This window comes from Pezoporus occidentalis, unplaced genomic scaffold, assembly GCF_034315485.1.
Source record: "Pezoporus occidentalis ecotype Australia unplaced genomic scaffold, CSIRO_AGI_Poc_V1 ctg16, whole genome shotgun sequence".
Taxonomy (NCBI): Eukaryota; Metazoa; Chordata; class Aves; order Psittaciformes; family Psittacidae; genus Pezoporus; species Pezoporus occidentalis.
Window position 1 is genome coordinate 6,033,336 of NW_026913425.1, and position 136,883 is coordinate 6,170,218.

General features: G+C 38.8%; 1 protein-coding gene and 1 long non-coding RNA gene across 3 annotated transcripts; one reads left to right on the forward strand and one right to left on the reverse strand.

The window, feature by feature from the left end:
• Positions 1-610: 610 nt before the first annotated feature.
• On the reverse strand, positions 611-78,910 carry TNPO1 (transportin 1). Of its 2 annotated transcripts, XM_062612470.1 has the most exons (26): positions 78,769-78,909; positions 66,184-66,365; positions 65,859-65,972; positions 61,491-61,566; positions 40,904-41,053; positions 36,160-36,266; positions 34,543-34,676; positions 31,464-31,545; positions 30,642-30,764; positions 28,313-28,431; positions 26,169-26,229; positions 25,358-25,526; positions 23,149-23,301; positions 21,857-22,082; positions 19,477-19,648; positions 17,924-18,010; positions 17,001-17,108; positions 16,644-16,802; positions 16,462-16,549; positions 15,309-15,407; positions 14,994-15,089; positions 12,034-12,109; positions 11,143-11,242; positions 9,650-9,724; positions 7,536-7,678; positions 611-6,049 (listed from the first exon to the last, which is right to left on the reverse strand). In XM_062612470.1, exons 3-25 carry the CDS (start codon positions 65,961-65,963, stop codon positions 7,571-7,573), a joined length of 2,673 nt encoding a protein of 890 aa, XP_062468454.1. In that variant the 5' UTR covers positions 65,964-65,972; positions 66,184-66,365; positions 78,769-78,909; the 3' UTR covers positions 611-6,049; positions 7,536-7,570. The 2 variants fall into 2 exon arrangements, 1 of the variants encoding a protein (XP_062468454.1); XR_009963550.1 differs by lacking the exons at positions 611-6,049; positions 7,536-7,678; positions 12,034-12,109 and having other exon boundaries at positions 78,769-78,910.
• A 26,425-nt stretch (positions 78,911-105,335) lies between these two features.
• LOC134160349 (uncharacterized) lies at positions 105,336-117,565 on the forward strand. The gene is made up of 3 exons (XR_009963525.1): positions 105,336-105,802; positions 114,948-115,027; positions 117,343-117,565. It is a non-coding gene; the product is annotated as an uncharacterized LOC134160349 (long non-coding RNA).
• The last annotated feature ends 19,318 nt before the right edge of the window (positions 117,566-136,883 follow it).

Genomic DNA, 136,883 nt, shown 5'->3' on the forward strand with positions numbered 1-136,883 from the left:
GAACATAAAATGTTCAAATCAACATGGGTGGATTTTGCCCAGAGAGCTACTACTGTTAGTTTCATACTTCCATTTTAGAGACTTGTGTATCAGAAAGTTATATAAATGAAGGACAGATCCTTAAATAGTTTGTATTATCACAGTCCCATAAAAGCTAGATAAAATTAGACTAAGACCACTTCAAGTTTTGGTGCAAAGTTTTGAATAATTTTAGTTTATTTCCAGTTAGCTCCTTTTTTAAGTCACATTATTGATAGCACAAACAATAACTCCCTTCCCCTCCCATCCCCCTAATTTGGTCAGACTTAGCAAACATCAGCTGTTTGAAACAAAAATACAGTCAATACAGCATGTCGCAATAGTAAAGCAGTTACCAGTTATCACCCAACACTCCTATTTATACATCAATCTGACAGCATAAAGCATCTAAACTGAACTGACTTCCTTAACTTATCCAAAGATAACTTTATTTTAGGTCAAATATAAATCCTTATGCAAGAGACTCCAGAACTTTCATGCGTGAACCAGAAGAGTGTGCTACTGGGTTGGGCAAAACCCATAAATTTAATATGAAAATTTAATCTCTCATTAAAAATTGGAATGCAACATCTATATTTAAACAACTTTATTAACATAGTCAAGCAGTGATTAACATTCACATCTATTATGTCACATCATACAAATGTAAATACAAAATTACTACAGTACAATATATATTCTCTGCATGATCCAAAATATTTGGTGGCCCCAAAAACTCTTTAAAATTCAGCAGCTTATCAAAAATTAAAACCATATTCTATTTAAAATGAAGTTCTGTTAGCACATAGGCAGACTTCAAGAAATATCACTCAAATTTAGTACAGTTTGAGAGGTTGCAGGAGGATATGTTTGAAGGAAACATTCCAACATTGTGGCAGATACAGACACATCAGATTTAAAGCTTTCAAGCAAAACTCATACAACCTAAGTTGTCAGCAGAAAGATCCAGTCACCTTTAAACTATTTTGTATACTGCATCCAATTAGAAATTTTAGACGTGTCTAGTATTAGTAAGTCAGACAATGCACAACATAACTACCTATCCCCATGAAAAAAAGATTACACTGGAGATTTCAACAGCCAAATGGACGTGCTCATACCAGTGTGTTGTTTTTTTTTTTTAATCACTCTCCTCACAAAAAACACCCAGGCCTTCTCAATTTTGTTGCTCACCCAAAATAAGGAAATAGATACCCAAGGCAAAAGTAGCACAATAGAAGCAGCTTATAGAAAAATGATACTGTACTGTAAGTGCTGAATTCTTTGAGATGTGGATTCGGCTTATTTTGAAATACACTGTAACACCACACAACAATTCATCTTGTGGAGCCATTTTAAACTTCCCTCATGTAAGTACATTCAAGTAAGCATCATGGTTATTCTCGCAGAGTATACTCTACAGGGCAAGCAGCCAGAGTACTCCCCTCAGTGTCCCATTTAAAATAATCTAAAGCTGGCTTGCTCCAACCATTAAGTGCAAAAAGCAAGCATCAGCCTGCATCACAAAATTTCTATTGGAGAATAATACCTAGAAGACTGATGGATGCAAGTCATTCTGGAGAATGCATAGGTGAGTGAAACACACAGCTACTGATCAAGCTTTATTTAGCCAAGATGAGGTTACTGGAAATACTTACATAATATATAACAAATATGTACGCAAACTACACCAGCATCTGAGATAACTGCAGAATGTTTTGCCATTTCACTGTAAAGCTTAACCTTTATCTAAGACAAAAATTTACTCTTTAGACCCTATATAGAAGCTTTATGCATCTATCATCCCCATGAAAAAGACAGTATTGAAGCAGTTAGTGTTAAGTTGCAACTTCTTCCTTTAACAAAATCAGAAACAAATTATTTCCAATATAATGCTGCATTTAAAGCATTTTGCAATAAATATTTCAGTTTTTTGAATATGGATGCATTCTCCTCAGGGGAAGAATGGTTTTGCATCTTATCTGTTAATACATTCAATATGAATAAAATAGGTGAAGCAAAAGTCATTATTGTCCCCAGTAAAAGGTTAATTTAGATTAAGATAGAGAAGCTGTCTGAATGAAATACATAAACTGATATAATTAAGACACATTTTTGTTAGCATGTGTTCTAAAACTGAAAAAGAAAAAAAAGGGTACAAGAGTATTCACCTGAGATAAAGCTAGTATTTGAGTATTTCTAAGTAGCAATGAGTTTCACTTGAGGAAAGCCACTTGAAGTTTGAAAATATACATTTTACTATTATACAATATATGCAGTCTAAGTAATTAAGATTGATGCTAACATAAAAGTCCTAACAAAAAAAAAAAAAATCACAGTGTGTATCCATATTGTTACAAAATTTATGCTACTTCAGAACTTTTAAAAATGATAATGATTATAAACTTTAAACCCATTCTTCTGAAAGTTATCTTCTGAGTACAAGCTTTAAGGAGCAATAAACTAAAGCATAGGAATTATCTTATTACAATTTAAATATATACATATTCATTGATTTAGAAAATAATCAAGCTTTGGAAAAAAATTACAAAATTTATTATTTTTTCTTGCACTGGCTAAAATAATGAACTATTCTGATATTTCTCCCCTAAATGAAACAAGTTGTTTCCTGAACGTGTAATGAAAAAAAATTTTGTATTGAACTTCACTTAAGACTAATTCAACAGCAATTTAGAACTGCCAAAAAGATGCATTTATAAGGATTTTCAATACACTTTCTGTTACCAACTTAGGTTGATCAGCAGCTTTTTTCACTCTCAGAATCCTTCAAAAGGGAAACTTAAAACAGGAAAAAGGCATATATAAAAACAGTAAACACTGACCTCCTGAGGTTCCTACAACAAAAGTATTCAAGTAGAAAATCTACATCATTACTTAGCAGCGGCTATTTCTGTAGTTTAGCACACTAACAGCACTTTATTCAGTGTGTAAGGAGCAAATGAAGTAAGCCGTGCTTTTAGCATGCCAAGAGGCAGAAACACTGGAATGTAACAAAGACAAACTCACAATTCTACCAGTAGAAACATTCAGTCAACATTCAATAACTGTCAAGACTACACCACAAGAATTAAGATGCTTTTTATATATCCCATGATGCAATAATTGAATTATAAATGTTAACGCTGATTCAGAACTTTTCTTACCTCACAGTATACCCTAAATGGCTTCTGCAAATCTCTGCACTATATGATGTGTTAGGAATATGGTTTATTTGCTTTAAAATATACCATGAGAGAACTTACTGATACAAAAGACTATTTTTGTCAGTACTGTTTATTTCTGCCTTATTTTAATTATTTTCCTCGCTGTTATACCAGATCAGTTCACATCTGTATAAATACCTATTAAAATATGTATATACAAAAGTGGCATCCTAAACTAATCCAAGGTGAGGTGGAGTGGTTTTATTTGGTTAAAGGGGCTTTCTGAAATTTAAGAAGTTTAGTTAAACTCAGATTCTAGCTATTATGCTACAGTATTATTTGAGCACATTTTCTATCTACAGACTTTTTAATGTAATTCCTCTGAAATTCTTCCTTAATGTTCAAACACACTCAAAACAAGTTTGGGTCCAAAATAATATCCCACCTTGTTACATATTAAAGGTTTGGGGTGTGTGTTTTTTTTTTTTTTCCTTTCAGAATTTGGTTTTAAAGTGTTTTTAGTGACTATCACTAATTAACTTCAGAGTAATTAGTTAAGAAGGAATTTTATACTTGTGACCAAAGCAATGCCATTTGAAAGCAAGTTATCACATGCAATTTTGACCAAATCAAATAAATACTATGTACTAGCATTACCGAATGTACTTCATATAGTACATGTTCAAACTCTTCTTCAGGCATACCCCATTAAAAATTTACAAAGCCAACAAAAACCCACGGAAGGGAAGTGGGGGGCATTTAAAACATGCATGCTACCATGCATTTAAAGAAAAAAAAATCAAACCTCTTTAAACAGCATTTATAAGTTCACACTCACACAGCTCCAACTTCAGTGCAATGGCTAAATCATTCAACAGTCAAAGAACAGAACCATGCAAAGAGCAAGTTCTTAAGGAAAAAGAAAACCAAAAACAAACCCCAACAAAACAAAACCAAACAAAATCCCCCAGAACTGTTATCCAGTATCCATTTTGCAATGCAAAGGTGAGAAACTAAATCTACAAAAAGGCTGTTATGGCTTAACTTTGTTTTGCAGATTAATTATGCAGCACTTGAAAAATGGAAAGGTGTGGCTTCACCTCTGACCAGCAGAGTTAAAAATCTCTCCATTTTCCTTTATCATCATGGGATACTTTTTAGGCAATCTAAATTATTAAAGACTTGCCACTTTCAGATGGACACAAGATCAAGTGTACCAGTTAGGATTTCACATTCACAGTACATAAGAAAATACACATGGAAGGAAAAGTAAAGGGTTAACTTAACAAGGATTTATTCACAGGAATACATGTAAGTAGAGGAAAAAAAAAAACAAACACAACAGAAAAGCTAAACAAATGAAATGAAGAGGATCCAAACCAACTTTCACTCTGTAGCTTTAAACTTGCACCCTTGTGCATTTAACTACATCACAAAGGGCCACCAACATGCGCCGATACAGTGTAGATACCCTGCATTACATCCATCAACTTAAACATCACTTTAAGATCATGCTTTGAACAAAAAGAAAGCGTAGAATATGTTGAGTGGGAATAAACACAAATAGAGCAATCATGTCATCAACTTCTACAATTGTCTTTACGTGCCAACTAACATTTACGCAGCCTTTAACGGGTCTTACCATGTAACTCATTTTTAGAGATTCTGATAAAATCACTAGTATATAACCATGCAGAAAGCACATCACACTGACAGCACAGAGGCAAGTATTTTGCACAGCTATATCAGCTTTCCACATTGTGCAGGTTACACACAATACAATATCAATCTTATTCTTAACAGATCCTAAAAAGGTATTTCAAGGCCTAATCGTTAACTACAGTACTTTATATCTATATTCTTAATAAAAATAAAATCCACAGAATCTTAAAAGGAATTTTAAATGCAGGGCTATATTGAATTGGTAAACTGTAACACAAAACTGGCGCAACATAGGTAAATGTATACCAATTTCACTCTATGTGATGCAAGCATGCTACTTCCCCACTAATTAAAGTTACTTCTGATCACTATGAGCCAGAACGCATGCCTGAACCTTAAACTGCACGTTAAGAATAATGCCTTACTCTAGAAATGAAATCTAATGAAGTACAATAATCAAATCATATCCACTACTTTAATTCTTCTTTTAATGTTAAAAATTAAAATGTCAATCTTTCCTTTGAAGTGACCCTCCCCTTACCCTAAACATGAAAGGAGTGACTCATTTGGCAGCTTGCAGGTTGCTTCATTTTGTCCAACTTAACCTTTATTACTTTATGATGGGGTTTCTATAGTGTACACTGCAAGTGCCTGCTCCTAACACAGACACAAGCTGCATTTTAACTGTCCTAACTTCATTTGTGTAGTTCTTCATCAACATGCAAATACCTAGGAATCCCATCAAGCAGGATGAAATAATGTAGAAAACCCTTACTTAAAAAACATAAAAGAAAAAAGAAAGCCTTTTGCTGTTTGTGACCCCCATTCTTAGGTTTCTTTTATTGTGCGCAAAATAGATTTCCTCTTTACGTATCCCTATGGTTCAATTATATGGTTCTTATTTTGGTATAATTCCCCACAGTATTCCAAAATGTGCTGTTTTGTGACTAGATTCCTTTTTTTTTTTTCTTCTTCACATCCAGTGCAGAGTTGTAATAGGAGACAGATTTCCACCCACAAAGGCTCCAGATGTTAAAACATTTCCCAACATCGACTTAATACAGTGACGGCAACACCTCCCTCCCGCCCCTCCCAGTAGGGTTGGGATTGTACTGTTTTCCCTACTGGTTTACCCTTCCCCCCAGTAAAGGGTAACATTTTCCCTGGGTGCAGAGGCTCCCTCATAGTCTCCCAGACTGAAGGACCTGTAAAGAAAAAGATAAAAGTATAATTAAATCTTACCTTGAACCTTAAGTGACAGATCTGTGATAAACAATGAGCTTTTTTGCCTTTCTTTTTAAGCAGTAGGTGCCACCCTTTAACATAAAACAAATTTATGCCTAGATTTTCTTTTTTTAAGTCTGTTAAGAAAAGAGTCCATTTATATCAGGTAAATTATTATTCATGAAACAACAATGTAAGCTTTAAAGCTACAATAACAGTTCCACTATTGTGGCTAAGCTTAGATTTCAAGTAAGAGCAGTCCTATATATTCTAACAAGCTTACCCATTTTTAGCACAAAATTATGAGGTAGTTATAACATTGAGAAAGAACATTAAACATAACTGCTATTGAACTAACAACTTCACAACTACGTTGTTAGAGAAGGCATAGTGTCTTCTCAGGTCAAGCTGAGAATAATGGCAGATTTTATCACTTTGGATTCCTCTTTACAAGAGAATTAAAATGCCCTCATTGGAAAATATTTAAATGTTTGAAATTTGTTTATTTTTAACCCACTGGTCAGATCACCATGCAATTCAAAGAGGACTTCTTACATTACTGACTCTGAAAAAATCTTAGGCTGACTTTTAAATAGTAGTCCATTCAACAATAAAACAGAATTACACGATTTACTCATAATTTTAGTACAAAATTATACAGCAAATATCAAATTCATAAAAAGGGTGAAAGAATAAACAATTCACCCTGTTTTTTGGGTAGTATATAGTATCACACTACTTCACACATGGGAAATCTGCTTCATACAATGTGCACCTTGCAGATACCAAGGTGGTATAACAACATAACTATTTTAGAATGTACTATCACTGTTCTTTGTTGTTCTTTTCACTCTCTTCAGAAAACTGTAACAATTCTGAATTCATATACTAAGACATGGCAATAATAAGCACATCAAACTCCCCAAAACATCAAGCTCTACAGTTACAGTAAAGTTACAAATCAGCATAACATCCTTTATTCAGTGCAAAGATCACGTAATATGTGGCTATGAGTATGTTTGACTTCTCATTGCTAAAGTGTTAGCAAACTTGCTTTCCTATCCTAGAGGAATAGTCCTCCTTGGACCACATCTGCCATTACTAATTTGTAAGACATAAAGTAGCCTGTATCTTTCATATAAGGGATTGAAGATTATACTCATAATTTGCTTCTTAAACTTGAACAGGCGCTTTGTTAGATCTATGCTTCCAACCTTATCATGATGCATTAATTGTGCATATCATACACTCACTTTCTATTTTGCTGTAAAAATAAAGCAAGACAGTCACGTGCTTTCGCTACAGCTACCATCATTTAGGTATATTATCACCCCTTTTTTTTAACTTCTCATAGGAAGCACATCTGAAAAATTCCTAGTCTGATGAATTATTTATGTTTCATGTAATGCAAACAGGGAGGAAGTTTGTTACACAGCTCTGTTTAGCAAGGAAGATATGGGCGCTTACCTCTAATTATGGGACTGCAGCTACAGTGCATGAGGTTAAACTCCATAGTAAGCTGCAAGGCGCTCTTTTAAGGGAAGCGGAAACTGGTCAGAGAAACGCCTCCAATTCTCATCCCCAACTTGATTTTTAAATCCATGAAGAATCTACAAAAGAGAGAGATGGGAAGTCAAGATAATTACTAAACAGAGGATACGTTATTTACTAGCAACACATACAGTGAGGTGCAAACTGTATATATTGCTGTATTTAAATTGTATTTGACTTTATTGTATTTAATTAATATTGAATTAAATTGTACTAAGAAACAGAAGAAGTCTAGTAATGTCTTTCTTCACTGAAATGCTTTCTTTTAAGGGTGACATACTCAATATAGCTTCTCACAAAAATTAGTCTGTGTATACATATGTATTTTTAATGAGCAAAATGACTTAAAACCTAGTTAGGCCATTTCAGAATGGTATATATTTTACCAATTGACACAGTTTATATACGTTAAGATTACTGTATTCACATTTCTTTTTTAAATGTACAGTATGTTGTGGGAAGAAAGCTGAGCCAAAACTACAGCCAGCTGTTAACTGCAGTTTAACAGAATGAAAACCTGTCAATTCCTAGCACAAATACAAAAGCACACTGTGAGAACTCTTTTTTTTTCTTTTTTTTTTTTTACCATGGAACCTGTAAGACAACTCTTACTAAAAAGGAAACTCTTAACATTTTTTGCATTTTGAAAGAACAGGGATCCACAGACAAGGGTAGTCAAAAGCCAGTGAAAGAGGGGAAAAAAGCCCTACAGGTTTCAGTCTGGACCTTCCAACATAATAAATTAACTGAAACCCACAAAAATTAAATGAAGTTCTTAGTATGCTAGCTCTAAAAACAGGAGGTTGAAAGGCAAATGTTAGAAAGAACAAAAGCAGATGAAACAGCTCCTCCTCATAGGAAATTATGCAATGATAGTCCAAAGTTTTGGTTTTCTGTTCTAAAGTCAATGATACTAAATCGTGGAATAGTCAGTCATGAACATATCCTCACAGTAAAGTTAAAGCTCATGGCACCAAGTTCAGGCTCAACACAACATTCTCAAGCAAGCTGTTCTTCAACAGAACATAGTGATAACGACGTTACAGTATCACCAGTTAACTTACTGCTTTTCTCCCTCAGACCTTCTATAAGCAGGCTCACCTCTCTTTCCTAACTCAAAGGGTCAGATTAGCCACCTGCCAAGAAACTACTGAAAATCTAAGAACATTCAGGTATGACAAAAGGAACACTATTAAAATAATCTTCCAGTAGAGTTAAAGCAAGTGAGCTTCAGCTACAGTCTTCAGTCTTGCTTTTATAGAGCGATAAAATTCTTAGGGCATATATCAGGTTTCAACACTGGCAGCTCTTCTACCCATGCTCTTGGGAGTGGTATTTTCTCTCAGCTCTAGTGCTACAGAACAAAACAAAACAAGCAGGTTTTTTGAAATGTTTCTGAAAGGCACAATTATTGCTGGACAAACACCTAACCGGACTACAGCAATTATGTATTCATGAAGAAGTAATCTAAAAATGCGCATGCCATCACTTGGAGAATGCTTTGTCTCCTTTCCTGCATGGCAAAAAGCACAACAGAATAAACTTTAAAAAGGAAGGGTGGCCTTATACCGCATGACAAAGAACCATTGTGTCTAGTTTGAATGCATTAGATCCCACACAGAGAACTTCGGAAGAATCTGAAAAAGAGGAGTCTTAACTAACTGAAGCAGGTGTCCAATGCTGAAGGACCAGTGCAGAAACACTCACTGAGACTGCTTTGGACAATCATCACAGACTGCATCCTGGACTTCCTTTTGAGCTTGTAAGTATTTGCTGTTTCCTACTGCTGATACGAAAATACTCATCAGCTGTGCATTTCCTGGACATGATGTTCCTTTCGAGACCAGTTATCCAAGAGGCTAACTAGGACAGGATTTTTATATTGTTTTGTCTGAAAACGTATGGCCTTGCAAAGAAGCCTCCACAACCACACATACAGTAAGTGCTAACAGTGGAACAGAAAACAAGAAAAAACCCAAAGGATCCAAAACAACTACCCGTAGGATATACTGTCATATTAGACACCTTACCTTACAGAACATGTCTCGGAGATCATCTTTTGGGCTAATCCATGATGCAACAGCATCACAAAAAAAAATAAAGTCCTATAAGATTAAACAATCATATAGGTTAGAAATCTCAATTTACATGTCTGAAAACAATACTTGATGTTCATTCTATGAACTATGTAGGGTCTTCAATCATAATTAACAACTGCTTTTGTTTTTGTGTATTTATTTTCCAGTTAATTCAGACAATAGTAGTAAGCTATTGTATGCCTAAGTGTTCAGAAATAGAAATAGCTGATTGTAGGAATTGCTTTGTTTAATCAGATTTTTGATTTAATAAACCCACAGTTGAAACCCCAACTGTCCCCTCCCACACTACAGCTGTCTAACGTTAATTCTTTCAGTACACATACCAAGTTCAAGAATCAATCACCTTAATAACCAGCAAGAAATTCAAGAATACGGTTGTAACACTCTCTCACACATTTCCAATTGGGGAAAAAAGCTGTTTTGTTTCTTTAAGCAGAGCCAAAAGATTTTTCTAGGATACACAGAATGTTTATCACACAGACTTAAAACTAAAACCACCCCGAAATCCCTAATCCCCCATCCGCTGTCATGCATTACCTCCCAGTACACTAGTAAGACATGAGTCTTTAATCATTAAATTGGTGATGCCCATGTTTTTGGCTAGGTACTGAGGATAACAACTACAAAGACAGAGAGATGGGATAATGAGGAGAATCTTTGATCATGCCCTCCCCTCATGGAATGTGAAAGAACAAATGGACAGCAGCAGAGAAAAATGCTAAGTACAGAAAAAGTGAAATGAACTGAAAATTTCAAAACAAGGTGTTCTTGTGTTTCACAAAGAATTACAGACAGAGAAGAGGGAAAATAACCTTCTTTTTCCTCTTAGAAAATATTACACTGGTACTTTATTTTGGAGGTGTGGAGACTAAAGAGCAAGTCACACTGTATTCTTCAGATGTACCTTTTATTTTAAAGACATGCATGTTCCTCGTCACATTGACTAACCAACATATCCAAAGTTGAAACAGTATCTTCCCTACCCAAGTTTTAAGAATGAAGGGGAGGTTCCTGTTTTTGTCCTGTTTCTTGTTTTAAAAACATAGGTTACATCTAGAAAATAGGTTTAAGTATGTAAATTTTTGCCTTAGATTTTCATACAGATCCTGACTAGAACCCCACAAGTATCAAAATGCAGTTATTTTAACCAAAGTTCATTACTTACATATTCTTTGTAATTAAAAGGCAAAATCTGAATTTAGTAAGACTCTTCTCCTTTCATTTGCTAGGTGATAATTACTTAAGCATCCTGATATGTATCATTAGCAATATAAACATTTTGGCCTCCTTGACCTCATAATAAGGCTACATCGTGCACTGCAGGGAATCACATCAAGCTGAACTTTTTTTACACTCCATATACAGCTTTCACTACATTTCACATGAGTAAAGAAAACAAGTTTAAATCTATTCATGTATCTTACTTGGACTACTCCACTGGGGTTGACTGAGATCATGGTACATATCCCACGGAACGCTGAATCCTTTTCCTCATTGTCTCTTATGTTTCTCAGAGAGGTGCACCTAGCAGGTTGGAAAGCAAAACTTAGCTGACTCTACTACTTTTTTCTTCAACCAAGTTAGAACTAGATCATGGTATCTGATGGAATAAGTCACACTGATTAAGATGATTTGAAACCCTATTTTGAACTCTTAGAAAAACATTTGTTGCACAGTCTTTATTAGTAAATTCCCATGAGGGATCATCTACAGAATCTCGTTCTCCTGTTGCACTATATACAGTTAGAAAGTGTGACCTGCATTCCATTAAATACGAAAGAGACATGTATCTGTAATATTTATAAAAACTATCATTATTAGAAGCGGGACATATAATACTATCACAGTATGAATTATGTCAGATACCACTTACAGAACAGTTATTTAAGTTTTACAGCAGCAAGCAAGCTATTTTATACATAACAAATCTATAACATATATTCCTTACAGCAATTCAAGCCTCAGACTGAATTTTAAGTAATGCACGGTTTAAATTCTACAGTATTTGCATGCATCGTATTATCATTCTGGTGGATTTTAAAATGCTCTTTCATAGTCAAGCTTTAACACAGCAAGCATGTGACAATCTTATCCCATGCATAAATTAGTCGTTAGCCACAACATAAAGAATACATGACGGTGCTACTAAAAACTCACAAACCTGATAGGACAAGATTAGTCACATGGTTGGCAATGATTAAGGATTGAGATTTTGTAACCAACTGAAAATATATCTAAAAGTGAGATAGAAGAAAGAAAGAAAGAAAGAGAGTGAAGAAAAATGAATTAAAAAAAAAAGATTGAATAATACACACCAGGGTCTTATAAACTGCTGTAGCATGGGGGCCACCTCTTGAGGACAAACGTAACCAAGACGACCAATTGTTATTGCTAAGGTAACGCAATCACGGTTATACACCACCAAACGCCAACCAAGACATGAGCAAATGAGGGGGGAGGAGAAAAAATAAAGAAAAAACAACAAATAACTCAGAAACAGAAACCAACAGAATCTGTGTATGATAATAAACATAAGATTTCACCAGTGCTGTTTATTACCACCCCCTATATAAGAGGCAGCAACATATATGGTATACTCTCCAGGGTAAAAGAAAAATTAAAGAAGTAAATGAGAGAACACCAAAAACACAATTTAAAAACCAAAGGCTTTGTCATGTAAGCGGTCATTCTGTCCTCTTCAGAGTAATCTCTTCCAGTAAATTTACCTAAGTTTTGAAATGTTTATTAAAATGTAATTTTATGGATACTCTTGATAAAAAGGAATTAATCGTTTTCAATTTTAGATTCAAGTATTCTAATTTTTTTTTTGTCAATATTTAGAATTCAAATTTTAATAGGTTTACTTTATAAGTAAAGATACTTTTATAAATACTTTTGCATGGAAAATACTGTGGTCTAGAAAACACTTAATAGATGAAACACTTCTCAAAGAGCATGAAATATTTGTCTTCTTAACATTGTAATTATAAATAATATCATAAATCCTCTGATTTAAAGTGGTTGCTAACTCACAGCAACTGACTGCAGGAAAAACTGATTCTTTAATCCAAGTATTTCTCCTGTTCACAAAAGGCTTCCTCACAGAAGCTGTGTTAGAATCAGACTTCTGATACCAAGGCATAAAGATACATGAAAAGCAAAATTGCTTCATTACATGATTAGGTAGGTCTGTCCTTTGTTCTGAGGGACAGACTGAAGGAAAATATCATCATACAAATGTGTTTTAATGGTGTTTGCTCAACTCACAAAAGATTAATCTTTAGAAAAAGGAGAGGGTGGGGAATAATGTATCAGGATCACTTGAAGCAAAATACATGAATAATACTAAAATCCAGCAGATTTATATGAAGCAGAGAAAGGAAACCTATGTTCAAGGGACATACTATGCAACACTCTAATTAACAGGCATTTGTGAACAGTTTCATGAAACATGCAATAAAGCAGATGATGCTTTCTCCAACAAAAGTTTGGTGTAGGATATACTAGCAGTTTGAAATATATTCACTTCATGTCATCTGCAGCTCACTGGCAATGTACTTTTTTGTCCTGATGTTACTCAATTTCAATATGCAGTGTCTAAAATCTTCAGCACTTATAACTTACAAAACTGCACTTGAAGTGCTACTTCCAAATGAAAATATATTTTTAAGTTTTATCTGTAAATTGTCACAGCTACGGTCTGTACAAGAAACAGTAATCTCTGTGAAAGCTCAACTTTTTTGTATGTACTGTTTATTTTCTACGCAATTACTTTTATTTAAGGTGGTTTAATGCTTCCGTGGAAGTGTTTTCATAGCTCACTGCATAGGAAGCTAAAGCAGAAAACAGTGATATTCTTACACATACTAGTGGCACACAGCACAATACCCCACAACAAACTTATAATAAATACACCACACTCAACATTTATTTGCAGTTATGCACCCACATTTAAAGTAACTATTCAGAGAATTAAAAAAAAGGAAAAAAAAAAAAAAGAAAAAAATGTCAGTGTTTGGATGCTTCCAAAAATTTTCTAACAATGATGGAAGCAAACATTTAAGTACTGGATGCCTCTCTGTTACAGGTGTTACACATCCATTAGTGTGGAGTAAGGGTGTCTGGGCAGAGGCACGAGGAAAGAGAATTTTTATTGCTATACTATTCCATGGTGTATTTCACAATAAGTAGGTGTATGCTTCAAAATTATCTTCACAAGAAGTAGTACCTATAATATGCCAGACAACTAGGTAATTTTTTACTTTAAGTTCACCTTCCATGCCAAATGGGGGAAGGGAACAGGAACAAAGAAACTGCAGCATTTAAGTTTAGAGAATAACAGAGGAACAATATGCATTGAAAAATCTCTCTCCAATAAATCCCTTGTTTAGCTCAAAAAATACAACTGTACCACTGTATTTGCATAATTTTAAATCTTGTCAGGTGCAACGACTAAGCCATACTTTCCTTACAAGACAATTAGTTTTCAAACAGAGGGGGCGGGAGGGGAGAGTCTCAATTAGTAAAATAGTAAAACAGAAACATAATTATTAATAAAGTTTTGCTAAAGTATGGAAGGTGCTCCTTATACCAGAACATGCCCTCTATAAATGCAAAAGAAACAAGCCTCAGAAATTTCAATTCAGTAAGGCATTTGAGGATTGATTTGGAAGGCAAAGCTATGGTCCAGAACAGAAAACATGCATGCCATTATTGGAATTCTTTTCAGGAATTTGTTAAGTGACCAGATAGTAGAAGGTTTACAGAATCTTAGTTATGTTGTAAAACTGCCATCACAGATCTAGATTTTTTTAGCACAATATTACAAGTTTATCTTATTAAAAAGTACATTTTTTTGTAAATTCAGAAAGTTCATTATTTGTTTCATATATGCCAATTATGTTTGTTTCAGAAACTAGACATATATATACAGTACACATGTAAGGACATGCATATATTAAAATCAGTGTGAACTAAGTCTTTAAGTGTTACTGCATACATCTGTCAATTCAATACATAAATAAAACTGGAAGAATACTTAAACAGATAAATAAATATTGTAAAAGTGAGAAAGCACTTAGGAATCTAGATATATGATAGTTTTCTTCAAGACTGAGACTTGTAAGAACTTCTGCAAAACAGAGTTGCTTTTGCTTATAAAAGCCAAATACATAGTAACAGAATCAGTCCTGGTGTGGTTGCCCTATGCAGTTTTTAAAATAATTATAAAAAATATCTAGTTCTCTTCACCATGTATGGATCAGTTTTTGGGTACCTGTGTTCTCTAACAACGTCTTTGGTGTGTTGGGTCTGTTAATTATTTCTACAAGCTGGTGCAACACCATTGGAATATAAGGCTGCATCTCTATACCTGAAACAACCAAAGAAAAAAGAATATTCAGAAGAAAATGAGCTTTAATACACATAATCTAAATAGACTGGGTACTTACTAAACTGGAACTAACTGAAGTTACTAAAAAGGAACAAGACTCTTGGATTTTATTTAAATTTTTACATGAAAGTATCACAGTGCTCCCCACCTCCCAAATCATGCTAAATGTGCAGAGATTCAAGGAAAAAAACATCTTACCCATCTGTATGGAGATTTCTCCAATTGCCCAGGTGGCATTGTTACACACAGAAATGAATTCAGGGTTTAGGTTGGTTCCCAAAATTGGCATGAAATCAGCTAGAAAGAGCAACATTTTAAAATCTCACCACACAATACAATTATCTTGTCCCATTACTGTAAGATCATGGGGGGGGGAAGAGAAGTTTTTTAAAGAAATAGTGTAAGCCTATTTAAATGCTTGGAAAGTGTTACACATGAATTTACAAGAGCTATACTTCTGCTATATGTCAGATTAACCTGAATTTTAGAATCTAAGCAGGTCAATGCAGATCTTTCCAAATTCTGCTTTAAAAATGTTTCTAATTGGCTTTATGTAACTCTAGAAACCTTTTTTTCTCCCCTTCCTTTGCTTGGGTAGGGGGAGTGAGGGTAAGAAGGGAGAAGAAAAAAAAGCTACAAGTACTTGCAAATTTATAGTATAGTTGAACAACCCTCAAATCACCTGGATAGCTATGTACACAGCTATGCTTGGGGGGAAAAAAAAAAAAAAGCTGAGGAGGCAATCACATCTTTGATTAAATTTGAAGAAAAAATTAGTTACAATGATAGATAATAGCACCAGCCAAATGAATTCTAAATGCCAAGCCTATCCAAGCATTCACTTGGCAAGTTAAGTTTATCTCAAGAGTATCTGTGGGTAAAGCCAGCAAACATCACGGAAGTGTGTAACTGATGATACTTCCTTACTGCAATTAAAGCAAAAAAAAAACATCTAAAACCTTTCTTCACGCCAAGTTTTCTAGTTTATGTATATAATTTTATGTAACAGTATATTCTAGTAGAACAAAAAAAGCTGTAAATTCAAGAATTTATCAAAGCAAGCAACTATACTAATTGGAGTATATCTGTTTTGCTGTATTCCAGCACAACAGGCAGTTTGTTACATCATAAAAATCAAGGACAAAATTAACTTTTGCACTGTCTACAAAAATAAGAACATTTATTTTAAGCACACAATTTGAAAGACAGAGGACTAGATACTGTTCCTGATGAAGGAAAATGGAAACTTACATCATGAAAAGGCAACCCACAGAATAAGGAACTTAACAATAGCTAAACCAGCCTCTTATCAGTTCGTAAGACAATTATTTAATATGTAAATGAAACATACCAATGCAAGGCTTAACATGCTGAAAACACGCCTTTGTCAGATCACCTAACAATGCAAAAGAACTCTGCCGTACCTCTGGCATTTTATCCTAAAGAGAAGAACAAAAAAAATAACAATTCTAGAAGTGTTTCTGTCTCTCTTAAGAAAGAAAATCCTTAGATCAAACAGGTTGCTCATCTCACCTGCATGCATTGGTACATTAACGTCAGGATATTACTACGAGCCACTAGCTGTTCAATGTTGCCTCCAAGTCCTTCAGCTAAACCACTGAGCAAATCAAGGGCCACGATCATGAAATCTTTATCTGGAGCCTCATATTGGTCTGGCTGAGCATTGTGCAACTGCAACAAATAAGTACACATTTTCAACATATTAGATTTTTCTCAGGGGTATGCATAAAAAAAAGTTTCAGAACTGCAGCGTCATTTACATATTCAATAGTTACGCTACAGATTTCTCTGCAAACCCTAACTTTATATAGTTAATATACTGGTTTAAGGAGATAAAATGCAAGCACTGGAATAGCAATAGAAAAATACCATGGCTTGTGCAAGTGTCTTCTGCACCAGATTTACACAACGCTGGTACACAGGTTCACAGTATGGAAGAAAGCCAGATTGCAAGGCAGTAGCAACTGACGACAGGCACTGGAATTAACAAAAAAGACAGAAAACAGTCACTACCTTTCCCCACATTCCTGAAGTGCCTTTTACTTGGAAGCGGTAAATTAAAATATATTAGTATTTTAAGTATACCCACATGTAACTGATTAAGTAAACACAACCTAGACAGGCAGTACCTGTTAGCTGAGCCAAGGCAACTATCAGCAAGTTGTTACTCTCTTCTCTGTATGCCAGTTGAGAAAATTTCTCAGCAGCATCATCTTCTTAGACGTAGCCAATATAGTGCATACAACACCAGTTACGACAATTCTGCCAGCATTTATATTAAGCTTCAGTATCTTGAGTATGTACAAGCCCTAACATTACCTAAGAGTTATGAAATTAATTTTTCTAGAGATGCTTTCTTGTTTCAGACTTGAAAAGTACAGAGAATAGACTACATGATCTGGTTCATACCTTCAGCTTGCCTGACAATAGTTTTAATGGAGGGATGAAGGGAGAGCAAGGAGAGAGAAGACAAGAATAAAAGGATAGAACATTTTTTCCTCTCAAAGAATCCCATCAAACACTCCAGAATGGCAGAAAAAAAAAAAACACAAAAAAAACCCCCAAACAACAAACCAAACCAAAACCAATAAAAACCTAAAAGACTTCCTCTAAACCTAAGACAATTCCTCAGGCACAAAATTTTCCTCCTACAGTCAGAATACTTCCTCCATAATAGGAAATACCTAGCACTCTCAACTTTTATAGTCTTACTTCATAGTAAGAGTATGTATAGTAGGAAGTATAGTTCTTAAGATAAGTTGATAAAAAAATATTCCAATTCTAACATTTACCTCTAATAAAGGGAAGAGATCTTTATCCTCATCCTTCAGCATGTTCCACTTCTGGATTAATGGAGGCATTAGCATCTGAATATATTCCTGTTTAGGATGAAAATACACCAACTGCTGAAACACTTCACTGCATACTATTTTATTTCAAGGCTAGAAAATTATGTATTATGAACTTATATTCTACTTTTTCAGCAAAAAAAACCTGTTATAATGTAATTCAATCATTGTTGCAATATGCATATATAGTTCAATATTCGAATTTACCATTTGTATTCTAAGATTTATTGCTGCAGTATGTAAGTCCCTTTGCAGAGTGAATCTGCTCCTCCAGGTTTGGGGTTCCAGTCTAGCTGCCTGAGTTGTTACAAATCTGTATGATTGCCTCAGGGACTATGGAAAATGTTTTTACTAGCCATGCAGTCTGGCTGTGCATCTGCCACCTGCTTTTCTCAACTATTTCCCACTGCTCTGATGCTACAGCTCCACCCCCACTAGTTCCTGAAACCACTCCATCCAGCAACTAACTACCCACGAAGAAAGTAATTTCCTATCCCTGCAGAAGTATGCACGTACTCATTCTGTATAACTGCTGCACGTTGCATCTTCCCTGTCACTGCACAGCCAGAGTCAAAAGGACATTGAGCAAGGCATCCCTATCATGCTGCTACTCCCAGAAGGTATCTAAAGAGCCAACATGCTACCAGCTAATGCTGTGTCCAAAGATACAAAATTCTGTGTGACTGAAGTCTCACCATCACCAGGAGCTTCCACTTAGCTTCCTCCTAGTACTGTTAAATGTTAAGATGGCTAGGGCCAAAGAGATTGAAAAAGAGGTCTTCTGATGGTGTGGGATTTTCACTTGCAAGTAAAATGCCATGGAAACAGCTTAAAAAATTTTATTCTAGTGTGTCCATGTCATATGAAGCACTACAGAGAAATAAATTTCAATCACCATCATAAGTTGCACACATGTGACATGTACGCATATTCCATTAGTTAATATAGGTATACTAAAAAAAAAAATCCCACTATATTTGCCTGTATGTTTTCTGTACTTTGCCCAAAGGATTCTGTTTTGATATATAAAATGTGTGTCTCCCTGATAAAACAATTTCTACTGACAGTGTGCTCCAATACATTAGAAAGAGACACACGGGGTAGCTTAGTTATGCTTAAAAGTGGTTACTGAAAACGGTGTGGTCATTAGAAATTAAAACACACATTCTGCCAATTTCTCTGAAGTCCCATTTCACATCTATATTGAGATATATATCTATTCTGAGCTGAAAAACTTTGAGCATGAGAAAAAAAAGATCGAATCACAGTAAGAAACATGTTTCACAAGCCACCACCACACTGAATCATGTATTCAAAATGGCAAATGTTTGTGTATATGCAGTCTACCTAATTTACCCATACATATTTAGTGTTATTGAAACCTACACAGAAATAATAGTGTTTCTGTTTTATAGCATGTAAATCATGCTTCAAAAAACACTGAACCAGTTTTTCAATTATGAGGAGTGCTTCTACAGAATATAAGGTATACTCACTGGTTTATTTAGATGATGTCCTACAGAATCTGCTAGAGTTCCTATAGCATCATAAAGAATGAGCAGGTTTTTATGCTGGTATTTACTAAATGCGAAGACCAAAGTGTCAAGTATATATGCAAGATAAGGAACAAGCTCTGTACAAGCCTCCTCTTCTAGAGTAGCAAAGGCACTGAGGAACAGAAAAAAAAACAACAGGTCAGTTACTATTCTGGAAAAAAACAAACTAAGACAACCCCAAAATGCCCCAACCTACCCACTTTTGCTTATACGTAAAACTGTATTTAGTCCTTAAATTCATCCCAAATGTTTTCAGATTGGTGTTACTGAGATAACCTTGATCTATTTTGACTGAACATGTAAGATTCAGCTCATACTGTAATGAACAAAATTAAAATATACTACCATAAAATCTGTTGTGTATATGCATGAAACCCCCACCAAAAAATATTACTGTACACAAGTTCCAGTATACTAACTGAAATAGTAGGAACCATTAGAAAATCTGTTCGCTTCAGTTAAAAACAGCCCACTCTCTTTATGCTGTAACTGCATATAGAAGCCCTAGTGCTGTTATGCCAGTAGACTGCCAACATCAGCCTGTACTTTCAGGAGTTCACACAGACAAAATGTTATGGGGAAAAAAAAAGTCACAAAAACCAGATACATAAAGAAATGGAAAACTAAAAGCAAAGACAGAGGACGAACACTTTTAGCCAGCCGGTCAAAGCACACACCACGGCATCATGGAAAAACATTTCAAGTTTTCTGTCAAGTGTCTGAACAACAGCATTAAGAAAACCCACCCAAAGCAAACAAAAAAAAGCCCCCACACCAGACATGCTGCTTTAGAAAAACAGTAGAGAAAGGAAAAAATTATGAGCTATTGAAGATTTACTGGCCTAGCTTGTGTCAACAAGATTATTATTAGCCTGTCTCTGCACTAAAAATGCATGCATCACCACATGAAGCAAACAATCCCCTACTAGCATGCTACCAAATACAGAAATGCTTTTTTCTTAACACAATGCAATGGTAAACACTAAGTAGCTAGCATTCTTATTTATCTGTTATTCTATTGTGTTATTATGAATTATTTTTTCAGAAAGGCATACAACATGAGCAGAAAAACATGTTTCAATAAAATATCTTTTTGGGTGTCACCAACTAAAGGCGCAGGGAGCAGTTTCTCAACAATACAGAAAAGAACATTAGACATCTATTATGATATAGAGGTTAGCGATGGAGAACACAGAGTATTCTATGACTAATTTTCAATTTGATAGACACTAACAATCTATGCAACTATTCACTGCAGGAAAGCAGCTTTCTACCCCTCTCCAAGAAAGAACATTGTATTTTCTTGAAATTTAGAAAGCTAGTAAATGTTTTGACTTGTAACAGCTTTATATTTTCCTTAAGTGGAGTTTCCTAGACAGTTGCTTTTTTTTACTTGCAACAGTAATTTTAATGAATCTCTGCTCTAAACAAAGTATTTCAAAACATGCTATAAATCTGATCTTGAACTTTAAATAAAACCCCAAAACAGGTGTACTGTTGTTTTTATTAATTCCATGAGGTTATTTAAGAACTGCAACACAGCTGTGTTCAACTACATGCACATTTCAACCAAGTTTTGGGTAAGAAAAGTGTTAACAGATTTTGGGGGGAGAAGCTGAATCTGTTAGTCTTATATCACCATTTTCCTGCTGAAACAGTTTATCATCACTACGAAAAGACAGACTGGAACAGGTGTTAAAGCCTAAGGTATTTGCTAGCCCAATGCTTAAAAAGGTTTAGAGGCAAAAAGGGAAGTGTTTAATATGCAAATCTTACGAAGCATGTTTCATTAAGTTCGTTGTATCAGCAGACAAGGGAGATAAGGGAATCTTATCTTCCAGGATCTCCCTTCAAGAGAAAGAGACTATCCCTGGAAATAATCATAAGCCAAATGTTTTGGTAATCCTGAGCTAAATATAAACAAAATCAGTTATCAAACGATAGGATAGTATACCATTGTGATCAGTATTGACCTTTTTCGTATGTGTATTAAAAACCACCCAGATTTCTGGTCAATGAAATATCATATATTGAAAATAAACAAGTGTCACAAACAGACAATTTCTTTTACTACAATAACTTACTTAGTTTTGTGAGTCTCATACTCTGAAAACAAAAACTGGACAAGAGAAATACCAAATAACTTTTTTCAAGTTATTACAATATGGAATAACTTGCGACTACTCCAGGAAATTATGAATTTACTCCGATCTCAAAAAGAAAGAAATGGAGTTGTGCATTGATTGATAAAGGCATTAAAATAGTTTCCAATAAAGAAGAAGTGTCATGGATAGTGCTGTTTGCTTAAGCTTTGGCTTACCTGCAGGCAGCTTCTTGTACTCTCTTGTTGCTATCCAGGATACGCTTTAGCAACTCAGTCATTAATGGCTTCAAGTATGTGTCCGGGGGTTGACTAACTACCCAGTGTGCATAGCGACTAAGAGTCCAGCATGTAATGGAGCGCACAAGAGCCTTTTTGTCGGAGAGGCACTGAATAAGGTGAGGGATCAGCTCTGGAAGATACGGAATCATCCCCTGCATGCAGCCTAGGAGAAAAAATACAGCTATTGCAGTACCAGAATTAACAAAAAGTTTTTTTGTTTCCTAGAAAGGACATACTTTCATTCTCTATCATGTAGGAATACAATTTTACAATATACAAAGCCTGCCTAATTTATATTAAGTAGTAAAAAGAAACCTTATATAAAAAAATTAAAATCTCCAATTATTTCAGTCACATTTCTACTTCAGTGCTTCCCCAGTCTCCAGAAATTCTGCTTTATTAAATGGAGTATGGCAAGTACACCCAAATAAAATTAGTTTATAAAGGCTGGAGGTCCTTTTCAGTCTACTCAAAATAACCAAGACAACAAGTACAGAAAGACTTGACCTTGACAACAAATCATCACATCATTAAAAAGGATTCCTTAAGAAATTTAATTTTTTTCTTGTTTTCTCCTAATATACAAATACGACTAGCAAGGAAAAACTGCACATTTCTAGTCAGCAAAGGTCTACCTTTCACGACTTAAAACAGTTTTCTATTAAAAAAGAAAAATGTTCATGAGACACTGTGGGAAAAGGATGATAATCCAGGCATGGACCCAAATGTATTTCTTCAGCTTGCAAAAAGGACAGAGATGCTGAAAATACAGGCAAAAAGCCAAGCAAGAATGAGTAAATACAAAGGAACAGAAGTCAACATATTTAAATTGGAGAACCATCCAGAAAAAAGAGCTCAGAGCAGACATCACAGGAGTGTCTTCTCCATTTCTGAAAACACTTAAATGAAATACAAGGCTCAAATTTATTAAATATTCCTCTTCTAGGAAATCAAGGTAGTATTTCATGACAGACCAATAAATGTGCTGCAGAGTTGAGAAAGGGAGAAACAAAACAAATTACTTAAGCTATTTTGCCTCCCAAACATGCACAGATTTGAAAATGAAAGTTAAATAACTCCAGTCACCAATTAGTAGAGCTAAGGACATACACTTGTTTGCATATGTAAATTCACCAGCCAGCTAAGGACATACACTTGTTTGCATATGTAAATTCACCTGTAAGGAACGGATCAAAAATTCAGCAACATGATATGCACTGTTGCCTTACCTTCAGCAATTGCTCCAAGAACAAGGATACCAGATTCTTTAACTACCCATTCAGGATGGAAGAGCAATTCCTTCAAAAGGGGCAAAATGTGTGGCAGAAGTTCATCACGAAATACATTGGCCAGGACATCTAGAGCAGCAGCAGAACACTTCCCTGAGGGAAATTAACAGTGTTAATCTCTGCTTATTACACAAGTAGTTGTAGTTAGGAAATATAATCCTCATTTTAACTTTAAGCTGCCAGCAGAGTCTCAGGGCATTAAAAGATATTTCTATTTCATTACAATACACAGTGATCCACTATGCTCTGGTGCAAAACCACTGCTCTAAGAAAGCAAGTTTTGCAGCACCTAAATAGCCATTAAAAGGATTTATACACTGGGAATATTAAAATCCTCACTGACAGGAACCACTCCATTATATTGTAACGCTACATACAACTACATGATTTCAGGATGGCATAATAAAGTAAAAGGGAAGATCTGTGACACAAAGGTAGCACACTGGATAAACTAATGAGAAATGGCCTACGAGTACCAGCACTTGATTAAAAATAAAGTGCTCAAAACCAGTCCATGCCTCGAAGTAAAAAAAAGGCAAAATGATTCAACTCTATAGAGACTAAAAGGGATTTGCTGGCCTCTGCTCTGAGCTTTTATACCTTACTCCTCTGCTGTGATACACCAATATGAAGAGAAACACCACAAAATTTGGTTGCAAGTTTTAATCTCAAGTTTTTAGCAAACAAAATCTCATAAAAATCAGCAACAACTCTGAATATGAATCAGAAATCCTTACTCTTTCTTTTCTGCTGCATGTTGTCATGTCTAGTAAAAATAACGTGAAGGTATTTTTATAAAGAATGCTCATATAACAATTTATAACACACTTTTTGCTCATTATAACCTCAGTTCCTCTGGATCCAACTGGTCTCATTAGTAAGCAATGATACTAATTGTCAGGCTGCACTGATGCTTCCTCTCTGTTCAAACTGAAAGTCAAATATAGAACACCGGATATGAAGTAGGGCACACAATTCTGATTTTCAGATAATCCAAATTCCCTCAAGTCTAGATAACATATGTTAATACAGATTCTTAACTGTTCTGCTCTTTCTCTTTCAGGCCCCCATTCCTGATAAACTTCAGCTTCCTTACTACCTTAATCAAAACTGTGGACCACAGGGCACCCTCTGTCATTTCAGCTATCTTTTTCAGAAAACATGTGTTTAATTCTGCAATCTCTACATATAGCAGTGACCAGAACAGGATTATGAATATAAAACAACACTATTTTTAAAAAGAGGCTTTATAGAAACAAGCTTATCAGTATTAATTTTAATAATAATAGCATATGATCTCAAAATTCATAAGCTTTAAGGTACATTAACCTTTTGTGAAAACTCAGGACCTTGGAATGAAAAAAGTTGTGTGGATGTATCTGAATCTCAAAACATTATTCCACAATAAGACTGCTTGCAAAATGAATTTGTCAGATTTGTCAGAATTTCACTATTTTCTATCACTGAGCTTAAAAATCAGTTTGTGGTGTTTTCTTTCCTTATCATAATGGTCTATTGGCCTGAAGGTCCTATGACCTGCACATAGGTCAACTGTGGTTTCCTCACACCTATCTCCTGTAATAACTAAGATAACTGTATCTCTTTTCATAACTAATGTACTATAGTCTGGTCAGAAGCAAACTCCTCACATAGAATAGAATTACTAGTAATGGCTGTCAGTGGTGTAGCATGTTCACATGGAAAAAAAAAACAACAAACAACAAAGGCACAAACAAAGCACCCCACAAAAACCACAAAACAAAACACACAAACTGATTTTAGAGGGAAGAATGAAATAAACAGAAGCATTATTAAGCCTCCTACAGCTATCAGTGTGTAAAGGGTTGGGTTTTGTTTTTTTTTAATTGACATTAAACAGGTGATACATGGTTTTCGTTATCTTGTAGAAACAAAATTTTACGTCCAAAAGTTCTGTTGAACTGCATCCCATAAATGTTTGTTGCTCGATCTGCCATATTCAAAATAAGAAATAAGCTTACAGATGGCTAACTTTTGCCAGTTACATAGTCAAGACTCCCCCTCCATATTCCATACTCTCAATATTCCTACAAAGTCCTCTTTTTACTGTGGTCCTCTTATTACATAAATAGTTCTGTTTTGAAACATTTTACATATTACTTTGACATACTTAAATTCCAGTCAGAAATAGTATCATCATCATCAAGTTCATCGTCATCATCATCATCATCTTCAATACCATCTTCTTCATGTTGCTGAGCCACTGTCCGTGAACGATGAAAACGAGGTCTAATGTCCTGTTCACTATCTGGAATAGCTTCGTCTTCTTCAACATCCCCCTGTCACCAAAAGGTTTTATCAGATAAACTACTCCAACTATATTGGCCAAGGAAGCTAAAAATGTAGTTTCAGTTCAAGATTTTGTAAGCATATAAAAGATTCACATCCCACTTGTGCTGCCCAGCTAACTAAATTGTTCCATTGCTCCTCCATTCTGCTGCCACATTAAGCAGAAACGACAGGAACACAGAAGCAAGAAAGGTAAACTCACACTCAAAGTATCTATCTTTTTAAGAAATTACTCTTGATGGAATAAACTAGAAAGACAGTAATAAGGAAATGCTGGTACACAGATATATTCTAAAAAGTAGCAGTGGAAAAAGCTGTGTATTCAATCTAATATGCATTAGAACTAATTATGAACTGTTTTTTAGGCTGCACTGTTGCAGTAGTTCATGGGTAATATTCTGCCTAAACTGGATGGAAGGGAATAAGGCAAAGGAGGAAAGCTTGCAGATTATTTTGCGACAAACATGACAGCAGTTGTGTTTAGTGTTGAAACAGCACACCTTGCCCCTGAAAGCTAATTCTCCATTGAATAGATGGTAGGGCAGATCTGCCCATTCTGGTCTGAATCATTCTGATTTGTAGGTCGGAAGCTAACCAGATATTCTTACACAGTGAAAGAAGTTGATGCTCACCTTCAACAAAATAATATCAATCTCTGAATATTTCATACCATTTACCAGCACAGGTATCAGCCTACAAAGAAATATTGATATAGGTCAAATAATACATAAAAAAGCAAGCCAGTTTTCAGTTACCTGGACTATAATCTTGGCTGTAACCTTCATCCCCAAAATAATAAACCCCCCAACAACTTAACCTGATAACCAAAGCTAGTACCTAAACCAAGCTCCATAAGGCTCATGGATACTTTGTAAGCTGAAAGTGTTAACTGCAAGTAACAAATTTTTAAGCAGAGGGAGCCAGATGGCATAACTGAGTTTTAAATAAATTAAAAACCAGATATTCTTCCATATGATTAATTTATTCTGAAACACCTTTAATAAATTAAGTCTACAAGTTTGCAGTAAGAATTCAAACTCCCATAATATGCATGACAAACAAGCTGGCTCTCACAAATAATGCTCATCATTTTATTTACTTGTGGTTGAAGACTCTACCTTACTTTCATCTTAAAATGGAATACTAACTACATGAAGCTCTCCTATCTTTCTGTCATTACCTCAGTAAGACAAGTCTCCAACATTGCAGAGATCCTGATTGATCTACATTAAAATTTACTTCATTATTAAATTGATTATGGCTATGTATGGCTGTAGAGATGTATAGAGAGTATATACTTCACATCAAACCACATTCTCCACTAAAAATATGTCTTAGAAGCCATATCAAGCTGATAATGACCATGAACTGACCCAGCCCCACTGACAGACTCAATTTCTCTGTATTCTGCAGCTGAGAAGTATTGTTTTCAAAGGTACTAGGCCAGCAGTAATATTCATGCATTGCAATGGCACATTACCTTCTAAATTTTGAATGAAGGAATAGTAAGTATACGTATCAACAATTCATTGTCATTTCTGCAGCATACTTCATGAAGTATGCAGGAGCTACATATTTCATAAAAAAAACCTATAGGAGCTAAATGGATAAAAAGATATTAGCTAAAAAGATATTAGATACTACATGTGTGGGTTTTTAGAAGATCATGTTTCACTTTTAATTGAACATTTTAAAAAAAAAAAGATTATCATCAAGTACTGATAAACTTTTATCACTCCCGAGTCAAACGGGATTCACCAACAAGTAAGACGCTTTGCACAAACATGATATTGCAAGGTTATGAGAGAAGTGTCATGTTACTCTTACGTACTTGTTCTTCTAGAAATTTAAAAGCTTAAAAAAATTAGTATGATGCTTTACAGTGTCGATATTCATGTGGGCCAAGACAGGTTCAATACCAGTAGTTAATAAACTACTGTTATTCTCAGTATAAACATGACGTGTATTGAGATGTGGGCAGTCACTCAATTGTGCTACCCTTTTTTTGTCTTTTGAGCTACAAGAGTAGGAAATAAGTAAAACCATTCTATAATTTAAAATTATTTCTCATAGCATCAGTTCTCCTGTTTTCAACTCCTATTCCTCCACTGCTACAACAGGTGTTTTTAATCTCAGTTATCAACTTTCTAGTTGCTTATGAAAACCAAAAATTTGCTGATTGCTTACATCTCAAATATGGATATTCATTCCCATTTAAAGACCTACATTTTGAGGCATTTTTTGAAACTTACATGACTATCAGGCTGCAGAAGTAAAACGCTTCTTCAAGTTTAAATTGCAGTAGCAACTGATATAGAATTGATTACTAAATCCAATGATGTCATTATGTTTTATGTTCTTTATAAAACAGGGAACATTCTTTACACGGCTCTGCCATAGAAGCATTGCCCAGAGATGGCTACGTCAGTGGTAGTCAAGACAACATGCTCACAGCATACCAGATATGACAGGTAATGGCATGTAAAGATTAGCACATTTTTGCATCCATGTGAAGCCTGTTAAGCTTCATGTAAAGCACCACAGTGATACAACTTGAACTGCTTCTGGAAGTCACTGTGTCTGAAATCCTCCAGCCCTTTCGGTGAACTCTGTGCTACAGTCACTTTTATTAGGCACAGGAAATAGCTACAAGAAAATTCTTCTAAGCATACCACAAGCTAGATTCAGTCTTTGTAAGACCAACCAGGAACGAGTCAACTGAAGTTTCAAGATTAGTATTTCAAAATAAAAAGGAGTTATAATTCTTAATACTTACTTAGTAAGATGCCGACATAATACCTCTTTACAAATTGGCTGTTCAGCCAAAGTCAGCCAAAACTCACAAGCCTCCAAAGCCACATTTTCATCTTGGTCCTGGGTCCTCTGAAGCATGTACTACACAATATAAAAATGTATTACGTGTATAAGATAGAAGTTTCAAGTGTCCAGAAGTTACCAATATTGCAAATTATGGTCACAAAACCAGACTATTTCTCTGGGGTGAGAGGAAGAAACAGACATGAAAGAGTACTTACGACTACTGTGAGAATAAGCTAAGAGACTTCTTTATTAATACTAGATGATTCAGATTCTAAATTTCTTCATTGCTTAAGTGAGAACATCATTACCAAGAAACTGAAGAGACCGAGTATAATAAACAGCATATTTTTTTTTTTACTGCCCCTTTGCAGTTTTGAATCAAAAGGTACAAATACATCCTTAGTAAGATGGAAATATTTTTATTTACAGTACCATAAAGAAACTTCCCTTCCAAATCTTGATTACTTGACCGGATGACAATGTTGGGGGGAGAAGGAAGTGTCAAATTTTCAAGCATGACTGCAATTCACAGACTCGATATCAAATCTTTAAGCCTGCTACTAAAATCCAGTCCTCCTTCAATCAAAAATAATCAAATACCTGCATAAAGAAAAAGCTAAGTGGACTGCTGGTACAACAGTTATACACAGCTACCAAAACATTCCATGCCAGCCCTTATTTCTGATACAACTGATTCTCCTGTTCATTTTAGAAAACCTCATGGAAGTCCATGGAGCTACATTTCCTTGCACACGGATCTAGAGCAAAAGAAATCCTTCTTCAGTTGATTCAAAATACCATTTATTCTCAAAACTAAATAAAACAGAGGAACCTTTAATATCACTATTTATTTCAAGGATGCAAAACTTGCCAAGAACAGCACCCCATCCTACAGAATTGCACCATACCTTGAGCTTTTCCTGAAGAGTCACTATTGTGACTATGAACTCATAGAAACAGAAATACTGCTCTGTTCTGTGTTGTCAACAGACTGTATCTCAGTAAAGCTGAGGAATGTCCTACTCACTGCAAGCAAGGTTTCCTTAATGCACGTGGGCATTTTCCCCAAAGGGCTTGAAAATCCACTATTTTGTTGTAGATTTGTTATTCGTCAAGAAGACGGAATGACAAAATGTAGACTGTTTAACAATGCCCCTCACACTGTCATTTCCTCTTTAAGTATCTATTATAAGTATCAGACTATATACTCCTTGAAGTTAAGATAGCGGTAGACTGAAAAGGCTAGTTGTACTCAGGGGTGTAAGATAGCTGTATACACAGCCTGAAAACCAAGGACAAAGAAGAGCAGCCCTAGTAACAAAGCCCACTATAGGGAGGATATTTAATTTTTTTTTTTATTTTTAATATTGTGATGCCAAATTTTAGTAAGTACTTTTAATGAAAAATTTCTACTACTTTAGGTTATGCAAATAGTTGCTTTAGCACAATAAATTACAAACACCATACAGGAAGACTAGACAGCAGGCCAAGGCTGTGAAGGGTCACCTCAGTTTTACGCATCTCTAATGCCTGTGTATAGGAGCAGAAAAACATTAGCACCTTCTTTGTGTTGTCTGGTCATATTCTTTATGGAATTCGACACTGGGTTATGACCCACTTGTCCACATGAAATCTACATGAGAAACATTATGATCTTAGAAGTACTTCTGGTCTGGCAAGTAGCATATGTTAAACACTACCTAGAAACTGCCAGTATTTCACAGAAATTTGGAAATTACTCACATCTTGAACAGCTGAGCAGACAAAAAAACAGAGCTGACTGGTCCACTGGTAGACAAGTCTGCACTAGTCTAGAATGGTAAAGGAACTATCAAACTGCATTAACCTCTACAACTGAATGCTCAAAGAGTATCTCAGCTATATAAAATAATAAGCCTTATCCTGTAATGATCAACACATCTGCAAAAAGTGACAGCTTCAATGTGTAAAATACCACAGTATCAGCACATGTACTGGACTTTTAACATGATCTTGTAAATTAGGGTTCAGCAGTGTCTGGCTGCTCTATAGTATAACTGATCCTAGCCATTTCGGGATCAATAAAGGAAGAATATACGACTGTTGTATGCATTGCCTGTCAAATACTGTGTTGAGTTGGCAATTAGCTAAAAAGAAAGTTTTGCAATCCCAGTCTTGAAGGAAAATTGAAGAGTAGACAACTGCAAGCGTAACATAATAGTTCTGATGAATGCTTTTTATCTGTTACTATTCATGCAACCCCAGACATTTTTTTTTCAGCATGCAATCTGGGAAATAAGACTCACCTCAACTATACTAATCATATGAGGAAGCAGGCGATCCATTCGAACTTCCAGCAACATTACCAGAGCACGGCAAACATTTTTGCGTACTTCAGGCTCCTCATCACCAGCCAGTGCAAAAAGATTCTGTTGGGAAGTAGTACCAGTTGAAAAGTCTCAGTTCATCTAGTTCAACTCGTATTTAAATAGCCATTACTGGCAAACTGAAGTATACAAAAATGTACTTCTGTACTCTTTGACCCCACATCTTGGAATACCATTTTACTTCTTAAAGACATATGGTTTAGCAAATGAACTCTTCAGACTCTCAATGTGTATTGTACACATAACCAAAACACTATATAATATTAACACTGGCAAAAGAACAGTGGTTTGGTTTTTTTTTTCTCTTAAGCATAAATGAAGTTTTGAGACTAGAAAGCTCCATCAGTACATAAGAGGAGAAATCAAATACTCTAGGTAACCCAAAGTACCACCCTTCTAATCCATGTTCAGTAGCAGTATTCAGAGGAACACAGGACTCAGTGACATGATAATCCTTGTACTGACTGCACTTTCCACGGCAGCTAAGTGCCATTACTTTTACACCTTTCTGCAGCAAAAGTTTACTCTAGTCATGGAGAGGAAGCATCTTTCAAAATACTATTTGTTGGGCTTGGCGCGTGCTTAGACTAATCAATTCTGAGCACAACCACACAGAATGAGCTTCAATCCATGAGGACTGAAACTAAGAATAGGCAACCAGAAATGGGGAGTTTGGGGATAGAGGTGGTTGTAAAACATAATTCAAAACACTCAGACCCCAAACCAAGAACGCACACCCACCTCAATAAAAGAATCTATGTGCAACATAAGAGCTTGAGTTCTGCTGATGATAAATTGATTGACGCATGCAACAGCATGAGATCTACAAATGGAACAGTTAAAATACATATTTTAAATGAGTTAAAAACATTTTCTAAACTGTACATAGATATCAGAAACATTAGGAAGCAAATTACAATGTCCAGTCATCATCAAGAGGGAGCAAATCTGCGCATAGTATTACTAAGCAAAATTACTAAGCCAGTTATAAGTTTAGTAGTTTAATTAAACCAACTCTAGTTTAGTTAATAATACTTATACTCTGACATATCTAATGAATATTTTAAAATAAAGTCTTCAGTAAATAAAAACTAAAGCAGGACGTTTGGCATACTTATTTCAAGCAGCATGCAAGGATGCTCTTTTTGAATATTTTATGATTATTGATCTTCTCAGATACTAACAATTCCATACAAACCAACTTGGTCAAATTTTTAAAAGCCCTTCTTTGTTGTCAAGTATCCAATTGCTTTTGCAATATTTTTAATATTTAGTGGGACCAGTAAGTGTCAACAATGTATCTGTAGCTTAGAACACAGACATACTTGTAGTAGGATACAATAAAACACTTGTGGTAGAAGCATATGAAAAATTTAAACACTGGTTCTGCTCCATTTCATGCAAAGCCGTTACTTCCAGGCCTTTCTTATTCTCAGACACAGAGAAGTCAAATTCCGTAAGTAAAAGCACAAGGCTTTACCTGTAAAAGCCTTTGAAGTTTCGTTAAAGTATTTTTACTAATGTAACTTCAAATTTCTACTCTGTTCAGACATTTTTCATAAAACATTGTTCAGAAGTTGCCCTGACAGATCTCAAGTATTTTACTGACACTAGTAACAGTTTTCATACTTCAGCACTATACTGAAAAAAGGCTGCAGGTCAGCAAGTAGCTTGCTTTAAACCTGAAACCGGTTTAATAGTTTCAAAGATACAAACATCACAGCACAGGAAAAAAGTGAAAAACTGTATAGTGTGATAAAGAAAAAAGTACGTTTTAATCCATCTCTCCTAGCTCCAGCAAAGTACTAAATTTGTATTTCCACAAGAGCAAGATACTGCTTTGTTACATACTTTTCTTAGTGGGCAACTATTTCAGGTGAGTTTCTAAATCTTGTTTGAATCTTATGATATATTACAAGTTATACTCCCTCCTCTTTGTCTTTACCAGCTACTACTATTGGTGATAAAGAACTGCCACCTTCAAGTTGCAGCATCTTTCAATGTAATTTTCAAACGAGTTAAAAATTCATTTCACAGAATCATAGAATGGTTGAGGTCGGAAGGCACCTCTGGGGGTCATCTGGTTCAATTCCTCTGCTCAAGCAAGGCCAACTACAGCCAGCTGCCCATGTCCAGATGGCTTTTGAGTATCTTCAAGGATGGAGACTTCACCACCCCTCTGGGCAACCCATTCCATTGCTCAGTCACCCTCACAGGCAAAAAAAATGTTTCCTGATGTTCAGAGGGAACCTCCTGTGTTTCTGTTTGTGCCCATTGCCTCTGGTCCTTTAAGTGGGCATCACTGAAAAGAGCCTGGCCATGCCTTTTTTTTTTTGTGCCCTCTCTCCAGATTTTTACATACATTGATAAGCTCTCCCAGCCCCAGGTCTCTCAGTCTCTCCTCACAGGAGAGATGCACCAGCCCCTCCATCGTCTACATGGCCCTTTCCTAGACTCTGTCCAGTATGTCCATGTCTCTTTTGCACTGGACAGCACAGAAATGGAAACAATACTGGCCTCACCTGGAAGATGAGGGGAAGGATCACCTCCTTTAACCAGCTGGTAACACTCCAGCACAGGAAACCATCAGCCTTCTTTGTGGCAGGGGTACACTGTTGCCTCATTTTAGGGTAAGACCTACCGTTCTTTCTAATGAATATTAGCAAAAAACATTTAACTCTGGAATTTTCACTCTATCCAATACTTCTTTTACTTTGGAGAGATTAATACAGGTTTACAGTGAAAAGATGATGAACCTTTTTAATTTGATTCAGCTGAAAGATAAAGAGCTTTCCAAACTTTGGTGCAGTTAAACCAGAGTTTTTTTCCTGCAATATCCCAGAAACTACAATCAGCAAAAGAATTTTGACTCTCCTATTGCTGAAGTCATTACTAAATGAATACAAAATTGTTCATTCTGAACAGAAGGCTAAGTTCTAACCACAGCACTACATTTTTCCTAATAATATGCTATCATAGCTTAAGCCCAGGTGTTCCTGCCCATGGCAGGGGGGTTGGAACTTGATGACCTTAAGGTCCTTTCCCGCCCTAACTATTCTATGATTCTATGAACTACGCAGCTGCTTGCTCACTGTCCCTAGCAGCAGCACAGGAAGGAGAATTGGAAAAAGGTAAAAAAAAATAGGTTGAGAAGAGTTTAATAACTGAAATAAAGTAAAATGTAAATAATAGGCAATAAAGAGAGAGAACAGAATAACCATTCTCAAAAAAAACCCTAGTGATGCACAGTACAACTGCTCACCACCCACTGACTAATGCCCAGCCCGTCCCAGAGCAGTGTTCAGCTCCTTCCAGCTAACTCCCCCCCTCCCCAGTTTATACACTGAACATAATATTCAATGGCATGGAACACCCTTTTGGCTAGTTCAGGTCAGGTGTCCTGTTTCCGCTCTCCCTCACGGGCAGAACTGAAAAGTTCTTGAACTAGAGCATTACTTAGCGACAACTAAAACGTCAGTGTGTTATCAGCACCGCCCTCAGACTAAAGCCAAAACACAGTATTGCACTATCTGCTAGGAAGAAAATCAGTACATATGCAAAAACTTAAAAGAAACAGTTTGATTTTCAGAGTCATAGGCTAATTGTACATTTGGAAAAAATGTATAAAGAGGTGAGACTGTTCATTAACTAAGCAGATAAACACTGAAATTACTAGTGCATGGAATCTCTGGATCTCTGCAGCATCATTTAAGAAAAACTATTCATGTTTTAAACAGATCTACAAATAGCAACCTTGCTGCTCATGTAAATAAAAGTTACATAAATAAAAAGGTAACTGTAGTACAACACCTAAACCTACCTTATTTTTGGACTGCTGTGCTTGAAGAACTGCAAGAACTTAGGTATCATGATATTGAGTGGTCGGTCCAATACATCACTATCTAAGATTTCAGCAGAATCTTCACATATCTTCTGAAGAGCGCCAAAAGCACCCTATTAAAAAAAAACAACCAACCAAAACAAAACAAAAAAAACAATACAAAACATCAAACAAACCAAACTAAAAACTTTTTCACATCTGATCAAAGCCAGATTTCAGGCTTTGCACACAACAGGTAATTTCAGCATAACACAATAAACATAGCTATTTAACACAATAAATGCACCTAACTAAATACAGAATTGGAACATCACAGAATCATAGAGTGGTTAGGGTTGAAAGGACCTTAAGATCATACAGTTCCATGGGCAGGGATGCCTCACACTGACCATGTCGCCCAAGGCTCTGTCCAGCCTCGCCTTGAACACCGCCAGGGATGGAGCATTCGCAACTTCTTTGGGCAACCTGTGCCAGTGCCTCACCACCCTCACAGTAACAAACTGCTTCCTTATATCTAACCTGAGCTTTCCCTGTTTATGTTTAAAACTATTACCCCTTGTCCTGTTGCTACAGTCCCTGATGAAGAGTCCCTCTCCAGCATCCTTGTAGGCCCCCTTCAGATACTGGAAAGCTGCTATGAGGTCTCCACGCAGCTTTCTCTTCTGCAGGCTGAACAGCCCCAACTTTCTCAGCCTGTCCTTTAATATCCTTAAAGGGTTTTTATTTAAGCACTTTATACCAACATCTGTAAACTCTCAAGCTGAGTGAATCACTAACGGATAAGTGTCAATTTTAATTTTAGCATTCAGTCATCATCTATTCAATCGTATTTTTAAAAATGCTTAAAAGCTGGTTCTTATTTGAGAAATAAATGTTCAGATGCCAAAGTACCCCTTTAATATATAAATAATTGTATGCAATTTACGGTTTGTTATGGGGCAGAGCTTTGGATATGATGGTCAATTTAAGATCCACTTTCAAGTGGTTGGTTGTTGTTTTTCTTTTTCTTGAGAAAACAGCACTAAACCTCCACATAACAGCATTGCATCCTGGACCATTATCCTACCCCTGAGCATTATTTTATACCAAATGCTTCACACACTCTCATGGAGACAGTATCAAGCAATTAAAGTCATGTTATCGCAGATACTTGTAGATCAGACAAGGCCTTTTTTCTCATCATAGTTTAAAACAGTTAAATTGGTATTTTTAAATTTCCTTCATACACACTGAACAATAGTTTATTTCACCCCGATATAGCTTTTCCAGATTAAGTTACAAAACAAATGAACACTACTTTCATGTAAGAGAATTCAGGGTTAGCTTTATGAGAGGGATGATGCCTAAGAGATTAGACATCACAAAGTGGTAACTTCAGGACACTTCTCAGCTGAGATGCCATTACTACCCATCTGCAGTCTTATTCTCCTTTATGCAAAGTAAACTAATTTGTTTGAATGAACAGTAAAAACATGGAATTCAGGCCAAAGTATCAAATTCGAGCCACTGTTCTCTGAGGAGAACATATGGGCATGTAAACACAAAGAGAAAATAATCAAATTCAGATTATAATCTGTTTTTGATAAATCTCCTTACCTCACAGGTATTGTAATCTTCAGAATCCAACAGACCACAAAGCTTTGGTAAGAGTTCAGGCCAATTCTGTAGTTCTCCTTTTGAGGCAATGGTTGTTATCAGAATGCCTAGAGGAATCAGATGGATGAGGGAAATGAGATTTCACGTACCTCCATGTGTTTCATACCAGTTTTTCTCATTTTTCTCCTTTCAAAGATCTAAAGAGTTGAGAACTTTCTTGTTTTGTGAAGAAATGGCAAGCATAAAAAGAATTACACTTAATTACATTTAATTAGTTTTTGAAGGGCTTTGAAACGCAAAGGTGGGTTGCTCCTTCCTGCTACCATGAAGGGCTCAGATGTGTAAAATCAAGTAGAGTCACCCCAGTTAAGAAGATAATCATACTCAAACACTGCAGGGCAGCTTTGGCACTGAATTTAACAAACGCTATAAAAACCTTGACCTTCAGTAAATACAGAGTATCCACCTCAAGTCACCGCTTATTATGATACAAAAGCATGAATGTGCAAATATGCCATTCAATAAATTAACCACACAGCAGTAAGTTATGTGATCACAGCTTTACTGTGTTTACACAAAACATTAAAGAGATATTCTAAGACCGAGATACCTACTAACAGCTTACACACTATGGCAGGTCATCCAGTGATCAGCTGTAACGACTGGCTGGTTGAGATCCAGCAAACAGGTCAGCCCAAAGAGTCACAAATAGTTTCTAGCACATACAGAAATCCCAGGAAAAACTAATTAGGTCATAGGAACAGGGAAAGCTACTTATAAACTAGGACTGACTTTGTATGAGTCCATTTTGCCTCAAGACAAAATGAAACAGGTAGAATAACCCGTTATGCTACTGACAGTTACTTCTAGCAGACGATATGAATACAAAAAACTTGATAGCACTACAACTAGTAATCTCCCAAGTGACGGAAAAAAAATTCCCAAACTTTTTCATTGATCAAATCACAACACACATTTTTTCCTTGCAATAAAATGTTAAAAATCTTGTTAAGTACACAAGAATACTGGACAACATTACAGAGCAAAGGGCATTCTGGCTAAGACACATAGTAACGAAAAGATACTTTGCATCATGTTTCCTTTGATGCAATAGGCTGGAGAACCCACACAGACAAAAGGCAAAAATGAAGACAGAGGTAAAACACAATTTTACAGCTCCAGAAGTAGTATCCAGTACTTTTCATAACTGCAACTGAAAAGATTTCCAAAAGCCTAAGGAGACCTATAGAGTCATAAAGACTGCATTTCTCCTGAATATTATGGTCCTACAATGCATTAATACAAAACATTTATTTTACTGTTGCTGAATCTTAATGATAAACTTCTTAAAAAGTAATTTCAATTTTTTAATTAAACTGAACTTCACAAGAACAAAATAAATGCATTTTCTTGCCCCGTAGTCAAACTACTTAAATTGCAAAAATATCTCCCCAACTGAAATCTGGCAGATTTGTTTGAAAAATGAATTCCTGGAACTCTTTTGTACTGACATGTGACACAAGCTGTAAGACTCAAAGGAGCAGGTAGTTTTGGGAAAGAGCTGAAGATTTTTTCAAAGTCCTAGAGGTGGTTTCAGAGGATGACAAATGGTCTGGATATACTTGTAATAATATGTGAGCTTTCACAGCTGAAGGGAAGACTATCTGAAAACTACTTTAAATGTTCTTCCAAAAGGCAATATGACAGCAACATGATAACCTGGGAGAAAATACTTCCAGATGAATAGGCAAGAAGCAACTTGAGGCCACTGCCCTTTGCAGAAGAGATATATGCAGTCCAGATCATATACGTGTGGGACTTGGCTCTGCCATCTTTTGTGATGTCTCAGATAATCTTAAGTTTCACCTTCTGTTCAAAACGGCCAACCAAAAAAGGACGACCGTGGTCGCACAGACCGTGTATTAGGGGCTAAGCACACCTCAATGTCAGCCACGAATGCCCCCTTTCCCCCTGCCTCATTCTCCTCCTGCTCCTGTTCCCGTGCCACAGACACTGATTGGCCGTGGCCAGCACCCACTGCAGGTACCCGGCAAGCAGCAGCAGGGTCAGGGATGTGAAGGTCCCGGCCACGCCCAGCAACACTGACATCACCGAGAAAGTGACTGGCATAAGATGGCTCATGAGGAATGAATCAGCGAAGCTGCAACTATAAAAGTGTCACTGAAGAAACCGTGTGTGCACCCACCGCCGACTGCTGAGGACTGTCAACAGATCCACGGGATGCTGCGGGATCCAGGTTGTGACTATTTTTAATCGCTTTTTCTCTTCCCCTCTTTCTCTCTTCTTCCCTCTTCTTCTCCATACATTAGATAATTACCCTCAGAGTGTAACTAATAAAACGATACGAGCTTAGGTTACCGTTACCGTGCTTTGTTCGTGCTTTGTCCGAACTCAAGAGATCTCAAATCTATTTATCAGTCAGGATTCTTAGATAGGTGTGCCCTCTATCCACAGGTGCATAAAGCACAACAATAAAACTATAGGCGAGTTCCACGTGGGGCTGACTGCATTGTGTTCAGTGGGGGTTGCTGTCAACGGCCAGAGGCTGGGTGACCATTGAAGCCTTGTGCTAGTAAAGCTGGCAATGTGTCATTGTGAACTTTCTTTACAGGTCTGTGGAGAAGCCATTTAACACTGCACTAGTGTTATTGTAATCATAGAGGCACTTTAGTGAGGACAAAAAAAAAAACAGTATCAGGAACTTAGAGAGGCAACAGCTTTGGCATTTGAAGCTTTGCAAAAGGTTTTAAAAACAATGAGGAAACAGCCACACAAAATTAAGTTTTAAGTGCTTATGTTCATGTTAAAAGGAATCTTCATGGGCTCCTAATGGCCTTCATCATCTTTCAAATGTGAAATTTTTCCCACCCACCTGCAGCTTTATTTGGCCAGCAGAGAACCAATGACACCAGAGATTAGCCTTTGTGGCTTTCTCTGCGAAACTTCAGGCACAGAAACATGGACATCAGAAGAATAATCAAAGTAAAAAAATTATCAATTTGATAGCTTGCAGCTTTTTGACAGGTTTGGGTTAGAGCTGACAGTTAAAACAGGCCCATTCTTCTGACCAACATACTAAGCTGCAGGGTTACAAATCTGAAATCTTTACAAAGGTGGCCTTTGGTTTTTATGAACTTCAAAACAGTATTACAAATCTGTGGATACTTCATTTGACAAATGTAAAATCTAATGAATACAGCAGTTGGGCTAATTGAACAGCAAACATATGAGAGATCAAAACTTCAGAGGGACATCAGAAATTGCTAAAAACATAATTGTCATGACAGCATCTTTTATGCCACTTTCAGTTACATGCAACCTCAGTTTACAGCATCAATCTATAATTAAAAAAGTAGAACATAAAGAGAAAGCAGCTATGCTTCAGCACTTTCATGCCAGTAACAGGACAGTGAGAGGCTGTTTTTTTTGGGGTGGTGTTTTGCATCTGTAGCTCCTCAAGCTGCTCTCTGAACTCCTTTTCTGAAAAGCTGGACTTAACAAAATTCTTCCTCACAGGGCAATCATTAGCTTTCACTTTCCTTCTGCAATAAAGCTTTCCAGACCTGCTACTACTCTTAAACACTCAAACTATTTCCCTGTTTGCTTTTAAGCACAAGCTACACTACACTATAGACTAGAATCCCTAGAAGGTTTTAAGACCAGTTACAGACACTACCTAAAGAGATGCATTTATTTCGTGGTAAGTCTGTGGGTCCTTAACAGATGCAGCTATCTTTTTTGAACTTGAATCTGTATTTCAACATTAGCACATGGAGTTTAAAAACCTGTACTGTATAGCACAGAGAACTTCCACACTGTTACTCATTTGAAGATTAAAATGGGGAAAAGCTAAGTAAGGATACAAAAACATGTACTTACCACTTGGGCTCAAGTCACAGGTCTAAAATAAACTATTGCCATGCTCATTCTCCTCAGCGAGGTGATTTCTGGGATTAATCAGCTTGCTTCCATCTTTGCAAAAGCTCAGGGTGAAAGCAAGTGCTAAATGGTAACTGTTGCACAAGCATACAGTTCATCAGTTGGTAGCCATCTTCAGAGTTCATATGTGTTTGAATAATCCCTGCAAGGATCACTCAAAGCTAAGCAGTAATTGAGGTACTAATCCACAGACATTTTGTACTAGGAGAAATCAAAGAATAAGTGCTTGAAAACAAGCAACCCAAACCATTCTATGATTACTGTACATCACACCTGATCTACTGTTTTCTGACAGAAGATATTTAAAAACTGAAACTTGTTATGTGAATGTTGTGCATCGTATGATGATTCCCTGCAGGGATGTGTGTGTGTGTGCATACGGGGGGGTGCACAGCAAATCAGCCAACAGAAGTGCTTCACTGATGCAAGCAGAGTACCAAAAGAGTCCTGAAGTCAGACCTTTACCTTGTTCCTGGTTTTAGGTATAGAAACTGGGAGCAAGCTCGATTTTCATAGATTCAAATAAAATTATGTTCAGTTACATTTCGAGAGATATTAACTGAATTTCTAAATAATTTCTAAGAGAATAGGAAGTAAAAGAAAGTGTAACTTTTGTACATTCGCACTGAAGATGAATATCAGCATTTAAACATGGTAAATTTGTGACAATTATCAGAAACAAAGAGTTTCAGAAGTTTAATAACTCTTTATGTCACTAGCGCAGCTCTCACTCATATCAGTAACATTTTCAGTATGCAGAAGACAGCAATAAGAGCAAACTTACCTACAGTAGCTCTAATTAAGGGGGAGGAATCACCAATGTTGTTCAGACATTCACTTTTAATGAAATCAGTTACCCCATTGGGAAAGTTGTGAAAATGTGCTTTTACATTATTCTTCAAGATGAGACCACTCAAGGAACGCGTCGGCTCATCTGCAACAGACAATAATTACAGTCAACTATTCAATCATAGGAATAAAGCAGATTTCCACAGCAATACAACAAGAGCAAAGCTTATACAGAGATACGAACGTTCATTTCCTTATCTCACCCTCCAACTGCACCCATCAAGTCACATAGCAAAGCTTTTCAGGTGCAGAGTTCACTATTTCTATTTATTTAAAATTAGAATATCAGTATTACAAAATCTACATTTTATCAGGAAGTTTCATATACAGATATAGGCAAGGAATAGACCTGAAGTCATAGGATCTAGGAGACTCATGAAAGAAATTGGTCAAAGACATTCAGACATTCTGATACTGAAGGAAAGCGATGACAAATCTGTTTTTCACCACAGTAATATATAGAAATGATGTAGGGACAGTAAATCCTCCACCCCGTAGTCCCACAGAAACACAGTATTCACTTTTTCTACAAAATACAGTATTGTAATCCCTTCAGACACCAGCTGTTATATCAATCTATTAATGTAATAATTAGGTGAAGAAAAAGTCTTCAAACCATGTTAGCAGGTGTTATGCAATGTGAACCGTTCAGAATTGACCTGAACTAAGTAAGAATTTAAGCAACAGTTTGAGTTCTCTTCACTGAGCATTTTTTTGCCTGCAAATGTCTCTATATTATTGGGACAGGAGGAGGAGAAGAAAAAGAACAGCCTAGATTTTTCATTTCTACTCTAGCAGACTGGAGTAACTTGGTATTCTGAAATATGCTGAAAATGAGATCTGGATGTTTTACAGTCAAAAGATTAGTTTATAGTATAAGAAAATTTAAACTTACCATTTACAATAACCCTAAGCACAGAAAGCAAAATTTACTTAGCATTTTAGCCATTTGTTTGGTTTCTTTTTTTTTTCTTTTTGGTTGGTTTGTTGGGTTTTTATTTGGGTGGGGGTTTGTTTTTTGTTTTTTTCTGTTGTTGTGGTTGTGGAGTTTGTTTTTTCTTTTTTTTTGTATAAAGCTCTTATTTGGGCAAGAAATAAGGATATTTAAAGTTCTTTTGAGCCAAAAATTAGCTTACACATGGATCTGTCTGAGGCCTTCAAAGGCCTTCAAAACTGTTAACATCCCAACAGAAATAAGGATAAACAAAGTCAGAAATAAAACTTTCAAATATAAAGTATTTTCAAACTAAAGTTACTGGATCACAACACGAAGACTCACAGTACACCCACGATGCTTGACTGATGGAAATTAAAGACACTTTCTATTATGATCTGTGCTAGTTAGAACAGAAGCAGCACTTTTCAGAAGAGGGGGGGTTGTTTGGCTGATTAGAAATTAAAACTATTTTTTTATCAACTGATAAAAACCTATTTTTTTATCAACTGATGGACAGTGGGATTGAGTGCGCCCTCAGCAAGTCTGCCGATGACACCAAGTTGTGTGGTTCAGTTGATGCGCTGGAGGGAAAGAATGCCATCCAGAGGGACCTTGACACACTTGTGAGGTGGGCTGATGCCAACCTCATGAAGTTTAACCATGCCAAGTGCAAGGTCCTACACCTGGGTCGGAGCAATCCCAGGCACAGCTACAGGTTGGGCAGAGAAGAGATTCAGAGCAGCCCTGTGGAGAAGGACTTGGGGGTGTTGGTCGATGAGAAAATGAACATGAGCCGGCAGTGTGTGCTCGCAGCCCAGAAAGCCAACTGTGTCCTGGGCTGCATCAAAAGGAGCGTGACCAGCAGGTTGAAGGAGGTGATCCTGTCCCTCTACTCTGCTCTCGTGAGACCTCACCTGGATTATTGCATGCAGTTCTGGTGTCCTCAACATAAAAAGGACATGGAACTGTTGGAACAAGTCCAGAGAAGGGCCACAGGGATGATCAGGGGACTGGAGCACCTCCCGTATGAAGAAAGGCTGAGAAAGTTGGGGCTGTTCAGCCTGGAGAAGAGAAGGCTGCGTGGAGACCTCATAGCAGCCTTCCAGTACCTGAGGGGGCTTATAGGGATGCTGGGGAGGGACTCTTCATTAGGGACTGTAATGACAGGACAAGGGGTAACAATTTTAAACTTAAACAGGGGAAGTTTAGATTGGATATAAGGAGGAAATTCTTTCCTGTTAGGGTGGTGAGGCACTAGAATGGGCTGCTCAGGGAGGTTGTGAATGCCCCATCCCTGGCAGTGTTCAAGACCAGGTTGGATGAAGCCTTGGGTGAGATGGTTTAGTGTGAGGTGTCCCTGTCCATGGCAGGGGGGTTGGAACTAGATGATCTTAAGGTCCTTTCCAACCCTAACTATTCTATGATTCTATGATTTTGAGTGCCAAAATTGACTGCCATCATACACTTTTTAATCTTGTTTTTATGTTCATACTTTATTCTCCTGAAGAAGTGTTATTTTTCATTGTCTGTTACTATAAGTGTATTGATTTGCAAACAACATGTCCTTTACCTAGAATTCTAATGTTATGAACCAGGAAGCCACCCTATGCATAAGTATTTGAAACAATTCTGTAACTTTAGATATGCTGTATGTTTTAAATTGATGCCTTTAAGGATACAAGATAGAAGGGGAATTAAAGAAACAACTGATAGGCTTCTAAAATATGATTAGTGGAATGTGCATTGGAATATAACACCCTCATTTTACCAGTAAAGAAAGCAGATGGTAAAAGCTATAGGCTACTTCAAGACTTAAGGGCAATAAATAAAATAGTAGAGGACACCCACTCTGTGGTGGCTAATTCATATACTTTATTGACCAAACTAAAACTAAATCAGAAATGGTTTGCTGTCCTGGATTTAGAGGATGTTTTCTCTTGCTTACCATTGGCCAAAGAAAGCCAGAATTTATTTGCTTTTGAATGGGAAAATTCTGACACAGGAAGGAAAACTCAATTAACTTGGACAGTATTACCCCAAGGGTTTAAAAACAGTCCAATGATTTTTGGAAATCAGTTAGCACGGGAATTAGAATGATGGAAGCCACCCACTCAGACAGGGACTCTTACAGTGTGTGGATGACCTATTAATTGTTACAAAACAAAAGAATGTGTCTAGTGGACAGTGGGATTATTAAATTTTCTGGGACTGAATGGTTTTCGGGTATCCAAACAACAGGATCAACTAATACAAACCCGAGTTTCCTACCTAGGATATGAAAGAAGAGGAGGACAGAGAGAACTTGGAATTGCTAGAAAAGAAGCCATTTGTCAAACTCCACGACCGTCAACTGTCAAGGAACTCTGGACATCCCTGGGAATACCCAGATGGTGCAGACTTTGGATCCATGATTATGGTGTTCTGGTAAGACCACTGCATGAACTATGAAAAGGAAATCCTCCCTCTTTAGAATGGACTGATTCAGCAGAGGAGGCTTTTAGAAATTTAAAAACAGAGCTAATGAGAGCTTCAGCTCTGTGACTTCTGGATGTGACTAAACCCTTTTGGCTATATTCCTGTGAAGAACAGGGAATAGCTTTGGGGGTCCTTGCTCAGAAATTAGGACCCTATAAAAGGGCAGTGGCATATTTTTCAAATCAGCTGCATGAAGCGAGCAAAGGATGGCTGGGATGCCTAACGGCTGTGGCGGCAGTTGTCATGAATACTGAAGAGGCTCACAAACTCACACTGGGACAAAAAATCACTGTATCAGTGTCCCATGTTGTATCAGCAGTCCTGGAACAGAATGGAGCCCACCAGTTATATCCTTCACTTTTTTTAAAATACCAGACTACTCTTGTGGAACACGATGACATAGAAATTGTGGTCACTAATGTTGTGTATCCGTTTTGCAGGAAGAAACGGCAGAACCACCAACACATGACTGCTTGGCCACTATAGAGACTGTATATTCAAGCCCACCAGATCTGAAAGAAAAACCTCTGGAACATGTTGACTCTTGGTTTACTGATGGTAGTAGTTTCATGAAAAATGGTGAATGGAAGGCAGGATATGCCGTTACCACCACTTCACAGGTAGCAGAAGCTAAACCTTTACCTGCAAACACCTCTGCCCAAAAGGCAGAAACAATAGCCTTAACGAGAGTCCTGGAATTGGCTAGAGATAAAATAATAAATATTTGGACTGATTCTAAATATGCATTTGGTGTGGTCCATACACATGGTGTCATCTGGAAAGAATGAGAACTTTTGAACACACAAAGGAAATAGATTAAACATGCTACAGAAATTCTACAGCTACTGGAAGCTACCTGAGGAAGTAGCCATTATGTATTGTAAAGGGCATCAACAAGCTGACTCTACTCAGGAAACTGGAAATAACTTGGCCGATTTTGAAACCAAACGAGCAGCTGAATAATCTAAAATCATGTCCTTAATCCCTGATGGCAAACTAACAATTGAGAAATCTCAACCTATATATTCAAAAGAGGATAGAAAGCTAACTGAAGATCTGAAAGGACAGGAAAACAAAGAGGGCTGCGTTCAGATACCTGATGGGCGAATTGTAATTCCCTATAATCAACTCTGGAAGCTAGTTCAGGAGGAACATAATAAAACTCATTGGGGTAGCAACTCTTTCTATAAACATTTAGACAAATGAATTGTAGGAAGGAATCTATACACCATAGTTCAACTAGTGACAAAACAATGTCAGCTCTGTCTTAAGAATAATCTTAAAACTGAAAATAGAAATCAAATAGGGACAACTGGGAGAGGAAGTTACCCAGGACAGCAGTGGCAAATAGGTTTTTCTGAATTACCAAGAAAAGGAGGCTACCAGTATTTGTTGGTGTTAACAGATACTTTTTTAGGGTGGCCAGAAGCATTCCCTTGTAGAATAAATAATGGAAGACAAGTAATTAAAACATTATTAAACGAGGTAATACCTCATTTTGGAGTACCAGCAGCAATTTCTTCTCACATTTTAGTGCAAAATTGTTACAAGAAATTAGCAAAAAAAATTAGAAATTGATTGATCGAACCTACAGGACCCTTACGTATGAAACTGCGTTGGTTACAATCTGGACTTTATGATAATCAGCATACAAGCTTGGGACCAAAATTTATACCTGAAATTAATGCACAGTGTTACTAAAGTTTTTAACTGTAGTGACTGTTGGGTGTGTGCACAGTTGCCTAAATCAGGAGAAAATCTGGACTTTCCATTAATTGGTGTTTCAATTCCCTGCACTATCTCATGGACAAATTTGTGGGTGAACACCAGCAATCTATGTCCAAGCGAAAAGTTAACACTTGAGATAGTTAATCCTAATCCAAGTAGAAAATATTATACCTGTGTACAAAAGTGTATTACACAAGGAACCAGAGTAGATTATGTTTGTTTAAATGCCACAGGTGTAGGTAACTATTCAAATTGCAATCACACTATTAACACAGATGGTATCGTAGTCCAGTGGTGGGCCATTCCTGAAGGGAAAGGATGGTATTGGTTATGTAGAGAAAATCCTTATAAGACTCTACCCCCCAGTTGGAAGGGGGCAAGCACTTTAGGTGCTGTGGTACCCAATCTTACTATTATTGACATATATCTTTCTGGAACCTGGGTTAGAAGTTTTTGTTAAATGGACCAAGCGAGGGTTTAACCCTATTACCGAATGGAACACCACATTTCATAGTTTTGTGAGATGGCTAATTCCATCTTTGGCAGCAAGTGAATTAGAGAAGGCAATTGTAAATATCTCAGCAACCAGACAGGAAACAGAAAGTAAAACTATTGATACAATCTAAGCAGAACAAAAAGAGACAACTAGCCTATCTAAACTGGTATTACAAAACCGAATGGCTCTAGATTTGTTACTGGCTTCACAAGGAGGAGGAGTTTGTTCCATAATCAATGAGAGCTACTGTTCCTATATAGGTCAAAGTGGCAAAACTGAAACGGATCTGGAGGAACCTGGAAACAAACTAAAATATTTCATGAAATGACCAATGATGATCCCTCTTGGGGTTTTGAAGAAATATGGAAAAAGTTAACTTCATGGTTAACTAATCTCCCCTGGTTGAGGCAACTGGTTGCAGGAATATTAATTCTTTCAATACTGATTACTTGTGGTATGATACAATGTTCCTTCTGGTGTTGTAAACGATCTAGGATAAATTATGAAGATTGGAAAAGGAATGAAATCAAGCATCAAGTAGAAACAGGAAACTACTTCAAAAAGACTCTAAATTGTAATGCTGATATATAAAATATTGCAAAAAAATTTATAAAAAGAACAGAAAAAGGGGGATTTGAGATTAGAAGGCACAAAAATCACAAGATAAAATATAAACCTTTGTAAATAAGTAGAATCAGTTTTAGGTAGCATTAAGTTTGATAGCTTTGTAGCAGTAGCAATGGAAAATAACTGAGGTACATGTTTCACAGAAAAAAAATAGTAGAGTGCAGCTACAGAACATAATTAGAACTCTTGTATAGGATAAATCGTTGTAGTTGGCGTAGTTTTAGGTCCTTATGACCTTAGTACAAAAATAAGTGTAAGAAAAACAGGATAGAAAAACAGGATGTGTGGATGGGGAGTACCTGGGACTGTCGAGGATGGGCTGCAGCTAAACTAACTGGTAAGTAGAAGGACAGGGTGATTTCTATGTCTGCAGTGTTACCGAGCCAATTAAGCTGGTATAAATATTATCTACTGCGCGTGCTTCAAAGGCTACCAAAGTGATGAAGACTGTTGGAAGAAGTAAATGACTCTCAGAGACCACCACCACATTTCTGTACGCATGTGGGGAAACTTTCTGGAAAAATGACATAATTCATACGCAGCCGCATGAATATGCATGTACGTACGTAATGAACATGCATGCACAGTGACTATATAAAGATGGCTTGTTTAGCAATACGGGAACACATGTTAGGTGAAGCTACCCCCCATGTCTCCCAGCGCCGCAATAAAGAATACCTGCTTGTCAGCTTCAACTTTGTTGGCGAGTTCCTGGAGATTTCCCCAAATCAAAATACCCACAAACTTCTAAACAATATAAAACCAAAAATCATTTCACTTGCACAGCTCTGCATTTCAAGGGCCAACAACTTTTCTGGGAGAGTGGAGAAGGAGGGAAGAAAGGGTTATTATTTTAAATAAAAATATTAAAGACTGGATGAGTGGACAAACTTCTCAACTACAGAATTTAGCAGTGAGACCAGACAAGTGCTACTCTACTATTACTTGGCAAATCAAATCACATAATTTTTAAACTTTGCTTCAACTTTTGAAGTACCACTAAAGACCATGTGGAAAATGACCTAAAGAAAGAGTTCTTACTTGAACTACTGATCAGTCAGTCTCAGGTTTGCCTGAAGCACTCTCCCAATTAAAAGTAAAATCTCTGCATAAACTCTTACACCAATATAGTTATGTCAAACTCTGAATGCTTTACATAATTATAATCCATTGACAGGTATATACATCTTGGAAGAATCCAGTCCTCCATAAATGATTATTAAGATTCAAAGTTGTACCTGGAGAGCAAGGAAGCAAAAGAAGTTTGACTTTAAAACCCTTACAAGCCACAATAAATCATTGTCAGCAGCCACACTTAAGATCAGAATACACTAGTTACTCCTTTTGTATCAGCCAGAAATATCTTCTTGGGGTGAAAGAAGTCAGAATGCCAACCAAAGGCTGATTAGAATATGGTACATTAACGAGAATTTGTACAAGCTCCAGCATGAAAACATTGAACAGTGCATTAAGGAAAAACATTAATCCTTTAGAATGCCTGGTTACAAATACAAAAGGAACAAGGCAACAGCTTCCATTTAACCAAGCAGAGATACTATTATGTCTCTTCTGTGTCAGAAATAGGCAGATTAGCCACCTGGTTTAGATAAAAATCAAGGTCGCATTAAGGTGAAACTTCAGCAACATTTTTTTTCTTCATAAATAGCAGCATGAAACATCTTAAATCCATTGCTTTAGCCAAGAAAGACTTCTCCTCATAGCAAGTGTTTTTTCCCACAGACCTGCAACAAAGATTCCACAGGACTGATTCATAGTAAAAGTCACATCTCTGACAAATGAAAAAGAATTCATGGAGCAAGAAAAAGATTAAAAACAAACAGCAAAACCAATTATCACCATAGTGAGACGTGACAAGCAGAAATCACAAAGAACTGAAGTGCTAAACAAATAACAATCATTTGAGCTTGTGATGCAGCACAGAATCTGATACTCAGGCATTTAGAAGAAAACCCAGGCATTAAAAAAGAACGCAAAAACAGTGCTCTGCACCACAGCCGGGGAGAATGGTCCTGCTTGGAGCCTCTGGCAGAAAGCTCCAGAGGAGACTCGAGGTCAATCCCTCGGATTTTGGAGTCCGGGATACAGAGGATCCAAGGCCAGCTATACCCCAATTGAAAAGAGATACTGGCAGCCTATGAAGGGGTTTCAGCTGCTTCAGAAGTGACTGGCACTGAAGCACAGCTCCTCCTGACACCCCAGTTGCCTGTGCCGGGCTGGATGTTCAAAGGCAGGGTCTCTCCTACACATCATACAACCGATGATACATGGAGTAACTGGGCTGCACTAATTACACAATGAGCTCAAATAGGAAAACCCAGTCATGCAGGAATTCTAGGAGTCACCATGGATGGGCCAGAGGGCAAAGATTTTGGAATGTCACCAGAGGAGGAGGTGATGCGTGCTGAAGAGGCCCCACCATATAATAAACTGTCAGAAAGTGAAAAGCAGTATGCCTTGTTTACTGATGGGTCCTGCCATATTGTGGGAAAGCATCGGAGATGGAAGGCAGCTGTATGGAGTCCTCAACAAGTTGCACAAACTGCTGAAGGTGAGGGTGAATAGAGTCAGTTTGCTGAGGTGAAAGCCATCCAGCTGGCCCTGGACATTGCTGAACGAGAAAAGTGGCCAGTACTTTATCTCTATACTGACTCATGGATGGTGGCAAACGCCCTGTGGGGGTGGTTGAAGCAATGGAAGCAGAGCAACTGGCAACGCAGAGGTAAACCCGTCTGGGCTGCTGCACTGTGGAAAGATATCGCTGCCTGGCTGCAGAACCTGGGGGTGAAAGTACGCCATGTAGGTGCCCATGTACCCAAGAGTCGGGCCACTGAGGAACACCAGAACAACCAACAAGTGGATAAAGCTGCTAAGATTGAAGAGGCTCAGATGGACTTAGATTGGCAACATAAGGGTGAATTATTTTTGGCCTGGTGGGCCCATGGCTTCAGGCCATCAGGGCAGAGATGTAACATATAGATGGGCCCGTGACCGAGGGGTGGACTTAACAATGGACACTATTGCCCAGGCTATTCATGACTGTGGAACATGTGCTGCAATTAAGGAAGCCAAGTGGTTAAAGCCTCTCTGGTATGGAGGACAATGGCTGAAGTACTAGTATAGGGAGGCCTGGCAAATTGATTGTATCACACTCCCACCAACCCACCAAGGCAAGTGCCATGTCCTTACCAGCAACCACTGGACGGCTGGAAACGTATGCTGTGCCCCACCCCACTGCCCAGAACACTATCCTGGGCCTTGAGAAACAGATTTTGTGGCGACACGGCACCCCAGAGAGAATTGAGTCAGACAATGGGACTCATTTCTGGAACAATCTTATAGACACTTGGGCCAAAGAGCATGGCATTGAGTGGGTATATCACATCCCCTACCACGCACCAGCCTCTGGGAAAATCGAACGGTACAATGGGCTGTTAAAAACTACACTGAGAGCAATGGGTGGGGGAACTTTCAAGCATTGGGATACACACTTTACCAAAGGACACCTGATTGGTCAACACCAGAGGATTTGCCAGCAGGGCTGGCCCAGTCCAGTCAGAAATTTTACATACTGTAGAAGGGTATAAAGTTCCTGTGGTGCACATAAAAAATTTGCTGGGGAAGACAGTCTGGGTTATTCCTACTTCAGGTAAAGGCAAACCCAGTCGTGGGATTGCTTTTGCTCAGGGACCTGGATATACTTGGTGGGTAATGCGGGAAGATGGGGGAAGTCTGATGTGTACATCAAGGGGTTTTGATTTTAGGAGAAAACAGCCAATGAACTCAATTGTATGCTGTTGCCTGCTATGTAGCACTTTTATAGCCCACCTACTACATGTCTTCAGGTCACCAGTGGCTGGCCCTGACTTCCCTCCGACCATCATCCCAACAATGATGAAAGCAGACAAGCTCAGCAGTGACCAGGCAAGTTCTGCAGGAAACAGTCCAACACTGCACACTGTCTCTCCTGCTCTGAAAGACTGTTACAAGAGATGAAGTCCAACATAATGGATCGGATGAATTCAGCAGCTTTATAGAGACTGGTCCATGCACTAAGGAATGATACCTCTCTCTTTGTGCGTGGGTGGATGTATATACATGTGTATATACATGTGTGGGTGGATATACATATGTAAATATATATAAATATATATATATGTATGAGACGAGTTATGCTATATTGAAAAATGTGAGATCTGAGCATGATGTGAATGGTATGGAAAAAGGGGTGAATACTGTCCTGTGTTCAGCAGTAGCAGTCATTTTTCTCCTTCTTAGTAGCTGGTGTAGTGGGTCAGTGGGTGGAATTCTTTTGATTCTCCTCCCCATCCCTTCGGGAGCAGAGGGAGGAAGAAAGTAGGGAGAAGGGAATGAGCGAGCAGCCGCATGCTTCCAAGTTACTGGCTGGGCTTAAATGACAACATACACAGATATCAATTATTTTATGACTACTGCAGTGCTTTTAAGAACTAGAGTGTGTCCTCATACATCTATATTTTCTCTAATAAGGGTTTGTATGATATATGGTGCACATGTAAAAGCAACAATGTTTTCATAGCTCACCTGAAAGTCCAGGTTAGCATTTGTTTCACCATGCCTTTTCATCCTCTCTTCCTTAGAGCCTAAATTCCTAGATGGCTAAAAGAACTGAGCGACTGGGATGAGGGTTACATTATCCATTCACAGACTGTGATAAAGCGTCTAGAACACGGCTGTATTCTGCCCTATTACTCTTATGGTACTGGCAACTTTAAAAGCTAGGGTGAGATTAGCAACTGTAAAAGCTAGGGTGAGACTTTTTCTAAAGAACTGCTCTGTCTGTTGATTTCAGTTGTATAGCTGTTAAGACTTTTTCAGAAACAGAAAAAAAGTTCTCCTGTGTGTAACTACTGGTATGGATTTAATAATACAAAATGTGATAAAAAAAAAAATCATGAAGTGTTACTGTTGCACATGAAGAGTTCTGATCCATTACTGAGTGACTGGCTCTCTTAAAAGAGCTAAAACAAAAAAAATAAGGATCCCAGCAGAGCAGTGTCAGATAGGAAGTACAAGATCAGTAATTTCTTCCATCCAAACATATAAGAATACAGTAGAGACACCATCATGTGCTTCCTATAAGAAAAAAATCCTATTTTTTTTAATTTCTTTTTTTAATGTTTAAGTAACCTTCAGTATAACAATACAAACCAGTATGGTTTGCTATGATGTCAAAAGCAGGACTGACAATGTTTCAAAACATTTAGTGTATCTGAACACATAAATGACCTTGAAATGTAGTAGCCAGTCTGGAATTAATCAGTGCTCAATTGACTCATGTGAGTCATGGAAAATAATTTGACACAACTGCCTAAGCTTAGGAAGATTGGTAAGATACCAAAACAAAGCTGGAAGTGTTTTGCTGATGCCGAGACTATGCTTCTGAAGACAGTGTTGTAAATAAAACTGAGATGTGGACAATATGGAAACAGTGTTGAACTGCTGATCAACCATTACTTTATTGTATTACTTTTAGTTATGGAAATTTCTGCATTCTAACTAATAATGACCACAGGTCAATCAGAATGCCAAAAACTGTACTAATCTACAGAGTGGCAAAACCACAAAAAAATAATCTTCTGGTTTCACTCCTACTTTCAGCTTCTCTATCATATCCCTACAAACTGTCTCAACACCTTTTCTCTCTAATGACATTTTACAGATCACTTCCTGATCTTGCAGTTAAATCCATGGTAGAATTCTACAAGAGTGAAAGAATCCTCACTAAGAAACAGAGATTCAGTGTGATGAGAGTATGACTCACTACAAGATCCCAAACTACATAACCAACACAGGGTACTACTGCAGTTTAAGAACATTTAGAAAATAGAATCATCCTTCTTCTATGCTTATTTGTTGGGTTGGGGGTGGACAACACTGGGGCCCCCAATGCAACAGGGATGTGGACCTGCTCAAGTGAGTCCAGAGGAGGGCTACAGAGATGATCAGAGGGATGGAGCATCTCCCATGTGAAGACAGGCTGAGAGCTGGGCTTCTTCAGCATGGAGAAGAGAAGGCTCTGTAAGACCTTTTAGCAGCCTTCCAGTACCTAAAGGGGCTTACAAGAAAGCTGCGGAGCGACTTTTTACAAGGGCCTGTAATGACAGGAAAAGATTTAGTTTAGATATCAGGAAGAAATTTTTTATCCTGAGGTTGGTGATACACTGGCACAAGTTGCCCAGAGAAGCTGTGGCTGCCCCATCCCTGGAAGTGTTTAAGGCCAGGATGAATGGAACTTTTAGCAACCTGGTTTATTGGAAGGCTCCCTTGACTGTGGCAGGGGGGTTGGAATTAGAGGATCTTTAAGTTCCCTTCCAACTCAACCCGTTCTATGATTCCATGACAAGGACCTTTGCATTAAGTGCACAGGGAAAGAAACTGAGCTTCCCATTATAGAAAAGGAAGAAATGAGTTTAAAATGCTTTGCAAAAGCAGTAGTAATGCATAGCCTCAAACATGGCATCAAGATGCGCTTTTATATGGCTTTTGTAAAGATACTCAGTGCTGGTGCTGGGCAAATGCCATGCGCACTGTTATTGTTGGCATTGGAAAATACTTGATCATTTTCTGGGTTCCACTCCCTTTTTGCATTAAAGAAAAGGTGTTTCCCCTTGCACATGAAAAGTGGTAACAGGCATTCTTTTATAAGGCTAGACTTGACTTTATGAAAGTGGTCAGATATCAACTGCTCCTGCCCCAGCACTGCAAGATAACAAACACATTGAAACAGTTTTGTCATCCTAATGCCTCAAAGTAAGGTCACTTTCAGAAAATCTAGAAAAAGGTGGTGATGCTACTTCCTAAAAGCCATCACAGTCTAAATCAGACACCTGCACGTAGCCTCTTAAGTAGGAGGCACCATTTTTTCAGGTAGGAGGCACCTCAGAACTGTATGAAGTAGTATTGTTTGGTCGTCAGAAATGCCTTTATAAATCACACCAACATTTCCCCTTTTTGTAGGAAAAGACTATGTAGGGATGCTTGATACTTGGCATTTTAAGTACACTTGAATTTGACATGAGAAACAATCAAACACCACTGAGTAGCAGAGTCTGACTTCAAAGCATACAAAGAAAGACCTCTTAGAGCAGACTACATACAGCTCATAAGATGCACTAAGACTTCAAATAGCTGGCTAAATACCTCCAACTTATTTCCAAAAAGTCATATTCATTGTGAGTCCAAACCAGACCTTACCAAAGGTTACGTGAGCTTCTGAAAAAAAGGCATAGCAAAAAATCCCTAGAGTTTGATAACCTTAAGAATCAAGGAAAAACTTAAAAAACACCCTTTCTCTCCATAAACTACTTGAGAGAAAATATATTCCAAGACCGAACCCCAAAATGCTTACAGTGACCAACACTTTCAAAGAACCTAAACCAATGCTAATAAGTACATGAGGACATTAGGCTAATTAACAGGCAAAAACACTCCAAAATTGCCTGGGAGGACCCTCAGCAAAGCACAGAGCATGAACTTGCCAGCATACACAGGACTCCTTAGGTGGCTTTCTTGCAGGAACCTGGAAACAGGTATCTCCAGGAGTGTGATGGTCTTCTCTGGAGATAGGTGAATTTCCGTGCAGCAGCCACAGACTCTTCTAGAGTATTTACCTGAGGAGCACTCTATATGCTGGTGAAAGTCTGCCCCATGTAGATCCCTGGAAGTTCCCCCAGGCACCTTCTGAAGTGTTTGCTTCCTCTGGAGACATGTGAATTCCCAGGTAGTAGCACTAGATTCCTCCAAGGTAGCTACCTAAGGAGTTTTGTTGATGTTAAAGGCAATTCCATTCCTGTGAGTTCCCCATGACCTTGTGTAGGCATCTCCAGAAGCACTTTTGTCTCTTCTGGACACAAGTGAATTCCCAGGTAGCAGCTCCAGACCCTTCTAAGGTAACTTATCAAAGACCATTATGTATGCTGGGCAAAGATTCATGCCCAGTAGCAATTTCGAAACTTTTTCTACGATCAAATTTGTTTTTTACTTATTCTTTTTCAATAATTTCTTTGTATGGACCTCAGGGATAAGGAAAGAGATAATAATGGAGATCCCACACTCTGATTCTGGATGCTCAGAATAAGGAGCTTCAGGAAAGCATTCCTGAAGCATTGAATCACATAACACAATGCACTAGATAACTTCAAAGTTTTTTCAAGAACTAAAATAAATAAGCAAGCAACCCACTTCTTACATTTCGTATGTATGCCATACAACTTCCTAGGAAAAGCCTTTCCCTTATATCTCCACTACAGTATCCCTACAGAAGCACCGAAAGGAAGAATTAGCTATCACACAGGGAAAACCATGGATTTTTTAGTAATCTATCAAAACTCATTATCTCAAAACTTGTTTTCCCTTAAGATATTTATGCACCTCCATTACTTCATGTATTGATTACTAAATCTTAGTCAGGATTAATTTCTTTTTGTACGTAACTTAAAGGAAAATTTTTTTGCTGTTGTTTAAGTAGGACACTTCCTATGTTATGCAGCATTTTAAAGTGTAAGGGTACATTAATCTGTCTTCTGAATTACAATGCAATCAGATTCATGCCTTGGCAGTTAATCTGAGGATACTTACCAAGGACATCATGAGGAATGATGGTATAAGGGGAGGGGCATTTGTTTTAACTAAACAGTTAAAGCTGCTGAACCACTTTTCTGGATTTAACCTATTCAAAGATACCTTCCTGAAACTGGTAGCTAGCAAATTAACATCTGACTTCACACAAAGGTCTTTTTCTTGCTCATCTTGAAATTTCTTTTAAAACCAACATATCATGAACATTCATAATGGAATAGACTCATGAAAACTTCTGTCCATATCAAGTTTAAATTTCAACACTTATCAGAAGGCATTCACACCAAACCTACAAGACCACTCTGGATCCCAGTAACAGCTTATAAAAATCAGTTCCAAATTGTCCTTGCAGAGGTAGATGAATTATTAGCATCATGACTACCAGAAAAAACGCTACCATCTGAGCAGACTTCTGCTGAAACAAGAATTTGGGCAGGGGGTGGGGGGAGGAATGTGGAGGGAGGGAGGAGAGAAGAGATGGGGACAGGACCTGCCATCATGGCAATGCTCCATGTCAAAGTAAGGTGCAGTGTGATTGCCTTCTGGTAACATTTCTGTGTTTGTGATTGACTTAAGTCATCATATGAACAAGATCAAGAGTTGCAGAGACATTGTTCTATCTTCAACCGGTTTATAAATTCCAAAGCATTTGGAAATAAACTTGAAAGACTACCCTTAAAGCTTATTACAAAAGCAGTATTAAAGTAGTGTTCTCAAACCCATCTCATTCACCTTCAGAGTAAAAGTTCATCTTGAGATTCTGATCCCTGACAGTGACAGCCTTACATCAGGTCATGAGCAATCCACACTGAGATAACTGTTGAGACCAAAGACCAGAGTTTCCACATTAGCATGGGGTGAAGAGTCAGTCACTAAAACACAGTCCCAGATAACAAAGGCTCTGTATAGCTGCAACAGAATACATAACTATGGCTACACATGTCAGGAGAAAGCTACCAGGACCATCATGTATTTGTCTCTGTATTTTCCCATTAGCCTAGGTCCTACAAAGAGCCCACTGGAGGGAGACAAATGCAAAATTTTACAGAAACCATGCACAAACTAACCATGTCCTCTGTTGTCTAAGAAGGATAAAAGGTAGGTCTGAGAATGGAAATGTGCATTTTTGGGAATAAGGATGAGAGTCTGAATCTTAACTAGAACAGACATTATATCAGTAGTTCTGTTCTTTTTCCACCACACAGATTCATTAGGTATGCCAAACCCTACTTAAGAAGTGGTAAGCTTTAACACCACTTCTGTTCTTGCAATTTTTTTCACATAAAACATCTACCAACATGAAGGCTATATTAGGCCAAGCAGAATGCCACATTAAGTCTTGACCTCACATAAAGACTGCTTCCCATTTTGCGCTGAGAGGTGTGAAGATAACAAAGAATGGATACATGCAGAAACACAGCAGGAATGGTCTGCGGCAGCTACAAAGTCTCAATTTAGTTTCTCCTTACAGAGAAGTATTACCAAATGCAGTAGACTTTGCTCATGCAAGTAGGACCCGTCATGACACAGTATGCTCACACAACCTTGCATCGACAAAATACTACAGCAGGATTGTGACACTCATCATACCCAATGCTACCTAACCAACAAACTGGATTTATGAAGATTAGAGAGTATTCCTGGTGAATAGCAATGGACATCTTTTGATAATTCAGTGCAAGCCAGATGCACCTCTCATTCACAAAATTCGGGATGCTGTGGGAGGTAAAGTATGATAATGTAATTCCGGGTTAGAAATAATAAGAAAACACCAGGGAATTGATGAACTTGTCCTACAAAAGGACAGTACAGATGATTTAAGAAAGATGCTTTTTTTTGGTCAGCCTATTTTAGTCTGGGGGGTTGCAGCATATCTTATAATCAGTCACTCGCAGAAGGTATAAACAAACCAAGGCTTTGATACAGACAACTTTGGGAACTACATCATTACGATCAACAACGCCTGAAACAAACTCTGAATTTCTGCTTACAATATGAATTGTCTGTATTATGACACTTACAGGTCCTTCCTCTGACCTGCCTCAGGCTTCAAATGTCTTGGACAACTGCATCAATTACCTTAACTAGACGCTAGAACTAGCCTTTGCAAGACAGCAAGCAAGCTGAAATGAGGATAACACTTTCATCTTTTCCTTCAAGGGAATAGACTTGGACTACAGAAGCAAAAACGTGGACAAGGAAGATTCAGACATATGGCTTGGAACAAAGAAGGGAAGCTGCAGGTAAGCAAGCAGCAAAAGAGGCAAAGCTGATACTTCCTTGCAGCACTGGATTATATCAATCAGGCACACATAAAAGAAAGTGATCTGAGAAGCAGCAACATGCACACACTCCAGAAAACAGCTCATTAACAGAACACAGAAGCCTACAAGATTCTGAGCTTAGTTCATGGGACATCAGGGGAAAAACAAAACAAAAAGTCCACACCAAAAAAGAAACCAAAAAAAAAACCAAAACAACAGCAAAAAGGAACAACACTAAGGCAGGGCAGTGCCATTACATTACCTGAGAGGTTTTACACCTGCGAAACCAAGAATAGCTATACTAACAGAGCATCTGAACAGTATTTTCAGTTGCAGATAATTTAGTAAACCCAAGCTTCCTTCATTCACATACATTTTAGTTAATCTGGACTCCACCTCACCCAAGGAAGATCTGAACATCATGCTTCCAAGTACACTCTGCAGACTTACACCAAAATCTTTAATGTTTGGGATTGTATTTTACTCTACCAGCCTGCCTACTATCTGACTTCCAGGACTGAATGCTATTTCCTCAACATTTTTTATATTCTGTGATATTTGTAACATTGGGGTTTGTCCAGATTCACAACACTATCTTTAAAAATGTGCACTAATTAAAAAAAAAAGGAAAAAGAAAGTGTTTAAAGGTAAGGCATGTGTATACCAAAGCTACAAGCCAGGCCATACATTTTCACTGATCAAATGGTAGCAGGGCAATACGTGCTTCCAGGAAGACCAAAGCTGAACAAGCTTGAACTGATTAATAGAGCCCACGGAATTTAAGAACAAAACCAACAAAACCACTACATATACACAGTAGTTTCACAATAGACCTAGAACCAGCAAGTCACAAGCACAGAAGCCTGATCAAGCTAACACTGGTGAGAAAAAGAACTTAACACTTTTTGCAACTGAAAAGTAGTATGTCTGGTACTAACCCAATGCATGTTTCCTATACATAAGATTTACCTAAGTATCTTAAAGGCAGGCCTCAATGAAACATTCAGCTTTGCAAGCAAAGTCATTTCCTTGCAAATAAAATTTTGCTTGCAAAGTTATTTGCCCACAGAGACAGAAAACTAAGGCCAAAGATAATTTGGTTCAAAATCTGCTGCAGTAAAATGAGGCTATTTAACACCCATTTTAATCAACCATTACAAAATTTCCACATTCAGGAGCTGTTACCTAAATGTATCCTTAAGCAATTTTCTCAGCAGTGGTTCCAGCAGTGGCAAAATCTGGACGAAAGGTTAGTCCCATCTGCTATGAAACCAAGCTCCTTTTATCATGCACTATGAAATCACCTTAAATTTTACTGAATAAACTGACACTGATGTTGGAAGCTTATTTTCATGGCTCCTTCTGCAGGGATGGTATGGCCATAATAAAAGCATGAACTTCACACAGCATAAATATCTATGCTATGGTGTGTGATGGAAAGCACGCATTTGTTTCCATAAAAAAAAAAAAAGTAAAATAAAATATTAAACTTGGCAAAGCTGTAGGCCACTAACAGAACCCTCTTCAGGAGGGGAAAGGAAGGAATACTTTCCCAGATGTACTGAAGACTGTTATCAACCTCATGAGTCCATGACATTTTCCCCTACTGGCACAAAAGAGCTATTAAATGGCAGTTCTAATGGTCACTTTACCTTGCTTAGGCAGGTATAATGAAGGACTACAGATGGCTATTGGCTGGATTCAAAGCAAATCCAACCAACAGTTCTTCCATCATCTCTCATTAGTCTTACCCAAGCAAGGTAACAGGATATTTAAACTTGGCAAATACTATGAAAAGTACCAACACCGGATTCACATATAGCACTCTCAATATTGTGCAAATTTCCTGAACTAGATATAGAAAGTTAAAATACAGTTCCTTTGGACAAAAGATTATTACTTTGTCACTGATGCAGAAAAAAGAGCATTTCTGAAGCAAAAGCTGCTTCTCAGCAGTCTCACAAGAAACCTGTTGTACCTGTGAGAAGTATCACTGCAATTGGATGCTAAACCCCTCCTCTTAGAAGTTAATTTTCTACTTGTCCCCTACTTGCTTGCCTCTTCAACCTGTCAGATCGCTTTTTTTTTCCCTAAGATAAAACACCTTTATAGAACCATTTTATAATAGTTAACATCTCCTAGTCTTCATCCAATTTCAAACTATTGATGTGTCTAAACATTAAGAAGGGTAAAGACTACTGGATAATCTAAGGAGACCTGTTTGGAAGAGAGATTCTGACACATCACTAAAAACATCAGCGTGTAGAACCCTAAGCTTAAGTAGTGAACAGAATGGAGAGGGGGAAATTAGCATCTAAAGCAGAGTTAAAAACAATTTCTTTTTTTTTGTGGGGAGGGGAAGGGGGAAGTGGAACACACTTCTCATCACATACTTTGTACAGACTCCAGATCCCACTAATCGACTCATTCTGCTTTTCATTTTTCTGTTAATGGTGTAAGGCATATGGAGTATCTACACTGGCACCTTGCTCAAAAATTTAACATCCTGATTCAGGCTGATTCAGGTCTTGAAACCTGTCTCTCTTAAATCTCCCCCAGTGCCTTAATAGATGCTCAGAAGACTTCATATGTATCCTATTCTATGATAGGATACACAGAAACACTGGGTTATACTCCAGCCTTTAATTATGAAATTGTACTTTCATCCTCCTCTTTCTTCCTTCCTCCCAAATCTTGACAGAATTTTTTCACTATCATAGACCTCAAAAATTAGTAGCTGTAGTACATTGGAAAAAATCTTCCATACATTCATGATCACTACTAAGGAACTGTCTGGATTTATCAACTAGTAGAGGCTATACAGTATGCTGTATGCAGTCTGGACTAACATCCATAGGAACAGGACAACAGTACGTAGTCAGTTGATTTCTAACTGTATTTTACTAGAATGAAGACTTTAGAATGAAGATTCTGAGAGACATCATCTTCAGACAACTCTAGAATGTGATCTTCAAAATATTTAAGTCTCATTAATAAGGAGATCATTATCATAACTGAATTTAGCAGAACATTTTATAATGTGTATAGTCATGATTCATGAAAATTATTACACAATTTCACTGCAGTCTGATAGAGGTATGATGCTCCCACATTTCTGGGAAGATTTCATAGGACATTTACAATGGAAACTATTCCAAAGTTGAAACTACAAGCACCATTATGTCACCAGATTTTTTTCAACAAAGACTTCTGAGAGGATAAATGAGTTCTACTGACTATGGAGCGCAACCAACTATAGGCATCAGTTTCTTATTTCTTTCAAGCTAAACAAAATAAATTATTTAAAGAAAATGGGGGTGGGGAGGAAGGAGAATAAAACAGTATCTCAAGAACTTACCTTCAGACTTCAACTTAGTAAGAACAAAAATCAGGTAGTTGTTGAAATCTGGATACTGATTGAGTTGTTCTAGTTTCTGAAGAGAGAAAGTGTTAAGGAAAGTTGAATCTTCGTGCACAGCATTTACAGCTTTCTGGATACAAAGATTATTAAATCAGTTACACATTGCTGCATTGCTTCAACCAGCAGTGAATATAAGCTCACAATACACGAACTATGAACCATCTAAAAAGTTTCTGTAATTTTCTTAATGAAGCAATTGCTTTCAGTTATGAAGAAATCTGAAAATAAAATAAAATCAAGGGACAGACACAGAAAACAACAGATCCTTAAAAATATTCGTAAAACCACTAAAAGAAGCTTCCTCCTTCCAGTTTTGGATTTCAGTATTTATACTTAGAAGCCCACAAAATCTATGGAATCCACTGAGACACAGTCCCATAATACATTTTTTCTCCTCCACAACAAACAAAAGCATTTCAGTATTAAAATGCAACAACTATGAATTTGATAAGATACTAATTTTAAAATTAGACATATGCTTCTTTACAATGCTAACTAGTCACAGCCTGAGCTTTCAGCAATAGGAACCTGTTTAATCATAAATGCACAGACAGTTGTACCAAGAAATTCATGCTTATCCCCAGTCTCATTAAAAAAAAGAAAAAAAACAACAAAAAACCCACCAACCCAAAAAAACTAAAATGAGAAAAATTTCCTCATCTGCAGAAAGAAATTAATTATGTCTCCGAACACCTGTGAAAGTAGGTAGTTGTTTCACCCAAAATTGTCATTACTTTGGCCCCAAATTTCCCAGTATTTTGACACTGCTTGGCTAGAGCACTGATCTGGCATTCTTCTTGTATCCTGTTCTCACACCCTGGAACTAATAGGTATTCAACATCAACATTTTAAGTCAGTACAGTGTCACCTCTGAGTTACTAAACACACTACATATCATCAGTATGGCAAACAATCAAGAAAAAGAAGAAGTAAGATTATTTCCTCCACTAGCATTTAACGTGCTGTTTAGCTAAATCGCTAAACATTCAAAGTAGCTAAGCCTTAGCCAAGTACATGTATGTTAGGACCTGATGGCCCAGTGTCCTGGGTTCAGCAGTAGCAGTCATTTTTCCCCTTCTTGGTAGCTGGTGTAGTGCAGTGTTTTGACTTTCAGCTCGGGAACAGAGCTGATAACAAGCGATGTTTTGGTTTGGCCAAGGACTTTGTGAGCCTCATGCTCTGCCAGGGAGGAGGGGAAGCCAGGAGGAAGCAGAGACAGGACACCTGACCCAAACTGACCAAAGAGGTATTCCATACCACAGCACGTCATGCCCAGGATGTAACTGGGAGTAGCCGGAAGGGCTGGGAGACTGCAGGGTTGGAGGAGGTATCGGTCAGAGCTTGGTCGGGCTTGGGGGGGGCGAGTTATCGGTCAGCTGGTGGTGAGATGATGTATTCTCTTCCCTTGTTATTTCCTTTATCATTATTATCATTGGTGGTAGCAGTAGTGATTTGTGTTATACCTTAGTTACTAAACAGTTCTTATCTCAACCCGTGGGAGTTGCATTCTTTTCGATTCTCCTCTCCGTCCCTCCGAGAGCAGGGGGAGGGCAAGAAAAGGGGGGTAAGTGAGCGAACGAATTACCTGACTGGGTTTAAACCACAACACCCAGTAAATCCCTTCCAGTAACTGATCTACTTCCTTCCCATGACCAACAATCAGTGCCTCAATCACAAGCTTAACGAAACTTGATTTTGGATATTTGGGCTGTCTGGACCAAGTACTAACTTTGCTGGAGAAGCCTGCCCTTTTTCTACTTAGCAAGAGTAAAGAGTGCTTATCAGAGTAACAAGCTCCTTTGCTGTGAAACACACAAAAGATGAAATGTAAAGAGGATGGTCAGGGCAATAATAATAATGGTCAGGAAAAGTAAGACAGAACACTCTACATGGCTCCTAGAAATGAAAAAAACACACATGCAGACATTCTTGTCAAAGATGCCAAGCCAAAGAGCTCCTTCAGTAACAGCCAGGAAGCACATTTTAAAACATTTTTCTTCTTCTCCAAGCTTCAGAGACATAATCACCAAAACAGTCAGCCAAACATTACTAACAACTGTGAATTCCAATGGATGAAGTAAGAAGCAGCAGCAGAAGTGAGAAGAACTGAAACAGCAGTATTTAGTGGAAACTGAGTAAGAAAACACTTAGTTGGTCTGGGAATCAAAAAACAGTTTAGTGGCCATATTTTCTTGACAACTTCTTCACTCACTTTAATTTTTTTACTCCAAGAAACATCTGATATCTTCATTTGAAAAATATCTGAAGCCTTACTAATTCATAACTTTGTTAACGATAGGTTGTGGCTATAATCCCCCAGTTGCTTATATTTGAGTTCTAAGCACTCAAATGTACCAAACCCATCATAAATATTTTAAATCCGAAACCATTAACCACCACCCTGCTTTGGAATGTTACAAGTAGCACTCTACAATACAACAGCCATCAGATACTTTTTTTTTTCTTAAGGAAGCGATCTCAAAGGACATATATATATGATTTTTTTTAATTGTAGAACATGATCTGCCGAATTCTAGTAAACCACCTTCTCAAACTCATGTATAATACAACAGTAAAAATGTGCCACTTCTCTACAGACCAACATACAAAGACCTCCTTGAAACACAGGAATCTCAGCACAGCAGGGAGTTTACCATTTAAAAAGAATTTCAAATATTAGTTAACAGCACTTTTGCTCAGTTAATTTTTACTCATCTTCAAGACATACACCATCACCTATACTGCCCTTCCTGCACTTGCACTGCTACTTCTCAATAAGCAAACCACATGCTATTAAGTTACCTGAAGCAGAGCTTTAAAATGTAATTTCACAGTAAAGCTACACTATAAACACTGTTGCTGTAAAAACTTTTGTATTTTAAATACCAAAAAGCACCAGTACAAGTTTGGGGCATTATCAGAACATTCAGACACTTCTGATTTTTCAAAGAAAGCAATAATATCTTAAAAATCTGAAAGAGCTGCAAGAACAAGATGATTGAGATGAATACTACTATCACCTTCCAGGTAAGAGCAGAAGCCTTCCTAAGCCTGACCACATCTGTTACGAAAGCCTACAAGCGAAACAAACTTGGCTTCAAGCTAAGCTCTTAAAATAATGTAAATATACATATACACACATGTACACGTTCTTACCTACTTAAATAAATTCTGCTGCTTTCTGGAGACCTTCAAGCAAGTGTCTTTTTAAAAAAATAGGATCAAGATGATAAACTCATATTCTTCAAAGAATTTCAGGACTTCTAATTACACTTACATGGCTAGCTCAAGAAGCAGGCAACAGTAGGTGCCGCCTTTATTTTCCAACACCTATATTTTAATTAGTCTTAATTTAAAATTCTACTATCTCAATATTTTTTCCCTAAACCCTTGCTACTTCACTTCCAAAACCAAGAGAGTCCTCGGGGAGTAAAACCCCAACAATCCACAGTATCAACACGAAACGTGCTGCAAAGCAGCAAAAGGAGCCACATACAGGAGATTTTCCCCTTCCCGTTAGCTTTAACGAGTGTAATAAGCAGTATTTCAGGCTCCGGCTTCCAGGCATGCAGAAACACACGACGTAGCGAACCGCGCCGTGTCAGAGCCAGCAGGCCAATGAAAGCGCGCAGCCAGCTTTCGTCTCGAATCCCTGCGCCGAATTACCTCGGGAGGCCCCGGCTTTGCCGCGCCGCCTGCTCAGCCCGGGGGCTGCGGGGCACCCCCGGCCGCTCGGTGGGATCCGCCAAGGCGAGGGCCGCGCTCCCGCCCGCCCGAGACTGGGGGCTGGGCGCTGGCGCTGGCCCAGCGTGGGAGAACCCGGGAAAGCGGTTGACACCGGCGGGGCCGTGCCAGAGCCTGGCCTTTAAAAAAAAAAAAAAAAAAAAAAAAAAAAAATCACTTCCCACCACCAAAAAAATAGAAAGGGCTGGGGGGCAAAGAAAAAAAAACCAACAAGGAACAAACAAACAACAAAACCAAACTTCAAAGAACCCCACAAAAAAACCAAACCCGCCCCTTGGCTCCAGGCTCGCAACAGGTGCCCGGGCCCCGCAGGGGTAGGGCTACCCCGCGGCCCACAGCCACCCCGACGGTTTAAACGCCGCGCCACGGCCTCCCGCTCTGGCTGCGGTTCGGCCCACCGCGCTGTGGCGGCTCCGCAGGGAGGGCAGGGCACGGCATGCCCGGCCACCGCCGCCGCAGTGCCGGCCCGCCGCCGCGTAGGCCGCACTCGCCGCCCGGGCCTCCCCACCACCCGCTAGGGCCCCCGCTGCCCCCCGCCGCCCGCGCCCCGGACAAGGATACTTGTTGCACCGCTCTCTGCGTGGTGGTGTCCGGGGACTGGGACTCCTTGAGCAGCTGCAGGATCTGCTGGAGCCCCTGCTCGTCTGGCTTCCACTCGTACTCCATCTTGGCTAGCTGGAAAACACCAGACAACAGGCGGCCGCGGTTAGCGGTGCGGCAGGGCCCAGGCCGAGGAGGCGGGCGGAAAAGCAGACAGGCCCGAAGGAGGGAGGGAACGGAGAGGAGGGTCGCCGCGCCGCCTGGCCCGCTCTAGCTCTCAGTCCTGCAGCGCGCACGCCGCCAGCCTGGCCCACCCCCCAGGGCCGCACGGAGGGACGACACCGACCTGCTCCCGCTGTGCTCCGCGCCCAGCAGACTGAGTCACGGCGAATTTGTAATCCGGCCCGCAGAGCTGCCGCGCGTCCTCCTGGGTCCTAGCGCCGGGCACGCCTCCGCCCGCCCGGGCCGCCTCGGGCCCGACGGCACCGCCGTCAGCCTTTCTCCGGTGCGTCCCACACCGTCAGCAGCCTGAGGACGACAAATCGCGGACCCCTCAATCCCGGCCGCAGGGAAACGGGGCTCTTTCGCCCCAGCCACCCACCGCAGGACAGAGAGGAACCTCCGGCAGCCGCCACAGCCCAGGGGAGAAGCGGCGGCCCAGCCCGGGCTCCTGCGACAGCCGCGGTCGCTCGCCGCAGGGCCTGGCAGCGAGTGGTGAGACTGCGCCAGCAGAGGAGAAGCGGGGGTGCGAGAGCAGACCCAGGAGTCAGGAGCGTGGTACTTGCGTTGCCGTCCGCTGTTCTACGTGATTTGGCTGGGTGCTGAGCAGATCTCAGAGGCTCCAAGTTCCACTTCTAAAGAGGGAACTGGACCAACCACGCAAATAGAGGAAAGGGGGGCAGGGGAGGGAAATTCAGCCATTGAATATTTAGCTTCAATATATATCAGGGGAGATCTCAGGTCAAACTTTAGACGTGTGTATATATATATATATATATATATATAAACATGCATACATTGCATTTTATATATGTAGCTATTTTAAAATATTCTACATATGCTAATGGGCAAAATATGAACATATGCTGCTTAAAACCAGCCTGAAAAATGAAAATGGAAAATGGTAATACCTTGGCTTTTTCAATCCCACTTTTAGTCACCTTGTTTGTAAACACCTGACTGTATGAAAACTAGTTTCACTTTCTGCTGCTTCTGCTGCAGTACAGAACTCAGTATGACTGCTGCACATCACAGCCTTAACAGCTGCTCAGAGGCACTGAGGACAGGAAACACTAGTGTCTCCCAAAAGGTTCATTCCAGGTAATTTGCTGTGTGGCAATTTGTGTCATATACCCAACACTGACAATCAGCTGTCTGGTCTCAGGTGCTAACCAGCATCCTGAGCCAACTTCCCTTCTATTACTATGAGCCACTATTCTTGAAGAAGACAAAATCAGTACTGCAGAGACTCCAGCAAAAAAAGCAAAAGGAGCTGTCACAGGCAACAGGACAGGCAGCATACTTTATAATATCTACATACCTGGATAATGAGAACAGTGAAAGAGGGTACTTGATGAGTCAGGAAAGCATGTACACTGGAATAAGAAGCAGGAAATGGCTAAATAGTAGAGAAGTATGCTACACAGCACACAAGACAAAACCAAAAAAGAGAAAGATGTTATTTTAAAAAGCAAAAAACAGAATGTTTCTTAAACTCTTCAATTTAAGCAATTGCTGAAATTATCACAGGGCTGTTTGGGAGATTACTAGAGCAGCATACCTCTTGAGAGCTTATTGTGCTGAACTGGCTACAAGACAAAGTCAGTAAGGCAGGTGCGTAAAGGTGCACCACCATTTTTAGGTAAGGATAGGCACAAGGTTTATACAGCGTTTTTGTGAGCAGGGTGAATCTCTGCTAGTTATGTGGACCCAAGCCATTAAAACTGATGCTAGTGGTTCACACTGCATGAGGACAGTTCTCCATAGTGAAGCTTGCACAGTTGGAGCAGATGAAAGCTGAGGTCCAAAAAGTCAGGGAAGTTCTAACTTGGGCCTCATTTCCCTAACTCCTGCCTTACTAGGAAGGTTGTAGATACTTGATTATCTTTGAGACTTCTGGCCCACTGTCAAGTTTGTTTGAAACTGATTACAGCTTCAGAAGTTATTAGTCAGAAATTACGACACAAAGATTACATTTGTCTGATTTTATCAGGAAACCAACTGCACTAGACAAAAATAACATTAAGTATGAGAAATGAGGGAAGAGACCAGAAAGGAAGGTTGAGAGACAGAACAGGAAAAAGCAGGAAGCAGGCCATGGATCCATAACTACAAAAAAAATAGGTTTCTTTTCCAGAATTGTGACCAGAATTAAATCTGGCAATATCCTTCTACAGCAGAGAAAAAAAGGCCTACAAATCAGGAGCATAAATAGGAGCGTCTATAGTTAGTGAGGACATAAAAATGCTTTAGACAATCATCCAAGGTAGATTCCTCCTTAGGATGAATAGGTACCATACTAAAATACTGGACACATCAATATTGGAGGCAAATAAATCCATAATGTGATTTGCTCTCCACTGAACATCAGGTTGGTGATGGACTTTTCCTGAGAGTACCTACAGTTGTAACAATGTACCTGCTCTGGAAATCTGCAACACCGTTGCCTCTGAGAAGAAGAGCTTTTCTGGCTCTGAGTGGTGGCATTACTGCCCACAATTTCATGGTTTATTTTCCCAAACGTAATGAGCGCTATTTCCTTTTGCAGAAAATGGCTGTAAAAGCCTGCACTATGGAATCCCATTGAGCAGATGAAATAGTACATATGATAACCTGACAGCCTGTAATTCCACTCTTCTGACAGAAGTACATTCCTTATTTAATGAATACCTCTACTCCTCATGTATCCGTTGATCACAGAGGAAAGAGTAAAGTAATATAGTTTCCATATATACAAAGGCACAAAATCACCATGCTGCTACAGATAAAATGGATGACAGGTCACAGCATGCACTAACATTCTGGTGTTTGCTAGAACAATTACTAAAGACTTAATGCAAATTAGGTTTACAAACATCAACACATAGGCTTATGTGTAAGTCAGAACTGAAAACCAAGTCTATTACTGTTGTTGGGTTCAGTTAGATATATGACATTGTCAGCAGCAGAAGCAAAAAGCTGTTAAGCTTTCACCAATTTGGAAAACATCAGGAGTGCTTTGAATTCTACTTTAATTGGATGAAACAGCATTCTTATAATTCATTAAAAGTCCAGCTGATTGAACAAGTGCTAGACAGTGCAAAACTATGAAGATCTCTGAATTTAAAATGCCTTTGATCAACTAATCTTCTGGACAAGGATACATTCAGATGCATCATCTCTTCAAACTTGCTGTTACTTCATTTCCACAGCTAGAGATACCAAGTGGAAAAATACTCTGTTGCTAATGATTTGCCCAACTGTAATCACACATGCTAGATACTAAAATTGCAGTACATGTTCTTATTGCTGGGAGTTGTAAAACAATCTGAAACTGAATGAGCGGTTGCGTAAGAAAATCGTCACCTTCTGAATTTGTGGCAGAAGATACCAGATCTATCACCTGAAGTATCTAATTGTTAAAACCTCTTAAAACCTCCCACACCTGGTTTGTTTTGTTTGTTTGGGGTTATGGTTTGGTGTGTTGTTTTGGTGTGTTTTTTTTTCCTTCCCTCTTTTCTCTAGGACACAAGCTTCTTCCTCCAAATTTCTCCAAAAGTACTTTGCTTTCCTACATGAAGCATACAAACCTCTGTATTTGTCCAACATACAAGGGATTTTTAAAGGCGCAAGAAATAAAGATTAACTACAGACTGGGAGGTGAAAACTGAATGCTCTACCCTGGGTAACAAGCCGTACTCATTACTGTAACAGACTAAATCTACTGTACAGGGGTGAGTGCATGTGCAAAGTCAGGACTGATTCCCGGGAGTCCAGAGTGTTATTTAAACCTGTCAAATTTCATGTCTAATTCAACATGTGCTTTTTGCCATCTTAAAAATCTTTCAAGCAATATTAGCATCAGGTTCTTATGAACCCTATTCAACTTCCTATTTACAACTGTGGTAAGGTTTCTTAGCTGTAGGAAGCAAAGCAGCTGGTGTCTGATGTAGGGTTTTGATCAAAATTAAGTTTCAGTAACTGATGGTTCAGGCTGTCCCAAGACAGAGATAAAAATCAAAATGATACACAGCTTCTAAACCTGTTCCTCATTTACAGAGCAAAACTGAGACTTGAAAATACCTGACAGAAGTAGCAGATATAATTTAAAAATTAAGTATGTATTGACTATGGTTAGAGAACTGATGCTGTATTTGCTCCATCATGGTATGGATTTTTCAAAGTTAGTTTAAAACAGATCACAAATTACTCAGGAATTTCATTAAATAAACAGAACATGTAAAGATACTGAGGCCCTTTTACTAGGAGAAAGAAGTAATGAATGCAAGACATTATATATTTATTCGCAAGTATGTTTTGATGCATAAAATGAGAATAATCTGAGGAAAAGACAAGCTACAAACGTAAAGCAAAATTAAAACCAAATATACAAAATTAAACTTTTTTGCCTTCTGAATGAGATTATTAAAATCTGTTATTTCACACTGTTTAAGTCAGACCACTGTCTTTTCACAGTATGAATAAGCACCAACTGTAAAGAAATTAGTAGAAGGGATGTCTCAAAAAACCTGAGTCTTCTCCGCTACAAAACTCATCTGCCATTATTAGGAATAGTGTAAGGGTCAAGGCAAAAGTGATATGGGAACACTATGAACTGATTAGTCAGGATTAGGTTTTATTTTTACTTCTTGGCAAAATACCTTGTTCCAAGATGCATAGAATTTAGAATTCAGTGAACTTACATACCTTCCTCCCCATTTTTTTTCTGAATACTCAGTGTGTATTAAAACATTCACACACAAAACACACATTAAGACATGCAACTGTCAATGATACTACCATTGTCAGATCTGTCACTGGTGGCAACACTGGTGCTTTGGTGATACTTACAATACTGACAGTAACACTGTAGGCTAAACTGTAATCACTGGTCATTGTCACAGAAGGGTAGTGTATCATTTCCTGAATGGCTGACGAATTTCCTCACTGACTTAAGTGGCTTATCTAAGGCCCTTAAGATGCTGTTGCCTCAAGGAAGTGACAGTGTTTGTGTTTATATTAGTCCCTTCTTGACTCCAGGTATCTGTCATGCACAGGGATAAATAAGAATCATACATGAAATGGCAGACACACAAATGGAAGATGACTTAAAAAGCTTCAGATAGAAACAGGAATTCAATCTTGCATCCTGTGAGCCTAAGTACAGTTGTTTGGCTTTCTCTAATCTCTAATGTCAGATAGATACTCTGATATTACATTCTCCTGGAAAAAAAGTGAGGAAATAACTACTGACCTGGAATCGAATTCCCTCCAAAAGAGACAAAGCTATGCATATGATCATCAGTAAGGGGAATTAACTGCTCCAGTCATACTGGCAAACAAAAGGAATGATGCCCTAACCCCCTTAATCAAAAAAGCAACTCTCTTAAGGCAAGTAAGCAAATAGGATTTATTTGATCTTACCAAGACTGCTAAGCAATGACTGCAGACTTTCCTTGTCTTTCAAACCTCAGATGAAGAACAGGGTAAAAAAGAATGAAGGGTAAATGTAGAAGTACAGACACTGGTCCTGTTACCCCCAGATTGCTCCTACATATACATACACAGTGGAAGTTGCAGATGCATAAAACCCAACATTTTTGCCTCCTCTGAATATCAGCAATTTTAGATGGCAAATAATAATACAAGTTGAATTTATTACTGTTTTATATAAAAACCAGTGTGATCCAAGTGCCTCAACATTATCTCAGCAGGAATTCTGTGAGACAAAGTGAGAAGTACCTTTAGAAATTAAAACAGTGTTAAAAACTCCTTTACAAATTTCCTTTAGAAAATTCCTGGTCATCTGACCAGAACAATAAATCTCACTGGATAATCTGGTAAGGAAAAGAGCATAATTTTAACACTGAAAACTATTTCATTAAATAGATGCACACAGAATATCTAATACAAATGGATGTTTCAATGGAAGATTGCTTCAACCTTTTCAGTTTAAGCATATTCTAAATGCTCTTGCATACAACATCTGAAGATGAGATTTAAGAGAAGTTTTAGACTTTCAATTAAACAAGATATTCAAGTTGCTACAGCTTGAAGCCAACAGACATTCCACAAGAAAGCCTTTAGTTGTACACAGATCATCATGGCCCTTTCCAGCATCCCTTTCCAAGAGATCATGGAATTATTCCAGGTAGACAAGTGGACTTATACTGCTTAAAAAAGGCAGAAATGCAGGATGTATTTAAAAAAGTAATACATAATGGTATAATTATTTTCTCTTTTCTATAATTCTGCAGTCTCTCATTTCTACCCTTGTTTTTTGAAAAGCATTCTCACACCTCTAAGACCAGCTTTGAAAGAATACTGAACCAGTTGAAAGGAAATTGCAAACAAGTCTGAATGCAAGCAATGAAGCAATGAACCTAAGCTACAGCTTCTGTGCTAAAATGGCTTTGTTAGTGCTTTTACAGAGATTTTTGTTGCGTAGATGAATGATCTGATAAAATATCTTGGCCAGTTAATGCTGCCTTAGCCAAAAGCGATAGACATTCAAAGTACTACAAGTCCCCTTAGCAATTATTTTACCTCATTCTAGTTTAAAAGCAGTACTTCATGCCAAAAAAAATAAAAAAAAAAAAAAAAAGAGAGAGAAACATTAGAAATAAAACTTTACATTAAAAATATATTGTACATTCAGGTCAGAAAAGGCAGACAAACTTCAATAATTTCAGCATGGAATAACGTAATCTGCTGAAGAACCTCTGCCATTTTTTAACTGATTTGTAACTTTTCAATATTTTATGCATTTAAATACTTTAATGTTGGTTTGTGAAGGACATCAGAATGGTATTTGATTCAAAGATTAGCTGCAGTGATTGGTTGTTAGTCTGAATAGCTACATATGTAACAGAATTCCCTTAAAATGCTACTAATAACACAGCCAATGGAAACCAAATATTTCAAGGTGTTCAAAGATTTCTTTTTCCCAAGCTCAAAGGTAAAGGAAATTTACTTAATGGAAAAATTGTAATTGAAAATAATTCAATTTAATTTAAATGCACAGGTCATTTAATAACTTTAAGGCCATTTTAATGTGCTTTTAATAAAAACCTACTGCAAATAGCTTCACCAACTCCACTAAATAAGTTTGCTGGCATTCTACATGCATCTTTGTCTTAATATGTAACCACTACATGAAACATAAAACGATGAAGGGTTGAAACCATTGTCACAGATTAAAATGTATACACACAAAGAGAATAAGTCAATGTCTCAGACCTACAATCAGTTGTCATATATTATCACAATGCAAAATCTGGGCTTTTTTTTTTCCTACTAGTGATTTTAGGATCTTCACTTTGAGCTCAATTTACCAGCCTGCAGTCTGCTTTCCCATAGGCTGCCTTTAAAAACAAAAAACAAAAAAGTAAAAGGAAAAGGCCCTACAAGGTACTTTCCGCTCTCTTTCACGTTTATGTGGAAATTCTCCTTTGGTGTAGTGTTGTTTTAAGTCACCCTCTTTCTCCCTGTAGCTGCCTATTGTAAAACATGCATCTTTTGTTTTCTAATTCAGCTGGAAGCCATACGCAGAAAAGACTGTTGTTTTACACTCACCTAGTGGGTTAGAGCCTTAATTCATATATGGAGCTTCTGGTCACTAATGTAACTCAAATACGATCTATAAAATATTACATTCAATTGAAAAAATATTTCGGCTATTTTCTGCATGAGGTGGCAATTTTTTCCTCCTAGGTTCTTTTTTTTTAAATTTTATTTCAAATTATCTTCAATAACAAAACTAAATATTTGATAGTGTAGTAGATTCAAAATAATGTCTGACATACAATTAAAAAAAAAACAACAAACAACTTTGTAAAACTTGGTCTTACCATCACAGAACAGCCACACAAACGGTGTTGCCCTGCATGGATAAGGCCAATTCTTTCAAGATTTCAAAGTTGAACTTAAAAGTCTAACCAAGGAAAGCAGATTTCATTCCCAAACATGTTTTTGACTAAATTAACATTATACATTAATTAATACATAAACATTGTTATATTAAGGACATCTGTATAATCAGTTTTCTCTAATACGCACTTACCAAAACTGTAGACAAGACACCTAAACTTCACTCAAGTAAAAAGATACATTTGCTTCCCTTCATTCAGGTCATCCTAGATGCAAGGCTGAAGTAATTCATCAACAATACTGTTACAACAGTCTTACAAATTTTATTATCTTAAATTGACACCATTTTCTGGAGGACACAGGGGTTAAACTGCAATGAAAACATTACATTATACTTGACCACTTTGTTGAATTTCCTCTGAACCTGAGGTATAACTTGTAAGCTTCATGGAAGATGCTGTAAGGGATGTTCCAGAGCTCAAAAGTCTGAAACTGAAAACTGGATGACAAATATACATGTTATTTTCTATTACTGTTATCCCTACCTGTAAAATTTTACACTAGAACCAAATATTTCTAACTATCATGTTTTATTTGTGAAAACAGCAACTCAGATTATCAATAACTCACAGGCAAAGTTTCAAAACTTCTGTCGTAGTACAAACCCAACTTGTATGACCGCAGATAATTAAGGATAGTTATTTATTGTAAAGGGTATACTCTTTCTCCAAAGCTTAAAGAAATGTGTGGTAAAGAAGTTTTAAATAATACTTATGTCCAATTAAATCTGAATTACTTTTGAATTTAGAAACATCTGGAAATACATTTATCCAAAGCAAGACCTGCAATGGGATCCTGAAAAGCACAGCAACTTCTGCCTTTTTTTTTGAGAAACAGAGGGAGAGTCCCATGCCAGTGGAGCTGAGGTTATCAAAGCCTCACTATGACCCATTAGCCTCATTACCTAGCATAAAAATAACAAAGCAAGTGCAGTAATCTCAATGTCTGCTGCTTCTCAATGTCACTTGCCAACATAAAAATCCATATTCTAAAAAGGGAAATGATTAAACCACACAACTTTGTATATTCTATTTTTTTTTTTCTCCAAGAGAAACCTACCTCACCTTTGAAACACATTGTACAGCAATTTAAAAAAAGACTGAACTTGTGGTTGTTACATGCAAGACTAACTTTTTTTTTTTAATAGAATTCCTTTTTCAGTATCATCTTTTCCAACCCACATTATATAAGACTGTAAATGGAAGTAGCAAACAAAACAAAGCATACCTTGAACTGTAAACTGCACATAACAGAAGCTCTGACTACTGCCAATTGTTCTTCATTTAATTTCTATTTGATATTTTAATTCTGTGCAATCACTGAAAAAAATAACAGAATCACTAGAACAGCCAGTGCCTAACCTAAAATATGCTTCCTTGCTAAACTAAAGACATATTAATGTCATGAATCGTAAAATACATTACGAGTACTCATTGGCTCAGAGAACCAATAGGGTTCTCTTTTGGGAGAACAGGGAATTCTCCAGAAGCAGAGAATTGTGTGAAATAATAGTGTGTTACCCAGATTTTAGTGGAGAAACAGAAGACAACTACAGAAAGTCTTCTACAGACAGGAGGATGATTTTGGAAGGGAAGGTGTCTGAAGAAATTTCAGAAAATTACTGAAATAAAATAAAAAATGTTGAAAGATTTTAAGATAAGCAGATATCCAAAGATGTGGTATACAAATACACACATACTACCACTAGTGTATACACTTCTATGTTAGAATCATGAAGACTAATTTAGCTTAAACATGTCTATATATCAATTCAGAAAACCCTGTGCAAAGAAATTTATTTTAATTTAATGTTGGATTATGGAGGTTTTTTGACTGATTTGGCTTCTTTGGTATAAAAAGCAGATCTGTGCTTGCGTCTCTGGTGAGAATTACTCTTGCTTCTCCACACTTGTCTGCAACTGGCTTTCCTTGTTTCTCTATAAAAGAGGTGGCCAAACTGTAGTGCACATATCACTTGTGTCTGCTTCCATGATATGTTCAATGCTGAACTGAGCCACAGCTTAGCGGTCTCACTGTTTTTATACAGGCAGCCCAGTAATTGCCTCCTAGGTCCTGTAAAACCTGCATGAACACAGTTAAGAACGACTGCAGCCACCACCTGCATTCAGCAATAATGAATAACTGTGCTGCCCCAAGGCAGACTTGCACTTCTGGTTCAGGATATAGGAAAAAGACCAAGAAATGGTGAAGTAGGAAGAACAGGATTAAGGAAATAACATGCTCACAGGGAAGCTAAGTTTCCACTTTGTTTTTGTTGTGAATGAAGATCCATCATTTGAGTGTGTGCAAGAGAAAGGATGTGGCTAAAGTCTGAAATTGCACTAAACTTCTGTGGGTGCACGAGTGGATAGGGAAGTTTAAGTGTGAGGATTAGACTACAATCCTAGCTTGGAAGACAGGAACATGCAGTTGGAAAGCTAAGAGAAGAGCCATAGATGAGGCTCTGGCTTTGTATGGTTAGAAAAGCACATGAACTGAATGCCAGATGTTACTGAAGATAATCATATACGCACTTACTTAGGTTTGGAAACCCCTGCTCTGTGCCACCTCACCATCATTTTTGTAAGTGTCCCCTTTTGGGGTTCTAATATAGTAACAGTTGTCTTGTATCTTTGTACCTATTCATCTATTATCTATTTTCTATTCTCTGACAAAAACATTTTGTCTTGCCTTTCCCTCTTGTCTGTATATTTAGTATTGATCTATTTTTTAAATTAATGCACTTAGTGGCATGCTCAACATAAGTAGCACATTTTGAATGTTTAAAGGTATCTCACAATGGCTTACAGAAAATGCTCTACAAAAATAATTATTTAATAGAAGAATAATGTAAGAGTAAAGGAAAGTTTTATTTAAACGTAAATCTTATTTGATTTTATGCCTTACTTCAGATTTGACTCACACACATATATACAAACTCAAATTTCAGAAGCACTCAGTACCCCACAAATTAGCAGGGTATCTTTTAAATTTCACTCTGGAGTCTGGTTTGGGAAAGAAAACCTCCTAGAGGCTAAAAGTGACATTTGAAAGTTTATTTCATAATGTAGTACTAAAAGATGCCATATTTCATGGCATCCCTGTGTACATGCATAAAAGGATTATTATGTGAGAGGTGTCCCTGCCCATGGGCAGAGGGGTTGGAACCAGATGATCTTAAAGTCCTTTCCAGCCCTATGATTCCACGATTATGTGCACTGTTTTATCATGTATATGATGCTCACATACATAAACCAAAAAACACTGAGTCTACACAAATAAGTATCAATATTTAAAAACCCCAACAAACACCTCTGTATGAATCGCATAGTATACCTATATATCTTTTTATGTATAATGTCTATAAATACATTAAAAAGATATATTTATATAAGTATAGTAATAGAATACTGTTAGTATTAGGTTGGAAGGGATTTTTAGAATTATTGGGTGGAACCTTTCTTGACAAACGCAGTCTATACAAGATGACCCTGTATCCAACCATAAACATGATCCTTAGTCAATATTCAGTCTAACCAGAGCTTTGCTCCTTTAAAAGTCAATAAACTGCCTTCTTAATCCTATCTTTGCAGGATCATAATTATCCTTTTATATTACATTGCTCTGAGCAGAAGCTAGCTAGATGTCGAAGAAAAGCATTCTAAAGTAAGTCTGATCATATAGAAACTATTCTCCCCAGTTGTAGGCACCTTTCCTCCATCCTCCCACGTGTAACTCAAAAATAACAACAGTTCACACAGCAGATGCAGAATGAGAACCTATGGGCTCAGTTTCCAATTCTGCCAAAGGCTTCTTATATGATCTTGGGCATGTGATTATTTTTTCTGTTCAGTTACTCATGTACAGAGGGGACATGTTCAACGAGTGGTACAAGGATTGAACAGCACCTATGAGGTATACACTAAATACTGCTTATGTATGCAAGAAGGCAAGCAAACAAGTTATGAAGCTGTGGTGGCCAGAATACATTGCAGAACAGCCCTCACAGTCGGAGGCTCTCTCAGGTCCTGAGCAGAAGTTAAAGTGAAAGGAATTATCTTCACAGAAAGGAGATGGAAATCTTACAGACTAATCAAGCCATTTTTTTCAACCCAAGAAGCATTCCTGCCCTTTGTACAGTCACCCCGCGAAAGCTGTACAATTTCCAGTGGTTATTACCACTAGGCGTCTAACTCAACAACTTCCCTAAGCAAACAAACAACGGTACAAGACAAACACGAGATTTCTCTTCTAGTATTTCGTAGAGGAAAAAAAATAAAATCCCACCTAGCCGAACAGCAGAGACCCACGTACTCCAGCAAACAAGGCAGGAAACACGGCCACGTTCCTATATTCCGAGGCGACTTTCACTTTTCGGCTCGCTGCAACCCCCGAGTTTATAGCCCTGCTGCGGAGAAGGCACCAGGCGTAGCAAAGGAGGAGCCGGGGCAGAGGATTAGAAAGGGAGAATTTGCCCAGCCCTCAGGTCCCGGCCGCCCCTCAGGCGGCGGCCACCCCCGTCCGGACCACCAATCATCTATTCATCCACCCACCCGTCCATCAATTCATCCATGCACCGACACGAAGCAACAGAGGCCACGGCAACTGCCGGAGGGGCCGAGTCACCGCGCGCCCGGACGCCGCAGCTCCCCAGCCAGCGCAGAGGCCCCTGGCGCCGGCCGGACCCGCGTCGATGGGGGCCCCGGCGGCGGCTGCAGCCCCGGCCCGGCATCCCACTCACGAGGCGGCGGCGGCTGCCGGAGATGGGACGTCCCAGCCCGCCCCTCTCAGCCCGGGCACCTACCCACACCATCACCAGAACGCGGCGGCAGGGGAGTGGCGAGCCAAGGCGCAAAGCAGCCCGTCCTCTCCCGCCACAGCTCCACACCCGCTCCGGCCCCTGAAATGGCTGAACAAAGGGAACCTCGCTCCGCCGCCGCCGCCTCTCCGATTGGCAGGGGGGAGCGCGGCGGGGCGGGGCCCGGCGGGCGTGGGCGCCACTGCCCGATCACCCTGGCAACGGCGGTCGGTCCGGGCTGCGGCCTGTGGCGGCGGATGTGATGGAGCCGTCAGTGAAATGGCCGCCCGGCCCCACCCAGCCTGTGGCTGCGCACACCGCCTACCCCGGGATCGCACACAGGGGAGCGCCTCGGCCTGCCGGCTCCCGGCGGCTCTCCGCCGCAGGCGCAGACAAGCCGGCTTCGTGTCCGGGCACGGCCCGCAGTGATTCCCCTGGGGACGGGTTCATGCTCAGATGCACCCTTTCTCCAGACCCGCCATCACCTCCCTCAGACGCAAATGCGAAAGGCCACCAGCCCCTCGGGCAGCACTCACCCCCTCTGCGGAGCTCTCTTTCCTCTTCGACAGCGCCTGTCTCTCTGACACACCGGCACTAAATGGACTTCTCACAGGCGCCCTCCCCTCTGGGCCCTGCAGGGCTAGCGAGGCTGGGCTTCTCTCCCCACACCCCCACTACCCCCCCGTGCCAGCAGCAGCAGAGAGCCGCAGCAGCTTCACAGGGGGTGTCAGACGCATGTGTCAAAAATCATAGAAATGAAAAATGAGGCTAAGGGCAAGAAAGCAAAAGTACAGCACCCTCGATTTCATCTTGAGTAGGCAACAGAAGTGCACAGCCAGGGCCCTCCTGGACTTCTCTGGGGGTGAACGGGTTGAGAACAGCCCTGAGGAGGACTTGGTTACTGGTGGATGAAAAATTGGACATGATCTGGAAATGTGCATTGCAGTCCAGAAAGCCCATCTTGTCTTGCACTGCATCACAAAGTGTGGGCAGTAGGTCGAGGGAGCTGATTCTCCCTATCTACTCTGCTCTCATGGCACCTTACGTGGAGTACTGTGTTCAGCTCTGGGGTCCTCAGTATAGGAAAGACATGGACCTGTTGGATATGGTCTAGAGGAGTCCACAAAGATGATCAGAGGGACGGAATCCTATGAAGACAGGCTGAAAGAGTTGGGCTTGTTCAGCCTGGAGAAGAGAAGGCTTTGGGGAAACCTTACTGTGGCCTTTCAATACTTAAAGGGGGCTTATAAGAAAGATGGAGACAGACTTTTTGCCAGAGTCTGTACTGTAGGGACAGAACAAGGGGCAATGGTTTTAAGGTAGTTTAAGATTGATATAAGGAAAGCATTTTTTATGGTGAGGGTGGTTTTTATGGTGACGAAGTTGCCCAAGGAAGTTGTGCGTGCCCCATCACTGCAAGTGTTTGAAGGTTAGGCTGGACAGAGCTTTGAGCAAACATCTAATGGAGAGTGTCCTAGTTAATTTTTGAAGATCCCTTCCAACTCAAACCATATTGCGGTTCTATGATTCTATTACTTGTGTAGCCAGCTTTTGTGGCAAGAAGACAACTGAACATTCAGGTATGGGTACCCAACAGGTTACATTGGTAACCTGTCCTGGGTTCAGCAGTAGCAGTCATTTTTCTTCTTCTTAGTAGCTGGTGCAGTGCTGTGGTTTTGACTTTCAGCCTGGGAACAGTGCTGATAACACCAGTGTTTTTAGTTGTTGCTCAGTAACGTTTACTCTGACCAAGGACTTCCTCAGTCTCATGCTCTGCCAAGGAGCAGGGGAAGCTGGGAGGAAGCAGGAACAGGACACCTGACCCAAACTAGCCAAAGGGGTATTCCATACCACAGCACATCATGCCCAGTATATAAACTGGAGCAGTTACCCAGAAGGGCTGGATCTCTGCTCAGGTTGGGCTGGGTATCGGTCAGTGGGTGGTGAGTGGTTGTATTCTCTTTCCTTGTTATTTCCCTTATCATTATTATTATTGGTGGCAGCAGCAGTGGTTTGTGTTATGCCTTAGTTATTAAACTGTTCTCATCTCAACCCGTGGGAGTTACATTCTTTCAATTCTCCTCCCCATCCCTCCAGGAGTGGGGGGAGGAAGAAGTGGGGGGGAGCAAGCGAGTGGCAGCGTGATTCTGAATTACCAGCTGGGCTTAAACCACGACATAATCTCTACTTGCACCATAATCTTGCCTCCTTGACTGCAAGCAGTAGGTACTCTTTTATTAAACAACTATCACGGTTTAAGACCAGCCAGCAGCCAAGTACTACGCAGCCACTTGCTCACTCCCTGCCAGTCCCCTGTGGGATGAGCAGGAGAATTAGAAAAAAAAGGTAAAAACCTGTGGGTTGAGATAAGAACAATATAATAACTGAAATATAACAACAACAACAATACTAATAAAAAAAAATAGGGACAGAAAGGAAGGAATAAACCCTTCCCCCCTGAAAAAAAAAAAAATATATATATATATACTATATATACAGCATAATTGCTCATCACTCACTGACTGGTGCCGAGCTTCCAAGCTTGTCCCCTGGAAGCAATCTGTGCCTCCTGACCAGCTCCCCCTGTTTATACACTGGGCATGAAGTGCTGTGGTATGGAATACCCCTATGGCTGGTTTGCGTCAGTTGTCCTGTCTCTGCGTCCTGCTGGCTTCTTATACCCCTCCTCACTGGCACAGCCTGAGAGACTGGGAAGTCCTTGATCAGAGTAAGCATTACTTAGCAACAACTAAAACATCTGTGTGTTATCAGCACTGTTCTCACACTAAAGTGAAAACACAGCACTGCACCAGCTAATAGGAAGAAAATTTACTATTTCATCAAAGCCAGGACAGCACTGAAAGCTAAACATTTTCATCCAATTTCTAAAGCTTAGAAAAGCACAGTCTTGTGACAGACTCTGAGTTGGTAACTTTGCTTATGTCTCCCTTGTGCATCTCATGCTCCTAGGGACACACAGTCTTCTTTCAGGCGCTCTCCTTATCCAGAGGATCCTCTCTGTCTGCCTCTTAGACAGGTACATGCCCCTCCCGTCCTCCCCTCCACCCCAGCATACTACCAAGATTTCACAACAATTGAAATCTCTTGAGCGTCTTCCATAAAGTGAGCTGCTTTCGCAGCTACTTGTCTGAGTCATCACAATCATGTTGCTGTGCTACATCAGCCCTAACATTTTGCAAGGCTACTTCCAAATAAATAAAAAACCAGTATATTTTAAGGTCATTTTCTTATGCTCATTGCTGGAGAGGAAGGCTTGAAAACGCAACTGTGTGTGTCTGAATACCAGAAGTTTATACTGATAACAAGTCCATCATCTCTTTTTCCAACACTTGAGCCAATTTCATTTTCATGGGACATTTCTCACAGCTCGCGAGAAATGTCCCATGGATCTATGGGTGCATTCCTTGTAAAGTTGCAAGTACTTACACTTACGTACTATGTCTAGATCTTGTGCTGAAAGATCTACATGGGCACATGCCAAAGGATGCTTCCTCCTGTAGAAAGGCCTACCCTCAAAGTTCAATTAAATACCTGATATTTTTTCAAATACTATTTTACTGCATAGTTTTCAGAGAAATTGTATTGCAGACACTGACTGTATTAGGTACACTACACTGATGTATAGCTTAATACTTACACCTGCAAAAATTACTGTATATCCACAATTTCACAATAAAACCCAACCTCTCAGCTAACATGAAAGTAGGTATGTGGGGCTGTGTCTTCCAGTTCAGACTTCCCAAGTACAGACATAAGTCCTATAGCTTGCCTCCAGCCTTGGGAATCTACATGCCAGCCACAGCTACAGCAGGCAAGATGCCGTAGTGATAGGATGCAAATGTGTTAGTTGCAATTCCTGATACCAGGGAAAATAACATAAGAGCCAAATTCTTGACTCTCATATTGAAAACACAAAATTTGACAAGCCAGAGTAAAAGCTGCTGGTACAAATTGTTCAAATTGTTTATTAATACTTTGTTACATTGAAAGAAATGAAAAAATATTCCAAATAAAAAGAGATGAAACAGTACAGCAATAAAAACACATTTACAGTTACTCGCACAACATAAACTATATGCTTTATATGGTGATATCTGGCAAACAATTGCAAGATATAAATTTATGTAAGCTAAATGGGCCCATTTAACATATTGACTTTTTACATTTACTTTTAAATCTACATTTAAAATTAACCCCACCACCATATTTACATTTTTACAAGATAGAAGACCTAACTAGACACTGCAAATACATCAGCTACTTTGAATCTAGGAATCCTGGCTTGCCTTCCTCCTGACACAATGCTGTGTAACTCTGATGTCTGGCTTGATGCCCAGTCCTCTGCTATTCTTTTCCTAACAGTTCTCAACCTGTTGGTCAGGTGCAGTCAAATCTAACTGACAGGTGGAGGTCTACAGAAGATAATGAATTTCAAGTCCTGTGACAAACAACAGGGAACAAGGCAGAGGAGAGGGACTGTATTAATGAGATGATATTGGAAGGGGGTGGAAGTAAGGGATAGTTTGTAGCCTACCAGTTTATCAGTACCAACATACTGGTTATTCTACCTCACACATGTAATTTAAACAAAGCTTATAATACTGTTTCAGTCAGTCCAAAGATGGGGGAATGAGCTCATTATAGCATAGAATGTTGTTGCAGAATGACTCTAAGAGCAGAACCATAGAGTTCTGGAGGACTGTGCAAGCAAGGCAGGGGGTGGCCCCCACAGGTGGCCGGAGACCGGACCTGGGAGGAGAATGTGGAGGAAGCTGTGGGGGGCTAACCAATACTGTTATGCCAAGAAGGAGTGGCTGAATACCACTCCTATATATGTGTGAACTGCGTCACAAATAAACCAGAAGTTGCTTATCACCCATATTGGGTTGGCCTGTCTGCTTCTCCTCGCCGCATACAAATGGCGCCCGAACAGGGACGCGGATTACAGGGCCCTGGTCGCTGGGGACCCGGATTATAGGGCTCCGACTAGCGGGGACCCAGGATATAGGGCCCCGACTAGCGGGGACCCGGGATACAGGGCCCCGGTCGACGGGGACCCGGGATACAGGGCCCCGACTAGCGGGGACCCGGGATACAGGGCCCCGGTCGACGGGGACCCGGATAAAGGGACCCGGATAAAGGGCCCCGGCTGACGGGGACCCGGGATACAGGGCCCCGGTCGACGGGGACCCGGGATACAGGGCCCCGGTCGACGGGGACCCGGAACGGCGAGAGAGCGGCGCCGGCGGCAGCGGCCGGGCAGCGCGGGCAATGCTGCTGCGGTGGCGTGACGGACCCGGGTGCTGCGACTAGCCGAAAAAGTCCGCCGCTGGGGTGAACCAGACACTGCTGCGTCGGGAGGCCGATCCGGAGACCGAGATTACAGGACGACCCAGAAGAAGACGATCCGGAAAAGGCTGGCCATGAAAATGGACCGAGAGATCCTAATACAATATTTGAGAAGAGTGAGTGGCAAAAGTTTGGTGATGAACTATTTGACTCAGTGCTTAATGATTATAAGAAGGCAAAGAAACTCGGTAAACCACGGAGGGAAGTAATGAACTGTATAAAAAGATACAAGGCAGAAAAGAAAACTGCCGCGGTAGCAACGGAGAAACTAGGAACAGACGTCCCCGGTCGGTAGAAACCGGGGGAAGATTACAACTCGTTCTCCCCCCCCCAACTCGCGGGAGCACAGGGTTTCCCACCCCGCACCCCCCCCCTTCCTTTTCTCCCCCTTCATCAGAAGATGCCGCGGAGGAGGTGTAACCCCCTGCTCCCCCACCACCCCAGTTCCGAAAGTAGGGACTTTGAAAAGGACAGAGAAAGTATATTAGAAGGGATACGTATGATAAATGTCGAGGAATCCGAAAGAAAGAGGGCGGTGCCTCGGCGCCGGATCGATTGCGGCGCCACTGTGAAGCACGCAGTAAAAAATAGGGATCATGCGCGAGCGGGAGATTCAAAGGAGCCGCGAGCCTCTCCAACCCACTATGCCCTAGAGTGAAAAAAAAAAAATTTTAACTCAGTCACGGAGGAGCCAGGTCTGCAGATGGCCACATACCGAACGAGAGACATCTGATAAGAGACACAGCTGCGAGCAACGGAGACCCCGAGTTCGGCGCAGGATCAGCCCCCGAATCCCCTGAATCCGAGCCAGATTTATATCCTCTGCTTCCAGACTCTGACTCTTCGTCCCCCGGGTCGGTCTGCTCAGACTTACTGGCCCTGGAGACGCTCAGTTGTAACAATGGGTAACCAAATATGTGATCATTACTGGGGAATTTTCTGCAATGGGCATTTCTGCATATCCTGTGTTTACTACACAGCAGGGGGCTAAAGAGTGGGAAGCTCTTGATCTCAAAATAGTTAAGGAGGCCTGACAAACAGTGACCACGTATGTGTTAAATTTCTCTTACACTCAAGCTGTATACGTTATGATTTTTTCTTGCAATTGACAGGGGGAGCCCATACAGTCTCTCTGTGATACTCATGTACTAGAAGTTGGTAAATATAAGTATGTCCAGGTTTCTGTCAACCCTTGGAGACCTCTGTAGATACTGCTGGCCACTTCTTCCAGCACAGGCTGGCCACCTGTGTTGGAATGAGTGTGCATTTTGGTCAGTGTAAAAGCCCAAGCCTCATACAATGTGGGGGAGGCAGAGCCTCTGCGGGGACGCCTGCTAAGGTTGAGCCTGCCACCTCGCACTGCAATGATGCTTCTCGGAGCTGGTTTGCTGTTAGTCTCCACAGGGTCCTTGTGCCACATTCTGTACGTGGGACTGTAGTGGGAGTAATGATGGCTTTTGCAGGGACTCCAAAAAAAAAAAAAAAAAAAGGGGGGGGGAGAGAGAGTAATGATGTTACATTTAACTTTAACCTGTCTACTTCTGAAGAACTGATAACCTGGGGGAGGGGGTATATTTGTGCCCTCCTGCCTACAGGTCCATGGCGACTGTGCAAAGTTTGTGAAGCCCTGCCATGAGCTGGACAGACGAATGGATAAACCTGATGCCTCAGCTACAGGAGCTGACTGTGATTACCCCAAGCAGAATGAGATAGAGGAAGAGAAAGAACGGATAACTGCAAAACATCACTTGGGGACAACTGAGTAACATCCTAAATATGTGTGCTTGTAAAGTAGCTACATTAGAGGTTGTGATTTTGTGTATTTACTAGCTAGTTGCTAATAAGAAACTGCACCTTGTATTGTATAGATTTGTCACTTGTAAAAGAGATGTTAAGAGTATGGAAATTTGCAGTAGCTGCTAGAAAATGCTAAGGCAAAAGCTAGAAAAATTTTAATATAATGGTAGTGTTATAAAGCAGGTGATGGAACAAATTAAGAGGGGGGGAGAATTCCACTGGTAAGAAATTTCTTTGGCTAGTCCTTCACTGCCATCAGCATCTTCAACATGCTGCTGCACCCTGTAATAGTTACTCTGCTAATGTAAATGTGTGTGTGCCTTGCTGTAGTAGCGACTTGTTACTGGATAAAACAAAAGGGGGGAGATGTGGAGACAGTGTTCTCACAGGAGAATGCATAATTGGTACATAAACTTTGAATAGTCCTGAAAGATACAGCAAGGCCATGAGAGGCCTGAAGAAGCTTAAGCAAGCAAGATAAGAGGCTGGAATTCACCAAGTTAATGAGAACTGTGGACTGTTGGCAACCTTTCAATGTTGAGTTCTCACACCTGTGTTTAACCAATTATATGTTAGTCACTAAGGGTCTTCAAAACATGTATCCAATCATAATATGCCAAATCACTGTAAGTGCTTCAGCTGGGGCCTTGGCTCAACTAAGCAGACTGGGTTGCTGAGTTGCTAAGCAGACAATTCTACATCGAAGGCAATTTCTGATTTGTTTTAAGGTTGACTCTGTGAGACATGCAACACTGCAGAACCTTTTGTTGTTGGAACAGGGACATGGATGTGAAGAGTTTGATGGAATGTGTTGTATGAGTCTCTCTGATTATGCTAATTCGATGCACGCACAGCTGAGAACCCTGGCTCAGCTTACCCAGCAATAGTAAATGAGCAATATCCTAAGAATAACTAGATGGTTGTCTTCACGGGGCATTACAGGTTGAGTCAAACACTGCTGTTTGAAGTATTGCACTTATGTATCATTGTTAGGTTAATTATCGTAGCTATTAGACTTGTTTATAGTTGTGTGATGTAACAGGTGAACAGAATAACCCAAAATGCCTTGCTTGCACAAAGAAAAAGGGGGGAATTGTTGCAGAATGACTCTAAGAGCAGAACCATAGAGTTCTGGAGGACTGTGCAAGCAAGGCAGGGGGTGGCCCCCACAGGTGGCCGGAGACCGGACCTGGGAGGAGAATGTGGAGGAAGCTGTGGGGGCTAACCAATACTGTTATGCCAAGAAGGAGTGGCTGAATACCACTCCTATATATGTGTGAACTGCGTCACAAATAAACTAGAAGTTGCTTATCACCCATATTGGGTTGGCCTGTCTGCTTCTCCTCGCCGCATACAGAATGTTTAGTGGCTATGGAAGGAACCAGAAATACCAATGTTACGGTGCGTATCATGGTTCCTACTATAGGTATTTTAAGCCAGTTCATAGTACAAGAAAGCTACAAAAGTGACATAACAAGCTACTCAAGTATTTCTGCTAAAAGTGATAGCAAAGCCAGTGTGGCCACACTATGCTTGAATTTAACAATCTCCCATTGCAGAGCAGTCTTTTTGGTGGCTATCACAATTAAAAAGATTCAGGCCCAATGTGTTCTTTCACCAGCTAGAGACCCAGGGATGGAAGAATAAAAGATGTGAGTTACCTTACTTTGATTTTAACCAGGTTTGAGGTAAATACAGAGTACTGCCTGAAAACTTAAGATTCATTTGTTTTAATTGAATGAAATGTCAGAAGCAAGCAATGCTTTTCAGTTAGCTAGGCTCCATTGGAATACACCTTCAGACTTCATGTAGCAGGCTTCTGTATATAAACAAGGCCAATGAAACTGTATCTTGTATTTCCTTTTTGCTCTAAATATAAACAGCAGCACAATAGTCAACCATGTCATAGAATCATAGAACAGTTTCGGTTGTAAGGGGCCTTAAAGATCCTCTAGTTCCAACCGCCCTGCCATGGGCAGGGACACCTTCCACTAGACCAGGTTGCTCAAAGCCCCATTCAGTCTCGCCTTGAACATTTCCAGGCGAGAGGCATCCACAACTTCTCTGGCAAGCTGTTCTATGTGTAACTTGGGCAGTATGTTTAAATAGTTTCTCCTTTCCACGCATGCTCAACATCAAGTGAAGGGATCCCTCAAAGACATCTTCCATACAAAGAAAAGTCTTCCCTGGTGGTCCATTTCAGGTGGTACTGATGTTGAATGAAGAACATATGAAAGAAACGGGTTATTGAAGAATGGACTCTGTTCCCATGTTTGTATACAGGCACTGCAGTCTGTTACAATGGTGGGTCGCCTGGGTACAAAACAAAGCCTAGCCATGACAACACATAGCAAACCATGAGCAAAACTACCTGTTTTCTTAGTAGAATAAGTTTGCTTGAGAAAGTCAAAGTTCTGTGCTATTCCTAAGATTGTTTGGAACCACCTTAATCATCTCCACATTGCTCTAGGTGGAGCGTTACACAGACATACATTTAATTTTTCTTTTGGTTGGAGGCTGCAAATCTGTCTGTGTGATTGTAGCTTTTTTTTTTTTTTTGAGCAGATTTAGTTATTTTCACTATCATTTGTTATCCTAATCAATCGTCTTTTAAGCATCTGATTTTCCTTGGCAGGATCAAGCAGTGGAGATAAGTCATCTGGATGCAAGAGCAGTTTTCTTAGTCATAAGAGAAGCTGTGTAGTTTCCATGCAGATTTGTTCTCTAGCTTACACAGAATCATTTAACTGAATTTTTGGTTTGTTGAACAGATAAATAGGAAACAACATGAGGTATTCTATGACTGTGACTGGTACAATTTTTTTGTCTTCTAATAAAACCTTAAAATTGATGTGCAGGTGTAGTGATATTTGCCTGAGAGTGCTAATTTCAGAAGAACAGGTGGGAGAAGTGTTACTGTCCAATTTACATTAGTGAGACCTTAACTTAGATGGTCATGGACTATATTTAAGTGTTACTATTGCTGTTTTATTGACCATCAAAGTCAGGGAAAACCAAAATTGTGATTCTCCATCATCTAGTAGCTATGATGTTTATTCTTGATTAATGTAGGTGGATTTGTCAGAATATTAGCAGTTATTGTGTTCCTTAGACAAGAAATAACTGAGATGAAGAAACCTAGCAAAAAAATGAGAAATCTGACAGAAAGCTGCTGTCCTAAAAAGGGAGAACAAGGTGCAAATACGAGTATTTGCAAATGTATGTATTTGCATTAATACACTTTTTTTAAGGGAATAAGAAGGATAAGATGGATGGATGAACAGAAGGAAGGAAGGAAGGAAGGTAGTAGTTGAGTATATATTTGTGTACCATTAATTACTGTAGTAAAATATAACAAGATTTGTTCAATAATATGCAGTTTGCATCTCTTGGAAGCATTATATGTAGAACAAAGTAAGACGAATAACTTGGCAAAGACCTGGTTGCTAACTGTGAGAAGTACATGATTAACTTAGGTTCTGCTCAGACAGAAATATTACAGATTAATTAATTAATTTAATAGAAAAGATTAATTAATTTCATAGGCAAAATTTTCCATTGACCTTCAGTATCTGCAAAATTACTAACTTAACTAATTCCGGGTCTGCAAGAAAGTGAAAATATCACTGCTATTTTGCCTATCGAAAGAGTATTTCATTCTAGGGAAGTTCATGAATGATCTCTATTAACCTGGGTATGGAAAGGATTCACTGTTAACAGAAATGACATGTAAAATTTTGGGTTACTGATGTGAAAATTTTATCCATGTCTTTCTAAGCAAAACATATTTTTTTCAACTGCATATATCTAAGAGGGTGTTTAGTGATTGCTGCTGAGATCTATCTTTAGTTTTTTTTCTATTTTCTATCACTACAAAGGAATAAGCTGCCTTCCTAAAGGTTTTGATTCACAGTTGCAGATAAATTTAACAGTAGAAACTAAAGCTGTTATTGCCTGAAGCAATCTACACCAGCCATTTCTCTGAGATTAGTCATAGAATGCCAAGTACATTTTAAGTAGAATTTAAAATATAAATGCTCTGTAATAAAGGTAAAAATATATTGCATATAATGTATTGAAACTAAAATAAACAAAATACATGATCTAAGGATGTAGTTTCACTGAGTGGGCTGAAGGTCAGAAAAGCTAAAAACTGGTACGTTAAATAAATGATCAGGGAAAATGTGCAAAGCAGGCCATCAACATGTAAACCAAGGCTGGTGGCAGTTGCAGACATAATAAACAAATCTACCATCTGTTCAGGTACCATATTTAACAGAAAAATACTTCATGAACATTTTCTGTCATATTTGTGTTCTTGGTTGCCCAACCAAGTATTGATAGAACACTGGATCCTATTTGATTCCTGTTTGATAAAGCTAATGGTTGTCTGTCTGTAAGCAGTAGGAATTCATAGACAGAAGAAATCTTCAGAGATCATCTGAAGGAGTTCTAGGAGCTGCACTGAGAGTGTCATCCATTGCCACTATCACTGTGTTTCACAACTTCTTTCAGTTTGCAACTCCTTTCCTGTGAATGGAAAAGTGATAGTAGTAGAACCAGCAGAAAAGATGTCAGTGCTTACCAGGCAAAACTTTATTACATAGGGATGACAAAATTTTTAAAAAGTGGGGTAGAGACACAGGCATAAACTATTTACTTCTGTCTTTGCAGTGAATGAAGGCAAGAGTACTAAAGGAGCACTGAAAGCCGCTCATCTTTTCAGGAGCAGTGATGGTGACCACATTAACCAATTACTATTGGTTGGGATAAAAGGAAGAGAAGGAGGATTGTTAGCTTTCTTCTACTGCTTTTAATTTACCTAGTTCTTTTATAGAATCTAGTATTGTATATGTTACTTTGTTGCTCACAGATTTAAGCTTTTATTAATTGGTATATCTTCGGTCACCACTTCCCAAATCATGAGGTGTGGAGTGTACCAGGTGAAGCTGTCTTGGCCCTAAAGAAGGAGCCTGGGTGTTGTTGCATTGTGATCCTGGGACTGGTGTGCTGGAGAGCCAGGGTGGAGCTAGCCGCAACGCTGATGCAGGATCCTGTCTGCCTGGTGAGCCTGTAATCATATTTGTCCTAGCTTTATGCTAGCTGTGACATAGCTGTGATTTCTGTGTGCCCTCTTATACTGAAACTTAAGAAGAAATACAATTAATGATCCATCAGGATACACTTTCCCAAAGTGCTCAGCCATGAGGACATAAAACTAGAGAAATTGATTGCTTGCATTCCAGCAAGTCATATTTGTAAATATCTTAATGCTAAAAGCCAAAGTGATGTCATGACAAATGTAAATTGCATGATACAATAACAATTGTATAATAAAATACCTCAGTATTACAAACAAGGTTGGGTTGCTTTTCTCTCCTGTTTCTTTGATTTCTTCTTTTTTTTCTATTATGTTTACAGTTATATAGAGAATAAGAAAGTATGTTTTTCATAATTACGGCTGAAAATATGTTACAATATCCAAATCATATCCAGGTCTAAATAGCCAGGGAAGTTGTATAATAAATATGAAATTATAACATCATCCCTAACTAACTCTGGCTTCATCAAAAACATTGGCAGCATTCCCACATTTTGTATGGTGCTAGGATTTCACTCATTGCCCAATGGAGATCAAAAGGCCAAAGAGCTGGATTTCTCAGGACACCAACTTCTTAAATATGGGAATAATTAAAATATATAATCATGGGGTAAATAATGATTATGTATTATATACATTATTATATTATTACATTATAATATATATAAAATATTATATATAAAATAATCATACATAATAATGAGGTGAAATTTAGTATTTAGTAAAATTCTTATGTTAAAATAATAAAAATGATTCCAAAGGAACTCTGTGTGATTACAATACTGCTTTGACAATCACCTTTGAAAAATGTAATAACATCTTTTGAGCAAGGCATCATTGCTATAATTTAAAAACACCGCTGTTTTTTCTTTCCTATAAAAATGGCTGATGAAATAATTAACTCAAAGTTGATTACAAAACAAAAAAAAAATATAATGATGAGCATGATAGGCATGAGAGAAAAAAATTACTCTTTCTCTCTAATGCCCTGAAAGAAAGAATGAGTTGTGTTTACTTAGATATGGGAAATTTATCAAAGGACAAATATCCTGTAAAGTGTTCCAGTACAAACTGTAAACATTCTTGCTAAGGAAATGTGTTTAGAAATGACTGACCTTTCCAGGACAAAATATTCCCCTACAGAATATCAGAGATTATCCTGAAAAAAACTCACAGTCATTAATTAAGTTAATTTACAGTATTTGAGGTATTAAGTTTGGTTGAATGGCAGCAGAGCTCTTGCTTTGACATGCATTTCTTCATGATCCCCAGAGGCATTCTGACTGCTGATAACAATCATCCTGGGGATTACTGAAGGCATTTATTGCACAACCTTTCTTACACTCACTGTTTCAGTTTGAAGCAATAATAATGTCACTGTTTGTGACCAGATTGTGTCTAACCTTCTTGCAGGTATAAAAGGAAGGGTGGAGACTACACAATGTCCTTTTATTTCCTTTGCATATCTGTGGACATGGAATATTGTTAGCTCTCACCTCCATCTCAAAGGTGGAGGATTGAGGAGGACTTGGTAGCTGTGGTCCATTCCCTTCTGGTGAATTCCCTTACCTCTGCAAGCCTGGGCATTGGAAAGGATACTTCCAGGAAGGCAGAGACTCTCAGAAAGGTACTTTGTACTGCACCAGGGATGTTTCCTTTGGAGATGTGGGAGCTGAGAAAAGTAATGTGCCCCATAAAGGATGAAAGTTAGCTGTTTATATCTTCCAATCATAGCAGCACTCTGTTATTAGATAATGTTTTAATTTACAAAGAGAAGGTATATGCTTAATCTATTTTTATACTGAGTCTTTGTCTTTCTTTCATTGGCCTACAATAAAAGGATCGCATGATCTTCATCCAGTGTTATTTTCTAGTGCTGGCTATTGGAAGGAAAACCAGAGAGCCACAGTGGGCAAAATTTTATAGACCTGGATTTTATTTTATTTTTTTTTTCTGTTAAATAATTAATATAAACATGAAAAACTTAAACACCGAAATTTCTAGTTGAAATTCTTTCAAGGTTGTGAAATCCTATTTATCTTCAAATTCTTAACACTAAATTACAAAATTATTTCTTTCCCAACTCTTAACAGGGAGGTGAGCATCCTTTCTCCCTGTTATATTTAAATCATATTTATATTTATCAAATGTATTCACTTCCCTAGCAATTAAAAAGGAAATAATTACTGAAGTGCCATTCCTGAAAAGATTTATGTCAATGCCAAGTTTGAGAAGTTTTTTTCTTGTTTCTACAAAAGCTATGCTAATGATTTCTTTATAGATGTAGTTCTTCAAGACTAATATACCATGTTTGTCACTGTGCTATATCCCTTCTGGAAAAGAAAAAAAATAGAAAAAAAGAATCATTTTGAACCAGAAAATGTGTTTAGGTACAATAAATCAGTTTAATATTTGTCTCATTCATTCCCTTCATATGCTGAATTTTAAAACTGATGGACAGATCATTATCATTTGCTGTCAAGGGAATTCTAGGTGAGAAAAATACATAACAGAAGGTAAGTCCATATAAACTTCAGAAATGGCTTTATTTCATTTTGAAGATATTTTTCAAACCATAATATATAGCACACACAGAATGGTTGATGTTGGAAAGGGCCTCTGGAGGTCATCTGGTCCAAGCTTCCTGTTCCAACAAGGCCACACAGATCAGGTTGCCCTGGACTTTTCGAGTGGCTTTTGAAGATGTCCAAGGATGAAGACTCCACATTTTTGGGCAACCTGAGCCAGTGCTTTGTCACTCTTACTGTAAAAAAAGTGTTTCCTTACGTTCAGAAGGAATCTTCTGCACTTCTGTCTCTGGTCCTGTCACTGGGCACCACTGTCTCTGTCTTCCATGTACCCTGCCTTCATATATTTAAGTACATGGATGAGATCTGTCCAAGAATTGTCTTCTCCAGGCTGAACAGTCCCAGATCTTCCAGCCTTTCCTTGGAGAGTTGCTCCAGTCCCTTCATCATCTTCCTGGCCCTTCACTCGGTTCTCTACAGTATGTTCACATCCCTCTTGCGATGGACAGCCCAGAGATGGACAAAATGCTCCTTGTATAGCCTCTTCAGTGCTGATGAAAGAAGGATCACCTCCCTTGACCTGGTGGCAATACTTCACCCAGTGCAGACCAGGATATCATTAGCTTTTTTTTTGTCAGCAAGGGCTTTAGGTAACAAATATTTATCTTGGATCGTTTTTATTAGGGTCTTCTTTGTAGAAAATTCTTTTTTCAGCATTTAAGATATTACTTTTTGCTGTTGCTGTGCTTTTCTGAGGGACAGTGTGATGGCAGTAATTTTTCTAAAATCAACCATAACAGGATCTACTTCATTATTTAATCTGTAGTACATAATTTGAGATAATTTCCAAATAACACCCCAACTCTAGTGCATCAGTTTTTTAGTTCAGCACAACTAGTATTTTCCCAGGATGGAGTCCATGAATGAATAGTTATGGACATGTACTTTGTAATTTTGCCTTAATATTCATTGTACTTTCGAAATTTATGTCATGGTATAAATGTGTTACATTGACCATGGAAGGGTGTTGAAGAGAACAGAAATGGAGTAGCATGCTCTTGGGTGTTCAGATGGGTAATGGACTTTTAAGAGCACAGTCTTGAACATTCTCACCTCTCTAGGTGAGTTTTACAAACAGATTATTCTTTTAGTTGAAATTTCACCAATTAGAACTGGCTGTCGTCAATTAGGACAAGGTAGCACAGAAAGTGAAGGGGTAGGCAATCATAGGAGAGCAAAGGAGATTAAGTTCTTTGTGTATTTAATCTATCAGCCTCTACAGTGGGGTAATCAGCAGGATGAGAGGTTACTACTGAAGGGTGACTACCCAAACCTGTCCATTTGGGGCTCAATAAATATTTCTAAGGAAGGCAATATAACTGGAAATTATACAGGTCAAGTAAAATGATGCTATGGTAACAGAGTGAAAATAATCCCAGTAATATTTGTTGACTCATGTTAACCTGAAGCTGCATCCACTTTTCAGGTATGGGACCTCAAGCAATAAATATTCTCCTTCACGTTCATTCACCCTTATTGCATTAGAGTTTACCTGTACTGGGGGCCTTATCTGGGAGAATTAGAGAAAGATATTCTGAGCTGCTGATAATTTCTATCTTCCATTTTTTTCAAGCTCATCTGAATGAAGAATTTTGAAAACAGATGATTAGGTGACTTGGCAGCATCACCCTGGAAGTCTTTGGGACAGCTATCAACCTCACCTTAATCTATCAGTTCAAGATAACCACAAAATTGAGGACTCTTCATGCATATCTGCCACCAGGTTTCAGCCATTTTCTTTTGTTTTCCAGTGTTGTCCGTTATTTAACATTTGAAATATAACATCTGGCAGATGCTATTTGTGTTTAGATTTTTGTTTTTCCCTTTCATCACTGAGAGCAGTAAGGGCATTAACACTTTAATGCCATTTGTCCTTCAATGAAGACACCTGATATACATTCTTTCCTCACTTAGATAAAGAGGAGTTTAATGGGATTTGATTGCTGTTTCTGGTAAAAGGCCAGTAGCTTATTAGTGAACTAACAGTATACTGACCTCTTCCTTTAAACTGCTTTATATTCACTGCATGTTGACAGTATAAAATTTAGAGCCAAGTATTTAATGATGTTTCCATGATTCCACACTCAGATTTTTGCTCCAAGTACCTTTATGCATGCAACAGGCTTACTCAATGCTATTTGATTTCTGCAGTTCACCTCTGAAACTGAACATGTAGACATATATGCTAGCTGTGTAGGACCCTATGCCTCACGTTCTAGAAATGATCATTGATTTTTACATATTTTGAAGTATATGTAAAAATATTTTGATCAAGATTAATTTCTTTAACAATTTTGTAAGTGGTTAAGCATGACTTGAGAAAAAAAAAAATACTATGTGTCTGTATTTTTCTTCACATAATGGACCATATCTGTGCTGGTATTTGCCAGATGAAATTTCAGAGGAATACCAGATATTTTTTAAATGCCATTAAACTGATTTTTAGACCTGGATTGCATCAAGTAATGGATAGAAAAGGGTTAAAGCAGAATACATCTATAAAAATTCTGCACCAAGTCAAACTATGCTGAATGTAACAGTTGCTGCCTTCATGAGTGTCAATGCTATTTGCTGATGCAGCTCAGTGCAGTTGAACCACCACAAGGGAGACATTTCAAGAGCTCGGTGTTCAAGCATCTCCTGGATGAAATCCGTTCAAGAGCAGACATGAACTGAGTAATAAATCCTGTTGACATGTATGCTTTTGCCATGAAATGGTATCAGTAATCCTATTGATGGTTGCAATTAAGATAAAGTTTACTAATATTTTTCCTTTTACAAAAAAAAAATCACAAAAGTAACGAAGTAAGAAATTAAATAATAAAGATGTTCTTTTTGCAGTTATTAATGTCTCATAATGGTTATATATATGACTACCTATATCCCTCTAAAAGCTGAAACAAAAAAAGTATGCCAATAAAGGCCAGGCCTTTAGACATTTCATGCACAAATAGGCAAGCATGAAAGATTCTGCGTATATCCACTAATGTGCTGGCATTCTTAAATTCCACAGGAGTGTCTAACAGCCGGTAGCATATACTTGAACATCTCAAGGTGGCTTATGGTACTGCAGATGAAAGGCTCCTAACTCATTACAATCTACAGAAGACTTCCAAGATTAAATAGAAAGTTGCAGCCTGCTTTCTGCAAGGTTATGAATCAAAAAAATGTTGAGAACATGGTTTTCAGGACTGGGCATAATAATGGAAAAAATAATTCAGAATTTCACGATCTCGATTACCAGGCTGTTACAAGAGCAAATCCATCCTGAGGTACCTGTAACCCTCTCTTTCAGGACTTCTGAGGTTGCTCTGTCAGCTGTCCTCTTTGACTAAGTACATCTCAGGATGTGAAAGTTATTTTGCCAAAAAGCTAGCATGGAAATTAAAACAAATAATAGACAGAATCTTCAACACAGGATATGTAATGGTAATTAGATTGCATTACAAATAAATACAACCTAAATCATACAGAAGTAAGTTACGAATAACAAGGCTTGCATGGAAAAGCTTTCATATTGTCTCCATCATGATCCATTAGGGTATTTCTGTATTAACTTTGCTAACCTGAAGATTATGGGCAGCCGTTATTTGGGCAGGAGAAATACAGTTCCTTTCACATGGAATATTTAACGATTAAGAACAGAAATATTATTTTCATATACTTTGTATCTCATTCAACTTCCTTTTCTTGGTGGTTCCATTGATTTGACACTTGTTTTAGTGTGAATTTGACTAAAGTAAGTTTGATCCTTCATTGCTAAGTCAGCATTTTAATTTAGTTTCTCTAGTGAGCTAGGGTCTCACAGTGTGCATTCAGAGCAGCACTAGCCACCTCTGTGCTTATGTTTTCCTGTACAAATCTTTTTCAAATAAATGGTATTAATATTGTCATCATAAGGTGGACCATGTTCCTGGTGAAGAGTACAAGAAAATATAAGACATAATTTTGAGTGTGTGTTTTATTTTACAGTCAAAGGGTAACTTCTGTTATGTGACAAGTGCAGGAAGAATTTCAATGTCTGTGTGTGCAGATTTTAAGATATGTGCACAGCACACACACTGTGTCTTCACTACAATTTGATAAAGTTATTTCTTCCCAAGAAATGCAGAGTGGCCAGTGGGTTTTGCAGTTGGCTGCTGGTAAGTAGGGCTATTTTATATGCCACACTTCCTTGGAGAAACACTTGGAATGAAGCATCTTGTGGAGGGCGCATTTTGATTTGTGAGAGGACTTCTTTCCCTTTGCTACAGATTTTACCTATTGCATTGAATTTCATATAGCTAGGGAAATGCATGGGCCTTTATATGCACTATATTTTAGGAAGAATCAGGGCTCCAACTTGCCAAGAAAATGAAGTTGGTTTTGTTTAAGCTATTGGAGGAATGCTGGAGGAGGTGAAAATGGTCAAAATAAAGATATATTTGAAATTCATTTGTGAATGGACAGGGTAACAACAGCAAAACCCCTACACTGAGACTACTTGGTACAGTCAGTGTAAGATCTTTTTAAATGAGTTGGGGAAGTTGAGTTTTACTGGTCTTTCTCAGCTTTACTGTGTTAATGATGATATCCACACTAAAATGCATCATTACTTAAATACACATATGCCAACAGTTGTTATCTTGACTTAATATTAGTTTTTTTTTAAATCTGATTAATTTTTAATTTGTAACACACCTACATTTCACAGGGATAATCACATAATCCAGATAACCTGGAGACAATCTGTTGATGACCCTAACCCAGACTGCACTGTGTTATATTCTGTACTCCCGTCCATTCATAAAGCTATTTTTAACAACATGATTAAGAAACCAGCCTTTCCTATATATAAAAAGGCACAGCTCACCATCTCAATTCTAAAAAAATAGATTTATACTGATAATAAGTTAATGAAACAAAGGCTGAAAGTAGCCCGTCAGAAGGGCCAGATGACAGCAATATAACTGTATTGATGCCTTATATTTATAATGGGGTCCCTTGTCCCATTTAATCAGTTGAAGAATGACGTAGTTATATAGTGTATTTTTTCCTACTTACTCATTCTTTTACTTTTTGAGTGGGTGAAGAGAGTGTTTGGCCGTAGGATAAGAAATAACTTAATTTTTTAAAGATTAACATGTTCTAGACCAACACATACAAACACATTGACCTAACTGCTTAGATACCTTTTAACTCCTAAGAATAGAATGGCTGACATTTACTTTTTAAAACTAACTTTTCAGAAAGTATTTAGAAACATGATAAAACATTCAACAATGTGCTGACATTACAATTACATAACTAATTTATCTTTTGAAGCAGTCTGCTGTTTTTCTGCTGGTTGTGATAATTTTCTGAGTTATCAAATCCGACAGATAGATTTTGTGGTTTCGTTGTTGGATAAAGAGTTCAACTCTGTTTTTCTAAAACATTTTTCCAACTGGTACCCCAGACACTTAAAGCAATGTTTAGATCTGCAAATGTCTAGATATATTTGGGAAATTAATATTATGGAAGAGAAAACAAAAAAGCAGAGTACAGTTTACCTGAATTCTGGGATGATATTGTGACATAAGATAATACATAGTTCTAGTTACTAATTTTGGGGTAGAAAATTGCAGTGCTGATACCATCATGAAGTACTTGCCGAAACTCTAAATGTTGGTAAAAGCAGGTTTTTTTTAGCTTGTTTATAGCTATCTGGTAATTCATGGGGCAAGCAAAGCAAGTCTGTATACTAAAATGACTGTTTAATTATTAAAATGATAATGTAACATCATCTGAAGTTTTTCTGGAGCATTAGAATGAAAAGTCAGTTTTAGACAAATTGCTTCCCCCCCCCCCCCCTTCAGTTATTTTGCTTAAAAAGTTTGCACTGGCCCTGTGCTTAAGGATTAATTGAGGCTTTAGGGCAATCAAAGATTAGCTGATGAGGTTTTGAATGTAAACAGAGTGAATTTTTTAAGTCATAAACCATTCAACTGTGCAGAATTCCATCTGAAAATAAATGGTTGGGAATAAATTAGACTGTAAAGCAGGAGTACATAATTACTTAAACTCAATATAATAAAAAGAAATATATTTGCATTACTGGGAGTATGAGCCACAAGGGGCTGACTAAGGCTATGGTGTAGCTAATTACCTAAAAATGATTTCAGTTTCTTTTCTTTTGTCCTATATCCATCTACTCCTTTTTTAAGTCCTCCACATGTACCAAATCTTCACCCTGCCTTTTGGAAGTTCAAGGTGCCAATTCTGACCCATCCAGTATGCAGCAAATCATTGCAGAAACCATTCTCCAAAAGAATTCCTGAAATATCTGTCCAAAGAAATCACAAGCAAGAGTGCTGAAAAACATGAAAGGGTCTGGTTTGTGAAAGAAAAGGAAGTACCAGTTCAAATGGTGGGTATCTGGGAGGCTGGATTCTGATATCAAAAATCTGTTTTTGGAATAGCAAATCTGAATTTTATTTCCTTACTGCTGACACACCCAGGCTAGCAAAATTCTTTCACTGGGGATATCATCAAACAATGACACATCGATGATATATCAGACTGCCAGACAGTGTGAATTTTTCCTTCCTCTTCATGTGCATATAATTCCATTACACAAGATGAACATTAAAAGAAGACTTTTACTTTGCAGCCTTCACTCTGTTCTCATCACTAAGTTGCACTGGTTAGACTGTGTTAATAAATCATAAGACCTCTTTGTGTTTTTGAGCCTTCTGTCTTCCAGTGTGCCTTGAACATTTACAAGATGCCTAACTCTAATCTCTTCCAAAGAGGAAAGAAAAAATCAGCCTAACCCTTGCTCCACTGTACCAGAATGCTGCAGTTAGTATCTTCACTGTATTTTAGATCGTGCCAGCCAGCTTTCTCATTTAAGAATCCACTGCTTAATAGACAAGGATCTGTACAACTGAGTGAAAAAGAGCAGGAAGGAGGTAAAATAAGAGGATTGATCACTTGAGATGAAAGGTTGCCTTCAGAAACTTCTCAGAAGCTAATTCCATTCTAGAGACCCTGCAAAAGATGTCTGTGCTCATACTGGACTGAAAGCCTGCTTTCTCAGTTGGTAGCAGAATTACCATTCTCTGTTTATTTATTTCCATTCTCTGTTAGTTTCTTTCCCACCTAAAATATCTGAAGGATTGGAACCACCACTGAAAGGTAATAAAGCCGCTGCAGTGACAAGGGATCTGTTTCTACTACTGTTTTAGGACTTTCATGATGATGAAAGACATCTCAACTCCCACTCTGCCTTGAAGAGTATGGAGATGTGTTAAAAACCCCGTTTGTTCAGACAATTCCTTGGCCTGTCAGTATTCACATTTCACTGATGCTTCAGCAGCTGAGTCCTTTAGATACATTGACCTGGAAGTTTACATAAGAAAAAGGAACAAGTGAAAACACTACATCATTTTCAACATTTCATTTTCAACATGGCAGATGTAATATCATTACCTGCCTTTTGTTACAGGACCATATTTGTTTAGATCCAGGCAGATGTGGCCAATGAGAAGGAACACTCTAGGACAAGACAGATCTCTGGAAGCCACTAGATAAATCATAGTGAGTGTTGGAAATGGAGTGGAGAAACTTGCACCTTTCCAAGAACTTGTGCAAGAGCGGTGGTCAGAGACAAGGCTGAAAGTCAAGCAGCTACAAAGGTCATGTGCAAAACAAGCTCTGGGATGAAAGGCAAGCCAGCAGTGAAGTCAGGCAGACAGAGGGAGACACCAGTGCTGATGAAATAGAAAAGAGAAGCGAAATATCAGTAATACCCAAATGACATATGGTCATTGACACAGTCACTGATGGGAGAAAATAGCATTTGGCTCATGGTCAACTTTTGTTTCTCTTCAATCAGATCTGGGTTTTTAGGTCTTACTCACCATAGATAGTAGTTGTAGCTGGGCTGCCAGTTGTCTAGGCAGATATATTAATATGCAGTTAATTAAAAATACCAATATGCAGGAATAGGACATCCTGACACAACTTTGAAATGGTAGTTGGGATCTGACAAGCAAATTTTTGTAATTAAAGTTGACATTTTTCTACAGACATTGAAAGTGCAGCTGTGAGGATGGTAGCAATGAAGACATATACTCAAGATTCATACTGAAAAGTGAATCTCTGTCTAAAACATGAACACTGTGGACAAATTTCGGGGATAGAAACACTGAAGGAATCTTCTCTGCCATATAAACCAGCCCAAAATGGATTAGGAAGAGTCTGTGGCGACTTGTCTGTGGTAAGCATCCTGTGGCTTCCCTCTGAATTTCCCCTGAAATTACCAGCTGGAAGTGAGGCAATTCCACAAGGATGCCACAGCAACTGACCCCACACAAGTGTTTCCTCTGCTAAGGTGGAAAAGCTTACCTTTCATTGTAAGAATAACTTCTGGCATTCCTATGTTTATTTTACCAATATTTAGCCAAAAAATAGTCACCTATGTGTCCCTTAGAGTTATATCTGCACTACGGTCATCAGCCACTATGTATGCTGGAACGTACGGGCTGTAACACTACTTGCATTGTACCCTTTTTGTTGTTTTCTTAAAAAACTACAAAAATATACTTATTTCCACAAAATGCATTGAAAAATGTGTGGTTCAGGAATAATAATAAAAAATTCCGGGTTTAGCATCTTATAAAAAAGTATTAATATCAAATGCCAACTTGAGGGAAACATTTATATTTAGTTTTTAGGATTAATGTGCAACTCCTGGATTTATGAGCTTGATCTGAGTTTTGGGGTTTTAAGCCATAGCTTAAATTGGCCATACTCTGCAGAATTTCTATGAATGCATCACATATTTTGCTCTTTCTCTTAATAGATTTTTCAGGTTTTCCAAAGAAATAAAGTGTAGTCATCTGTAATCCTCACAGTCCATGAGTTCAGTAGCTTCCAAAGTACAGATACATAATAACACATGAATATTCACAGCTACTGTCAAAGCCATGGTACATCTCCGTGACATTAATACCAAACAGAAGGAACTTCCCACTGGAAAGCTGGTGCAAGTAGGCTTAGGCAGACTGTTCATCTATCCAATCATTTGCTGTCATACAAAACTGGCACAATGACTTGTTAACAGGCATAATGTCACTGCAACATATCACTACAACCGTAACTACAAAAGCACATATGTACACCAGATTGTAGGAAATGCAGACATGTTAGGAACAAAATTCTTGGCCATTTACCCTAAGCTTGCATGTTTAAGTATCAAACAGTAATTATAAATACTTCATAAACTCTCTTACCTCTCTAAATATCAAGCACTTTTACAGAGGACTTTTTCAACAGTACTGAAAGGAAACTGGCAGAGAGATAGATCTAGGTTGAACTCTCCAAAGTGGCACAAATCAGTGTCACCACAGACAGAAATGCTTCTTTCTGTACTTCAAGAAGTTTGTACTATGGATGTTACTGCTGCAGCTGTGCTGGGGAAGTTGCACCACTATGTGAATGATACTGAGGGGACAAAAGCCCTGCTAGTTTCTCTTGACTGCCAGCAAAGGTGCAGTTACATATTGTTGGAGAAAAGTTACATTTTGTGTGTTTGAAGGTTTCTTCTCGCACCTTCAAGCTCTAACTCTGAATTAATGAGGTAAAGCAGAATAGTAAAATGGTGCTAAAATATAGCACACCAAAAAGAAAAGCATTTAACGTCTATGCAGTTAGTTCCTGTGGCAGGCTGATACAAATTCATGTTTCTGCAAAATGTGGAAATAATACTTTGTGTGTTAAGCCCATCAGTGCCAAAAGTCACAGTCCTACAAGATGTATGGAACTGCTAGGGATCCAGCTGCTGCTAGAGTCCAACATGAGGGAATGTAACAATGGACACTTGACAGCCCATTCTGCAGTCCATAGCCTGGCTCTGTTCCTGTCCTGGCTAGGTACTGGCCTTCTCCTGTCTGCCTTTCATGCCCTGCTGTTTTCACAAACAGCATTTTCCAAAAGTAATTATTTAGTACACTAACCTCTCTGAACTCTATTTTCCTCCTTAATGTCTTCTCTCTTTCTCCACCTGCCTTCCCTTTATGCAGGTAAAACCACTTTGTCACAAACTTGTCCTTATGTAGAATTTATTATATTCTTTTTTTACCAAAATTAACTTCTGGTTATTCACTTGGGTCTGGCTTTTAAACAAATAAAATGCATTATTCTGTGTTTAGATGACTAAAATGATGTTTCAGATATTCATTAATAATAGGCAGATCCAGTCAGCCCAACAAGCTTCCTCTTGACAAGAAAAGCTTTCTCACTCTGGATGAATAATGCAAATTGGAGAAATAACACCGCTCCTGCATTTTATGCGTAGGCAGATAATGTTCTATCCTTCAGCAAATGCATCAGGCAAACAAGAACACTTTGGGGAAACAGCCATCTCCCAGAATAGAACATTGTGTTCTTGCCATAGGAGAAAGAACTTTCTAAGTTGCCATATTATCAGCTTTGTGTTTTAAGGTTTTGATGTGCAGCTCTTGTGGGTGCTTTGCCTTTGCAGTCATGACTGAATTGCTGCAGCAGGAGGTGTTGCAGATGAGGGGTCCTTCTTACTGTCAACAGAAAGGCTCCAAAGGGCTCATGCCATCCCCAGCAGGTAGGAAAACAGGTTGATGCTTGATACTGATGAAGCAGTAAGTTAAAGATGCAGGGAGGTTGAAGTGTCCTGCAAATACGTGCTCAGTACCAGCACTTATTTTACTTAGGGATACTAGTCTTCCCAGCAGGTCCTTAGACACTGAGACAATGTTCTCTGGAAGGAGCTAAGTTATGCCCCCTTTTGCTGAAGAGAGTTACTGTGATTTGCAGGCTTTGAATACACTGAGGTTCTCAGACTTCTCAACGGCTTAGGTGAGGAAGTCCCCACTGACTCAGCTGGTTCAACATATCTTATTCTCCAGAAAAACCTTGTTAGGCTGGTGTTAAAGCCATGGATTTTTATACATGCTGATAAAGAAATAACAGGAAAAAAATTGTCCACAAGTCTCATGCTATCAGCTCTCCAAGGCAAGGAGTTTCTGCCAAACATTCTGAGATACATATTCACATGATATAAAAGAGTATGTATTTATACAACATATATGAATGTAACATGCATGTTTTATACAACTGACACATTTTTAGACTGTTCTGAACCAGGCAGTAATTAAATTACTTAAGTTTGTTAAGTTACTGCTGTATAAAAAAAAAAACAAAACAAACCCAAGTGTCTCTGTCTGAACTATTTAGGAAATAAATGCAGACAAAGTAGGATGTTCTGACACTCCCATAGAAAATGTCATCATTTTTCTTTTCACTTTCTTCATCTTAAACATGTGGGTAGTGAAGACAGCTGATTAATGTCTGTGAGTTCACAAATAAACTGGGTCTCTGGAAAAGATCTAAATAGAAGGCAAGAAAGAAGCATGGACAGAGACAAACAAACAGAAAACTGGAGAAGGAAATAGAAGAGTTAGTTATACCAGTGTCTTTGACAGATCCATGTTGAATGTGTGGAAGATCAAATGCAACCTGAGATGGGAATGAACACAATATTGAAAATTCAAATGTAGTGTCAACAAACCTCAATGCATTGGAAAGTAATTTCAAAGCTAGGATTTATCTGTGAGATGGCATAATACGCATGTGACATATGTGGCATAAACAAAATAGAAATAATTCAGTAATTTGGAACAGCTTTCCCACAGGAGTATAATGAGACATGTACCTGTGCAGAAAATACTGGAGTTATTAATGTCACCAGGAAATCTGCAACCTGGATTGTGGTTCAGTCATGTCCTGTGAATTTTGTGTACATGTTCATGAAGGTACTGTGTCCCTTCATCCTCCAGGGCAGCTGCTCCTGGCCATCTGCTCAGTGCCCTGGTCTATGCTGTGTCTGTGCACCTAGCCATCTTATTGCATCTCTACCAGCATGATCTGGTGACCTACTGGAGTTGTGTCTGGGGTCTTGGACTGGACTGCAGCATTGACTAGTGATGATTTTCTGGCTTGCTGCCTGGACTGAAAATTTGTTAAAAATTTAATGAGAATTTAAATGAGAATCTTGAAAAGGAAGATGCCCTAGAAGTTCTGGCTGCAGTTTATGGTTTTTGAAATCCAAGTGTCAGGATGAGGCAGAAGAGGCTGTGAACATACCAGGTAAAGTTCTAGTTTTCTTACTTCATCTAGCAGGAAGGTAAAACTGACCTTCTGTTGCCACAATCTGATTATTTTCTCTGTGCTATTGAAAAATATGTTTTTCATCCTGACTCTAGACACAACAAAATACCTGGCTAGTACATAAAAGCTCCCTGAGTAGCATGCTTTTTCCTAAAACACATAAAGAAGATATAAACAGGTACTGCCAGCTGCTAGTCTTATTTATTCTTTCCACTTCAATGCTTAGCAGCTCAACCAAATAATCTCTGCTCATACATAACAAGTCAGTGATATGCTGGGCACAGAAATCAGGTTTCTCTGTGCCCAGCATATCACTGTGCAGTGTGCACCGGAGCACATAGAATCATAGAATGGGTAGGGTTGGAAAGGACCTTAAGATCATCTAGTTCCTACCCCCTGCCATGGGCAGGGACACCTTACACTAGACCATGTCGCCCAAGGCTCTGTCCAACCTGGCTTTGAACGCTGCCAGTCCCTGCTAAACCTAGAAACTAGTTTGAGTCTGTCAATGTAAGTGCTGCAGTGTTCTAGCTTCTATTTTGTTAATTAACTATTGATTAATGTTGCTTTTTAAATCTAATTTCCTGTAGTTAAGTCATCAGCAGGTCAGTTTACGCCATCTTTAGGGTGAAATTAATTAATCTCTCAGTGTGTGACAGGGATTTCTTTTACATGAAGAAATTAAGTCATTTGAAATTAATAATCTGCCAAAGGGATATTTGGAAGAGGTAAGAAAGTTCTGTGGCCCTGCTTGTATTTCAACAACAAAACAACTGCTCTCCCTGTCACAGCTCACATATTTTCTTTTTATGGCAGCTTTTAAATACTATGAAATTTGCAGTGGTAGCATTTATAGAGACCTGTCCAGGAATGTAATAGCAAGAAGCAGTGAGACAGTTTTTGAGAACACTGGAAAATAAGAAGTTCTTTCTAATAGTAGAACACATGCTCAGTTTCTGTTGAAACACAATGATAACATAATTACAATTCGTTTGAAACCTTCCTTGTCATATATGGTAGAAACACATGAGAGTTATGGTATACTACTATAATAGAAATCATGAAGAGAAAAAAAATTGAAGGAGTGAGAGAAATCCAGTCTGAGAACTGGGACTTACTTTGCATTCTGGGCAGAAACACAGATTTCATCATATGTCTGTCAAAACTGCCAAAAGAAGGAGCTGAATAAAGTAACTCAAAAAACATACATGGAAAGACTCTCTAAAAATGAAATTTTCAAACCTTGGGAAATATTACTCTAAAAAATTCTGGTTTTGAGATGAACAGAGTTCTGAGATAGCCAAGGTGTTAGTGGAGAATTTTTTATATCTGCACGTTAATTCTGAATTCTATAATACCCACACAGTTAAGTCATGCTAAAAGTGGCTACATAATTTGTGTCTGCATAATTTTAATAGATTCCTAAAACTACAGAATACCACTGAGCACAGGAAACCAAACTATATTGCTGTTACTTATCCTGAGTAGTAGTTACGCCTTGAGTATTCCCTTGAAAACATTAGGAGCACTTGCTGAGTAAACTGCTACTTGTTCTGAGTAACATGTAAGTAAAAGGAGTGAACAGTTTGACTAGTCAATCCCAAACCTTGCAACACGCGTGCCATAGTGCAAGAGTTGTTATAGCTTGACAGCTTTTTTGGCAACTGTTCAACAGCTTGCAGGGGCCTAACATCTACAGTGGTCAGTGCTTGCCAGAAGTTGCAAATCAAGGGAACACACCACTCAGTAGAACTTTGAGGTTAGAAAGGTCCCATGTTTCGTAAGAGGCAAAATGAACAGTTGTTCACTCTTGGTTTTAATCTTTGCCTTGATAGGTATTTGTGCTTACTGAGGGACACCTGTACCAAACCAGGTGCCATAGAGAAGCAACCTTCACTGAGTTCTTATTAGAATTTAATATAAAGTGATCTGTAATCAGGGCTAACTCAAAGCAGATTGCGCTCATCATAGTCCAGCTATAGGCTTATAAAGGGGAATGCTGATATAAGAGTCAGAGAACTACAGCATGCTTACCAAAGCAGCTGGCTTTCTGCACACTTGAATTAATGACTCAAAAAGCCAGTTGCTCATAGCCTGAATGATAAGTCAATTATCTGGTACTTCAGTGACAGGAATGCTAGCATGGTTACAACTAGCAGCAAGTTACTCAAAACCACAAATAGTCTCAGTTTTATTCTATCACTAGCACAAACTAATTTTGGCCATGCTTGCCTTGTCTAAATTTGCCTTAATTCCTTACTCACCCAGGCTAAATTGAATTCCCTGTGCCTGATTTTTCCTGATATCTAGCTGTACTTATACTTAGGATCTCTGAGGTTCTGAGGCTCACAGAAAATTCACTGTGTGGCTGAGACCTGGAGATTTATGTATCAGGCAAAAGAAGCTAGACCAGCAGGTCGAAGGAAGTGACCCTGCCCCTTTACTCTGCTCTTGTGAGATCCCACTGGGAGTACTGTGTACAGTTCTGGTGCCCTCAACATAAGGACATGGAACTGTTGGAACAAGTCCAGAGAAGGGCCACGAGGATGATCAGGGGACTGGAGCACCTCCCGTACGAAGACAGGCTGAAAAAGTTGGGGCTGTTCAGCCTGGAGAAGAGAAGGCTGCGTGGAGACCTCATAGCAGCTTTCCAGTATCTGAAGGGGGCCTATAGGGATGCTGGAGGTGGACTATTCATCAGGGACTGTAGGAATAGGACAAGGGGTAATGGGTTTAAACAGAGGAAGGTCAGGTGAGATATAAGGAAGAAGTTCTTTACTCTGAAGGTGGTGAGGCACTGGAACAGGTTGCCCAAAGAAGTAAATCCTCCATCCCTGGCGGTGTTCAGGGCTGGATTGGACAGAGCCTTAGGTGACATGGTTTAGTATGAGGAGTCCCTGCCCATGGCATAGGTGTTGGAGCTAGGTATCTTAAGGTCCTTCCCAACCCTAACTGTTCTATGATTCTATGAATTAGACTAACCCTTGACCTGAGCTTTACGAGGCAGCAGATGACATCTGCACTTCCATCTTATGCAGTTTGATGCATAAGAAGTTTTGGTGTCATGGTTTAAACCCAGTCAGGTAACTTGTTCACTCACTCCCCGCCTTCTTTCCTTCCCCCTACTCCCGGAGGGACAGAGAGGAGAATCGAAAAGAATGCAACTCCCACGGGTTGAGATAAGAACAGTTTAGTAACTAAGGTATAACACAAATCACTACTGCTACCACCAGTAATAATAATGATAAAGGAAATAACAAGGGAAGAGAATACAACACCTCACCACCAGCCAACCGATAACTCACCCCCCAGCCCGACCAAGCTCTGACCCATACCTCCTCCAACCCTGCAGTCCCCCAGCCCTTCCCGCTAACTCCTATGGGCATGACGTGCTGTCATATGGAATACCTCCTTGGTCAGTTTGGGTCAGGTGTCCTGTCTCTGCTTCCTCCTGGCTTCCCCTCCTCCCTGGCAGAGCATGAGGCTCACAAAGTCCTTGGCCAAACCAAAACATCCTTGTTATCAGCTCTGTTCCCGAGCCGAAAGTCAAAAACACTGCACTGCACCGGCTACCAAGAAGGAGAAAAATGACTGCTACTGCTGAACCCAGGACAAACATGGGTGAGCCTCTCACAGCAAGCATGCCATAAACTTGCCATGTGCTGCATTATTTCAGATTGTGAGTAAAAAAATGCACCTTACTAAGTAACTGAAGGGTAGTATGTGTGATGGATTGTATGTGGAAAAGTAAGAACTTTCTCTCTTAATATCTGCAGCCAGGTATGATGTTAGTGGCAAAATGAAGAAGGAGGAATGTGTCAAGATCTTAGGAACAGTGATGATAACCTTTGATTTTGCCTAATAACAGTAGAGAGGTGATGTGAGAGAGATATCACATTAGAGACAGTTTGTGGGACAATTTCCTCCAATATTCCTTCTTCTTTCTTCTGAAAATGTAGGCACTAGTGTTGTCTGTGAAAATTCATTTCTTTCTGAGCAAGTCTGGCATTCTTAGCTTTCCAAGCACTCGCACAAATCACAAAAACATAAACTGAAGCTGTCTTAAGCATCTTGCGAAGTGCGCTTTTTTCTCAAAGGGAGAACCCATGAAAAGAGATGATGAAAACACAAACTGTATAAACTCTGATTTGCAGATAACATCTTAAACCAGGCTAATTCAATGATTTCACTGATGAAGATACCTTCATTTAAGCTTAAGAATATTTTTCAGACTGTCATGGATACTAACTCTCGTGAAAAATTATAGTAATTTTTCAGTGCATCTGAAAACCAAGACTATTAGTTTGTCAAGTTACTGAGTTGCACATCTGAATTTTGTTTTTAGACACTCTGGTTTTGAAAGTGTTGAACATCTCCTTTACAGTGCTTTTCACCAATTACTCAAGATTTTGAGGATGCTACATGAGAACAATTAGGGATTTACCACCTTTATGTCAATTTAGACTCAGAGTGTGTAACGTCTGGGCACTGAAGAATTTGTCTTCTTGTCTTATTTTCCCCACAGTTATTTGGATCTTTTTTACAGAGCCTTCTGTTTAATCACATTGCCTTGGTTAGCTCTCCAAGCCTCTTGTTAAGGGGCAATAAGCACTTTAAAAGATAACTCCTTTTCATTGTAATTCAGAGAATTAAATGCCTGAGTCACACAAATTTGGTCAGGGTTTCAGTTTTGCCTTTATCATTACACTTACTAAGCACAATGGGAGAAACACTATTGATACAAAAGTTGTGTTTTGCTAAATATTTCACGGGACACGATGTTTCTGCTTTCCATTGTTGCTCTAAGTGATAGATTACTCTGTAAATCATCTTGTTGGTTCCACCGAACATTTTGTAAAACAAAAGAGCAAAAGTTAGACTCAAAGATCTTGGGTAACTTGTGCCACAAGTCTACTGAAATCCATCACCTGAGGCAAGAGCTTGGATAGCTGGCTCAGCGTGGTCGCTCACCATACAATGGTTCAAATTTTCTTTGACAAATCATGCAAGCATAGAAAAGGCCAGGTTGGAAGAGATGTCAAAAGTTCATCTGGTCCAAATTTTCATTGTTCCAGAGCAATCTTGCATGTTAGAGCAGTCTTTCAAGTATTCATAATTTGACATGAGGTTAAATGCAGGTTGTATACCGCAGCTTATCTGCAAAGCATCCAGGAAAGTGTTATGTTCAGTTCTTGAAAATGTACTTGCATTTATGAAAATTATGTGATGGGTTTATCTGTTGTTATTATTATTATGTCAAAGCCAAGAAATTTTGACTAGTTTGGGATCCCACGGAGATTATCTGTATTCTGCAGATGTGCAGCAAGCTCTGTCAAGAGTTTAGGATTTACATTGTTATCTAAACAGAAAACAAAGAGTAAAAGGAAAACACAAAGACTTTCAAGACGCCTTGTAGCAGGGCTGGGATAGAAAGCCAGTTCTTCCAAAATCTTTTTATGAGCCTGTCTACCATGCCACATTTTCATATCAAGATAAGCAGATTAAGTTAAAATCTTGCCACATGAAGCTGATTCTACATGTAAATTATATGCATGTGCATCTGTGTATGTACATATGTGTAAGAGTGCAGATGAATACCTATGTATTTCTAATATAAACTTTTTGAAGTTTTCTTGGGTAGGTGAGATTCCTTGCCTACGAGCTTTGACTTTCTCATGAAACAGAAATACATTGTCTATCTCCTTTCAGGATAAATTGTTCTATGTTTTTAACCCTTTCTATTTCTTGTTTATTTTCTGCTCCAATAATTTTACTTGTCTTTCTGTTGTCTGAAAAATAGTGAAGGAAAAAAACACTGGAAACAGTAGCACTTCAAGAGGAAGCTTGGTGCCACCTTATAGCCACCTGACCTTTGTTTTACCTTAGTCTATTTTTTTTAAAACAATGTTACAGAGGCTTAAGCCACTATATTGCAATTGTTTATTCACACGGAGCTTGTATTGCTGCCCTTGTGGAGATACATAACCCTGTGAATACATAAAGTACTATCATAGTACTTTTGAAAATGTTAAAGGAATTAGGTATCTGTTTGCTTGTTTGGACAATACATACCTAAAAAATCTGATAATGAGATATTGATATGTAATTTCTGTAATACAGAAAACATATTTGGTATAAAATAGATGTTTGGTGTAATTATAAAAAATATTGAGAATGTATATATGTAATTATTTGCACTAGGGGAACAATGCCTAGTGTTTTAAAAACTTTAATTGGTACAATTAAGATAGAAACTTTTCCCTTTACATCTGACACAAGAACTTATGAAATCCTCAATTCTGGTTGTTCCAGCCATCACTGGAGATCTGCTTGGTAGGCGATGACAGGGAAACTCAACCTTTTTTTTTTTTTTTTTTTTCTTTAGTGCAGGTGGATTTATAGTGTTGGAGCCAAATTAAACATTGTTTTACTGAATTGATATACTGAAGGCACCAAAAATGTGTCTTATTAGAAAAGGGTAACAACATTCTTGATCCCTTCCTAGTTGTTCTCTCTCACTTCAATTTCTTTCCCTGCCTCTCACCCTTCCCCTGAGCTTGAGCAAAGGTGAATTTGTATGTACCACTTTTGAAGGGCCCACACAGATACTAATGAGCTGAAAGTGCACTCACTTAGCAACGGAGGATGTGCATTCTACCATTCATTACCATGTTTTTTTTCAGTATTTATGTGACTTTCAAGGACTAATATAACCCCTATATCACCAAGAACTGTCTAACAGTATTTGTCCTAGTAGCATGTCCCAGAGGTGAGACCAAAAGCCTGCATTTTTAGAAGTGTTACTCTGCTCTGTAGAAATTTGACAACTTTTTCCCTTTTCCAAAGGGATACTGACAAGCAGGATTCTGGCAGATGTGGTCCACTGCCATAAGCTCCAGAAAAATCTCAGGTCCTTCTGTCCTTAGCTGCCCAGCTGTGTCCCTGTGCCATCCTCGGTGCCAGCTGTGGGACACAGGTTTGTGCCAGTCACCGTCAGGTATGCCAGCTTCAGCTGCTGTCGATGGTGACATTTACAAGGCTGTGGTAGAGCTGGTCCAGGTCTTTGCCAAAACATGTAGGAGCAGATGCCAAACTACCTCTGAGCAGACTCATGCTGTAAGAAGCTCTGGTAGCCTGCACACACACATGCGCATGTGCACATACTCGCTTACACACAGTGGCATTTTTTTTCATGAATTATTGCTGCTGCTGAGGCTCTCCACTGACTCAGCTTTGAAGTACCAGTGCTCGGTTGAAAGCACTTAACAGAAAAGTAGCCGGCACCTGCCAAGATTGCTAACAGCAGTTTATATGTAATTGGCAACTTGAGGTCATCTACAAACCAAGCTTGTCTTTTGTTCCAAGAGAACTTTGATAAATTTTGCAAGCAATCACCATAAACTACAACTGCCAGCACAAAACAGCAGTGACCATAAACCCCTGTAGTGCCCCGTGCTGCTGAGCCACTCAGTTTTGCATTTTTTGGAAACATTTGCCATCTGTTTGAAGACGAGGATTCCCTACAGCAACTATTTTCTTTTTTTCTTCATTTTGATGATAGGCTTTCTAATGGCAAACTACTGTCATGCAGGAGCTGTGAGAAAAAGCAGGTTTGACATTTCACCATATTCTGAAGCTGACAAGGACCTGCAAGACTTTTTGAAACAGTAGCAAATGGCCATAAATGATTACACAGGACACAAAAACTGAAACTTCAGGTGTAAAAGCTGAATTTGAGTATCATGGCCACATAAACATGTGCTCCAAAACTCTGGATTTTTCCCCTTGAAAAATCTGAAATCTGGACAGAAAATGGCTGGAAATGCGAACAGAATTACAATTGTACTGAAACTCCTCTTGCTATTTGTATTTAACGAGTGTGACTTATGCCAGTATGATTGCTTCTGCTTTTGGTATGCTGCTGCTTTCTGCTACAGAGAGCTCTGCTCTGCAGAGATCAGCAGCCATTTTCAGGGGGATGTTACAGTCTGCAGATACATATTCAGGTCTATCTCCAGCTGAAATGGATTTAGATACCATTGTTATGTCTTGTGATTAAGAAGGAAAGTTAGTGTCTCTTATGCTGTCATTCTCCTTTCACATTCAGGAAACACCACCTGGAAATTTTAACCAGACTAATCATTTAAGAATTTTATACTAAAATTTTCAGCAGAAAAAGTCAGCAATTCTTCACATATAATTCTTAATGAAAAAAATCCCAGCTTTTTTTTCTGATTCACAATTAAAAATTCATTTTACTGCAAAGGGATTCCTTGGTGGTAAAACGTTGTGGGTAGTGTTTGATTTTTAGTTTCAATTAAAAACAGCTTTATCAGAAGTATTTTTTTTCTGGAATAGGCTGTATCTACTAATGACATAAGGTATGAACATTAAAAGCTCAAATGAAATCCAGAATGTCAATCTTGATGCACTTAAGAATCACTAGCTTTTAAATAAATAAGTACTACATATCTAGAGCAAAAGCTCTTGTCTTCAGGAGCTATAGTGACAGGCTACAAAGCTTTCCTTCCTAGGTCTGAGAAATACAGGTTGAGTTTTGTTGCTGTTGTTGCAAACAGTGGTAATAAAGAGAATTTGTTTTGAAAAGCTTTTAAAGACAGAGTGTTTAACAACACTCCCACTTGCCCAGAAGATTGCTTTGTTAACTGTAAAAGCTGAAGCAGCTGAAGAATCAAAAATGTACTGAGTGCTTAGACTTCATATTACATACTTCTTAGTACAAAACAGTTACTTCTTAGTACAAAATTTCTTAGTATATCACAGCTGTGCCTTGTAGATCTCTAATCAAGAATGAGCTGGACTAGGGATGAAACACTTCTAAAGAGATACAGAACACCAACAAATTAAAGGGTTAAATCTGGTGCTATGTCTCAACTGTAATGCAACTGTCAGTCAAATGAGATGATAGTAATAATGCACTTTGCTTTTATATATTATAGCTCCTTCCCACCCAGTCTCTAAAAAAACCTTTCTAATATTAAGGCCTTAATATTGCCAGCTGTTTCATGTATTTTGTTAGTAATATAATCTCTTAGTAATATAATATAATAGTAATAAATATGCCTGGGGACTATGCTGATTTTCTAGCTAACTGTTCACTATCTCAGATGACTTGCTGTCGGCACATTTTCTTTTCTCAGGTTGGTGTGGACTAGAAATACATATACTAGTGACTTCAATGAAAATTCTACTGTGAATAAAGTCTTCAGGGGATACACAGGTCAGTGAACAGGTTGCCCAGGGAGGCTGCAGAGTCCCCATCTTTGGAGGTGCTCAAAAGCCAATTCTGCATGGCCCCAAGCAGCCTGCTCTCAGCAGTCCTGTTTTGAATGGAAGGCCCTTCCTAAGCTCAACCATTCTGTGAATCAGCAGAGGTGTGCTGGCTTTCAGAGCTCTGAAGGGAATCACATGACTTGGGAAATAAATGCCAGTATCTTGGTTGTCAGTCACTGCACTGAGTAAACTTGCGAAGGCTCCTACAGCCTACAAGCCTAGATCTTATGTAATGGGGCCCCATTTTCAAAATAGCTCGACATATGATTGTTGCCATTCAGGAAATCAGATCAGAAAGCTGCTTGATATTTTGACAAATCCATTCCATGTCAACAGCCTGTCTTAACTTTAATGGCCTTATGTTTCTTATCAAGAACTTAAGAAGATGGCATTTTTCTTTGCAACTATGATTACATATCACTATGTAAATACATATGTAACTATAAATAACATTGCCCACATTTGCTGTAATATAATAGGCTCTGCTGTCACAACCTACCCTTCTGTCACATCTGACACAGCCTTTAATACGTGACTCCTGTGGCACTGTACCACACAGGGTTCCTCTTAAATGAAACTAGTAAGTCTAACTAAGCAGACAGCCCGCATTAGCTGTAGAGTGAAAAAGAACAATGAGATACTTGTGTTTGTGTTGACTGCTTAGTTAAATGGTTACATGTGAGTTAATATTTAATCACGCTGTTTCCCAATTACACTACTTCATAGCAGAGTTGTCTCCGCCTGTCTTAACAAATACAACGATGTAATGGGGTAATGTATCTGTCTGGGATACAAAAGCCATTGTATTATAATAGTTCGACTAAAATGATTTCTTTTGCTTTTTTAAAGTAGGCTCGTGCAGAGCTAGTTTGAAATGAATAGTGCTTCACACACTGAATCAGATATTGTACTACATGGACAATAAGACATGGAAATAATAAAAAAAAGTCCTTATTTTAGTAATGAAAAATAAACACTCAGGTCTTGAACAGCTACTGCAACTACTCCTGCGGAACAACTGGTGTGTATCACAGCTACAGAGTTCTCCAATTGCAAAGCATGAGCATTTCACAAGGCACGTCTTGTGCTTCTAGTCTAAGGAAATTGTCAGGAAATCAACGAATTAACAGTTTAGATTTTGTGTAAATTGAAATTCTGGTGAAGGTATCTTTGTATCAGCAGCAGGGTTTTTTTTTTTTTTGGGTTTTTTTTTGTTTTTTTTTTTTTAGCTATGAAAACTGTGAAATAAGAGCAGAGAATCCGTCATGCTCCTAACATAATAAACAGCCCATTAAAACTCAGAACCAACAGGCTATCCTTGGGCCATAGTCAAGCTAGATCTTAACAACCCAAATTAAAATATAGATGGTGTTGAAAGGTACCCTGCAAAGGGAGCCTTATCTGCTACCTACCAGAGGCTGTGGTGACTCTAAGTCTGAAAGTGAATGTATTTTGAGCTCTGCCAAGACTTTGCAGAAATTTAAATGGAATAGCTGAATATATTTGTCAGTCTCAGAACACTCAAGCACTTGGATGATCACTATGTTGTGTGAATTTCCTAACTGGTATGTGGAATTTGGCTGCCATCACAGAAAAGTGGTTTAAGAGCTGTTTTCTGGATTTATTCCAGTTATCGTCAAGGCTGTTGCTGCTGTAAATCATTTGAGTGTTATGAAAGAATCGCTGCTAGGCTGACTATACTAGCAGGCAAAATGAAGCACTTTACTCATGAAAGCCCTTCCAAGTTGAAGAACAGAAGCAGTGATACGGACTGCTGGAAGAGCCCTGACAAAGCTGCTGCTGGGTCATCTTCTTGTTCCCATGAAACAGGTCCTTCAACAGCTCTGTTCTTCTGCCTTGCTAATCTCCATAAAAATCCCATATTTCCAGTATTTAGACAATGTAAATGGGTGAAATGTGAATGTCAGCAGGATTTTTGTCATTGCTCTTCACCAATACCCCAATGGTAACTGTGTTAAGTTCAGCTTGAGCTGCAGGGTTAGATAAATATGGCACAGAAGCAGCAGCACAATCTAGCACCCAAATACTTGTGTCTTGGGGCCTTACCCATGTTAGACAGGGTTACCTGTGTCATGCACAACACGTTAGACAACGGATCCCAATAGTAATAACACAATACCATAGACCTTTGAATTAGAGAAATAGACTGGAATGTAACCAAGCCACCAGCTTCAAAGACGCAGCTCTTCTAACGATGTCTGCAGGTGGCTGGGATGTTAAGTCTTGCGTCTCGCCTCACAGATCGCATCACCTGCCTTATCCACTGTAAATGCTTCCAGCTCAGCAAAACACTATCGTGAAGAACCCTGTGTATCTCCTGTTGGTCACCTTCACCATGCACAGCTGCAGCATAGCTCCCTCCTTGTGCGTCTTGAAGGATCAGTCCGGCAACTTTCTAAGGAAGGCAAGAAGAAGTATGTTTCCTTGCAGATTAGTATTTATTGGGCTAGCCGACTCTATATATTTTGTTAATGGACTTCATATCCTAAAAGAGAATTCACAATGAAATTGAATTTTTTGGAAATTTAGGGGTGGAAGTGCTTTTTCAGCAGAGTGTTACTGGCAAAAAAAATCACTTGCACAAACCACTTGCCTAATATATAAACCTACAGTCTAAAAATAAAAAAAATCACAGAAATCACAAAACCAGGTAGAACTCAAAACTGCCATAAGTTGTGCTTTACAATTGTCTGTTAAGGGTCATTCCCTTAGCCAGATTTTCTGCAATATCACAATACAGTGGCAATGACTTCCACTTGGAAACCAGTTTCTAAATTCAGTGCAATTATTCTTTAAAGAAATTAATCAGTACTTTCTAGTCAAATGTTTTGCTGGTTTGCACCCATTATTTTTCACAAGATTACCATCTTCCTCCAAAAAATTGCATGTGCATATTTTCACTGCACATTTAAAAAGAAAACTAAGTTTTCCTTCCTCTAATTGAAATGGTTTTTTGCTTTTCAGTGTTTAAAGAAAACTCACATTTTTAGCATTTCCTCCCCCCATAATAATAAATTAATAATTTGTAAATAGTAGGAGTTAATAAAGGAATGTCTATAGAGTGATCAAATGGATCTTATGTAATGTCAGCCATATTCCTATGTGAGTGGTATTCAAATGAAACAGTTATTTGTCTCACATGTATTTGTGTGAATTCAATATTTCTTAAAAGAGCTATATGATTAAGCTCCCTTCTGTTAGGTTTGATTAGGTTATGAACAATCATTCTTCAGAGGTACTCATGCTATATGAAATTCAGAAGATATAACCAATCAGTGCCTCAAGGCACTGAAATGAATACAAGAAGCTGGTGCTCTTATTTCTATCTATCTCATTCACTTATCATATAACCCTAATGTGGTGGTGTTATTCTAAAAGCTAACAAAGTTTAGTTTCAAATAATATTTCATAATCATAGAATCACAGAATCATAGAATGATTTGAGTTGGAAGGGACATTAAAGACCATTTTGTTCCCAGCTCCCTGCCACAGGCAGGATACCTTCCACTAGACCAGGTTGCTCAAAGCCCCATCCAATCTTGTACCTGCTGGTCACACTCCTTTTGCTGCAGCCCAGGACATGGTTGGCTTTCTTGGCTGCAAGAGCACATTGCTGGATCATGCTCAGCTTTCCATCAACCAACATCCAAATACCTTGGACAAATGCTTCAAACATATAATTAGAGATTCATAGTGAGTATAATTATAAAAAAGCCGTTACAATTACCAGAACAACAGAATTTTTATTTCAAAAGAGCACTCTAGGAGAATGCAGTCATTATTCTTGCTCATCCTGAACTTTGTTCTTAGCTAGGATCAAATATTTGATCTGAACATGCACTGAAATTAAGAAGTTATTACCAACTAAGTAAACATAGACTGTGTTTATATTATTATGTATATTATTTTATACATACATAATAATATATTACTAATAAATTAGAAACAATACTAAATAAATGACTAAACAGATAAATAACATTAAAATATTTTATTATCAATAATTTTTAATAGATTTCATTTTTCTATTTTTATTTGCATGTATATATAAATGATATATTTTAATAACATTAATGTATTGAGATACAAATATGTATAATACATAAAATTAAATATAGCATCTAATATCTAATATATTAGTATATAATATCTTAATGTTATGCTTATTTTTATATTATTTCTATAATATTTATTTTATTTATTTAATAACAGGTATTTATTAATATTATTAATGAGAATGCTTCAGTAACATGAGACTGGAGTTCAGTCTAGGTCATAATTTTGAAAACAAAAATGTGTGTGCTCTACAATCTTTTCTTTGCTGGCAGCGGGTGAAAAACATGCTCAAAGAGAGGACTAGTGCCTGCTGCACTGTTTCCATGAAGCAGCTCAGCACACAAACCAGCTGCTCCTTTCTAGAGAAAATGCAGAGATGATAAGAAGGGAGTGGAACGCACCCCTGCATTGATTCAATTTTACCCTGCTTTCCATACAGTTCAGAGGTCTGAGATGAAGTGTTATGTTCTACAGCACTGTCCTTTGCAGAAACGGAGGTTTATCATGAAAGGGCTAATTTTACTGGTAGTCCTATTAGTTTTCTTGGGTAAAGCGTAATTTCTCAGCCTCTCTTTAGCATATTAGTACAAATATGTTAAAAGTGAACAACATGAAAAATAAGACTTTTGAGAAAGAGCATGCAGCTTAATTTTTCTCTGTGTCAGAATGCGAGTAGCATGGATTTGTCTTTCCTGTTCAACATTAAAATATTGTAAGAGAATATAACAAGCAAATAATTGAAAAATTGTATCCATGAAGTTAAAAGACCAGTGTATGAACGTTAGCTAGATCTTTCTGTGCACAATGTCATGTTCTCTTTCCCCATAAAAAATGGTTACTCTAAAAGCATAACATTTTCTAGCAATTGATCCCATTCCTTGACATTGGGAAAACCCCCACTATTTTGGAAAATATAAGATACAATAATGCTCTATTCTTAGAAATCTGATTATATGCTTCAAGAAGCTTCAAAAAATCTAGCAGTGATGTGTAGTCAACAAAAGTGTAGAACAGATCTTGTGTTACCAGGACAAGTTAAAGCAATTCTTTTCCTTCCACTTCACTGAAGAAAAAATGAAAAAAGAAAGAAAGGCAAAAAAAAAAAAAAAAAAAAAAAGCAATTCCCCAAATTTTCTAGAAACTGCAATACAGTCATTGGAATGCTGAGCAAACATGAGCACAGCTGTTAGACATCTGCTGTGCAAGAGAAAAAAAATCATCTGTGTATTTGTTTACATAGTCTCTGCTCTGACATTTGGCCAGGACACACAGCTCCAAGCTGAAGTGTAATGCAAAAGTCATATACTGCATGTATGCTGAGTACGAGAGGGCTTCTGCACAGCTGGCATCCCTGTGCCACACGTATAGACAGGAAGAGAGCTGAACTCCAGTTAACTTACTGTCATCTTAGCATGTTAACTCTCAGTTCAACATCCAACAGGCTGAAACCTTCTACTCTCCAGTGTGCTGCTGGCAAACGAATGATGCAGGAGATTGGAGGAAGCCCGGCTCGGGATGAAGTCCCAGTAAAACTGGGTGCAAAAGGGATGTGGGGCCCTGAGAAAGGAACTGGGGACCTGGAAAAGCCCCTGAGTTGCACCTTGGCTACTGGTAGAGGACCTGGCAGTATGTGCGGGGGGACTGTGCATCCTGCTGCCTGCAGCAGGGAGGCAGCTCACAAGGGTTACATGGAGACTTTGGTGTTTTGTGCTGATGTACAAACCTGCCTTGGGCTGAAGTTCTCGATCAGAGTGCTGTCCTTTACAAAGTGACCTCCAGTGCTCTGAAACTTAACCTTTGAATGATTTCACTATTTATTTCTAGTGGTTCTTCAGAGATACCTTCACTTTGAAGTGATATAAAATGGAATATTACGGTTCCACTGCATGCAGTTTCAGGATCCCTAAAAATTTCCAAGGAGGTGTTGAAAGAATATAAGCCTATTGAGTGAGGAGCTGCCATTCTTCACTCCTTTTCTCAGAAACTGTAGAAATAGCCCACAGGTCCCCATGGTCTACACATAGTTTATTGAAAATGTTGCTAGGAAAAAATGAACCACACCTATTTCTGCAAATGATTATATCTACTTATTCATTTTAGTTTGTGTTTGTAGGCCAGAAAACACATGAAAACAAACCTAACTATATCTAGGTCTATCAAGTTGACACGAGCATCATGGTTCAGTTATTTAATTCCTGGACACAGTTCAGAAAGAGGTAAAATCAAACATCCACTTGGTAGAATTTGTTTGCTTTTCTGTTCATCCCTTCGTTGATTTTCCATCAAGATGGTATTTGTTTTCTTTTGGAGTTAATAGAAAGTACGACATGTTACCCATAAAATAGCCTTACATGTTGCTGTTTTCATGAGCCAGATTATACCTACAAATATTTGTAATTAGTTTGGACCTATAGGTAGTTTGTGTATGCACAGCACCTCTCACTTTTTGAATAATTTGATTGTAGAAATAACAATGGAAAAAATCTTAACAAATATGCTCCACTTCTATTTTTCTTCAGATTTGTTTCTGATCCTGTAAGCTTTGATCTAAGTGTAGATCAAAGCAAAACCTGAAATGAAATGATAATAACATAATATATCTACTGGTCACACTTGTTAATCAGAATGTGTAGAAATACGTTTACATATACGTGCTTTTGCTCATTCCAAGCCTCTTTGAGCTCATTTAGAATTACTCTGGAGACTTTGCTGTGTAGTACATCAAATTCTGGTCTAAATGACATCATGCTGGCCAGACAGTGGCAGTGATTAATCTATAAATCATCATTAATTAAAAAAAAATATATTGTAGCTGAGATGCCAAGTATATTAAACCCTTGAAGAGGAATGATCTGGAAACTTGTGTGGAATGTGATGATTTCACTCTGGCCATGGGTCAGAGTCTGCACACAGTTGAGATGTAGAAAGTTGTTTATAATGCTATGACAAAACAGTAACCTGACTGGGGGCCAATTTCAGAGTTGGTGTGAAGGAGTGAAGAACTGATTTAAAAGGATAGAGTTGCACAAGGAGGAGTCTCTCTTCAGAGGTGCAGAAAAGTCTTTGATAAATACACTCCAGTTAACAAGGCTATGTTCATTCAGAGACAGGTTTTGCTCATCTCACTCTTTTTGAGTAACATCCATTTAGGACACTGGCATCTCACTGTGTTTGATGGATAAAGTAGGAGAGCTGTGCTGGTATCAGCCCTACAGATGGACTACCACTCCAGTTGTTTGGGCCTGGGGAAAGACACACTTGGCAGCACAGCACAGCACAGCACAGGAAGAGACACCCATAAGTTAAGAGGTCTACTTAAGTCTCCAATTAAAAAAGCTGACAGAACATAAATAAGCATGGTAGATCTCAAGACAATCAATTTGCAGTCTTTGTAAATAAAAAGGAGTCACAAAAACCTTTATTAATGGTGTTTTTCATTTTATTTACCATGTTCTGCAGCAATACATAATTAATGATGATAATTTCGATAATTAAAAAAAATAAAGTGTTTCCCTTAAATATTTCTTGACATTCTTATGAAAAATAATAATACTGAAAAGGACAAAATGGGAGAATGAAACAACAAAATGACAGTGTAGCTGTAGCATATAAAAAAGCCCGTGAGAGTAAATTAGTGACCTCTATGACTTCAGCTTGTGATACAGTGGTTTCCTCAGAGCAATGAGAAACAATGAAACTGGTTCAATAACCAACAGCAAAATGATCAACTTCAAATCTGGTAATTCAGCTGTCATATAAAATGTGCACACACATATCCAGGTATAGGTGCTTATTTTCTCATATGTCTAATCTAATAACATCCACACTTAGTTTTTCCAATGGATGGTTTCAGGCCTGTCACATTTTGTGATTACAGGAGATTTGTGCTGAAAGAGGAGGGGCTGCTTTATTCAGCAAGCACTGATGTTAACAAGCTTTAAAAGAGACCTAAGTCATTGTGCTTGGGGGACTCTTGTCTTACTATTGGGCCAGAAGAGGCTCCAAGAGCTCACTTAAGGCTGGGCAACACTGAAGAGAAGAGCATATAGGGAAGTAAAGAAAAGAAGAGGAAAACACAAAAAAGAAAAAGAACATGGAAAAATTTTCCTTTCCCAGTTACAGGACAGTAAATACAGAAAAAGTGTTGGCTTAAATGGGCTTATGCTGAACATGTTCCATATAAGAGAAGGATGTGTAATCTGAGGTGCTCTCAGCAAAACCTTTATTTTTTTTTCTTCTGATCACTGATTTTTTTTTTTTTTTTTTTGGCAATGGAAAGATTGATCTAGCCTTGATCTTCTAACATGTTTCCCTGCATCTCATTTTAATTTAAGATGGAAAACGTTTATTCTCCTTTACATCCACTTTAGCTTATGCCTGTATTCCTGTGCAGAGATTCATTGACTGAAATGTCCTTTAACATCCAGGTGAGAAAGGGGAACTTTGTGGTGGCCTGCCTGGTAGCAATTATGGTTAGTATAACCACTGCTGGGACCTGGGACATTAAGAGGCAGACACTCCAGTATCCTCTTAGTCGTCTAGGTGAAGAGGTTGGGTTTTGGCACCATTGCTTATCTCATGTTGTGACCTGCTGGAAGATACAGTTACCTTGGAGTTTCACCAGCTGCCTGAGCTCCTTTCCTTCATTTTCCCAGTTCTTTTCTTCCCTTTAGGAGTCCCTTTGTGGAGTTATGTTACATTAGTATCTGGCAGTTTTACCTACTCCGGTACCTGCTGGGCCTCAGAAACCTGACCACAAAGACCTCAGAATCCTAAGATCTGCATTTGGCCTGTTGCCAGGCTGTACATTATAAGGGGACACAGGGTAATGCGTGCCAATGAAGTCTGACATTGTGTAGTGTACAAACTTGGGACAATATAACTTCTGGTCTTGTTCAATGGAAAACATTACACTGAACTTGACTTTCTGACTGAATGCAGTGCTGCTCTAATAATGTCTTTCTCATTTGTATCGCTCAAGGAAATCCTGCTCTCTGTGACATTAGGTCTTATCTACACCATCAATCTCTACCAGAGAGACATACAGAAGCTCTGCTTAGGGAGCTGCACAAACCTCTTTTATTATTATCAAGGCTGAACATAACTACTTCAGCTTTGTAGTCATTGCTTTCTGAATTCATCTGTTCACTTTTTGGAGCTTGAGAAAAATGTAGGTTTTATGTCTTATTTAACAAACTGTAGTTCTCACCATAATGGAATTGCAAGCTACTGTCAAATCACAGATAATATGCCACTGTGATGTTATACTAAACTGTTGAGACAAATATTCTTCTGATATAAGTCAGTACAGATTAATTTACATAATCAGAGCCTTTCAACCAAACTTGAAACAATCCATCCATCCAAACTATCTTTTCTTTCTTTTAATTCCAGAATCAAAGAGCAGATTTCAGAAGTTGCATTATAACCTCTAGGAGAGTGAAAGTACTGTAAGTGGAAAGCAAACAAACAAGCAAATCAAACTAATATTTCTTAAAACAAGTTCACATGTAACTTAAATACCTATATCGTGTTCTGTCTGCCTCTAAACATTAAACTGAGCAGTCTATAGCAGAATCTTTGCCTTCAGTCCTCAGAAATTAATGCAGGAACTGAGCCTTTCCTTTTGTTGGTGTTACAGGTCACTGTATTTTTCTTGTGAAAGTGGATATTATGCTTGGTCCAAAACACTGTCATGTCTTGGCTCTTTCACCAGTACAATAACAAATAGGCTTTCTGATTTTATTATATTATTCTTGCACAGATACCTGAGGTAGTTCAAGTACCTGCAGCAGCCTGTCTGAAGCAATCACCTTTACTTTTCGGTGAGGGCAGAATGTCATAATAAAATGGCTACTCTGCCTCCATGCTATTTCATATGGGCCGAGCATAAGTATCTAAAAAAGGCATGCATGAGACATACACCTCTAAAAAGGGACACTGACACTGGGTTAGCTGCCAAAACACTTTCTGTATGCTACAACCACTGCCCTCTGTGCTGGAGATTCTCAGGGGCAGACAGGGAGGTTGCTGTGGGCAGACAGATTGCTCAGACACCGACAGACATGTCATGTCCCCTCCAGTGATGGATATGTTACATGACCAGATTTGCAGCAGACGTTTGATGAGGGAACCAAAATTTTGGTAAATGCTAGAGGCACTTTCAGTCAGTGGACAAGAGAAAACATGGCTTGCAGTCCCAACATAGGATGTTACATGACCTGTCTTTGGTGTAACATTTTTCACTCTCACTTAAAATATGTGGAGTCACAACTAGTGTCATTATCAGGCATTGACAAAGAAGTTAAGCGCAATGCAATACTGTGACTGTATTGCTTAGAACATGATGAGACAAGAACCTCAGAACAGCTCAATGCTTGGCCAAAGTCACAGTTAAGTAAGAGATAAAGAGCTCATGAAAAAAGAGCACCACAGATGTGTTCAAAATTTTCCCAAACTGTACACATTATAGCTGTCAGGACACCTGACCCAAACTAGCCAAAGGGGTATTCCATACCACAGCACATCATGCCCAGTATATAAACTGGGGGGAGTTAGCTGGAAGGGACTGATGATTGCTCAGGGATGGGCTGAGCATCGTTTGGCGGGTGGTGAACAATTGTATTTGGCATCACTTGTGGTTAGTTTTTGCTTTTTTTTATTCCTTTCTGTTTCTCTATCTCCAGTTTTTTTTTTCTTACAATATTTTAATTTATTTCAATTATTAAACTGTTCTTATCTCAACGCACAGGTTTAACTTTTTTTCCGATTCTTCTCCCCATCCCACTGGGGCATGTGGAGGGGATGAGTGAGCAGCTGTGTGATACTTGGCTGCTGATGGGGCTTAAGCTACGACAATCGCAAACCAGAAAGGAAAAAACCCCAGCAATTTTATGGGAAAAACACCTGATCTAGGGTTTTTTGGAAAGACATAGCAATAATTGTGGATACACCCACATTCTGTTTAATACTTGTCAGCAATAAAAGTTCTGGACTGAGAGAAGGTGAAAGCTGAAGCACTGCCATTTTCATCTTCTGGAATTAAAATAGCTTTCCTTTCACCTTGCAGAGCAGCAGCACAAACAGGGCTGCCCACACCCAAGCAGTCAGAACTGCATTGCCAACACTCAATCACTGTTTGGAAAGAAAGCAGCATTGGGAAAGAAAGGATGGGAAGATTTTTCTACAATGTTTGAGAATGTTTGTCATGCAGAAAACCCCTGCTGGCTGCCTGCTGTCCTGCCCAGGAGCCAGTGCGCAGAACTGCAGATTCTGCTAATATCATCCAAATGTGTTAATTTGCCTCTGCTTTGAGTGGGTTTTTTTCATCATCCTTGTCCAAAGCAAGAGATAGCTAGGAGGGGCTTTTTCCTTCTCCCTTTGAAGCCAGTGGCAGGTTTCTCTTCAATGAAAAAGTGCCAGGATCTGTACCCGACCAAATAATTTTGTATTTCTGCAGCTGACTCATTTCCCTAAAAGTTCCTGATCTGAGTTATGGTTTCTAGACAGAATCACATGGCTCTGTAGGAACGATTTTGGCCCTACAAGTGCAGATGATCCTCCTTCTCTTGGAGTTGCTCTTCATAGAGTTCTACTGGTGGCAATGCCCTCCCTGTTATCTGTGGGTTTAGCCTGTGTCTTCCCTAAAATCACACCTTGGCCCTTCTTGGTTTTCACTTTCTGACTTGTGCTTACACTTGCAGCTTCACTGGCCGTATTAGCATCAGGAGAGATCAGCAGGATGGGTTGTCTTCCTTGCAGTTCTGGTCCTTCCTGCAGTGGAGCGTTGCCTTGCAAGGAAAGCCATCATAAATGATGTCCTCAGTGACAGGTCCCTGCTCTGGTTCTGCCACAGGCAGCAGTTCCAGTGGGAACAGTTTGAGTGCTGTGACCCTTGAGCTGTATGCCCTGAAAAGGTGAAGAATTCCCACATCACGCACACACAGACTGAGTTTTGTCCTCAGACAGAAAAGACACTGGTTATGTTAACTGGAAAGATAAACTCCAGCCTGGAACGCCATACTCACTTTGCATGTAAGCACAAAGTGTTTCATGCCAACACACAGGGTTTGTGCAGGCTCAGCTCCTGTGATTCCTCCCCATTTGTGGCAGAAGGGATCAAGGAAAAAGCTGTAAAGGTGAGTAAAGAAGAAAGCCTATACAACATCAACCACCTGCTTTTCAAAGTGAAAGTCTGGACCCAGTTCCTGTCTCACTGCCATTGTCAAGTAAGATGGAAGCAATGTTTTTAAGCTCAAAAGCGTTAAGAGGAGTATGGCACTGAAATTAAGAAAAATATCTGATTTCTGCCTTCAGGAGATGCATGCTTTCCTATCAGGGAGATCAAATTTGCACAAGCACAAAGAAACATTTACATAAGAAGACAGTAAGAAGCAGCATACTGTAAAAGAGATCTGCAGACCAGAGCTGAAGTGGCATTGATTTTTCTGGTGATAGCAATACTCAAATGAATAAACCACAGAGCTTTGAGAGTGCATCAGAAATACACATTAATGCTTAAAGCATTCAGATGAAAGCAGAAAGGAGTCTTTTGAGCTATTCCCTATCTGAGCAAGATGCAAATAGAGTTTGCAATATGTTTGTGTGCACAGAGCTTACAGACATAATCAGGAAGCAGGAGGCCCTGTACTATGTGTTTTCATGATACATGTCATATACAGCGCTTTACATCATGGTGTGATAAATTGTTTGTATCCACAGCTGGCATACTTTAAAACAATCAGCAAAGGACTGCATTGCAAACCGGCTCATCACTGCCGATTCTGTGACTCTATAATTCTACAGTTTGGTTCAGATAATTGCTGCCTGTCCTTTTAAAAAACATGTGGCAATATAGCAAGTATCAAAGTAGGAAAAAAGGAACATGGCTAAAGCCATAGTTTAACTGTACCCATCCTTTCTCATAGCAGAGCTGGTGTCAGACATTTACAGCCTGGATGCTAAAGCACTGCACCTTTCCCCTTCCTCCTTTAACATCAGGCAACTCGCAGTGTTACCCAATGGCCTTGCTCATTTCTACAGCCTATGGTCCCACTTACTGCATCTGGTTGTTTAAACCAAGTAAAATATATGTAGACTTTCTCTCTGTGTTGTACCATAGTTAAAAAATAGGAAGTGGTGAGTAAACTTTAACTTTATTTTTATCCAAAATTTCATGCAGATTTACAGGAAATTGTTAAATGTCACAAACCTCAAATAAAAAAACGTGTCGGTGCATTTTGTCAAGATGGAAACACAAGAACAGAGAAGTTAAAGGACCCGTTGAAAAGAATACCAGAAAGTTAGTGGCAGCATCAAGAATAAAACAAAAGTAAAAACCCCCTATCTTATAATTTCTTATACCAGCCACTGTACCATAGTCTTCATCACTGTCCTTGTAATACAATGCACAGCAGTGTGTGACTGCTTCAACTGATGCTTTACCACTAGGAGATTCATTGCTTAACAATTGCTTTTTCTGAGATGGGAATATGTTACAATAAAGTTTTTCAGTGTAGATTATTCCCTGCTGGTAACAATTATCTCTAAAATCCTCAAGTGATTCTTCAGCGTTTTTCACTTTAAAAGCAGTCTGTCTACCACAATTTTTAATGCGCAAGCAGGAATAGTTTAATATTAATTTTTCAGGGTAGGATACTGGTGTAACCAAAAGAGATGACCCTCTTAAGGGAAGTCTAGTAAGCACTTGAATTTTCTTAAATTACTGACATCTAACATTGAACACTAGGGGTCATATTTAGATAATTACTGACATACTCCAGAGCACACGCAGGAGAAAAAATAACCACATACACACAAATGTTTCACAATTCACAGAGGAACATCTGTGACTTTTATAATATACAGCACAAATGCTGGTTTGCTCTGAAGTGCTGGGTTGACTTCTATATTTCTGTGCTTTCAGCAGGCATTTGGAAACAAAGTGGGAAGTATCACAACAAGCTAACAGCATAAGATGAGCTCTACCTTTTCTCCTAAAGAGGAATGCCCCTGCGTGGATGTCTTAGGATCTGTGCCCTTTGTATTTTTAGTGTTATATCAATTCCAGTTCAGGAAAAGCAGGGTACAGTGATTTTGTTGAGCTGAAGTACTTTTGGGAAACTCAGAAAGTTCATTTGGTAGCCAGATTCAGAAGCAGCAACACCAGTTGTTTCATCAGCTTTACTAAGCTTTTGTATCCTTAAATATTTTTTCAAGTTAATTTTCACCACCTTCAATACCCACACAGAAGGGACCTGACTTCAAGTGAAGTACCTTAACATTACACAGATTCCTGGAGGCCCAGATAATGCTCTTGTGATGAATAGCTATTGTGGAGCATTAATTTTTTGTCATTCTGACAATAGCGGAAAGGACTGTAAGGACATAGGTTCTTTTATGGAAGTGCAGTCTAGGTGCTGAGAGACAGGCGATGAACAAGAAGTGCTAGAAGGGGCCTGGCGGATGGCTCTGCATTCCCACTATGCCCACCTGTGCTGTGGGGCCTGGACGGCTGCAGAGGGTTTGTGTGCTCACACTATTAGAGGTTGTTGTAATTCAGGGTAGATGTCAACTTGGAGCATTGTATTGTAGTAGTAGAACTATTGTAGTTCCATGTGAGAAATGCAGGCCTAGAAAATAAGCATTAGCTTGTGCCTAATGCCTTTCTGTCTGCATGGTTTGCTTGTTTCCTGTGTAACAGTTTCCACTGTGTTGTCCATTCACCTTTAAAAGCCCTAAGTACTGGAGTTTCCCCCATTTTCTTTAGGAGACTATTTCGCAATTTGAAATGTCTTGATGTCAAGGAGGTTTTCCTGACATTCATCCTAGAATTTCCTTCTCTTAATTTCATCTCATTATTCCTAACTAAACACCCATGGAATGAATTCCTTCCCACAGCTAGAGCCAGATTGTGGCTGCTCTTTCATGTATGAGCAAGTTGAAGAAGGAAAAGGGAACCTGAATTTATCTAAAAATATGGTTGTCTTTGAAAATGTATTGCCATACCTAAGTACTCCCGCTGTTTCGTAGAGCTTCTTGTGAAAATCCTTAACCACTACAATTCCTTCTTAAGTGGTTAGCTAATTACTTCAAAATCTTATTGCTTGTAACTTAATAGTAACAGGTTATCCCTCAAAGCAAGGATTTGTGATCAGGCACAGAGTGAGAGACTGATTTGAAATCAGACTCCACTGTCCATTGTCTCAAAGATTGGTAGGAGAAGGTGAGATGGGATTGCACCTATCTTTTGTCTCAGAGATGGGTGGAAGGAGTTGAGATAAGACTCTTCCACCGTCCATTGCCTGAGGGATGAGTGGGAAAGAGCTGAGATACTGAGGTAAGAGTCTTCCGTCCATTACCTTGAGGACTGGTGTGAGGAATTGCTGTCTGTTATCCCAAGAATTGCTGCAGACACGTGCGTGTGTGTGCACGCCTGTGTGCATGCATGCATGTGTGTGTGCAGACAGGTGCAGTTGAAGAGCTGGCTGCAAGGGAAACTGATCCACCAGAAACCCGTAATACAAGACATGAAGAACAGAGGTACTCCCCCCAGCTCATTATAAAAGGGGGAAAAGGTAATCACCAAGAGACACATCGCCAGGGAGCCTTTGCCATGGAGATGACTCCAGGAGGACACGTCCGTGAGGACACTCTTCATTGATGACTACTATGGAGCCTAAGGGACACCCTCCAAGAGACATCGCTATGAGGGCAACTCCACAAGGACACCCACCTCTGATGGACTCTTGGGGGACACTCTGGGGGACACTCTGCTCCAATACTGACTACAAACCCTGAAGAACTCCCACCACCAATGATGACAACAACGGTGCCCCGTGACATTGCTGAATCCACAGTGGTGACTTTCCCCCTCTCCCTCTCTGCACACCGAAGTCTTGCTTCATTTTCTATCTTTTTTCCAATCTGTTCTATCACTATCTTCTTTATTACAATAATTTCCCTTTTTATAATAACTGTCTTTTTGTAATTTGTAATAAACAAACTCTCCTATTACGGTACTTGACCTCATTTGTGTCTTAATTTCACTCTTGGGATCACGAACTGAAACAGGGTCCAGCACTGGGGTTTTCTCCAGTCGGACCCTGACACATGGTGATAAGAAACCATAGATTTAACTCAATCTCACCAGCACTTTGGGCAATAATAAATTACAGATTAAGTCCACGTTGTTCTGGTTATATTCTGATTTACCACTGTTTTGCTGACATTTAGTTCTCCTGTAGTTTCAAATTGAATGTATAGTTTTTGATTTCCCTTCTCAAAAATGGTTGCACAACACTGGCCATTCCACAGCGACTGCTTCAGTTACATCCATCTCAGACACTAATCTGCAACATTAACTGGAATAACTGGTGAGATACTCCAACCCCTAAACGTACTGCAGGAAAACAAAAAGCTCTATACATTTAGAAATTTAGTAGCATAGAATATTTTTTTTTGTTATTTTTTGTTTGGTTTGGGTTTTGGTTTTGTTAAAATGCATAGCTGTTCATAAAATTTGCTTTTCAGAAACCCATGTTTTTCCTTACATATATCAAGTTTCTCTCTGGTGTGATTTTAGAAATGTCAGGACAGTATCAACTGAGACTGAAAAGGACCATGACAACTTTTAGCAGTAAAATATTTACAGAAATAGAAAGGAACTTTTAAAAATGCTCCAATTCAAATGAAACAGCCTACATTTAAACCATTCTTGTTTTCTTTGAGATCTCTGGGAAGAAATGGGTTGGCTTTAAAAAACAAAGCAAAGCACAGTAAATATGAGCTATTGAGACTTAGGTTTCTTACTTGGGATACCACAAAGTTACGTTACTTACATGCTTTTTTGTGCTCAAGACAGAGAAACACCACATGGCTAAGAGGTGAAGCAAATACTCCTTTTCCTACTCTGTGCATGGCTGGATTTGTGGGTTAGTTTCTAGCACCCAGGCACACAAAAGCGTATTGGTAAACTACCTCTCCTGGCTCATCTCAACAGAATTAATTTGATCTGGACACAATCGATGATGTGGTGCTGTCCCTGATTTCAGGGTGGGCAAGGAGAGTGCAGATCCAGCTCATGGTCCCTGGGGATGGAATGGACTCTTCCATGGACTGCAGATGGAAAGTGTGCTCCTTGCTCTGCCTGTATCTTGGAAAGGGTCTTGTCTGGCGAAAAGCAAAGCAGGCAGGGAAATTGATTTAAAGAATCTGGTTCGTTTGAGGCCCTTGCAGACAGTTCAAGTGCAAAACAGCTACAGTAAAAGCAGTATTTTTTTCTTCTTTGGGTACAATGCAACAAGGGAAGTGTGTAAAGGCTGAGGCTAGGAGCTGAAACCAGCTTCTCAAGTGAGTCTTCGTAAAGCTTTACTGATGTATTTTTATGATGGTCAATTTTAAACAATTTGTTACAGTCTATTGTTGTGACCAATTTTAAATCATAAGGGGTGTCCTATTTATTCTGTAAAATGCCATCCTGAAAAGGGGAAAGTTTTACAGACTGTCAGCAGTTTTATGATTTACTACCTTCCAGCTTCAGAACAGGACTTTAATAGGAGTATTTTTTTCCCTGTCTCTCATACTATATAGAAAATTATTTTGAATGGGCTATTATGTTTATTTTAGCATAATCTATTCCTAAAATCAGACAGACTGTAAGAGAAGGATAAATACTAAGCTACAGAGTTTCTATCCAATAGCCATAGAGGACTATTTTTATCAAAAACATAATTTTGGGACAAAAAAGACACCTGATGTATAAAATTAAGGCAGATGGGGCAACTCATTCATGCAGGTCAGAGGCTGAAGGAGTTAGAACTGAAGTCTTATACAGATCACTTCTATCTGGCATGCTTTGTATTCCTACAGGTAATCAAATAAGCATTACCTGCATGCTTAAATGTTGAACTGAGCTGGACACCTTTTAAAACCTGGCTTTAAAAATCCTCTCCTGGAGAAGGACTTAGCTTTGTAACCACAGCTTATGCAAAACTTGGCATTTCTTGTGGGATGAAAACAGTGGCTCTCCTTTGAGCTACTAACTTCATAAGCTGACTCTTCAAATAACAATTTCCTTGCTGGAAGTAACAGAGGCTCCTGCTAAGGGCGCGGCTGAACATCCTCACTTCTTCTTTTCAATGAGGATTGGGGAATTCAGCACCTTGCAAGAGCTGAGTTAATGTTTAGGAAACTACAGTGTCATGTTTGGTGTAATTTTCTGTAAAACTGAGAAAACATTCCTTCAGTTGGAGTATTTAAGTATACTGCAAGTCAAATTTCTGATGTTGTAAGTGCTAGGTCCATTTTCTGTAACCTACTTATAAGGGGTTTTATCCAAAACACTCCAGCAAAATTTACAGATTCACTAGAGAGTACAGCAAAATGCCCAATCCCCCAGGAGTATATCTTGACAAAATGTAGTTGTTTTGCTTTAGCAAAGAAGGACATGAAGGGCGATGATTGTAGTACCTGAATATGACAGTGTTCACTTAAGGCCATGCTTTTCAGAGTGTAGTCGTGAGAACTATTTGTTTAATGTTGACAGTGCTCTTGCTGCTCTGCAATAGCAAATGAAACCATATTTTAATGTCTTTGAGCCAAGGTAACAAAGAATAAACATGACAGAAAGGAACAATATAACTAATCTGAGTTATTGCTTTTAACTTCCAGTTTTATGGCTATTGTAAAAGAAATGAGTTGTCAAAATGGATTGAGTGGTATCTTTGGTGAGATGAAATCACGAGGACCCAATGCACATTTTCCACACTGTGCTGCCTCTGTCACACGTGGTCATGCCATGTAGTCGGCACTGGTTTTAGAATATTTTACCTGAAATCTACCCTTCCAGAACACCATATAACTTCTTAAAATAGTACTTACCTCTCCTAAAACTGTGAGAGAGACGCTGCAAAAGCTGAACCACAACATCCTCAGTTTATTTCATTATTTCCAGTTATCATGTTTAGTCTTCATTTAGACAAAACTACAGATGAAAGGTGAATATTCATTGATATCCCTCCCTTTTCTTACATACATGTCATACAAAATATGGTGTTGAATTTAAATCTGGTTTGGCTTGCCAAGAAGCCAATAAAAGTGGCAGGAATCAAAAAAAAAGAAATACATAATAGATAATTTACATGAACATATAGATAAGAACATCTTTATTTTTAGCATCTGATAATAAAGACACCTGAAAATATGAGGTCTGAAAATACAAGCAGGCATGGAAAGGAAGTCTCTACATTTCTATGGGCTGCCATATGACACATAACAGCAAACTAGGAAGAAAACTCAGGACAGCAAAAAATAAAGACTAATTCACTCTAGCCTTTCCTCAGGTAGAGAAAGCATGGGGGTCTCTGGCTATCCCAGGGGCTATTTCCACTGGGGACACAGAGCTGTAGATCCTAGAGCTCTGCAGGACTGCAGGGTGGCCTTTAGGTGAAGGCCTGAAGTGTCACCTTTCCACTTGCTTCCCACATGCCTTTCAGAAGGTGGTTGACTCATGAGTCTGTGGCTTCCTGACATGACCTGCTCATGGTCTTGCTGCTCCCCCTATCTCCTCATGCTACACACATGCCAAATGATGCTTCATTTGCTAAATGATCCAGTAAACAGAGACTAATTCTTTACACTAGGATGGATGAATCATTGTGCCAAGAGGGACTGCTCACTCACAGGGTCTCTACACCTCAGCACTGCCTCTGGGACCCTTCTTGCCCCACACACTGCAACTCTGTCCCAGCTTTTCATTCACAACACCACCAGTAGCTTGCTCCTACCTTTCCACAGCCCAGCTGGAATAATGACTACTTCACCAGCAAATGCTGAGAAGGTCCCGTGTGTGTACAGCATGTTCTTTCATGCTTTTCCTCATATTCCTGGTGGTCTCAGGGCATGGAGGCATTTTAGTGACAGATGAAGGTAGAAGTAAGACATCAGTGAGAAAAGTGGGGGTCTTGTGGGCCCAGCTTCCCCTTTGAACTGCGATCAACCCCTTGGGACACTTCATAAGACAATTAGAAATTATCTGCGGCAATGTTAAGACCGAAGAGATATATTTGCACTGCCTAATTTTAGATGTACATCATATGTATTCTGACTAGTCTTCTGAACAGCTCAATGTTTCTCATTAACTCTCCTGGCAGCTTAGTCACTAGGCTCTCCTCTTCTGCCACCATTAAAAGCCCAAAGTGGCCCAAAATATTGGGATCACACAGTTAGTTACACAAACTATACCTCTGCTTTCCTGAGCTCAAATGCTGGGAGCTGTTAGCTGGTGCATGAAGTAGGACATCCATTTCTTCTCCTGATGCACCAACCCCTTCCATGCATGAAGAGGGACCAGGGGCCAAGGAGCTCTCCCTGTCAGCAAGCCGGGCTGAGCAGTTGTGGCCACATGTTCTCCATGGTATTCACCCGAACAGACCCCTTCCCCACAAACAGCCACTCTTGACCTTCTGTTTCCCAAAGGAACAGCACAGGGACACATGAGGCTAGGACTGTTATAATGAAGGCACACGAAACACTGTGAAAAATAGAATTTTTAGTCTTTTCCAAGAATGGGTGATATTTATATGAAGTGCTTAGCTCCAACTTCATTTTCTAATAGGATGTGATCTGTCTTGCAACTGCAAAGTGCTTCAAATCTTATCTTTTGGTGCCATTGCATTTTATGAAGCCCATGAAAATGATGAGACACACCAGAGACTGAGGGCTGTATGCTTAGTAGATTACAGGAGCAAATTACTAGTGCTAACATGCAGAGAATTTTTTGTGTGATTGATCTCTCCATGTATCTGGTTTAGTGAGAGAGGCTGGCAAATAAGATGGAAAGACAATCTATGTTACAGCTGGCCATGGGGGATTGAATAGAAAAGAAAAATGTCTTCAGAGTCTGTGAGTTGATTTTATATTAGTGCATTAAAGCAGCTTTAGGAGTGTGGCATTTGCTAGTGACAATAAAAGAGTTTAAAGTTACCAAGAAGGTAGTTGAATTCCAAATTTTTCTGCTGCCCAAATCAGTAAAATAAAGGTTTACAGAACGTAAAGATTGTTGAAGTATCTTTCAGATGAATGTGTTATCAAAAGATAATTTTTACTATGTATTTTGTAAAAAACAGCAAATGATATTAAACCTGAATTATAAGAGTGATTTATCTGATTAACCTTATTTTTCTTAACTGAATGAAGGCAAATATGAAGCAAACATGAGAAATAATGAAAAATATACGCACTTGAGAAAAAATACTACTGAAATATAAGAATCAAAGTCTAGATCTGTCTATGCAAAAATGGTTAACTGAATTTGCTATGAAAACGTCTGATTGTCCCTTGCTAGGGAGCGGGGATCATCATCTGCACAGGCATGTGGTGGCATTCTCGCGATGCCTGAGCACTTCTACATTCCACCCGTGTGCATGCATGCTGAAGGAGTAGTGCAGTCATTGTATGATGGAGATGTAAGGATCTGGCACCGTGTGGGTCTGTCCGTCAGTTTATGACAATTTGTCCCCCACCCACCCTGCTCAGTGTGGCACAGAACTCATCAGTGATTCCAGCCACTGGGGGAGGGGGGGTGGGGGCAGGGGCATAGGGGTATCAACTTCTTTGGGTATTTTTTCTTAATCCTGTGTGGAATCACATTCAGTGCATTCCTGAAAATGCCATCCTATGCAAAGGGATCCAAATCATCTGCTCTTACAAGGACAGTCACTCTTTCC

What these genes read in the sequence shown, in the direction of transcription:
- TNPO1 (XM_062612470.1), bottom strand. Translation starts at nt 65,963, where the DNA reads ATGGAGTACGAGTGGAAGCCAGACGAGCAGGGGCTCCAGCAGATCCTG. An exon ending in CTTAATTAGAGCTACTGTAG is followed by an intron (nt 36,267 to 40,903) that starts GTAAGTTTGCTC and finishes TGATTCCTCTAG; the next exon opens with GCATTCTGATAACAACCATT. An exon ending in TAATGTACCAATGCATGCAG is followed by an intron (nt 16,550 to 16,643) that starts GTGAGATGAGCA and finishes TCTTCTCTTTAG; the next exon opens with GATAAAATGCCAGAGGTACG.